This window comes from Triturus cristatus, chromosome 4_1 (genome assembly GCF_964204655.1).
Source record: "Triturus cristatus chromosome 4_1, aTriCri1.1, whole genome shotgun sequence".
Lineage (NCBI taxonomy): Eukaryota > Metazoa > Chordata > Amphibia > Caudata > Salamandridae > Triturus > Triturus cristatus.
In genome coordinates, this window is record NC_140585.1 from 905,801,416 (window position 1) to 905,945,594 (window position 144,179).

The following is a 144,179-nucleotide window of genomic DNA, read 5'->3' on the forward strand; positions in this document are numbered from 1 at the left end:
ACGCCCCCTTTGCATCTCATTAGAGATGCAAGGGGAAGCGTAGAGTAAAAGGGTGCTAACATGAAAATTTGCATGTTAGCACCCTGTTGTTGATAGGGTGCTAGTTTTATCTCTGCTTTTTTGGCTTTTAAAGCCAAAAAAGCAGAGATAAAGCCCTTGTTGATATGCGCCATAGATACATACATAAATAAGAGAATAAATATCTAGCAAGGTGGGCAAACGACTTGGAGATATTGAAGATTTGTGTAAGATGTAAATTGAGGGCTCAGCTTGTCGCAGAATGCGCCCTACCTTGATGACAGTTGTGACGTATGCAACAGAGGAATCGTGTAGTCAAAATAAAGAGTTTATTGTAGGCACATCTTCATAGGCCCAAACTACACACACAGCCAGAGGCAGGCCCCCCCTTGTATAGTCTCCAACTGCCAACTCAACCCCACATTACAGAGCTCCCTACATTCCAGGTGATGATCATAGCTGGTAACAGAATCTCACATCATCACCTGGATACAGAACACCACAACAGTATATTGTTGCAGGCCACTATGAAGTTTGTTGCAGAAATGAGCTCTGCACTTGAGGAGGCTGTTGATCATGGTTTTGGACAAATAAAATGCAACTGGGGCTAGGTTGTGTGAATATTATGTAATTTTGGGGTAACAACATTACCTGTAGCCCGTAGAAAGAACAAGTAGTCTTACACCAAGGTTGAACAGCACTTTAAAATGTTTTGCATGGTAGCAGGTGTGGACAAGTTGTAGGCATGGAAGTGGATGGTGGCAAGAAAAATGTTAAAGGAAGAGGATGCCAGAAAGTAGATGATTTCTTCTTTGGAAACATTGAGCATGAATAACAAATTGGTATACTTTGTGAGAGAGACAAGAAAAGTCAAAAACTCGCCCAATAGGCTATGGTGAGAGAGAATGGTAAAAGCAGAATATTTGAGGAGTCGGGTACAGAGGGGCAGAGTCTCACACTTGTGGGTCCCTACATGCCTGTGTTCCCTGTCTCTCTGTGCCACATGCCACCTGTGTGCCAATACAATGGTAGGAACTTCAAGGTCAACTCAGACCATTTGTGCAGACTGAAAGTCATTGATGGGGTCTCTCTCTCTGTCTCTCTTTTTTACTACTATGCAATATAAATGAATCATCACTGAAAACAAATATAGATGTGAGGCATGGGACAGAGTATTGACCCAAGCAGCACATCACAGCTCCATGCAGTTGTGCAAGTCACCTGGTGCTGAACTTGACCCTTTTTGGAGAATCTTCCCCAAATCTTTTGCCCTCACCCTCCTGCTTTCTGAACCAATTTGTGTTGGCTTTGAGGACTCCGCACACTTTACCACTGCTAATCAGGGCTAAGGTGTCTGTGCTCTCTCCTTAAAACGTTAGATTGGATTATACCCTAGTGGCATATTTAATTTACTTGTAAGTCCCTAGAAAAGTGGCATAACCTCTGCCCAAAAAATGTAAATTAAATGTTACTAGTGGGCCTGCAGCACTGACACCCACTTAAGTATCACTTTAAACATGTCTCAGGAATGCCATTGCAGCCCATGTGTGTGCAGTTTTATACTGCCATTTCGACCTGGGAAAGTAAGCCTTTTACCAGGGCCAAATCTTCATTTTTATTACATATAACTCACCCATAGGGTAGGTCCTGCACTGCCCACAGGGCAGGGTAGAATGTATTTGAAAAGTAGTACAAGTCGTTTTAAGTTTTACATATCCTGATAGTGAAAAACACTTACATTTGTTTTTCACCTCTGCATGGTCTACCTCTTCCATAGGAAAACACTAGAGTTACCTTATTACATTCTATAAGTGTCATTTCTAAATGGGAGCAGGTGACCACTTCATGTTTGGTGTCTCTGGAATTGTAATGAAAAAGCCTAACATATGGTAAAGTTGAATTTTAAAATAACATTTTGAAAATGCCACTTTAGAAAGTTGGCCTTCTCTTGCTTTAACCATTCGATAGCTTCAGCCTTTCTCTGGGTCACATGGTTGGGTGTAGTTGACAGTTGGGCTTTGTGTATTCCTCATAGACAGCCACACATACCAGGGAGCTTAGGTGTGATTGGATTGGCCATCGTTGCCAGGATGGGAGGGAGGAGCTGGGCTCAGCCCCACTTACACTTGAATAGTTTGTGTCCTGTCTCCACAGAAAGGGCTGCATGCCTCATGTTCTCCCTACTTCAAAGGCACAATTGGGTACAAATACTGGGCCTCAGACACTATCTCTTCAGTACACTTCTGGACATGTGGATACACTGCCTTTCTGTGCTGACCTGCTGTCTGCTTCCCTCTTGCCTGGGTGAGAATAAGTGTATCTGCATCTCTGGAACCCAGAGTGACTCCAGGAGATAGTTGGCTGACCTCCTTATCTAAAGCCTTAGGGACACAACAGGGTTCCAACAACCTTGTACCTGCACCTAAACTCTGTTATCTGTAAGTCTACCCTGCCAAGTGGTGCCTACCCAGTCCTGGACCCTTGGGAGTGGGCTTAAGGTGCTTCGCCAGCCTCTATGGATAAAGCAGAACCGGCGCATCTCATCTGCTGTGCGGTGCAAACCCGAGCAGAAATGATGCATAGTCGCTGCTGCGTTGATAGGACCCGTTGCAAAGACTCTCATCGCATCGCAGCCCAACGGAACCGCCGCTGTGTGATCCATCCTCTGCATAGGCCCACACATCCCTCTTCAACAGCAACCTTGGTGACAACGTTGGACTTCGCTTCACACCCTCACAGCTCCTTGGAACCGACACATTGCCCTGACTGTGCACCGTATCCTCGATGCTGGACTTTGTATCACAAACCCCATTGACAGGATACTCAGCAACGGTGCAGGCCCTTGCTTCACAGCCTTGACGCATTCCTACAGCTGCATGATATATTTTCGACATGGATCTTTTATATGCTCTGCAAACCAGGATTTAAGGTTCTCTGCTTAGCAGGCCTAACTAGGTCCCTGTAGCCGGCCCATGCTGCTTTGCAGTCGGCCAGAACCTGTGACTTTTTCACAGTCTGATGTGACCAGATATCCACAATTGGCTCATGCTTTTTGGTGCTATTTTCACAACGATCTCTAAAATTGCATATCTCCGGTTCTACTGACTGTAATTTTGTTTTTTTAGTCTTGTTTTATTTATTAACGAAAGTTCAATTTTTGTAACTTGGTGTGGAATCCTTTCTTGTGTGGTGTTTTTCACTTAATTACTGTTTGAAGTACTTAACACATTGCCTCTACGTTAAGCCTGACTGCCCTGTGCTAAGTTACCAAATGGTTGAGCACAGGTTCATTTAGGGATGGATTGTGCCTCACCCTGATAAGGATTGTGTTTGTTGATTGACCAGGGCTCCCTCTGTAGTCAGCCAACAACCCGATTTCAAACACCTGAGCAATGTTAGCTGTTGCAAAAGTCCAGCCTCAGTCGGGGTAATTATATGTTGTGTTTTGCCTGAGTGTTAGTCAGTGTTCCCTTAAGTTCTGTATTTTCTTTTCTTGTGCACACAGGTAAAACATTTGGTTAATTGGTATTGGCAGTCATTGTCTCAAAACGTAGCAATAGACATTAAATCTGTGCGCTTGGAGGCAGATTGTTTGTGCTCATCCAACTGTGCACAAAACATTGACAATGGAACGCAGGGGATGTATATAGCACAAGATGTGAACACCATATCCCTGCTGAACAAGATGGCTGAGCAAGCCCTTTCAGGATTGAAGCCAGTAACCTGCAGGTAAATCCAATACAAGTGTGTTTATAACTGCAGTACAACCATGCTCACTCTGACCTTGTGTGCACAGATCAGCCTACTTTGGGAGGAATTATACAGAACCTTATGGGGTCTATATTTTTAAAGGCATTTGGGAGAATATAAACTAGCACTACTGTCATACTCCTTTATGCACTCTTACATGTCTTTAGAATTGACCACAAACCATTTGAAATAGGAATAAAATGAAATGGGGCTATTTGGGGAAAGGCCATATACAACTAATACAAACAGAATGGAGTGTCCCCTCTTTCCACTTTTACTAATATGGAGTTGGACGTGTTCTAGGCCAGTTCACAAAAGCATGTAAAAGTATGCACACCCAAAAGAGTACTCCATCAGTACTGATTCCAGCACTCTTAAATGCTTTTTTGAACCGAGGCCAAAGAGTCTAATTCAGTTTAAAAGGTGCACCTTTCAAACATGAACACAAATAATTTGACTCTTTGGACTTAGTTGCCACACTATTGTTTCTTCTTTGTTTAAACTTTTTGACTTAAATCTACACCTGATGTAATCTGAGGTCGTCTGTTGAGCTGTACAGCAGAGACAGTTTCTGAAAGTGTCCTGAGACATTGACCCTATAGGAGTCATGTATGGTGCAGGACACTGAGAATTTAATTTCTCTCCAGTGGGTGCTAGTGCATGGATGGTAGGACTGAAGCTAGCATAGGGTTTTAGGACAGGGACATGCTGTAGGAGTTTTAGAACAAGGCACTAGTGAAGACCTTTTGTACATGGGTCTTAGAATCATATTTATGGATTTTAAGCGTGTACCTCAGGAAGTGAATCTGTTTTAAACAGGATTACTTACTTTTATCCACATAGTGATTCCTTTTTGGTTATATCACAGCATAGTTCTAAGTGAATCTCTTCTTAACCCCTGGTGGCTACAGAAAAAGTAATGGGTAGTTCACCAAAGAAAGGTGCTCTCTGCTGAAGCAGTAATAAACAACTTTAAATGTAAGACCACAAAAAAATAGTAAAATTGTTAAAACATTATTAAGCAAACATATTTTTTTTAAATGGTAAATTAAGATAAGGGTGGCAGGTGATATGTTTATTTAGCATTTTCAGGCAAAAAGTGAAAAAGAATGCATATCACCATGGAATATCAATATTCGTGGTAGACTGGGACCTAGGTGCAGTTCCAGACTGTCCACTGTGGAGCAGGACTCCGGTAAAACTACTGTGTCACACGAGTCAAAGTAGTACCTTTGAGACTTTGGGCCTAATTTACCTTCAATTCTAGCATCAAAAGCTTTAAGCGGGACAAAGCAGTATTTCATATCCACAGAGGTTGCTTCACCAATATGGCCCTCTTGTTTTCTGAAAGACCTAGAGCCCAGCAAGGCTGGATTTTGGTGTGTTCACAGACTGCACAATGGTAGCTACCTACAATGCTAGGTCCAGCTGAAACTTTCTTCTTACATCTTGAAGCAAGACTTAGCAGAGGCATATGCATGTTCCCTTAGCTTCGGCCTTTCAAAAGGAAAACAGTTCATTTTGGTTCTTACACTCACTATGTGGTGACGAGTCGTACATCACACCACCCAGCCAGGACAAGTGTTTCCATAGTCATTTCGTGGAGAGTTCCTTGTGTTATGTGGAGTGTTGGGTGGCTGACAAGATGCAGATGCATGAAGAATGCCAAATTTGGCAGTCTGCTTCTTTCACATGCCATTTCTTTGAAATGCCATTTTCCTGGATGAGTAGGCATGACTAGTCTTTTCAAGCTGGTCACCATTCCAGTGGTTGCTCCCTAAGGATCCCAGTCCAAGATGGAGTGACCTTTTTTTCGCTGTGATTTCATTCATTCTTAAAGTATACATAAGAAGGCTTTTGTCAGAAAAGGATACCTTGCAACACATTAATTTTCTTTTTTTTATCAGATTCATTGCCTATTTAAATATATTTGTGTCTCGGAAATTTTATAATTTTCTTCAGTAGGATTTCTTTTTCTGGAAGACAGTATTGCTGCTCTCTTTCTGTACCCAGATTCAGGGTGGTTTTGGTGCCCAGCTTTTTGACCGCTGAATTTACTGTCAACTACAGTCAACAATTTGAAGTTTCTTCCTCCGAACTAGAACCCTCTTAAAGAGTCCCTGGATACTTTATATGCATATATTTAGCGCAGGGTGGCACCTTGGTTACAGGAAAAAGTCACCTTTTCTTCGCTCAAAGAAAGCAACTAGAGGGACCTTTGCTGCATCCAGTCCTTGATGCTTCTTTTGGGCAAAATTTTAAAGCACGAGTAACCTGGAAATCTTGCCAGCTGAGGGTGCACCTCCCATGGGTAAATTCTGCATCTTGTCCTGATCCTCTGTAGGAAACAAACAATGTATTAAGTACCACAAAGTTTCTAGACACTGTGAACGTACTCATGGTATCTCCTACAGCATGAGTGTAGTGATCAAGTCCACGCAGGTAGATGTAGTTCAGAGAGGTTTTATTCAGGATGGTACAAGATCACAGGGAGACCAGATCAAGACTATAACAAGACCCCACCAGGAGCAGCCAGCCTACAGCTCAGCCCAGTCAACTGTGAACATTTGACTCCTAACATTCCGTAGAATGACATCATAGCAAGGTTCCACAGAGAGAGCAAAAAATACATTGGAGTCAAGATACAACAATGAGTCAGGTCTTTAGGGCAGGTTTCTAAGTATCTGTATCTCAGGAGACAGTCTCAAGTGGTTAGCTGGCCTTCATCTAAATGGGAGTGCAGGGCTTCTGCCTTTTCTGTCTTTCTAGCAGAAACTGGAGGCCAACCAACAACAGTTCCAATTTCTTGGTGTCTATAGTAGTCACTACTCCTTCATTCTTTCTTCCCCAGCAGTCAGGCAGAATCTTCTTTCTAGCACATGTTCTTGCAGATCCTGCAATGTTCCAAGGCGTTTATGATGTGCTATTCTTATTCTGTTCACTAGCCAGAAAGAGGAACATTTTCTACACCCAATCCTGGCACTTATCCCACTGAAGCCCATTTTACTCTGTACTGGGGTGAATGTATGACATTGTTCTGCATTCTGTCCATCAACAGTTCTTTTTGCATTTCACTTGTAGCACCTACTATTCCAGTTGACTCTAAAGCTTCCTAGAATCCCTCGGGACTTGATTTTCCCTCCTGCTGGGAAAAATATCTAGGGCCATATGTAGGTAGCTAAATACCGGTCGGTAACGGCCGAAATTCGGTAAATATCCCGTTACCGACCGGTATTTAGTCAAGTGAGATGTAGGAGGCCAAAAACTAGTTTTCGGTAAATATGAAGCGGTAAATACCGATTCATATTTACCGAGTCCTAAAATACCGATTCATATTTACCGAATACATATTTACCGAATCGGTAAATATGAAGTGGTAAATATGAAGTGGTAAATATGAAGTGGTAAAACTGAAAAAGACATGTAGGTAAATTCGGTAATTAAGAAATCCATGAAATTCGGTAATTAAGAGTCGGTAATTAACACAGAGTGAAAGCGGGTGGTAAGCATCAACAGTGCATATAAGCAATCCCAAAATGCAACAGCGTGGACAACATGGCCGCTCTGTATGTCATTGCAAGGCGCCTACGTCTACAGGCAGCAGGTCTGAGGATTTGGAGACGGGAGGAACGCATCTACAGACAGCGCATCACACTCTTTCAACAGACTGACGCAGAGATACATGAAAGGTACAGGCTACACCCACAAACCATCATGGACCTGATCAGGGACCTGCACCCACTCCTGGACCAGCCAACAAGAAGGACGCATGCCATACCACCACATGTGCAGGTGCTCTGCAGCCTACATCTACTCACATCTGGCAGTTACCAGGGGGTGATAGCTGCGGTGGGCGGTGTATCCCAGAGTTGCCTGTCCCGTTTCTTCAGGAAGTTCCTGGATGCCATGATGCAGAGAATGCACCACTACATCAGCTTCCCAAACACACAGGCTGAACTGCAGAAAACTAAAACTGACTTTTATCACATGGCACAGTTCCCCCATGTCATTGGCTGTATTGATGGCACACACATCCCAATCTGCCCACCAGCTGCCACTGAGCACATCTACAGGAACAGAAAGTCCACCCACTCCATCAATGTGCAGGTAATCTGCGATGCAGGGAACATCATCACTGATATTGTCACGAAGTTTCCTGGGAGCACCCACGACTCCTACATCTTCCAGAACAGTGGGATCTACACACGACTGCTTGCCGGAGAATTTGGAGATGGATACCTGCTTGGTAAGTAACAGTGACGCCCCATGAAACTTGCAAATCATAGTGTATTGAGGCATGTGACTGATGGTTCCCTTTTACTCACCTAGGCGACAGTGCATATGCCGTGCGGTCATTCATCCTCACTCCCTACCTACACCCAGCAACCCAGAGTGAGAGACGATATAACGTGGCACACAAATCTACACGCAACGTGGTGGAGCGCACGTTTGGACTATTGAATAGCAGGTTCCGCTACCTCCTCAAGAGCGGAGGCGCACGCCAGTACACACCCATCATCTGTTGCAAGATCATTGCCACTTATGCAATGCTGCACAACCTTGCCACGAAGAGAGGTACAGAGGTGGAACTAACAGATTTTGAGGGCAAAGAGGATGATTCAGGTCAGCCAGAGGCCAATGCTGCTGGAGTGCCAACAGCAACAGATGGGAGAGAGAGACGGGCAGAGATCACATGCAACTATTTCTGAGTAAGTAAAGGGACACAGCCAGTTGTTGTATGTCATGACGTAGTTTTAATGCGGCACTACGCCACAACACCAAGAATATGCCATTCTGGCAACATTGCGTAAGTACAAGTAGTAAGTCCAGGGTTACGTCACCCAATAGTCTTTGGCTATGCGGTGCTGCATTAATGCTTGCGGCCACGCGCTACAGTGTGGGATGGCACGGATTGAGCCTCCTCACTAGTGCCAGCCCCAAGCCGCCTGCTGCTCCTGCGGGTATCTGGGACCGGGGGTGTTATGCTGCTCCTGCTGCTGGTGTCGATGCTTTCAGCAGCATCCCCTGCACCAGTTGTGGCCGCCTGACTAGTCAATAGCACCTCAAGTGCACTTGTGACCTGCACCATCCCCCGAGACACGTCGCTGCTGCAGTGTGTCAGGCCCTCCTGCATAGACACAGAGCGCCGGCAGAGTAGTGACGTGGCAGTTGCCAGCCGGTTGAGTGCCCTGGTGTGACTGTCCCTCCTCTGCCGTTCCCGGCGCCGTGCAGCTCTGTCAGCATCATATTTGCTGCACAACAGCTTGATGGACTGGGACATGTCCTGAATGCCCGCTGCCATGTCACCCATCCCCACCGCCATTGCACTGATGTTCCTGTCCATGTTGACAAAAGTGGTTTTCAGTCCCCGCATATGTCGCTGCACTGACATAACTGCCTTTGTTTGCAGGCGCTGTTGCTTCAGCATGTTGCCCTCGAGCCCCGAGAAGACCCCATGGCTGTCGACGTCTGCTGGTGGACTCTGCACCCGCGACCTGCGGCGCCGTCTTGCACCCGTGTGTTCTCCCTGTGAGGTGGAGGGCACAGTGGCATGGCTCCCATCCTGGGGCATAGTGTTTGGCTCTGGGCCCCTGCTGTCGTCAGATGAGGTGTCTAACACTCGCAACCTGGCAGCAGCACGCCTCCTCGACCTCACAAATGCAGGCGGTGATGTGGCCGGTGACTCAGTGGTGATGCTGGCTGTGGTAGTGGTGATGCTGGCTGTGGCAATGCTCCCTGGGCAGAACTTGTGCTGGCCAGAGCTGACCTGTCTTGCCGGTGTGCCCTCTCTCCTGTAGCATGTGCAGTCCTGCGCGATGTTACATCTGTGGACAGAAATGCAACATCAGCTCAGTGTACCTGAAGCCCTGCATTGCTAGCATCACAATAAATTTATGTAACACTCTCACATTGTCCTCTGCATCCTTTTGGCTAATGTGTGTACCATGCATTGTTGTTCTGTGCTATTCAGTTCATGGTTGGGGTTTCCCTGACTACATCTCTCATAATGCATTGCCTGTCTGCACTAACACATGGACTGGAGTGGGATACTCATTTCACAATGGGGGATGTGGGATAGGGGTAGGGGGGGCTACATTGCTGTGCATTCGTCTTACCTTGTTGGGTGGCGGCTCTGGCAGAGCTGTCGCCATCCCCAAGGCCCACGACGCTCTCGTGCTCTATTGTGGCCTCCACCAGCTCCTCCAGTTCGGTGAGGGCAGGTGCCCTGTTAATTCCACCTCCTGTCCGGCTGGCCTCCTTCTGTATTTCCCCCATCTTCCTCTTTGTGGCGATCCTCAGGTCGTACCAGCGCTTTTTCAGTACCTCAATGTCCCTGGGCGTCACTCCAACCGCATTGGCCTGCGCCTGGATTCCCAGCCATATATTGCGCTTCTCTGACTCTGGCACTTGCAGGGACTGCCTCCCAAACAGCTTCTGGTGCTGCTTCACCACCTCCTCTACTAGCACCTGGAGTTCCCTGGGGCTGAATTTCTGCTTCCTCCTCCTTTCCCCTCCATCTCTCTGTGTCCTCTGGCTGGACATAGTGGTTTTGAGCTGCACAATCAGGCACTGGCTCCCTGCCTCTCCTCTGCACTCCCAGCCTCTCCAGGGTCTGTTGATTGTGTGCACCTGCCTGGGTGTGGCCACTTCCTGGTTGGGTGGGGTGTGGTTGCACAGGATTGGCTGTTTCATCCAGTCATGTGTTTTCGTTTTTCCGACTCGGTAAATACCGATTCGGTATTTACCGATTCGGTAAATACCACCTCGGTATTTACCGATTCGGAAAATTCCGATTCTTTAATACCGAATGTTACCGAATCGGTAATTATTACCGAATTATTACCTACATATAACTTTCCGATTCATAAATACCGATTCGGTAAAGTTCGGTATTTAAGAATCGGTAAATTATATTTACCTACATGAGGCCCCTAATGAGGCTCCGAGGATGAATTAGCTATTAGGCTCCACATGCAGAATCTACGCTTCAAAGGCAGATCTGCTGTGGCAGTACTTTTTTTTTTTACTACTGTACTTTGGCTAGGGTAGAGGAGCCCTCCACCTAGGCCAGAGGGTAGAGAGGTATTCCGGGTGTGGATACGTCCCCCCAAATCTAATTGCTAACTACTAACGGTATCCCACCTAGTATACTTTAAGGCTCAGCGGTAAACTCTCGTGGCGTCACCTGATCGGTGCAGGAAAGGAAGCAATTTCTTTTTGTTTAGTAACCCTCACACACCCTAGTGGTGTCATGCTTCATCATCGGGTTCACCCTGACTCCTAAAGGTCAGGGTGGGCTTGACCATATTCCAGGGAGCACTTTGGAGAGATTGGCCAGCGGGTCTAAAGATAAAAATCCTCCTCTTTCTCCAGGTATCCCTTTATTTGTGGAGGTGCAGGGGATGTTAAATATTAATATACAAAGGGGTCGTCAGGAATGATGGTCCTATGGCCCTAGTGTCTTGTCAACAGGTTACATCACTTCAAAATGGCCTCGTAGGTCCCGGGCTTTCTTCAGGGCAAATAGAGGTTCCCTCCCTGGTTATTCACAAAAGGATTTTCCTAACTTTTCAAATTGAGGATGCACAAAGCTGCATTCTCTTCAGTGGTATAAAAGGTATACTAATCCTCCATCTGGTTTTACTATGTCTTGTGTCTGCCCTTTTATGGTGGACCATATGTGTCTCAGGGGGAACAGTAGAAGGGGTAGCCTTTTAGTCACACTTTTGTCAAAGGTCCTGCCCCTCGATTCCGTGAACGCCGGGAGACGCGAGACCCAATGATTTGCAGTCTCATGGAGTAGTTGGTGTTGATGATTATGCCTATGTTCCTTGCTCGATCTGTGGGGGGTTGGGTGTGGGTCACAGCTCTGCGGGCCACCTGGTGGCATGCCAGGGTGAGTTGGTGGCTCCAAAGCTCAGAACTTCTGTTTTCTCAGCGTTGAGTTTCATGCAGTTGGTTTGCATCCATCTTTTCACTTCTGCCATGCAATGTTTCAATTTGTTTTTGGTGTTGGTAGGGTCTTCCGAGAGGGAGAGGATAAGTTGCGTATCATTGGCATAAAAGATGATGCTGAGACCATGGGATCGAGTGATCTCTGCTAGTGGTGCGATGTAGATGTTGAAGGGTGGGGTTGAGTGATGACCCCTGAGGCGCTCCGCAGATTACATCTTTAGGGCCGGAGGAGAAAGGGGCCATTCAGATCTGTTGTGTTCTTCTGGTCAGAAAGGAGCACAACAATTGGAGGGCTTGGTCCTGGATTCCATGACGTGCAGCCTGTTGATGAGGGTGTGGTGGGAGATTGTGTTGAAAGCGGAAGAGAGGTCGAGGAGGATCAGGGCTAGAGTGTGGTCTTAGTCCATGATGATGTGGATGTCATCTATTGCCGCAATGAGGGCCATCTCAGTGCTCGTGTTGCTGCAGAAGCCTGATTGTGAGTGGTCCAGAATGTTGTGTTGTTAGATATAATGGTAGAGCTGGGTGCCAATTGCTTTCTCCATGATTTTCATGGGTAAAGGCATCAGTCAGATTGGATGGTAGTTGCTGAGGATTTCTGGGTCAGCAGGTGGTTTCTTTATTTTTTTTAACTCTTTTTGTTTGAAATCAAAGCTTATCATACAAGTTATTATGGTCATCTATAGAATAGTGCGCTGCAGAATGGTAAAACAAGAATATATAATCAGGAGGGCACTTGTACGGTTGGTATACTTTTAGTAGAAGAGCCTACAGGCACAGGAAAACATACAGAAAATGATGACATTCCCCACTTCCCTACCCACCCTGGCCTACGGTCATGATCCTCTGAAGACACACCAGGCTTCCCACACCTTTCCAATTTTTTGGGACATTCCCTACTTAGGTACACCACTTGTTCTGCTCTCTGACACCAGTTAAGATCTATTTTCCAATCTTCAATACTGGGCGGGATGTTTGTACCGCAAGCACGGAATATTTTAAGCTTCACCACTCCTGCCACCAATGCCAACCAGATCTTCTGATGCCTCGGCCCTGTGTCTTGCCCCAACACCATCAGGAGGAGCCATTTAGTTTCTAGGGGAAAGTCAACGCCAGAACCTGTGACATCACTGTAGTGACCCCCTTCCAGAAAGTCTGGATCCGTGGCCATTCCCATAGTATGTGGAGAAAGGCCCCCCCCCGGTTGCATCCACGGAGACATAATGGTGGATCTGCTCTACCTATTTTATGAAGTAGAGACTTTGAGTAATAAGACCTATGAACAATCCAGAGTTGGACCAACCCGAACCTAGTTCTAATTGATATTTTACGCGCGCTCTAAATGGTATCCACCCAATCATCATCGCCCAAATAGCCCAGGTCAGCTGTCCATGTAGCTCTCAGAGATTCCAGCAAGTCAGGGGATTTGTTAAAGAGTTTCTTATAAATTGGGGATATCCCTTTTTCAGGGATGGGATCAAGGAGCAGGTGGTCCTCCAGAGACGATGCCTCCGGTAGTGCCTTTCCTCCCGAATATGGCAGTGCAACCCGTGCCTCAGTCAAAGATAGTTACAATATTACGTCTAAGCCATGTGCTATTATTGACAAAGGATTTTGAAACTTATCATGGCCTGGCCTGTCCAAATGTTGCCCAGGTGTTCTATCCCTATCAATGCCCAGCATGTGAAGCTACCATGCCCCCAACCTCGCGGGGAGAATCAATATGCCACAATGGGTCCTTTAAGTAAGCCTGCCAGTGCACCCCAAATAGTCCTGAGCCTCCTTCCATACTCTCAGCGTATGGTTTCTTTAGGAACTGGGTGACTTCTGTGTGCTTCCAGGCATCAGGGAAGGTGGCTGTATTGATGGAAGTGTTGATGATTATTTTGAGTGCTGAGCTTATAATGGGTCCTATGAGGTTGAAGAGATGGTGGAGGCACCAGTCTGTTGGGGCTCCTGCGCGGGTTGATGACATCAAGGCTGTGGTTTCATTGGTGGTGATGGGGATCCATTTGGAGAGTATGAGTGTTCGTGCGGTGACTGTCAGTGATAGTTGATGGGTCGAGGGAGGAGGTTGTGTGTCGACGTTCTTGTAGATGTTGGAGATCTTGTCATGAAACAAGTTGGCAAGTTGATTGCAGAGGTCCTGTGATGGGGTGGAGGAGTTGTCTGAGGCTGTGGGGTGGGTGAATTCTTTGACAATAGTGAAAAGTTCTTTCGGTTTGGCGCTACTTGCTTCATTTCTCTGAGCTAGAGCCCTCTTGGTGTTTTTCAGGAGTAGGTGGTAGGCTCGGAGAGAGTCATGTGGTTTTATTTTGTAGATTTTATAATGAATTAAGGAAAACATGGATTGTTACAATCGTAAAATCTTTGGGGATCAGACAAAGCGGCCCTTCGTTTATCGTACTACAGTTTTTGGAAAATGAGCACATAGTCTGGAGGGTAGCCATGTTTTTAAAGAAAGTACTTAGACATAGGAAATGCATTGTAATATAACCATGTAGTTTACAATGAGTTAAGGGATACTGATTTAATGGAATTAATGTTATCATTAATTGCACATTTGATATTTTTTAACTCTTGTTGTGGAATGAATTATGTGTTTGTTGTATGTGCTTTTATGATTGCCTGAAATAGCAATAGAATGAAGTTTTACTTGACTTGACAGTCTCTGTCAGTGGGCTCCTGGGAGGAACACCACTTCCTTTCCAGTTCTTTGTAGATTCACTTCATTGTTCGGAGGCTGTCCGTGTACCAGCTGGTGTGTTTGTAGGTCCTTCTGGGCTTATTTCTCCTGAGGGGTGCTAGTTCGTTGGCGAAAGGTGGTGAGCCATCTGTTATCATCATGAATAACTTTATTTCGGTCATCAGACCATAAAAGTACAATAAAATATATACAAGTACAAAGATAAGACCATAAATAGAGGAACTGTTTTAAGACAATTATTAAACAATGAGTTATCATGGTTAAAGGAAAAGAAAAAAAAGAAACTAAGGCAAAGCATTTCATCAATTAAAACTCATCCTTCTCCGCCACATGCCATATAAGAAGCGGGAAACTGCATAAACAATGAGGGGATTAGTGTCATACATCAAAACTCTGCATGCTTGTGCACACTGTCTGACGCCCAAATTTTTGCACAAAGGGACAAGCCAACATTTTCGGATCATACTATAAACTGGGCAGAAGAACATAATATGAATAATGTCTTCATTACAGATTTTACAGGCTGGGCAGATGCCCTCCTTTGTTTTATCCCATCTAGATGTTAATGCCCCGATTGGCAGGGAACCATGCCTCAACTGAATGTATAATTTTCTAGCTAAAGGAGGCTGTACTAAGTCCAAGAGTACCTCGAAGCCAAAATCAGTTTTCACCATTAAGAACTCAGAAGTCAACCTCCCCAAAGTGGTCGAGCAGCATAAATTTTTAAAATTATAAGATCTTACAGCCGCCAATATCTCTGAATTCTGAGTCCTCACACAGCTTATGGCCGGGGTATCCCAAAGATGGGGCAAACCAACTTGATAGAGGGAAGTCTTTATATGGAGTAGCCATGGTATTTTCTTGTAATTTAACTGTCTCCAAACTGCAATAAATTCCCCTCTAAAAGTTGCAAGTTCGGGGACAGACCATAGCCTTCTCCAGAATAGTAGTGGTCGTACAGCCGCCAGGTCACTAACGGATTCTAGATCCATATCCAAACGCAGTGGTGTTAGAGGGGTGCTCTGGCGAAGACCAACCAAACCACGCATAAAAGCATGTTCTACCTTCTGCAAGTTGGATGTGTTTGTATGGCCCCACAGTTCAGCAGCATACAGGGCCGCTGACCTCACCTGTATTTTGTAAATTTCAAGTACAGGAGTAACTGATTTAAATATAGAGATTCTATGGGATCTTCCAATTCCTCCCGCTATCTGCGAAAGCCTCAGGGAGGATTTAGCTACATGGGCGTCCCACACAAAGTGCTCAGTCAGCGTAACTCCCAGATAAATAAAGGTCTTAAATCTTTCTAGGGGGACACCAGCTAGTGCAGGGTTCGGGCGGGTGTGCCTTGGGGGATTGAAGATCATAAACTTAGTTTTCCCCAGATTGATCTCCAATCCCTTCGAGGCACAAAAGATCATAAAGCCGTCAAAAACCCGCTGGATACCCGTTGATGTCCGCGACAGCAACAACGTGTCGTCCGCGAACATCAGAGCGGGCACCCGACCAGAAGCCAGAAACGGGGCGTCACTATCCCTAAGATTATTTAATTCATTAATCAGACCATTTACATATAAACTGAACAGTGTGGGAGCCAGTACACAACCCTGGCGAACCCCACGGGTTACAGGAAAGCGAGCTGAAAGCTCCCCATTCTTCCCACACCTCACCTGTGCGAAGTTCCCTGTATGAAAGCGGACCAAGACGTCGAGTAAAAAGGTTGGGAGACCAAGATCCTTCAACACCATCCATAGTTTCTGCCTGGGTACCAGATCGAATGCGGCCCGCAGGTCCACAAAAACGAGATAGAGGCTGCCACCCTCCACTCTTGTGGTTTTCCAGTAGAGGACCTGCAGCCGAAAGATCTGGTCAAGAGTAGAAATTCCCGTTCGAAAACCAGCTTGCAAGGGAGTCAATATTTTGTTCGCCTCCATCCAATCTAATACTCTATTCAGAAGTATTCTGCCCATCAGTTTTTGAGTGGTATCCAATAAACTGATGGGTCTGTAATTGGATGGGGCAAGTGGACAACCCTTCTTAAATATTGGAACGATCTCGGCTCCAAGCCATGTCTCTGGCAACGCTGAACCTTGCAGGACCGCATTGAACAGGACAGTCAGGTATGGGGCCCAGATTTTGGGTTGGGAACGGAAAAGGTCCCCAGGGAGCTTATCAAGGCCTGGCGCTTTATTTAAGGGCAATCCCTCGATTGTAGATTCAACTTCTTTCAAAGAAATTGAATCAGAATAATAGTCAGCCTCATTCCCAACGGTAAAGTCCTGTAAGCTCGTCCCTAATCCTAAATGGCTGTGGAGAAAGAAGGGGTCTGCAGATACAGCAGTCCCTTCAGATGGTGTATTATCCTGTGCCAGATAGACAGTAGCCCTCAAATCGGGGCTGGAATAAAGTTCTTTAAAATGTGCCTCCCACACTAAGGGAGCAATATTAGATACCCCCTCCTCCTGATCGCCTCTTAATGAAAGAGAGACAATGGCCCAAAAACTCTTATAATCCTTGAGAAGGAGTGCTTGTCTCATGTCATTCCATCTGGATTCCTCCCACTCTTTCCTGGCCCTATTCAATTCCTTCTTATAGGATAACCTAAGTGCTCTAATATTAGAAATGACCTTCGATTTAATTGCTACAAGCATGTCTCTCTTCGCAATTTTACAAGCGTGATCATACCAGGGATGTGTTTTGACCCTTGAGTACCGGGCCCTGGCGACTGGGTAAAATATTTCACCAAGACTCGTGGTCAATTTCCTGTGTATCTCTAAGGCCTGGCTAGGGGAGACAAGGTCCCCCATTTCACTAATAAGTGGAGTGGCAATCTGATAAATTGCTGCAAGACGTGTTGGTGAGTCCAGACATGTTGGCCATTTGACCCTTCTCCTATTATTAGACAAAATATGCGGTGGAGGAACCGTCGATGTACTTGGGTCTGGGTTAGATAGGCCAAAAGCAACTGGCTTGAGCGACAAAACCAGGGCATTATGGTCACTATCTTGTCTGTTTACAACCGCAAAATCTTTTAGCTTATCCCAGTGTTTAGCTTCTATTAGAATATAGTCTAAAATAGAAGTGCTATTAGACCTATTAAATGTTGGTAGACCAGAGCAAGGATTATCAAACCTTCCATTGCATGCCCATAAGGACATTGCGAGTGTAAGAGATTTGATTTGCAATACCAGCTTGGTCCAAGCCCTTACTGGGGCTATCGCGGGGGCTGGAATACACCCCAGTGAATCCACTTCATCATAATTGCCACGGTCAGGGATGCTCAGAGGTTCATACTGGCAATTAAAATCGCCACCCAAGATTATCGTTATAGTAGGGTCAAGAGACTGGATGAAGGAGTCAAGAATAGTAATAGTGTTTGACTCATTTCCATTCAAGGTGGGCCTGGAATAAATATTTATAAGGGCCACTCGTGACCCATCGGAAAGGATTAATAGAACACATTGGATATCTAAAGAGTTTGTTCCAAGCTCGATGGCCTGGATACCCAAATGTGTTCCTACCCAAATAGATAAGCCACCAGAAGGGCGGCCCTTGCCTGAATAAACTGCAGGGATGTCAAAGGTCGCAAAACCATGACATACACTCCCTTCCAGGGCCCAATTTCTTGCATCAAACAGATGTCATGGTTTGCCATAAAGGTAAACCACTCCGGTTCTAGTAATTTATTCCTTAATCCAGCTATGTTCCATGATAGAATCTTTAAGCATCCCTGTTTCCTTTTGTCAGAACCTTGCTCCTTCCCCTGTTCTTTTAAAGGTACTTGAACTGGAATGTCCTCGATTCTCTTTTGTGCCCTCCTAGTACCAATAAGGCAAGAATCAGCGCCAGAGGACGGAGGTGTAATATTCACCATTAGTCCAGAACCATCCTTATAATCACTGTTATTTGACTCTATGCTAGGGGTTTCACCATGAATCAGTCAATCTACCTCCTCTAGAACGCTGAACCTGCTCCTATGGGCATATGACTGAAGGGGGAGAATGGGATTTGAGGTACATTCCATGAATGACTTCCACTGGCAGGTCCTATTAGATGGCAGGAACTGGTTCCTATCGTATTGGGGCCTCTGTGCACAAATCGAATTTAAGCTTAGGGTGGGGTAAAAATAAGACAAATGCAGGGGAAATATCTGAGAATTCCACCAAGAAGGGATTCTACAGATATAGTCCACTGCAACAGGGTCCCGAAAGTTTATTATTATGGCATCTCCTGCCACTGTTTTGGGACCCCTTCCTATCCAATCAATTCTTCTCACCGCTAAAATTTCCCCTGAAATATTGGGGGGGAGAGGTCTGTTTTTGCTTAACCATTGAATACATTTATTTTTCAGGTCACTCTCATATTCTTTTTTCCACTCTGTAAGGGCCGGAACACCTACTAGAACTACCACATAAGGTTGTGCCTCTGGAGGCAGATTTATGGAAGACAACTGGGAAGGGACTACCCTAGGTTCCTCGGGTCTCTTTGCCATAGATGAAGCAGTTTTTGGGAGCATCATATTCTCCTTAGAGTATGGCCTATGATTAGCGAGTGGAGTCCTTGGGGGCTGGGAGGTAGAGCTCACTACCGCTGGTACAGGAGGGAGTGGAGGCATGGGGTTTATATGCTCATAAGTACTTATTGGAGCTCCCTGGTTTGAGTTCTGTACCACTCGGGTATCATCAGTTACTACCCTCATACTACCAGTTACAGGTGATAATATCTTGTCCTTAGCAATTATAGGCTTTGCTATGCTCCCCTCCTTCTTGTTTAGAATGGAAACAATTCTATCTAATTTAGAAACAAGGGGTTTAATATGGGAGGCAATAATCTGCTCCAAGCATGCCTGTAGATCAGCCACCATGTTGGTGACCCAACATGGCACCCCCGCTTGGGGATGCAATGTACTATCCAGTGGGGTCACCAAGTTATGGTTGGCCTGCGATTTTTTCCCAGGTTTCCTAGTTTTTTTGGGGAGACAATTTTTCCTTAACTTGAGGCCTGGCTTCCCAGATTTTACAATCACTATAGGGGAGGAAGAAGACGGGATAGAGTGAGGGTCCTCAACATTATTAGAAGACATCACGGAAGCCTGAACTAATTCCTCATTCCTCAAAGATTCTAAAGGCATCTGAGAACATGGGAGCTCAGCATAAGTAGGGACAAGATAGGAATCATCAACCATAGGATCAATAGTAATTACAGAGCAGTCCCCCCCATAGTCTTGTAAACATAATGTGGGAGTAATAGATAGTCTCCTTTCTGTATTTTCTATTGCAGTGGCCACAACTCCTATAGTCTGTTGTAACATTTTATCAATGGCCGTAAGTGTCGGTAAAGGCTGAGTCGTAGCTGGATGTAGTCTAGTATTAGGGCGGGAAGCAGCAGACTTTAATACCTTGCCCAATTTACTCATGGTATATCCGGAATGATATATACAGTATCAGAAGGAATCCAATGCGAAATAAAACAAACCAGAAATATGGGCAAAGCTATGGGAACCACATCAGACACAAAACTGGTTTCAAGTGGTCCATGCAAGGTACCTTCATAAATCGTCCAACCGGTCTTCTCCAGTCTTTTCCGAATCCAGGGGTGTCTTGGGCAAGTTGGAAATAATATGGACCAGCCCAGCCTCTGTCAGCCCCTGACGGCCACAGACGGCCCGCCCTTTGCCCGGGCTTAGCCCGGCGCCGCCCGCGCGCGGTCCTGCGACACGGGGGGCGGGATCAGTTTAGTAGCGCCTGCGGGCGCGCAATAAGCGTTGGTTCCGCTTCCGGGGTGCAAGGGATCCTTGGTAATGTAGTCCCGTCCCGTCATGCGATCCCCCCACACAGCGGTCGCGATGTCAGGCGACGGCGGGAGGGAGACGCAGAAGCCAGCAGAGAAGCAGCAGCCCCGTGGACCACAGGGGCACACAGGTAAGCAGCAGGATGCGGACAAACGTAGGCAGAATCAGCAGACAGACCCCCATCTGTTAAGATCTCTGCATTTCTGTTGGTGTCATCAGAGAAGGTGGGTGGGTGTTGCTGGAGAGTATAGGTCCAGTCTTGTTGTGTGACATTATTCCAGTTGCGTCCTTGAGTGGATGTGGATCCTAGGTGCAACAGCAGGAAAGTGAGAATGTTGAAGTGCATGATGAAGTGGTCCATCCATGTGAGCTGGATTGTGTGTTTGACCTCAACTGTGCTGCTGGTAGAAAAGAGGAGGTCCAGGGTGTGGCCTGCTTTGTACGTAGGCCCTTTCACGTGCTGCGAGAGGCCAATGTTGTGGAGGCTGTCCGGTAGGTCGGTGGAGCCTGGATCAGTGGCATTGTCCAGGTGGAAATTGAAGTGGCCTAGGAGGAGGAAGTGTTTGAAGCTGAGGACAATGGAGGTGATATAGTCGGTGATGAGATTTCTGAAGTCTCATCTGGGATCCGGTGGCCGGTAGGTGAGTAGTCCCTTGGTGGTGAATTTGCCATCCGTCTGGATCCTTAAGTGGAGGTGCTCAACAAAAGTCATGTCTGGATCATTGGTGGTGATGAACTTTATGCGTTCTGTGTAGATAAAGATGTCGCCTCCTCTGGGTTTAGGTGTTCAGTCCTAGTGTAGGATCTTGTGGCCTTCTTGGATGGCATTGAGATGTATGGGGCAGAGGTTGGGTTAAGCCAGGTTTCCATGAGGAAGGCAAGATCAGGTGAATGCATGTGGATGAGGTCGCAGACCTCGTGGCATGTATACTAAGGGAGCGGATGTTGAGTAGTATGCCTGTGAGTGGTTGTGGGTGTTGATAGGGTGTGTGTGTGTGTGGCTGACTGGCATGGAGCTGTGTGTTTAGGTAAGGTGAGCATGGTGCAGTAAGTTGAGACATGGAGCGAGAGAGTGGAAGCAAGAGAACTGGTTGAGTGAGCATAAGAAAGACCGATAGTTTTAGTAGGTGAGGATTGAATGCAGTGTTCTTCTCGTCTGGTGTTCACACAATGGAGTTCCTAGGATGAGTAGCAGTGGGTGGCAAGAGGTCCAGGGTTCCTGGCACTGGGCATGGTCCAGGCGCTGATGGGCGCAGACGGGCACGCAGCCACTGTACATTTGACATTAAGTAGGTCCTGGATTTGGGATTAGCTGGGAGGCGGGGCTGAGGCTTGGCAGGAAGCAGTAAAGTCCATAGAGGAGGCCCTGCAAAGAGAAATAAAGACGAGAATACGAGACAAACAGCAACCAAAGAGGTGGTGTTTAGTCAAAACGAGACAACAGGCTACACAATAAAGAATAGATATGCAGAAAAAGACACAACAAAATGTGGCAGCAAAATGTATGTTTGACTCACAGGAGGACATCGGAGGGAGAGAGGTCCTGCAGCTACTGGTGCATTCTATGCCAACTTACCATGACCTTTTTGGAAAGATAAATGAGCCGTTCAGGTGTGACCATTTTAAAAGTAAATGTTTAAGGGAAAAACGCACGCGCTTTGACACTGGTTATCAGAACCTCTACACATAGCATCCTTATTCCAGGAAAAGCATACAGTTCTAATGCCAACAAAATATATCCGAAAAAATCAGAGGTACAATTACAAAAAGAAATAGTCAGTTTAAAGTGAAAGTTTCTAGTCACAAATATTCCCAGCCTGGTAGTCTAATTTTGTTGATAATAGGATATGTGTCCAGGTTAAGTAGAACTTTTATCTCTTATGATGGCAGTGCTCTACACTGCAGCCAGATCGGTGCTAGGAATGATGCTCATTGGAATCCAATGTGAAGGCCTTTACCATGGTTTCCATTAACCAAAAAATTCCATTTAAGCTGACCTGCCATATTTCCAAGGCAGCTCATCTATCCAACTCTGTATATTCAGTAGAGCAAACCTAAGCATAGACGTTTCTCAAGTGCAGGAAAACTAAAACTGCCAGCACTACATTTTAATGATATTTCTTGAGGGAATGCAATTTCTATGGAATCAGAACTTCTATAGACTATTTATACGTTCACAAATTGTTAAAGACAATGTTATTAAAAACACTTCTTTAGTGTAACCTGGCTTGAATTTAATTGACACCTTTTTAAAATGCTGCTGGCTTTTGCTCAATTGTTATGAGTACATTTTCATGATTCATGTTTGGTAATCACCTGTTGTACAGTGCTCTTGTTCAGTTCTGTACTATGATGAGCTGTAAATAAATGAAATGAGCAATTCAATTTCTACTCCCAATCAATTCAGTATCATTTCATTGTACTAATGGTATTTGGTATAGAGTCTTGTTTGCCCTTGCCTGCAAAGCTTCCTGACATAGAACATTGTTCCCCTAGGAATTCATTCAATTTTGAATTGTAACAAGGCCCAAAACTAGATACACCACAAATAAATCAATCCAAATGATTATTAATGCTTTGTATTCAGGTACACAAATAAGATAAAAGGGTAATCAATGTAGTCAAAAAACAAATGCAGGTACTCAGAGTGATGGTGCTGTGCAAGTGCAATCTAGTGAAGGAGACAGAGCAGTGCAAGTGCAATCTAGTGAACCATACAATAACAAACATATACTTGCACAAAGTGTCCCTGCACATAGGACACATATTCAATTCAGGAAACCCAATGGTATGAGTATTTGAGTTTCGATAGTCCATCGATCAATGGTGTGGGTGGACCCTATTTAATCGACATTTTGACCCCTGACAACAAATAGTATGGGGTCTTCATCAGTACAACAAAGAGGTAACAACCTGGCCAAAAAATCTGATAAATCTTCATTCACATCATGAATGCAGAGCAGACAAAAATCTGTATTCAATCAAGGCGATAACTCCAGGCTCACTTCAGCATGCCGGTATGCAGCTCTGGACATGGTTGACAGTGAAGTGACCTATGGGCGGGGACCCTCTGCACATTGTGTAAAGGTTGTCTAGAGCTGCATACCGGAATGCTGAAGTGAGCCTGGAGTTATCTCATTGATTGAATACAGATCGCCAGAAACCTTGGGGTAAAATTTGACTCTCGTCTTACCTTTGAGCCCCAAATCAGGTCTCTCAGAAGGACGCTTCACCTCATCCCAGTGGACTCCCGAAAAACCTGTGGACCATGCTCTAGTTATGGTAAAATTGGACTATGGTAATAGTCTATACTTAGGCGTTCTGACTTTCCTTATCCAATGGCTCCAAAATTATGCAGAATTCGGCTGCCCCCCCACGTTCACCAGTTTCTCCTCAGCTGCGCCATCTCCACTGGCTCCCTGTCATTAAGAGAATCCAGTTTAAGGCACTTAATATGGTTTTCAGAGCCTTCCTGCATAAAGGCCCACTCTATCTCAGGAGAAGTCCTATTCTCAGCCCAGAGCTCTGAGGTCCAATAACCTCAAGTTACTCTATGTTCCAGGCACATTTAAAGCCAGACGAGGTGGGTGCTCCTTCTCGTATCTGGCCTCCAAATTGTGGAACACTCTGACGCTCAGTCTGCGCTGCAGTCCCTCAGAATCTGTCCGACTTAATCTTAAAGCCTCTGTGTTTGATAACTCCCTTGTGGCTATGTGAGCATTGTTCCTCCCTTACTCTCTCCAGCTTTCCGCTAGCGCACCTCCTCAGAGGCAGCTCTGCGCTCTATAAATGCCATGAAGCTGAATTGAATTAACATGCTGGATGAATAGTTTCTTCCTTAAACCTTAAACTAAATCCAGCAAAATCAGAGTTCCACCTTCGCTCCTTCAAAGGACCGCTTCTTTTGTCTCCAGGGATCTCCCTCCCGCATTTTGGTTTAATCAGCAAAATAACTTACAGTCATTATCAATTTAAAAAAAATGATGCAACCCAACATGCCCAAGCTTGCAACAACATCTAATTTCAGAACCTCTAACTCAGAAAACAAAGCAACAATCACACCCACAGAGTTTAGAGCAGTGGGTCAAGCCTAAAGTATATCACACCTTGTCATAGTCAACACTTTCATGGTTGAACTCTCCAAAGCCTCCATGGCTCCTCTGAAGCCCATTTTACATGCTACTGCATGCCTTGTCAAAGGAGCAAAAAAGCAAAGCACATTACATCTATTTAAAGAGCCCTCCATTGGCTTACATTTGAGGCCAGAATTGACTTCAAAAGAGTCTGTGCAACATATAAAGCATCATTCTTGTTTGCCCACCTATCTCAGAAGAAAGGTCACACACCACTGCAATACAGAGAAGGACCAGAGGAACATCAAGCCTCCGTCTTGAAGTCTCTGTGAGCAAAACATCTCAACCAAGCCTTCTCCGGTCAAGATTTCAGGATGTGAAATCTCCTTTCAGAAGAAAAAAGGCCTCAGGCTCAGTTAAAATGTCATAGCCTTCTAAAGTTCTCTAAAACTCGAGACATATTCAGACTCCATCTAAAACAAGAAAATTAGTGTACCCATCAACTTTCCTGTTTCAATGGTCTCTTTTTTGATGTACTATGATGTTATATAAATCCGGCTTAGTTACACCTGTGGCTTGGCACTGTAGTGTCATGTTATCTAGTTCTGATGTAGTATATTGTCACATTTGAAGCACTCTGCTGCCAATGTGGTTGGTTCTGTGCCACATAAATACCATAATAAATCAAAAAATAAGTTAGCTACCCCTTCCTCTACCCAGACACAGGGTGAACAGGGTCATGGGTCCTGTCCTAAGTGTGCCAATGGACTCAAAAGTCAGCTAATCCAAGACCTCCATAAGGCAGAAACTGGAATGGGATTGCTTTGTGCCCCCATCCAGAAGGGGAATATCATGGCAGTTCCAGCTGGACTACTCCTATTGGAACACAACCAGGTTAAAGTTACATATGACTGGCATCTGTCTTAGGTGGCAGAGTGGGTAAAAACAATGAACTGGAAGGTGACATGTACAATTAGCAGTGACTGAGATTAATCAAGCATTCAACCCATCAGTTTTTATTTTACAGAATGAGGTGCCCAAGTAGGCTGGGCCTGACCAGACATGGATCCCATTCTCACTGCCCCTTTGGATTCAAGGTGCACCTCACTGTGGTGGCCAAACATGCTGAATCCAGTCTGGATTCATTTGCATTTCTGATTAGAGAGACCTAGCCTTGAGGTCTGAGCTGGACTGTTCCTATTGGTGCAAGACGAAGTTTGATTTGCATAATGCTGCTTTCCGCCTGGAGTGGTCTAGTGGGCAAAAAAACACAATGGACAGGAATATTGCCTTCAATAAGTAGCAGTGGCTGATATTAAGTCAACCATTCTACTCCTCATTTTTTGTGAGCTGCCTTAATTGTGACAAGCATGCCCATCACAGCTTAATCTTTTAGCCTGCTGTTGAAGATGGGGCACACTGGCACTTATTTTTGGGGACCAACACTTATTTTTCCTCTTCAAACCTTGATCCAGAGCAAAAGAGAGAAAAGCACAACAGAGGGAAAGAAAGAGGAAGAGATGGACAGAAAAGCAGTGAAATCTTTATCTTTATTGTTTTAGTTACTTAAAGTCATTACACATTTTTTCAATAAAACAATTTTAAAAAGGATTAAAGAAATTGCCCATGTGTGGACACCGATGTTAGACATGACAAGTAAGGTTTTGCAGTAAATGGGATAGTTGTGATACGGTTTGTGTTTAAAAGTCTAAGGGCCTTATGTAGGTAAATTACATTTACCTATTCTTAAATACCGAATTTTACCGATTCGGTATTTATGAATCGGTAAATGTAATGTAGGTAAAAAAATACCGATTCGGTAAGTGTCGGTATTTTAGAATCGGTATTTACCGATTCGGTAATGGTAACCTGTAACTCATTGATTCCTATGGGCCAGGAGGCCCATAGGAATCAATGGGAAGCCAGTTACCATTACCGAATCGGTAAATACCGAATCGGTAATGGGGGGAGCTCAATCAAGGGTGGCAGGGTGTCACATTGACACCCTGTTGCACCCCTGATTCCTGCATGTGTGCACATGTGGCACACATACATGCCCTGAGGGCATGTGTGTCTGCCACATTGCACACATCTAAGGGCCAAATAATGCCTTAACTGAGACATTCGTCATTTACCACCAACTTTCAGTTGGTGGTAAATAACGAATCCCCACACCCACCACACACTCCCCCTACATCTCATTTCTGTATTCGGTATTTACCGAATCGGTAAAATTACCGATTTGGTAATTTTACCGATTCGGTAAATTACCGAATACAGAAATGATCCCCCTACATATCAAAAGCCTAAATACCGGTCGGTAACGGTATATTTACCGAAAATCGGCCGTTACCGACCGGTATTGGGCTACCTACATGAGGCCCTAAAAGTCTAACAATGCCCTGGTCTTCCTTGGACCATGATATGAGTAAAGCAGATAAAGTGCAAAGTTTGGGAGTTAGTATCCCCATCGGTGAGAGGGCATGGGGGTAGGGAAGAGCACAAAGTCACACCGTGAAATAGTCTGTTATCAATTTTTGAACAGCAGTGGTGGGGTGAGGGGTATCGTGGTGGGGTCGGAGTAGGTCTTCAAGCCTCCTCCATATTTCCCACACCTAGCCAAGCTTTGTATAGAAAAGCAGTGACAAAGGGAGAAAAGAGGGAGGAATGAGACAAAGAGACAGAAGGTGTAGGTGGTGGATTAAAGAACCATGAAGTGGAACCAGGACTACACAGCCTTGGTATTCAGTACCTTGAGCTTCCATAGTGCTGGCTGTGGGTTTATGAGCAATAATTTGGGCCCTGGCACTCATTCATTTACTAATCAAATTAAGCACTGATGCCTAGACATGGTTTCAACGGCCACTGTGGCATTGGATCCTAGCTTCCCTTTGTCTTACTGTATGAGAGCAATACAAAAAGACCAATTACCAACTAAGCCCAGTCATGTGACCCAGGATCAGGCACCAAATGATTAAGACAACAAAATGACAACTTTGAAAAAGTGGGTAAACAAACGAGGGGGCAACCCAGTGTACCTAGGAACCCAGGTGATTATATGTCAACAAAAACAATGGTTCCCTTAGGGGAAGATTGAGCCTTTGATTCCTAGGCAAAGATAGGTACTCGTGGTCACGAGTTTGATTTGAAATAGACTTATCTATCGGTTTATTGGATACTCATGCATTCTGTTCTGCACAATCCTGTGCAGAATGTAAACATATACAAAGTATTTGGCACAATTATTCAAATAGTTCACTAATCAGTGTGAAACACAAGAACATAGCTGCTCTTGGTGAACAGCGCAGTCTAGTAACTTGAACAGCGCAGTGTAGTAACTAGTGAGAAATAAAGTGGACAAAGAGTACTCTGTGAGATAAAAAGCTTATACAATTGACTTATAATTGCAGTTTCAAACAATGATGCAGCCCTAGATTCAGGGCCCAACAAATCACACTTAGTATTATAAAGTCAACCGAACAACACGTCGAGTGTAAGGGAAACAATATATGAGTAATTGTAGTTCTGAGTCGATCAGTTTCATAATGCAAATCCGTGTCTGCGTTCGGGTGCTGTAAAGCACACTCCTTGGAAATAGCACCGTCTGTCAGGATTGCAGCATTAGGGAAGATTACTCTCATTGCAATTACTCATACATTCTTTCCCTATGAAGACTCCATTTAAGTTGTACTTTTGGGGTCAAAACGTTGACTTGTTTTTCAGTTGACTTTATAATACTACGTGCCATTTGTTGGACCCTCGTTCTTGTGTTTTACACTCTTTTGTGAAATATTTGAATAATTGTGCCAAATAATTTGTGTATTTACATTCTGCACAGGATTGTGCAGAACAGGATACATGGGTATCCGATAAACCGATAGCCTATTCGAAATTAAACTCATGCCCACGAGTACTTATATTTGTCTAGGAAGCACAGGCTTAAGCTGCTCCCAAGGGAACTTTGTAAAAGTGCCATTTTCAGAATTGTATTTAAAAAATCCATCTTTCTCATTGAAGATGACTCTTCATTACTATTTTAGACACAAAACTCGACCTGTCTACCTGCTCCCAATTGTAAGTTAAGTTATCACTTTTTAAATGTAATAAGGTAACCTAATGTTATCCTATGAGATCCAGGCCTTGTAGTAGTGAAAAACTGAGTTTTTCACTACCAGGACATGTAAAACTTAAAAGTACATGTCCTGCTTTTTAAATAAACTGCACCCTGCCCTCTAGGCTGTGCAGGGCGTACCATAGGGTTGATGTTTTTCTATAAAAAGGAAGGTTTGGGCTTGGCAAAAAGTTAAGTTTGCCAAGTTGAAATGGCACTTTTAAAACTGCACGCTCAGGCTGCAATGGCAGGCCTAAGACATGTTTAAAGGACTACTTAAGTGGGTAGCATATTCAGTGCTGCAGGTCCACTCGAAGCATTTAATTTATAGGCCCTATGCGCATGTAGTACCACTTTAGTAGGGGCCTACAAGTAAATCAAATAGGCCAGTTGAGTGCAAGCCAATTTTACCATGTTTTAAGGAGAGCGTACTCTAGCACTGGTAAAGTGTTCAGAGTCCTAAAGCTCGCAAAAACGAACTCAGGAGGTTGAAAGCAAAAAATTAGGTAAGACCCACACCAAGGATGCCTGGTCTTATGATCTTTGTTGCTTTTGGTAAATCTTTATAAGATTATGACTATAAGGAGGAAGACAGGGCAAAGAGGTAATGCCCCAAATACTTGCCACTAACCCTCATTATTCATAGCTCAGGTCTTCCTTGTCATAGTTCTGCAACACTTCTCACCTAGTTCCTTGGCAGTTGCCACCCCTTAGGCATGGCATTCTGAGGCCTTTTTATAGGCAAAAGGGACTTCATGGGAACTAAAGAGGAGGAATTATTGGCAGGAAAAAAGGACTATGTCCAGGGTTGAGAAGTTAAGATTTCTCAATTTGAACACAGTGTAGGTTGGGGAAATATTATGGATTATCTTGAGGATGAGGACTCACCCTTACCCTGTAAGGAGTAGGGGGAGGAAGACCTGGAGTAATGAAGGTTACTGGTAAGTAATCTAGACATTCATTATCTTGTAAAAAATCACAAGAATACAGTACAAACAGTTTGCTCAAATCAAATCAAATCAAATCAAATAAGGTGTTTGTTAAGCGCAACTACACACCCGTAAGGGTCTCAAGACGCTGGGAGGTGTGGGGGGGGATTGCAGGTTCCAGTCCATCGAGGAGGGGGTCTGTCGAAGAGCCAGGTTTTGAGGTTTCTTGCGAAGATGGGGAGCGATGTTATCTGTCTGAGGTGGAGCGGAAGGTCGTTCCAGGCTCTGGCCACACGGAAGGAGAAGGAGCGGCCTCCCGATCTGGTCTTTCTGGTGAGGGGGACCACGGTGTAGGAGAGCTGGGCTGATCGTAGGGTCCTTTGGGGTGCGTGGAATTTGAGTCGGCTATTCAGGTATGCTGGTCCAGTGTCATGGAGGGCCTTGTGAGTGTGGGTTAGCATCTTGAAGGTGACTCTAGCTTCGATGGGGAGCCAGTGGAGTGTGCGCAGGTGCTGGGAGGTGTGGCAGTGTCTTGGCAGGTTGAGGACCAGTCATGCGGCAGCGTTTTGGATGTTCTGTAGCTTGCGGGTGAGGTTTTTGTTTATTCTGGCATAGAGTGCGTTGCCGTAGTCAAGCCTGCTGGTGACCAGGGTGTGAGTGATGGTCTTTCTGTGTTCGAGGGGGATCCATTTGAAGGTCTTACATAGGAGGCGGAGGGTGTGGAAGCAGGAGGACGAGACGGAGTTGATGTGGCGGTCCATTTTGAGCTCAGAGTCCAGGATGATTCCCAGGTTGTGTGAGTGGTCCATGGGGGTGGGTGGGGTTTCGAGGGCGGGGGGCTACTAGGGGTCGTTCCAGGCATCTGGGTTTGGGCCCATGATGAGTACTTCCGTTTTGTTGGTGTTTAGTTGTAGGCAGCTGTTTTTCATCCATTTGGCGACGGCTTCCATGTCTTCTCGAAAGTTGTGTCTGGCGGTGTTGGGTTCGTTGGATAGGGAGAGGATGAGTTGGGTGTCGTCTGCGTATGACACAATGTTGAGTCCGTAGGTTCTGAGGATGGGGGTGAGAGGAACCATGTAGACGTTGAAGAGCGCAGGGCTGAGGGAGGACCCCTGGAGGACTCCTCAGGTGGTAGGTGTAGGGTCCGAGAGGAATGGGGGAGTCTGACCCGCTGCATTCTACCTGAGAGGAAGGAGTAGATCCAGTCGAGGTCCTTGTCTTGGATCCCTGTGTCATGGAGTCTGCATATTAGGGTGCGGTGAGAGACTGTGTTGAACGCCGCTGAGAGGTCGAGGAGAATGAGGGCTGCTGTTTCTCCTTTGTCCAGTAAGGTACGGATGTTGTCTGTTGCGGGGAGGAGGGCTGTGGTTTTTTCTGAAGCCGGATTGGGAAGAGTCGAGGATGTTGTGCTCTTCGATGAATGTGGCGAGTTGGCTGTTGATGGCTTTCTCGATGACTTTCGCTGGGAACGGTAGCAGGGAGATGGGCCTGTAGTTTTTGAGGTCGGTGGGGTCCGCCGAGGGTTTCTTCAGGAGGGGGTTGATCTCAGCATGTTTCCAGTCATCAGGGAATGAGGCGGTTGCCAGGGAGAGGTTGATGGTGTGGCAGAGCATGGGTGCGATGGTGTCGGCGGGGGGCAGGTGTCCGTGGGGGTCCGTGGGGGCCCCGGAGTGGATTGACTTCATCGTCTTCAGTGTCTTCGGTGGTGAGGGCTGTCCAGTTGTTGATCGCTGGCTTCAGGGTTTCGGGGTGGTTGGTGAGGGCTCAGTGTGTTGGTTGTCTTCGTCGAAGTTGTCGTAGATGCTCTTGATTTTGTGGTGGAAAAAGGTGCTGAGTTTGTAGCAGAGGTCTTGTGAGGGAGGGATGTCGGTGGACTCGCTGGTGGGTTGGGCGAACTCCTTGATGATGTTGAAGAGTTCTTTGCTGTTGTGTGCATGAGTGGAGATTCTGTCTTCAATTGCTTTTTTCCTTGTTTTTCTGATGAGTTGGTGGTGGGCATTGGTGGCGGCTCTGAAGTTGTGGTGGGCTTCTGTGGATTTGGTGTTCCTCCAGGCCTTTCCGAGGCAGCAAGTGCGTCTGGACTCTCGAAGTTCAGTAGTGAACCATATACCTTTCTTGGCGTGGGTGTTGTTGTTTTTCTTGAGGGGGGCTATCGTGTTGGCGCTGTCGGAGATCTATCTGTGCATGGTTCAGGCTGCGGTGTTGGCGTCGTCGTTTTCTGTGATTATTTGGGGTGGAGTTAGCTGGTCGTCGGTGATTCTGGTCCAGTTTCTTCATGGGAGCAGGTGCTGGTGTCTGTGGATGGTGGGTGTTCTGAAGGTGAAGTGGACGCATCGATGGTCAGTCCATAGGAGTTTGGTGGTGTGGCTGAAGGTGATGGAGTTTCCTGTTGTGAAGAAAGGGTTGAGGGTGTGTCCTGCTGAGTGTGTGGGTTCGGTCACGATTAGGCGGAGTCCAGTGTTGTGGAGGTTGTCCAGGAAGGATGTCGTGCTTCAGTCCAGTTGGTTGTCGAGGTGGAAGTTGAGGTCTCCCAGTAGGGTGTAGTTGGTGGACGTGATGGCATGCAGGGAGATGATGTCCTTGATGGAGTTGGCGAAAAGTCCGCGGGGTCCAGGGGGTTGGTAGATGAGGGTTCATTGGAGGGTGGAGGTAGGGCTGGCCAGTATCTTGAAGTGAAGGTGTTCCATCAGGTCTGTGGGCTCGTCGGGGAGTGTGCTCAGGTGGAGGGTGGATTTGTGGACGATGGCAATTCCTCCTCCCGGGCGGGTGGGGTTGCCTTCCTGGAGATCTTGTATCCTTGGGGAATGGCAATGGTGATGTCCGGTCCCGAGGTGGTGTTGGTCCAGGTTTCGATAAAGAATGCTACGTCCGGGGTAGTGCTGTCGATGAGGTCCCAGATTTCAGTGGCGTGCTTGTGAAGGGTTCGGACGTTGAGGAGGATGCATTGCAGGGTCTTCGGTTCGGTTGTGTTCTTGCGGGCGGATCGCACTGGGTCAGTGGTCTCACCAGTGCTGCAGTTGTGCTGGCAGCGGTGACAGCTGAAGGGTCCGTGGGTGTTGGCTGGTGATGTTAGCTTGCAGTTGTTGTTGCGGCCTGGGTTGAGAGCGTGGAGTGCCGCTGGGTCGTAGCGTTGGTGGTGCAGAGATCCAGGGTTCCTGGCGCTGGTCGCAGTCGGGTCGCGGACGGGCGCATACAAGCTTGCCTTTGGCGCCCCGGTGGGGCGGCCGCTGTTGGCCGCCATTAAGTAGGGGTCGGGGAGGGCTGGACAGCTGGGAGGTGGGAGCGGGGAGGGGAGCTGATTTGGGTCGGTCGCACTGGTCGTGCTGGGGGGAGTGGCCGCGGGGGCAGCAGCGGCAGGGAAAAACAGGCAGAAAAAGGCAAAAGGAAAAAGGCAAAAAGAGAGAGAAAAGAGCAAATAAGGCAGCAAAAGTGCAAGAAAGAGTGAAGGAAAGACACAGAGGACACAGGAGAGTGAAAGGGGGAGATTGAGATGAGGGTTAAAAAACGAGTGAAAAACGGAGGAAAGACACAGAAGGAGAGTGATGGGGGAGCTTGAAATGAGGGGAAAATGACAGAAAAAGTGCAAGAAAGAGTGGAGGAAAGACACAGAGGACACAGGAGAGTGAAAGGGGGAGATTGAGAAGAGGGTAAAAAAATGAGTGAAAAACAGAGGAAAGACACAGAAGGAGAGGGAAGGGGGGAGCTTGAAATGAGGGGAAAATGACAGAAAATGGAGGAAAGACCCAGAAGGAGAGTGAATGGGGGAGATAGAAGTGAGGGGAAAAAACGAGTGAAAAAGGAGAGAAAAAGCAGAGCGAGAGAATGGACCACCAGGGATGAGGCGCAAGTGAAACCTGCGGTAGGAGGAGGTCCTGGAACACCAACACTCGAGAGTGCAGGGGCATGGGGGAAGGCCTCACTTAATGGTGGAGCTGCAAGGGAGGGAGAGCAATTTCACTGACATTTAGTTTGCTAAATTGGTTAGCCTAATGATAAAATCGTTATATTATTTGGACTGACAGCACCGTCCCAGAATATTGTGTCCTAGATGTTATTTTCAAAATATCATCCCAATGGAGTCAATAATATAAAATCTACATACAAAATTATATTTACGACACAATATGTATGTCTGGCAATATTTTTGTCCATTATTTTCTGACATACAACCGGACTGCCTTTCCCTTCAGTTTCACTAGTAAAAAATGTGCACAAGAGCACTTGCCCCATTTTTTACACCGGTTTACCCCACCAGGGGGCCTATTTATGACCCAGTTTGCAGCACTCCTGCACCATGCAACGTGGTGCTAGAGCAACGCAAACCTTACATGTAATTTATGAAGGCGCACTAGGCCACTTTGCGTGGCCTTGAGTGGCTCCATAAATCTGGAGTAAGGAAACACAGACCAAATCACTGCGATGCCTTAATCTGCCCTGGGAAGGCCTTCCATGGGCGTTGCATTGGTGTTTCCACGCAACTCTCATGGTTTTTTACACACTCCTAGATTTAACAATAATGGTACACCTGGGAATGCAGCCAAAAGATGCTTCTTTGTGAGGTATAACAAGGAGATATATCTTTATTTCTCCTTGTTACTTCCTCTTTCTATATGCCTCTCAGGATTGTTTTTGTGCAGTAAGGTGTCCCATCCTACATAAAAACAATCCTGCATGCAATACAGGCACCCTTGTACCATGGTACAAGGGTGCCCTCAATGGCGAAAGGCAGCCAAAAGAGCGCCAGCACAGGAGGAAGATGCAGGAAGGTGCTGTATTGCCTTAAATACAGTGCATTCTTCCCCTTTCTCAGGTGACTTGCTGTGCTGCACTGCACCACAAGTTCGCAAATAGGCCTCATGGTCTCCGGCATTTTCTTGCCTTATAGCTCCAAGGCACTGTAATACTAATGCTACCGAACTAATGCTCTCCTCTGTACGTGTGTTCTGCTTCCAGAGCTCCTTGTTTAGGTATGGTTTTAACCAAGACCTTCAATATTTCACAAAATAAACTTTATAGTACATCATCACTAACATGGGCTGAGAGTCAGCCCACTTCGTACATTGGTCTGAGACAATGCTGTAGTGTCATTCACATTTACGCCGAGAGCAGCACAGGACAACAGGTCAGCCCACTTTAGACATTGGCTTACCTGCCTATCAGTGACGGCATTCTTCTCTTGTACAATGTGTCCCCTTTGGTGCCAGGGACTACTGGTGCAATGTGTGCTGTTAAATAACAAATATACACGTTTCGGTTTTTAAACGATACTTCTCATACAGTGAGTGTCTTCATACATATATGACTGGCATATTAGGTCAACAGCCAACACCAGCAGTTCTGGCTTTGCCAATGCTTGTTGCCTCTTTTCCATTTCAAATTGTAAAAGTTTGTCTACTCTATAGGAAATGGCCAACCTTAGCGATAGATAGCTGTTTTTCTTTGCAGCACTCCGGGCTCGCCTCTATGTTGTTTTTCCAGTGCAGTTACCCACTTCTTCTAAGGTACTGAGACTGTAATTTTGTTTATGATGCCGAACTGACACGACCTCACTCAAATTCCTTGCTTTTGCCATTTTCTACCTTTTTTCGTGATTGATAATGATACCACTTTCCTTTTCTAAGAAAAGACCCCGGATCCACTTGTTTTGAAAAATTGCAGTAGCCTGAAACTCTCTGTAATTTTATATGACTACTTTAGGGTCCACTTCTGTGCTAAAAAGTCTTTTTTTCAGCAGCGGCGCTTTCACTGTAGTTCAGGCAATGATTCAGCTTCTGGCAAATTCTCAGGGCTTCAAAAGTGGAGGCTGCTGCTTAAGTTTGTGTTTAAACCCTCTGGTCTGTTGTTTCTCAGAATCACTCAAATATATATAATCATCTTCATGCCCTTGGCTGTATGATTCTAGTAATTTTACATAGAAACCCAGGGGCTTATTTATGAGAGGCTTTTGCCTGCGCCGCGTCACAGTTTTTTGACGCTCCAGCAGCACAAGCCTCTCAGTCGTTTTTTTGATGTGACGCAAAGCAACTCTACGTGGCTTAGAATGGCCTATAGATATGAAGTAAGACAAAGCAGCTCAACTCTGCGCCAAGGAAGCGTGCCATGGGTATTGCAGAGGATTTTCCCACGCGGCACCTATGGATTTTGACGCTGCCCCAGATTTACTTAATCACATAAACCTTAGGAAGTGCCAAAACCTTATCCCCAAAGCAGGCATTAACGAGGAGAAACATTTTTATTTCTTTCATCTTTTCCTCTCACCATGTGTGCAGCACACATAGAAAGAGGAAAACACCTCTGTGGATTGTTTTTGTGCAGGAAGGTGCCCTTTCCGGCACAAAAACAATCCTGCCAGCAATAGAGGCACCCTTGCACCATGGTGCAAAGCTGCCTACATTGGCATTAGGCAGCATATTGTGCAGGGGGAAAGGACAGGAATGCACTGTGGGGGATATTCTCAATGACTTATCTCCGAGTTAGCAGAAATTTATCGCCCCCAAAGTGGCGATGAATTCATCGCACTATTCACAAGCTGGTGCTAATAGCCGATATCACCATTTTTACCGGCGATAGCAGCCGCAAAAACATCACCACAGATGACACAGGCAACTAACGCTAATGAGATGCAAAGTAGGCGTTCCTGTGCAAAAAGCAGCGTCAATACCACTTTGCAACATTCTCAATCACCAGCCAGATCATTGATAAGTTCACAAAACATGCGATAAGGCTCGTTAGCAGCAGGGATTTAACACCTGCTCTTACCTGATGTAAAGTCGGACGACAACCTGCACCATGAAGGGGAGCCCAGACTAGAGCCACACCTGCAGAACAACAGATGCCATGGAGCCACTGATCATGCAGCTCAGAGCCCCAAGAGGGCCACAACACCCACCGCCACCACCCTCAGGACCACCCTCCGGGTGCCCCCCCAGACAAAGAGTTATCACATCAACTGTACGAAATCCGGAACAAAACAATTCGCCTGATGTCGCACAATCACAACAATCAACAATCATGTGTGGTCAGAAAAAGGCGAATCAGTCATTCATCTTTGATTTTCAAAACAAAACAATTCATTCAAATTAAACCAATAACAACTATGTGGAAGAGTCATGGTGTGTCTTCTCTGGACAATCTGTAAGTCACATCCTGCAAGACAAAATTTAAAGATATGAAGGTGTGTCGTGCGCTCATCCAAGGACAGAGAGGGAAAGAGAGAGAGCATGAACGGGAGAAAGAGAGAGTGAAAGGAAGAAAGGGAGAGAGAGAGAGAGAGAAAGAGAGAGAAAGAGAGAGAGAAAGAGCAAGAAAGAGAGCGAGAAAGAGAGTCAAAGAGAAATAGAAGGAGAGCGAGAAAGAGAGCGTGAAAGAGAGAGAAAGAGAAAGAGGAGAGAGAGAGAAAGAGAGAGAAAGAGCGAAACAGCGAAAGGGGGAGAGGGAGAGAGTGTGCCGACACTGTGGACCCAGGACTCACTGCTCACCTGCTGCCACAGTGTGTCTCCAATCACGTGCCGGTACACACTGCAGTCCACCAGGTCCCTTATCTGAAACAGATTACCGAATCATGAATGGCGGAGTCTACATCATTGCACACGCCATCAGCGCTTGCCCGCACCTGCGCACACAGTTTGCTGCACACCAGCCCCTCCCGCCGCCCAGCGGTGATTGGCCGCCCCTGCACAACCAGGCCTCACTGCTCACCTTCCGCCAACAGCATGTCTCCAAGAGGGCCCACCACATGCCGGTGCAAACTCCAAGCCTGGGTCCCACGACCTTGGCAGCCTCCACATCATGCAGACCCGCACCGCGTGCCACAAGGTCATACACCTAATGCTGGGCCTTGATTAAACAATGGCAAAGATCACATCAGTGCACAGGACATAATCGCAGGCTGCACACCCGCCCAGCTCTTTAATTGCCACTAACTCTGTGAACTGTGAGGCAACGCCATGTGGCGGTAGGCCCGCGCTGCCCCCTGGCTCAGGCATACACTGCGGTCCAGCAGGGCTCACACAAATCCCTACCAGTCCGGACCCCCAGTATGGCGCATCATCGCAGGCTTCACACCCGCTCAGCACTTACGGTGCCACTACCTCAGTGCACCGAATGTCACTGTCCCGTGGCGGTAGGCCCATGCCAGCCACAGTGATATGCCAGGCGGATGCAGCTATGTCACCTCCGGCAGTGGGGAAGAACTGTGACACATAGCGACGTTCCTCCCCTTTATACGTAAGCCGAGTTGGCTGGGTTGGCGTACGCCAGGCCAGCGTAGGGGTGTGAATAATTATCCCTGGGCTCTGGGCGTGGTTCATTTCTGGGCTGGACCGGAAACACAACTGATGCCTGTGTCTCTGGCACCGTGTCGGCGCCACATGGCCCACAATCGACAATGTTGCAATTTTCCATGCGTCCAGAGAGCGGCCGCGCACAAAGGGATTGTACAAGGAGCGCAAGACGTTCGGGCTTCTAGATCATACATGCCAATTGTTGAGTGTGTTTTGCCAGTGGTGCACCATAAGCCTAAGGCCTAGCCTCATTTCCAGCATGAAAGCAACATCACATTTCCAGAATGCAAGCAGTTGTCGGACTAACATTAGGGAAGAAAGCACCTTTGTCTCAATACATAATGCGAAAGGACATCTGCACTTCCGACCTTGGTCTTGCATACTGCCAGCACCCCCTGAGAGAGATACCATAGAAGATGATGTTGACTCCCACACTTCGCACAGCTCAAATGAAAGAGCAACGTCTCCACACTGCAGACACAGAAGTTCTGGCTCAAGGTACTCTTGCATGAAATGCCTCTGACCCTTACGTACACAACTACCCATGCGTCCAAACATTGCACACACATACGACTCATTGCTCCGAGCTGTGGCATGTCATCCACATAACTGCCGCATGTCAGAAGAGTGCCGGTACTACGAGAGCCACCAACGCAATGGCAGGACATCTTGGGCACATGCACAACGGCTGTCACGTGGAACTGTACCGTGACCAAATGCTGCCTGTTAGTGTCTGATGCATTGGTCTGCATGTTGTGGCCCTTGTCCTGCCCGTACTGACACCCACAAGCAAAATAAGTCTATGCAACTTCACTAGTGTTCAATTGTGATGAGTGTTGATTAGAATGACAAATCCTGTGCCTCAATGAGCATTGTCCGTACACAGTGAGGGACTGACTGATGCATTTCACTGAGGGGTGAGTCCCTATTGACAGCTCCACCTCTGTGAGCTAGACATAGTTGCTGATAGACCTGTGCTCTGACGTGTCTTCAGCAATGTGAGCATGGTGTCCAACATCTTGCCATGTGTATCAATGTGATCCATCACTACAGGCTGTGTCCAGCCATTTGAGTGTGAGTAGGTATTCGAAGAGATGTTCTGTTGGCAAATGTGATGGAGGACACTACTTTAGGCCTGCCAACGACTTAGACATTACATACACAGCCCTATTCCTAACATTGCGTGGGGCCAAGTTGTGAAAGTGCGCGAGTGTTGTTTCTATGCATTGAGGCCACAGCTAGTGCACACATTCGCAGTCATCTCACTGCCTATGTGTGTCACGGTCACACATGTGCATTGCTTTCATTTCCCAGGGTGTACCTTTTTGTTCAATCAATGTCCTTACATTCATCCATACTTTCAAACTTGATCGATTATGGACAAGACACATCTGTGTCATTTTGAATGTTTTATTCACATTCGTTGGGGTTGTCAGAGCTGGAGCAGTACATGGCCATGCAAACACCGCATTACATTGTAGACCAGGGTTTGGCAAGCCAGAGTCATTTAGGGATTGACAAGAACATTGGACGAGGTTGAGGACAGTCGGCAGTGTGATTGCTGTGTCATTGTTGAGCAAACAGAATATGGCAGTCCATGTCGTGGTCCAAGGTGAGTGTCGCGGAGTGTTTCAGGGGACAGTGGGAGGTGTTGTTACAGGGCATGATGCAGAGGGCAGCAGCAAGATGAAACAGGGCATAAGGCAAAGAGGATTGCTACTGTCTCCTTCTCAGTACGACACAGGTGGAATCACCCGCATCTTCATCCTCTATGTCATCTTTCTGACATGTGGGTGCTGATGTTTAGTCTGCAGCACTGTGTGCCACTGACACATCAGGGGCTGGAGATGTGTGTGTGGAAGTACCAGCAGCATTCATATGCAACTGCCTTAGTGGCAGTAATGCCATGATGAGGATCTGCAGGGCATGGAAGATACCAACAACTTTTCGCGGGTGTGCATCCTTGGCAGCCATTATTTCCGCATGCATATGCTCCATGTTCTCCATTGTCCTCATCATCTGTGCCAACTCTCAGCTGACATCGCTGAGGCCACTCTGAGTAGGCAGTTGTTTTCCTCTGAGGCATGACTCCAGTGGTGTCGGGCATGGATTGTTGGACATCGTGGTGCAAACTTTGGGTGTCTGTTAGTGGGTGTAAGTGGTCCCTGATGTGACTCAGACACCCACGTATGTCATCCAGTGTGGCTGCCATGTTGGCGAATCCCACCCGCACATGTTTAGCCACCTCCTTCTGGCATTCTAACACCTGGCCTTGGAATGCCATGTGTTCTTGGGTGAGGTGCTGGGAGCCAGCCGTGGTGGTGGGTGCTTCCTGCTGTGTGGTCTGTGCATGGGGTGGGGTCACCTTGATGCAACTGGCCTGCACTGCTCCTGGGGGTGGGGTGCGGAGGCTGTCCACAAGCTGTTGGAGGGTGTTGGGGCAAATGTCAAGGGGGTCCTCTTCATCATCACTGAATAGATGTCTGCTCTGCTCTGCAGGAGGTGTTGATTGTCCCTCTGCAATGTAAAGGGGAGATGATGGTTGACAGTGTGTTCCATGTATGTTGAGGCATTGTACATGTTTACATACAGACTGCATGACAATGTGTATTGTGACGGTTTGGGAGTAGCTGACTATTTCATGCTGGACATTGGACATTTTAACTACATCAGGGATGTGAGGTTGTACACGTACATTATCATCTCACAGTTTCCTGCTCTGCCAGATGTGATTGACCAGTTTCTACGCACAAGCGGAACCAGTTGTGTCCTCTGTTCTGCAGTGAAAGTGTTGCACTTCGTACCACATTGCCATCAATGTTGACGTGCTGTTATTGCTATGTATGTGGGCTGCATTGTGGGCGAGTCGCCCCAGCAGCTGTGATTTTGCTGCCTCTTATCCCTTTGGGGCGGTGTGCCTTTGACTTCTGTGCTCCTACAGTGCTGAGATATTGCAGACTTGGCCGATTTGGGCTCTTGGGCATGGTTTATCTGCAGATGTGTTGTTGCCGACAGCGGTTGCATGTGCACGTGGATATGTCAGGATGTGACCTGCTCCTTTCCGGATGTGTTCCACACTCAGCCACCTCAGTGTCGTGGCTTGCAGCATGTCATGATAATTGGACTGCAGCCATGCTATTCGTCATGCAGTGTCACTTTTATTGTCAGTGTGGCTCACAGACACGCAGATTTGCTGGTTTTCACATGTGTGCATGGGTTGGTTGTGGGATTGGTGGTGTGTGGGGGGCCACCTATATTCCCATAGTGGACGTGTGCCTTCTTGCTGTTTGTATGTGTGCTGCAGTGTGCCAAGGGGATCAGGGACATGCTCTAGAGTCATTGTGGGTGTGGAGTGTGCTCTACTTAATTGTGCATGTGTGCCATTGTGCCCATCTCCCCCTGTCCCCCAGTCCCTGTTCGGTACTCACCCTGGTGCTGTTGTATCAGGTCATGTCGAGCAGTATCCGGACCCCCAACTTCTGCCACCGTCTCCCCACCATTTCCTCCATCTCATCCAGCTCCTGGTGTTCCGCTGGATTGCCACCTCCAGTCGGCATTGCTGCCTGATGGTTGTCAGCAAGTTTCTTCTTGGTTTTGAGCTTCGCATCATTCCAGCACCTCTTGACCTCTCCACTTGTCTTCTTCCTCACTCCGGCTGCATTCACCTTGTCTAGGATGTCCTGCCATATTGAATTTTTATTTGCCAATGGCACGTTGGGGGTGACAAACAGTTGTTGTTGGTGTTCTATCACCTTAGGCCTCGCGTTCGTTTTAACGCGGTCATTTGGCGTGTTATTGTGAGACTATTGCATGGTTGAGAATACAATGTTAACACAGTGTTATTTTCCCGCAATAGACTACGATGTTCTTGAGAATATCCCCCTGTGTTTCATAAATACGGTGCATTCCTGCCCTTTCACTTTGACATAGGGCAGCGCAGCAAGAAGACGTGCAGCACTGCCCTATGCCAGTTCCTCATAAATTAGGCCCCCAGTTTCTTAATGAATATGAAATATTCGTTATTTTTTATGCCCCATCAACGCTGACAGAAATCAGGCCCACACTTTGATTAATGCATACAAGGGAACAAGGGAAAAATATGTGCACATTAATATCTCAGGCACTTCACTACCAGAGCACTTTCTCCAATTCCTCCTGCAACCCTAATTACTGACCAATAGATATAAAACTACATTTAGGTCCTGATGTACAAAGCAATTTAATGCAATTTTCACCTTTTGCAACTACAAAATATCTTTTTTAAATGTATAAAACCTAAACTGAGATTCGGTAAAACTTTATTAAATAAGAATTTGGGTTTCAGACTTAACACAAAATCCGTATTTGGAAGTGGCTTGTAAAAGGCGTCCCTTCAAAATTCCAATTCCTCAACTTATATATCAATGATTTGTGACTGAAATCTGTCCGCAAAGCATCAATATTTCACCACCATGTCCAAGTCGATGGTAACCATTCACAAACAGAAAGGGGTACCCAAAGAACCCCTCCCCCTTTTGTGAATGTAATATAAACACTTTTTAGGAGCAGGAGGTGGTTGAGAGGAATACTGCCTGCTCCTAAAAATGTTTGCAGTATTACTGACTTCCTTTTGTAAATGTATCCAGTTTTTCTTTTAGGAAAATGGGCTGCATTTACAAAAAAATATAAACTGACTGAACACACAATGAAGGTCTGCTGAACCCCACCAGTCACTTTGCCTGTGACTCAAACCAATCGCAATGGGTCTCAACTTGCGACCTACCTCATGCATATTAATGAGATTGGTCGAATTACAGCCCACTACAAAACAGTATTTTGTGAACCAGCCTATTAATAATTAGGTTGGCTCATAAAATATCAATGCATTCAAGCTCAGTGTGAAAATTGCACCCACTTCCACCAAATCCATTTAAATAGATTCCTAATGAGAAATAACATATTGTTATTTGATTGAATTTACAATTCCTTTTTAGGAATCGTTATACATCAGGCTGTTAGCTTAGGACGTGAGGCCCTCACCTATGGCATGTTTAACATAGGTTTCCATTGAACAAAGTGGACAGATTTTCGACCCTAGGTGGGATCAACCATTTAAGAAGTACAAATGTGGAGGAAGAAGCTACAGGTGATGGGATCGGTGAATGAGACAAATATTAATTCAAAAATATCTTGTGACATGAATATCGTGTCAAACATATTGTCACAACAAAATATCAAGGAGCAAAATACAAAGGGTAAGATTATCATTTTATGTATGTAATATCGTTTTGAAGAATATCGTTCTATTTATTGTACTAACTTTAATATAGTTGTCATAAAAATTAATGCATATTAGTTAGTATATTAAATTTTGGTGTACCAGGTTTTTCGAATGAAGGGGAAAAGTGTGGGAAATTAATTAACATAAAGGGGCCGATTCCGATCCTGTATTTTTTTTTCCCGTACGACTCGTATCCGTATTTTTTTCCGTGCAAATCGTACAAGTCACGTCCGACCCGTGAAGTACGATCCGTACGGGAAAAAGTACATACGGATCGGCTCGATCCATACGAATCGCAGCGGGAAAATTAGTACGAGACGGACCCGGACACTTCTCCGTACAAATCGTAAAACTGAAGTCCGACCGTAGTAGTACGATCCGGATCGGCATTACAATTTACGATTCGTACGGAAAACGTCCCGTATACGGGGAATGACTTTGCCCGCTATGAAGTGAAGTTTGTACGCACCGTACCCCCAGCGCGAATGTATGGTGCGTACCCCCAGCGCATAGGTATGCTCCGTACCCCTAGCGCGTAGGTACGCACCGTACCCCCAGTGCGAATGTACGGTGCGTACCCCCAGCACGTAGGTATGCACCGTACCCCCAGCGCGATTGTACGGTGCATACCCCCAGCGCGAATGTACGGTGTGTACCCCCAGTGCGTAGGTACGCACCATACCCCCAGCGCGAATGTACGGTGCGTACCTCCAGCGCGTAGGTACGCACCGTACCCCCAGCGCATATGTACGGTGCGTACACCCAGCGCATATGTACGCACCGTACCCCCATAGCGAATGTACGGTGCGTACCCCCAACATCGCGTATGTACGGTGGATGATGCAGGTACGCAATGTTGCGGGTACGCACCGTACATTCGCGCTGGCGGTCCACGCACCCGCACCGTACAGAAGCAATGGGGTGTACGCACCGTACATAGCAATGTCCGTGTATGCGCCGTACATACACAACGCATGGGGGTGTGTGGCTGTACGACTCGTACCCCAGTACCGTACTGAACCACGGACACTATAAAACAGCACAAGGAGGGCCTATTCGACTCACACAACACCACAAAACATGTCTACACTGCACAAAAAATTAAAAGGACTGACCTGGACACATCCAAACAGGCAAACAGAGGGGCAACCTCACAACCACCCCTTATAACACACCCACCAAAAATTCAAACTGAGCCCCACCCACAAATGGACCAATGAAAAGGGACCACACACACAAACCATGAGCCATTGCAACAGACTCACCACTGCTACAGAGCACACACAAACCACTGCACCCATCCACCTAAACATATACACCTACACACACACCCCTTCACACATACCCCCTCTACACATTCACACACACACCGTCACATTCAGACCCACACACCAACAACCATCCACACCCTCACCCCACACCATGCCCACCGACAAGAATCCAAAGTTCACAAGGGAGGAGCTGGACATCCTTGCCAATGAAGTCATCAGATTCGAGCCACAGCTCTTTGGAACATTGGTCAGACAGACCAGCATAGCTGAAAAATCACGCCTGTGGCAGAGGATCGTCGCGAGGGTGGATGCTGTCGCACCCATCAGAAGGACCAGGAATGAATGCCAAGCCAGGTGGTACGATCTGCGGAGGGCGGTCAAGAGAAAAATTAATGAAGAGCACGCCCAGACCAATATCACTGGAGGTGGCGCGCCCCGCAGACCAGTACATTACCATCCCTGGGAGGAGAAGGTGATGGCCATGCTTCCGCTGGTGGGAGTACATGGACTCCAAGGACTTCCAGAGCCTGGTGAGTACACAAACCACTTACCTAACATGGGGGTAATGGCATCCACACCCCAACTACACCTAATGCACGCAACTACCCCCAAGCCCTCACCCGCCAGAACCACAGTCACAAACAACGTGAATGCCAATAACATGTGTATGTCCCATTGGGAAAACAAATCCATGCCATGTCCCATGCTACACGAAGCACCAACTCAAGAATGGATGTCCCATATGCTGGGAGGGTGGGTGCACCAAAACGCATTTTTGAATTCCAAATCAGCCACAATTGCCCTCATCCCATATTGCCCAGCTACATACCCATGCACCATGCGCAATGCACAGGGATTGGGAAAGTACTGACAAGATAGCTCACACTTGGCCCTGGTGTAGGCAGCACAAGGCCCTCCTGTGACCAGTGCAAACACAAACACCAACAGAACAAGGTCAGATATCTAGGATAGGAACTCACACTCACTGTCATGGCAGCATGCTCCATGGGGGGACAGCTACATCACCTGGGAGCCCCAGGGCCAAATCACACTACACCCACCAGCAGGCCCTGTCACACACATCCCTTACACAAGCACACACCACCAGGACAGGCAATGGATTTACCCACTGCCACAATGGACATGTAACACAACAACACCAATACCTACTTGAAGAAGCATTCAAGCCACAAATGGACATGTCAAAGACTCAGGCGAACATATTAATCTGTCCCCCGCAACATACCCATACACAAGTGAACATTGAGGGGAAAGCTAGGCACATACAAATACCTGGAGGAACTGTGCCAACTTGAATGTGTATGAAAGATGCATGTTGCATTAAACAGCTTTAACATTGTCTCTCTCTCACACACAGGGCAACGTGATGAACATCCCCCCAACAATGGGGGGGAAGAATCACAGTCAAAGGCTCGGGAGGAACCGGTTCCCACCAGCAGCGATGCCTCTCAACACTCCGCGGATGACCCCGACCGACCTAGACCCTCTGGTGTCCAAGCCCCTGCAGCACCTGGTTCAGGAGGAACATCTGTGCCAACCACCACCCCCATTCCTGCCACATCACAGGAGACACCCAGGAGCCCTGCCCGCAGTGAACAGAGCCAGTCTGACCAGGAGGGACAAGGTGCGGCGGGCACCCAGGAGGAGGCAGACAACACCGCCACTGCCATCCCTCAGGGGTGGAGTGGAGGCAGGCGGAGGCGAGAACCTGACCAGCCAGCTGAAGGGACCGGTATGTCACACATCCGCAACATCATGGAGGCATACCGGCGTGACACCAGGGAGATCAGCCAGGTAGTGGGGACCCTCACAGAGATAAAAAACCAGCAGGCCGAGCAACACGCCAGTCAACAACAACACCAAGGACGGATGGAGGCAAGACTGGCTAAGCTCCTGGCGGTGCAAAGGGACATAAGCCATTCACTCCGTCGGATTGCCGACAACATGGGCAACCCTCCCTGTGACACCAGGCGCAGACCAGCACCAGCCACAGGGAGGGAGGAGGAGGAGGATTCGTCCGACGGAGCGTCCCAAACATGGTCAAGGCCTGCATCTGAGGGTCCCCGGAGGCAGGTTGGTCGTCCATGGAAAAGACCGAGAGAGGCAGCGGGCCATCCACATCTCCCAGGTCACCTGGCCTTCATGTGCGACCGCATCACCCCATTGACTGACATCATCTGCCACATGGACTTGCTGGTCACAGTCTGACCAATGATGCCAAACACTGTGGGCTGGACTCTGATGACTTCAAATGCCAAGGATCCCATCTCCCCCTGTGAACTTTGGATGCTATGCTCCCTGCATTTCCCCTTTTTCTGTGCACAGATCACGCCCCAGAGTTCGAAATTAAAAATTTAATTATTGAAATTTCATGTTGCAGTCATTTAGCATGAGTCCACAATCTACGTGTGGGGCTATGTTAAAGTATGCCTGTGTGTGGAACTAACTCCAGCCATCCATACAATTGGATCTGAGTCCGGTCGAAGACACACATGGCTCACAATGTATCAGAAAATGCAGACATGGAGCCTAACACTCACCCATGATGGCCTCAAGCTGCTGAGGGGGGGCTTGCTATACTGCTCTGACAGACAAATTTGGTAGAGTTACATGAAGGTGTAGAGGTCATGGGTCATGTTGATGTGGCCGGGGAGGGAGTACCAGGTCTGTTTTGCGAGGTGGGAGAACTATCTCCTGCATGCAGAGGTCATGTGGATGTGATGAAGGGTGGCCAGGGCAAGGTGGGCTGCAAGGAGGAGGGCCAACGGGGTGTTGGATGACACACGTCCAAAGTCGGTTTGGGTCAGGGGTTGTGGACTGCCTCCTGAGTGTGGTTGAGGAGTCTGAAGGTGATCCTGCAGCACACAGTGAGCCATTGTACCTATCTCAGGTGGACGGTGATGTGGCTGGGGCGGGGGATGTTGGAGATGAGGTGTGCGGATGCACCATGGATGTGGATAAGTTCTCCTGCATGTTTGCTGTTGTCCTCTGTAGAGTCCGGTGCTGTATTTGAGCCGGCTGACGTTCTGGACCAGGGGGACGATCTGTCTTGCCTTGGAGTGGATCTATCTGGGGGCCATCAGCAGCATGAGGAGGGTGTTGCAGCATGAGGTACAGATGGTGGTGAGTTGCATGTTAATTGTGAGCGATGGGTCCATGACGAACACCAGCTTGCCTGCGTGGCCACTGGGTGCTGGTGCGGTGCACAGACCAGTGGGACGCAAGGAGTTGACCCAGCCATAAGGGAACAATCCTCAGATGATGACCTCTGTCACGTCCAAGTCCAGCCTCAGATGGCTGATGTTCAGCCATTCATCAACGGATCTCATGCCTTCGTGAAGTTTGGATCTGTCAATGGCTGGCTCTTTGGTGAGTTTGAGGAGCAGCTGGGTGTCAATGGCATACCAGATGATGATGAGGTTGTGTGTGCATGTGATGGTGGAGAGGGGGGGCATTGGAGACATTGAAGATCGTCACGCTGAGAGAAGAGCCCTGTTTCATGGGCCAGATGCCCCCAGTGTACTACATGTTGCAGGGTGGAGGCCCTCCCTGGCCCTTGCTGATGAGCTACTTCCTGAGTGAATCCTGGGCCCTCCTCTGGATACCACTGTTGGAGATGTGTGAGCTGACAGTGTGGTAGCACATGGTGTAGAATGGCGTTGAGAGGACAAGGGTGGTCGGCTCACCATTGGTGAGCAGGGCAAAGTAGTCGTTGGTGTTGGCAATGATGACGGTTGCAGTGGTGTGATTACTGTGTGAAACGGTCAGGTGCCAGTTGGCTGGAGCTGGTTGCATGTAGGAAGTTGGACAGTTGCTAGTTGAGTGTCTTCCTGGTGACATTTGCTGGGTAGGGAAGTAGGCTGATGTACCAGGAGATCCTGTGGTACTGCCGTCCGTTGTTTTTTTAAGAAGGGCCTGGGGCTCTGCATGCCTCCTGCAGCCATGGAATGTGGCTGACTCAAAGGAGACATTCATGACGCGCAGGACGTGGGCTTCAAGGATGGCGAATGATGTGGTTGAGAAGTTGTGTGGGAAGGGGACTGATGGAGAGCCAGAGTGGATGGTGCACATGATCCCGGTTGTGTACTTGCTGCTGATGGGAGTCCATGACCTGAGGGGGGTTTGTCCAGCGGAAAATCGTGCTGTCTGCCTCTGTGTGCCAAGGCTGTTGTCCATGGCCATGAGCTTGCAGTGGTACAAAGTAGCAAGGGATGGGATCTGCCTTGCAAGGGTGGGGTGTCTTGGATGGAGATCTGCTGTCAGTTCACTCACAATGCTGAAGAGCTCCTTGATGTCGTGTGTTTGGGTGTCTCGGCACTATCTGAAGGATCTCCACTTGTCCTTGCTGAAGATATGGTGATGGCTGTGTGTGGTGTTTTCCAGGGCTGTAAGGAAAATGATGGCTCTTTGTGATGCAAGGTTCGCACAAGAGTCCAGCTAGGTCTGTAGGAGTCCAGTAGGTCTGCCTTGTCCCAGGTGCCTTAACTGTTGTTGTGCTTCACAGGAAAGTCCGTCAATGTGGCTAGATTGATGGATCAGTTGCTGATCCAGTGTGTGAGTTTGCAGGGTGTGGTGGTGGTGCTGTTTTGAGTGTCCCACACAGCTTGTCTGTAGCAACTTACATCTGGCATCTGTGAGGGATCGGTAGCGGGGTGAGTGGCACTGTGTTGCTTGATGGAGACGTGGATTCAAATGTTGATGGACCAATGATGGATGGTGGTGTGTGTCCCCTCCAGCAAGAAGTTACTGGCCCCCAGCCACATGTAGCCTGTGGAGGTGAGGGCCTGCGTGCAGATGTACATGTTGATGGCTTAGCGGAATTGTGGATGTAGGCCTGCAGATCTGTAGATGAGTGTTACTCCGAGGGTTGCTAGGGAGTTGCTGCAAACCCGGACTTGTGACTCTGAGGGTGTACTTGTCAATAATTACCTATTCAGCCCCCGGGAGTGGTGTTGGCGTCCCTGCGGGTGATCTTGTATCCGTCTGAGATGGGAATGAAGACGTCATGTGCTGAGGATGCTTTTGTCCAGGTTACTGTCATGAAGGTGATGTGTGGGGCTGCAGTGTTGAGGAGGTAACAGAGTCCAATAGCGTGCTGGTGGATGGAGCGGGTGTGGAGTAGGAGGCACCTAACCTGGTTGGAATGACAGGGTCTGGGAGGCTGGGCAGCGCTGTGTAGGCAGTTGGAGTAGCACACTCAGCATGCGAAGGTGTCGTGTGTGTGCTTAGTGGTTGCCTGATGGCAGGAAGATGATTGTCACGAGGACATTGCTTGGAGAGTGGCTGCAGCATGAGCCTGTTGTGTGATGTGGGTAATGCAAAGACTAGAGGGTCGTGCACTGTGCATGTTGCAGGCGCAGATGGTCCGTCCTTTTGCACAGCGCTGGGGCTACAGTGGCACAGAAAAGCTGCTGGCTGCATTACAAATGGGTGGAGGGGGAAGGGCTGAGCATTTCAGAGGCGTGGGGGTTGCAGAATCAGGGCACTTGGAGTGGCGGGCCGCAGGTGAGGCAGCAGCAGGCGGAAGGGGTTAGAAATCATGCAAAAATCAACACACAAAGACAAGGAGGTCTGCAAGGCACAGTGCAACAGGTGTATGTCAAGGAAGGCGTGTCAGCTCACTCATGGGTCACTCCTAGAAAGTGTATGATCAATCACGATAAATGACAGCCACTGTGTCAGGCAACAAAATGCGGAGATGCTCAAAGGAGACACACCATCAGCAGGCATTCACGTCCCGTTGTGGGCAGCAACCTGTACAAATACATACACAACCAGGCACATCATGCACAATAGAGATCATTAGCCATGAAGCACTGCATGCATGTTGCCAAAGTAAACATACACTCATATGCCCAATCTTTGTCAAGTCTGCCATAGATGACGCATGCAAACTGGTAAGAGATCTGCAGTGACCGAGATGAGGCACTTTGTTTTGTGCTGAACACCTTTATTCCACATACACACACAAAGGGATATGCCTCCATATTAACAGACTCACAGGTCAGTTGACAGAACATGTGGGACATACGCTGGACACCCCCTTCACAACACGGATGATGTCAATCCCAATGAACTGGCACACAAGGTATGGGGATGAGCAGAACACATCCTGCTGCACACTGAGAGGCTGCAATTACCCATAGAGCATGTTGTTGTGATGTCCCCCACTATGTCCACCCATAGCCCCTGCAATGTTTCAGAGCCAAGGTACACACACATTGAAGCCTTCATCAGACACCATATTCCACTACAGATGACTGTCAAGAAGGCTGACTATCATGTCATGGGAGTGATGCTACATGTCATATGCTCCATGGTGAGAAGACATGTATGCATGCTGCATCCTTGAAGCCTTGCTGCAATACTTACCCAAACTGACATTTCCACATGTCCGTGCATGGAACGCTGATTTAGCACACGTTGCAATCCACATGAGGAATAGCAGGAGGACAATGATGACACAACCAGACAACAGGTGCCAAATACCTGGGAATGACAGACACACGAGAAGTCACCAAAAAAAGATTCTCAACGCACACATGGAAGTGTACAAAACAGCAACAATGTTGGACACATGTAAATTGCCAATCAAGTCTCTCTGCAAAACTGTGTTGCATGACATCATCACTCGAGTGACACATCAGAACACACATCCAAGTCACTGTGCATTCAGTCAGCTGGACACACACATTGCAACACATGCCACTCAACGCTACAAGCTTGCACACTCACCATTATGAGAAGAAGTTGCGTATGAGCTGACTCCGGATATCATCCCCCTCCTCCTCATCATCACTAGCCTCGTGACCAAGCCCTTGATCCTCCACGGGTGGATGCTCCTGCTCATCTGGATCCAGGATGAGTGGCACTGCCTTCTCAACTGCCATGTTGTGCAGCATGCAGCACACAATGAAGATTTTGCAGACCTTCTCCGGGGCATAAGGGAGGGACCCGCCTGTCTTATCCAGGCACCGGAATCGGCTCTTCAGGAGTCCAAACGTCCTCTCAATCACTCGCCTGGTCTGGCCGTGTGCATAGTTGTACCGGTGATCTGCAGCTGTTCTTGGGTTGCGGAGAGGTGTCAGCAGCCATGGCATTTTGGGATAGCCAGAGTCCCCTACATGGGAACACCAAGTAAATAAGTTGGTCACGAGATGCCGTAAGAGACAAAGATACCGCAACACATAGTACAAACAGACTATACCCACCAACAAGACATGCTCGTTCGTTGTGTAGCCGCAGCATTATTAGTGGCACCCTGCTACGCCTCATGATGTAGGCATCGTGTGCTGATCCTGGAAAATGTGCACAGACATGGGAAATCAGCATGTTAGCAAGACACACCACAAGGGCATTTATCGAGTTGTAATGTTTGCGGTTGCGATAGGCTTGTTCCTGTGCCTGTGGTGGTACAAAAAACACATGTGTACCATCAATGGACCCAATTACATGGGGCATCCCACCCAGGGCATTGAAATCCCCCTTGACATCCCTCAACCCCTCTGGACTTGGAAATTTGATGAATTCATCAAGGTGCTCCAACATGGCTGCTAAAACATCACGCAGGACACGGCTGAACATAGTCTGGGACATCCCACCCACATCAGCTATGGTGAATTGAAACGTACCTGTTGCAAAAAAATGTAAGGCTGCCATCACCTTCATCTTGGGGGTCAGCGCAGTAGGATACCCATGTTGCGGTTGGAGGTGTGGTGCCAGCCTGTTTGTCAGGTCCTCAATCAACTGTTGAGTGAATCTGTAACGGCGATGCAGGAACGTTGCATCATGGCACCCAAGTCTGGCATTAGTCTTGGGACAGGTGGTGCCCTGCAAAACATAGTTTAGAGGAATGAAGATTGAGAGTCGGCAAACATCAATGTCAATGAACATAGCACATGCTACACTGCTAATACACATCAGGTAACTACGGAGTCTGGTGTGTGCAATACATCCAGGACACAGATGGCAGCTTGCTGGCAATCCTACAAAATGCATGATACACCTGTTGATTGTCAAGTCAACATAACATGCCCTGAAAAGATTTGGGGGCCAGTCTGAGTGAAGAGCCACAGATATGACCGGAGTGACACATAACTACATAGCTGCATTTGAAGGATGTCATCTCATCCAGATAGCTGACTGCAAGGCACACGCACAGGTCACATGGAATGTCAAATGTACATGTCAAACACAGTGCGATGAAGGGGTACATGTGACAAAACAAAGACACAGCCATTGAGATGACAAACACATGTATGACTGAAAATATATGATGTCCCATGCACACAGACCCTACAGCCTTGGGAATCCACATGTGGCATGGTGTGCATAGATGTGTTACATGCCCATCTCCACACAGACCCCTGTTGGATGCACCAACGGCAGATGCCGTTGCCGGGACACTGACATGAAGCTCATGGGAACACATGACACACAGCCGACATAGTCCCAAAGGGGCACGCTGATCCTGACAGGTCCGTTCATAAGTGTCCCTGTCCCTGGCATCAGGAGACAGGTGCGGGTGTTGATGACTGTGCCACCCACTGCTGCTATGCATGACACAGTTGGACTACAGACACACATGTGGCACGTGTCAAGGTGATGTGTGCCACATCGTGCCCCATCACACATGACATGTGTCCACAGGTCAGAACACATCAATTGTGCAATGAGATGGAAGGACCTGTGCAAGATCACAGGCTAACACACCTAGGGCCTGCACCTGAAAGTATGCAATGATAAGTACTTGATGGACATCCATGTGCGACTTGTCGCCCTCCATTCCAAGAATGTGTACGGCTGTATCACCATTGTAAGCGTGTGAAATGCGTACATGTACGTGTAGGCACTGGTAGTACACGTACATGTACCACTGGTGTGTACACGTACGTGTACAAGTACCTGTAGGCACTGGTAGTACACGTACGTGTACGCACCAGTGGTACACGTACGTGTAAGCACCAGTTGTACACATACGTGTACTAACAGTGCCTACACGTACGTGTACTAACAGTGCCTACACGTATGTGTCAAACGCACAGTGCAACTGGTGCCGTAGGGGTACGTGTGAAACGCACCGTACCTGTGTGTGGCTTTCAAATTTACATAGGGGACACATACGGGACAGGTATTAGGCCCTAAATGCATGCAGGTTGCCATGGATACCGAGTTTTGTTTTCAAAATGTTCCAGCAGGTGTCCTGGAAAAGTCAGTTGGCCAAAATATACAATGTTGCAAAGTGGTTGTTGACTTGACATGATGTTCTAAATTTGAACGATGCAAATGCTGTCACTGCTGTATGTTTAAAGGGATTGGAGTAAACATAAGATGCGAATGATTCAGACCAATCACTATGTACTCCTCAAAATGAATGGCCCTCAGCAAGACAGATATAAGGCAGCCAGAAGCCATGAGAGGGCACTTGCCTGCACAACTTTCCTATCGACAACATTGCTGCTGTCTCTGCTTCCCTGGACCATGTCTCGTGCTGTGGAGATGGCCCAGCCATTCACCCTGGAGGAGAATTAGGTCCTGCTGGATGTCCTCCTCCAACAGTACACCAGCCTGTATGGGAGACCAGGGGAGCAGGTTCTGAGTCCACTACCTTTGCCTATGCACCTGTTGTGTAACAGTCAATATTGTGTCCAGGTGGGACTGACATGCAATGTTGTTCAAAGTGTGTCCCGGGGGGGGGGGGCATGCTTATGTCACTCATGCAGTGCATCATGTAGTTCCTGTGTGCACTCCTCACTTGCATGGTGCTTACAGTAACTTTCACTGCATAGTGCTAGAGACATTCAGCCTGGCTAATCCTTGGGGGCTTTTCTTCATGTTGTCCTGAGGTGATTCAATGTTCCCCCCGGTATGACAGGTGACTGTACCCACAGATGTGTATGAGTTGGGTGGACCTGTGGTGAGAGTGTCCAAATGACGTGTACGACCTCATGGACATTGACGTGTGTGAATGTTCCTTGTCATGTGGCTGAGTGTCTATGTGAAGTGTTGCACCACAGCTGTATGTTGAAGGCTACTGATCTAACCATCTGATGTGACAAGTGAGCTGTTCTTTGTGTCTGACTTGCAGAGCTGCCACGACCCCAGTGACTCCCCCTGGCAAATGGCACATATGCAGAGTGACGGTTGTATCCGCTGTAGTCAATGACAGGCCAGTGCTCAGTGGCTGGGTGTGTCTGTCTAGTCTGCTGAGGGTGCGTCAGTGGAGTGGGACATGTGACTGCATGGCACGTGCTGCCCATCAGCCTGCTGTTGCATGTGCTGCACAGTGTGTGGCATGTTCATTGAGTGTTTTGCGCCCCTCATGCCACCTGTAGACTTTCAATGCCATGTACTGCATTGGCGCTTGCACACAGGCCACTTGCATGTTGTGAATGAGGCTATTCCTGTCAGCATCCTATGCCCTGTTCAACATTTCAAAGATGTTCTGATTTGTGTTTCTGGGACATGGAGCAGGTGTATTGATGTTGTGTCACTTTGTCATCCTGACAGGTAACTGCCTACGAGAAGGGGGTCATCTGGACCAACGTCGTCAGGGCCGTGAGGACTGCGGGGGGCGTGATCGGCAGCTGGCCCAGGTCCGCAAGAGGTGGCAGGACATCCGGTGCTGGACCCGGTGGATCGCCCGGGTCCAACTGAAGCTCTCTCCACCTTGCCGCCACGGTGGGCGCCGACACCAGACCCTCCACATGAAACGTGTCCTGGCGGTGGTCTTCCCTGACCTCGATAGGCAGTTAGAGGAGGGACTGCAGCAAGGAGGGGGTAGGTACATGGCTTTTTGTTGTGTTATGTGTCGCCGCTTTAGGAAGTGCTATTTTGCATGAATACACTCCCAGAGTTCATATGTGCAGTGCATTTTCTCTTTCTAAATGTCACCTGGGCATCTTTTTCATCCCTTCCTCTCCTTGACATGTGTCCCCTGGTGTGTGTGTAATCACATTTGCACATGGTCATCTATGGTGCCAGTACATCTAAGTGCACATTGCTTTCTGCATCATGTGGGAGGGTGGTCTGTGACTTGTGTCGGTACCTTGCCTGTGCCATGACCTGTTCACTATGTAGGGGGTCCATAGTTGTTGTCACTGATGCTGATTTTCAACATAGGAGTGTGAGCCTTCAACTGGACACCCTTGTAGCATGCATGTGCAATGTTGTGGCCTCAGACATGATGTGCATGAGTGTGAGATATGCATAGTGCCATGACGGTTGTACATGGTAGAGTCAGCTCAGTCCAGGACCATTGAGCAGTGTGCCCACTACAGTCCCCTGAGACACCCTGGCCTCCTAATCATGTGTGTCAGCCAACACTGTGCACATTCTACGTGTGTGCTGCATAGGTCTGCCTCTGTGGCATTGTTCCCTACCATACTTTGATTTGGTTAATGTGTGCTACATGTGTCCACTGGACAGGGATACAACATTTTGCTTGTGCATACTCACACTGGGCAGTGCCTGTGTGGCTATTCACAACAATCTGTTGATGGTTGTTTGTCACAAATATGTGTTGTCAGCCCCATGAGGTGATGTGGTGTCAATGAAGCAATTTTGCAAGCACAGTTGTTGTAATCCTGAATAAGAGGTGTCACTTCTTGATATGTATACATCACATAGACTCAGGTATTGGGGGAGGGGGTGCGGGAGAGGCATACATGAGCAGGTCTGACTTGTATGGGAGAATTGCCTGGACTAAAATACACTGGGCAGTGTCCCTGTGATGCTGGCCAGTGCTCAATGCACGTGTTTTGCAGCCTGTGTCTTTTTTTTTACCAACAAGAATCCTGCTCATACATTTTTTGGCACGTGTGTGGTTCTGATGCAACGCAGTTTGGACTGTGTGTGCTGACATCTGTGTGTACATTCAGGCTTGCCATGAGGGTGTCCCCACAGTACAGCTGGCCTTTTTTAACACCCAATTGCAGTCCCATTGGCTTATGCATTGTCCTGGGTGTGGACATGGGGGCCACTCCAGATGACAGGCAGTAGGTCATATGTGTAGCCAACTGTGTAATCAGTTGACGGATGGCCTGGTGACAACTGACATGATTCTAGTTGTTACTCTTCATGATTTGTACCTTGGCACTCACAGCACTTGTCAACAGTTGTTCATGTTTCACATGTTGAAATTCGTTGATTTGTGTTAAGAACACTAATGTGCCTGCTTGCAATATGTCGCACAAGGCAGTGCACACAAAAGTACATTGACACTGTCATGGAATGAGCTGGCACATTTTCTAAGAAGCCACTGTTTTAAATAAATGTTGTCACAGATTCTCCATGACGGAACCGTTCCGTCATCGGCATCGAAGAGGATATACATGTGCCCAAGGTGGTGTTGATTTTGTGAGACTCATTAGTTGTCGGTGATACAAACTAACGAGTGTCAAGACGTCCAGACCTCTGTGGGCCCATGTATATGTACTTTCTGCAACACAATCTATTTTTGACAGTGGCTCCTCCGAAAAGGTGGCAGCTTCTTCAATGACAGTGTCAATGTACTTTTGTATGCACTGCCTTGTGCAATATCTTGCATGCAGGCTAGGGGTGGGTGGAATTTGCGAAAGCGACTTTCGCAAATTATCGCGCAAATGTTAAAAATCTCCGCAAACAAGCGGAAATATCGCGAAGATGCGGAAGTTTTTTTCCGGCATGTTCGCGAGATTTTCTGCATGGTTGCGGGTCGCCAACTTACCCATGTGGTTGCTTGCGGGCGCGGCCATCTTGTTTTCAATTGTCTCGCGGTGCATGATCGCGAGAAAAAAGACGTGATCGCGCGACGCATGACGTCACTGTGGACGCGAACTGTCGCGAGACAGCGCAAATGGCTAAAACAAAACAACATCTCATGGAGAACGCGACCGGATCGGGAAAACTTGTCGGCGAACGCTGGGATTCAGGTAAGGCGATCGCGCGCGCGCGAGAATGTATTATTTTACAGCGCGAGCAAGAACCAAATTATCGCAAAGCTGCGGAATGCGGAAATTTGGACATTTTCGCGCTCTCCGCGGAACGCGGAAATGCCAAATTATCGCAAATTCCGCGAACGGAACGGAAATTTTGCCCAGGCCTAATGCAGGCACATCAGTGTTCTTTTAGCAAAATGGCCAATTGGCACATCCCAAACATGTAGATTGGTTGAAGTTGTGTGAGTCCCAAGGTACCAATATTTGTTTGTTTTGTGTTCCAAGGGACTTACAGGTCTCTCAGTGTGGTCACACCTTGAGTATTGAGATGTGTTAGTTTACCTTGAGTGCACCACTCCTGTTTATTTCAGGGTAAACAAGAGGTGTCATGACTTCATTGTATTGCTGTGCTCACCGGTTCACAGACACTAGCTTCTCAGTGTATTGCTCATTCAAGTAGTGGCCTTTTGTGTATTGAGTTTCCTGTTGTCAAAGTGGCATGGTGGGTCTACCAACTGGGCAGTACAGAGCTTACATATGTGCGGAGTTATCCAGCTGTTACTCATGATGCATTGCCTGATATGCACTGTGACCTATTGTTCTTGTGCTCATGTGTCAGATGTATACAGGTGACTGATGCTTTCTGGTTTCTTCTCCTTGCCCACAGCATCATCATCCACACGTGAGGGAGACACCGACATGGACCTTGAGGAGGGACCCAGCGACAGTGCCACCAGTGCTGTGGAGTCAGCAGGAGACAGTGGCACGGTGGGCGAGGGGAGTCAGTCGGAGGACCTGTCCGGAGGCGAGAGCATGTACGACACCAACGGGTCCCAGGCTGACATCCTTGAGGAGGCGGAGGATGCAACAACATCTGGCAGCATCCAACCATCTGTACCCGCCTCCTCCATTGCCATCTCCGCCCTCCCAGTTGCTCCCGTCCCTTCTGTCCGTGCACGGTCCCACCGTGTCTCCTTCAGACCAGGCACAGTAGCCCCTGCCCTGTCACCCCTGCTGCCCTCAGTGAAGAGTCTGTGGACACACTGCACCAGTTGCAGGTTGGTCAGGCATCGATGCTGCATGTCCTCCATGAACACACTAGACAGCTCACACAGTTGGTGTCGTTCGTGGAGGGCATGTCATCAACGATGACTGAGCAACGCAGGTTTCTGTGGTCCATGGACTCTTCACTGAAGGAAGCAGTGTCTCTCCTGCGGCGCTCTGTCCCCCCCTACCCCGGACCCATCCACACTGCCCTCTCCCATGCCTGTCCAAAGCACACACAGACAGTCACAGGCACACACCACAACAGACACATCCAGCACACCCCCAACTAAGGCACAGCGCACACCTCCTGGCACGCAAACTCAGGGGGATGTAGTCACACCCACAGGGTCTGGGGGCAAACGGCAGACACGCAGCCACAGTCAGAGTCCGCAGTCCTCATGACCCACTTAATCCAAATCCACTCCCCTTAGCTCCCCTGCCAAGACATCATCCAAAGTGACCGACAGGGCTCGTCAGTCCCTCAGCCCCACTGTGACACCACCCCGCAAGCGGTTGAGGAAGTCTCCGGCCAGGGTAGTTGAGTCCCCCCCCCATGTCCACCACCTCCCCTGAGAGCGCTGCACCCCATCCCTCGGTCACCCCCCCCCCTACGTTGGCCCTGGTGTTCGTTCCGGTGCAGGGATTCCTCTGGACGCCCTGGCTGCAGTGTGCAGCGAGCTGCTCACCACCACCTTTGGCGCTGCACCACCCCCTGTGGTGGATACGTCCAGACCTGCACCCATCACACCTACCCAACCCACTCCTGTCCCTGCGGTGCCTGGTACTCCCACTGATGAGGCCCCCCCGGTCGACAACCCTTGAGGTGACTTTGTGCAGGCAAGATAGGGGTGGACACACTCGCATACGTCCACCCTTGGACTCAAACTATGGACTGGTCATTGGCCTTTGTAAATAATAATAATAATAATAAAACCACTTTTAGAGCGCCTGGTTACACTCAAGACGGTGTGTCCCCGCGCTTAGAAATGCTACTGCTCCCTGAAGAGGCCGAGGTCCGGAACAGGTCTGGATCCTAGGCTACAAAGAGACAATTATTAGCTTGGGAAAAGGTAAGTTTTTAATTTAAGTCTGAATCTCATTTCGGAGGGCTCCATGCACAAGTCAAGAGGGAGATTGTTCCAGTGCTTACTCACTAGAAAGCGAAAGGAGCTACCCCACATCCTAGTCTTGCGCACGCGAGGAAGCTGAAACAACATCGCTCCAGCGGATCTGAGGTTCCGGGTGGGGCGATGGATAGTGAGAAGGTTTCGCAGGTAACCTGGACCTTTTCCCTGGGCAATGCGATGGGCAAAACAGAGTGCTTTAAACTTGATGCGCTCCTCAATAGGGAGCCAGTGAAGTTTTCGTAATGCCGTTTTTCCAGATGCCCTGCGTGGAAGGTTGAGTACCAGGCGGGCGGAAGCATTTTGGACGCACTGCAATTGGTGCATGCCTTTTCTGCTTAGGCCTAGGAGTAGGGCGTTGCCGTAGTCCAAATGTGGGGTGACTAGGGCATGAATAAGTGTCTTCCTGGCACCGATGGGGAGCAGGTCGAGGACTTTACGGAGTGTTTTTAATATTCCAAAACATTTTCCCGTAATTTTGCTGATCTGTTGCTTGAAAGAAAGCTCCGCATCCAGCCAGATTCCTAGATTTCTAACGGAGTCCGCCGGGAGGGGGATCGCACCTAATTCTGTTGGCCACCAGGCCTGCGACCAGGCAGAGGGGGACTTTCCAACCACCAACAGTTCTGTTTTATCGCCATTAAGGCGTAGGTAGTTGTTGTTCATCCACCCTGCCACAGACCGCATGCAGTTGGAAAAGTTAGTGGCATCCTCTACCTGATTGTGGGTAAGTTTAATTATTAGTTGGTTATCGTCAGCATATGTGACGATATCCACACCGAAGGCTTCCACAATATGGGCTAGGGGCTCCATATAAAGATTAAACAGCGTAGGGCTCAGACTTGAGCCCTGTGGAACCCCATGTCTCAGCTTGCGAAGACACGATTTGTGAGGAGGGCAGTGTACCTGAAAACTCCTGTTTTCTAGAAAGGATTCTATCCATTTCAGGGCTGATCCTTCTACTCCCAAGTCTGAGAGGCGAGACAGCAGCGTCGAGTGCAGCACGGTATCAAAAGCTGCACTAAGATCTAATAAAACCAACGCTGCCGCCTGCCCCTCATCTACAAGTTGTCTCAGACATTCTGTGGAGAAGAGAACCGCCGACTCTGTAGAGTGACCTGCTCTAAACCCTGACTGTGTGGAATGGAGAAGAGAGTTCTCCTCAACGAATTTCATGAGTTGACTGTTCACTACCTTCTCCACAACTTTCCCACAGAAGGGGAGGAGAGAGATAGGGCGGAGATTTTGTAGCTGAAAAATATATATTTTTTTTTCAGGGGTATAACCTGTGCCGTTTTCCATACGTCAGGCACGTGGCACTCCTGAAAAGATAAGGTGATCAGGTGTTCAATCTGCTCAATCATACAATCAAAGACTCCCTTACAGCGATTGGGGGAGATCACATCAAGGGGAGAGCCGGACTGGATGCGGTTAACGATGGTAAGCAGATCTAGCCTCTCAGGAACTATAAAGCATGTCAGATGGGACTTGGTAGCAGCATCACTTCTCACTACCGAGTATTTAGTCGGCATGCTACCTGTAAAGGTGGTGTGTATTAAATCCACTTTTTTTACGAAAAAATCTGCGATGTCATCACATAGTTTATTAGAGTAGGTATCTTGGGCCTCAAGTCTGGTTGGGACCGTGAGCTCTTTATAAATCGAGAAGAGTTCCTTGGTAGGATTTTTAGCAGATTCAATGCGTTCTTTAAAATGAGCGCCTTTGGCTGCTCTTACGAGTTTGTGATATGTTTTTAGTTCTCTTTTATAGTTCAGCTTATCCTCTGGATTATAATTTTTTCTCCATCCACGTTCAGTATTTTTACATTTGGCTTTAGCTTCTTTAAGTTCTTTGGAGAACAAGGGAGCAGTTTTAGTTTTCCTGGCGTGGGACTTGAGTGTCCATGGCGCTACTGTGTCAAGAGCCCTAGACATCCATTTTTCGTAATCAGCCCATGCCTTAATCAGGGTGTCGCTGGGAAGAGGGGATTCTTTAAGTAGAGCGGATCTAAAGATTTCCGTCGTGAACTTCTTCCAGTCTCTACGTTTCTGAGGCCTAAGTTTGGTCATACTGCAATCCTGGTGGCCAATTTCAACTTCGAATGGAATAACGAAATGATCTGACCATATAATTTGCAGTGGTGTGGCAATTTTAATACCTTCCCAGTTAGCAAAAATGGGGTCTAAAAGGTGGCCCAGTTGATGTGACGGGGATGTAGATTGTAGTTTGAGCGACCGGGATTTCAGAGCATCCACCACAGCCTGTGCCTCCTTACAATTAGGATCCTCAAAGTGGAGATTGAGGTCTCCTAAAATGAGAAATTTCTTATACCGAAGTGCATGCTAAGTTATCAGCTCTGTCAGTTGATTGCAGAACTGTGAAGTCTTACCTGGAGGCCGGTATAAGAGGAGTCCATTAATAATATTTTTTGGGTTGGCTTTTATCGTAAAAAAAACACCTTCACTATTGGGCAATGTAGCCTTCTCTAAGGTACAATGTAGGTCGCTTTTGTAGATCATTGCCAATCCCCCACCTTTCTGCCTTTCTCTGTCAATTCTGAGCAGGCTGTATCCTGCGGGGACAGCTTCCAGAGTTTCAGGAGTTGAGGCTTCATCTAACCATGTCTCTGTTAGGTAGAGAACATCGAGATTTCCCTCTAGCACCAAGTCATGTATCTCTAATTTGTGCTTTTTGAGGGATCTACAATTTAATAATGTCAGCTTCATATTAAACGGCATCGACTCATCCTTTCTCCCCCCACCAGTGGAAAAATGGCAGGTCGCACATTGTGGCATTGGAGGGTTCATTAACATGGTATGGCGGCAGCTATCTTCCACATTGGAGCGGAGGGCAAGTAGGTCACTTGTAGTGTTCCTAATTTGTATTTTATTATTTCTATCATTGGAGATAAAAGGGGCAGGGGTACTGGCCCCGTGCCCCGGTCGGCCGCGGATGGGCGTAGATGGGCCTGCCTTTGGCGCGCCGCCGGCGCGGACGGGGAGGCGTCATCTTTTTATCCAGTGGGAGGCGGGCGGGGAGCGTCCAACTACTGGACCGCTACCGTATTCCTTCCCCCAAGATGGCGTCCCTCCTAGCCTACCGGCGTCAGCACCTAAATCGGCTGCACCGGTCAGGAAATGGCATCGAGGGGCCTCGGAGCAACGTAATTCTTACACCGAGGGGTCAGTAGTGCAAGCAGATGAAAACGAACTATTTAAAATATTTTACAGTTTTTTTATTAAAAATAATTCTGCAGACAATCGAGTAGGTGCCCGTGGGCAAAAGGGATAGCAAGAAGGGAGCCCCCGGCTTCCGCCTCAGGGGTGAGCAAAAGCAAATCTGAGCCCTGACTAAAAGGACGAGTTTAAATACCTGGTCGGGCGGGCGGGAAGCGTCCAACTACTGGACCGCTACCGTATTCCTTCCCCCAAGATGGCATCCCTCCTAGCCTACCGGCGTCTGCACCTAAATCAGCTGCACCGGTCAGGAAATGGCATCGAGGGGCCTCGGAGCAACGTAATTCTTACACCGAGGGGTCAGTAGTGCAAGCAGATGAAAATGAACTATTTAAAATATTTTACAGTTTTTTTATTAAAAATAATTCTGCAAACAATCGAGTAGGTGCCCGTGGGCAAAAGGGATAGCAAGAAGGGAGCCCCCGGCTTCCGCCTCAGGGGTGAGCAAAAGCAAATCTGAGCCCTGACTAAAAGGACGAGTTTAAATACCTGATCGGGCGGGCGGGAAGCGTCCAACTACTGGACCGCTACCGTATTCCTTCCCCCAAGATGGCGTGCCTCCTAGCCTACTGGCGTCAGCACCTAAATCGGCTGCACCCGTCAGGAAATGGCGTCGAGGGGCCTCGGAGCAACGTAATTCTTACACCGAGGGGTCAGTAGTGCAAGCAGATGAAAATGAACTATTTAAAATATTTTACAGTTTTTTTATTAAAAATAATTCTGCAAACAATCGAGTAGGTGCCCGTGGGCAAAAGGGATAGCAAGAAGGGAGCCCCCGGCTTCCGCCTCAGGGGTGAGCAAAAGCAAATCTGAGCCCTGACTAAAAGGATGAGTTTAAATACCTGGTCGGGTGGGCGGGAAGCGTCCAACTACTGGACCGCTACCGTATTCCTTCCCCCAAGATGGCATCCCTCCTAGCCTACCGGCGTCTGCACCTAAATCAGCTGCACCGGTCAGGAAATGGCATCGAGGGGCCTCGGAGCAACGTAATTCTTACACCGAGGGGTCAGTAGTGCAAGCAGATGAAAATGAACTATTTAAAATATTTTACAGTTTTTTTATTAAAAATAATTCTGCAAACAATCGAGTAGGTGCCCGTGGGCAAAAGGGATAGCAAGAAGGGAGCCTCCGGCTTCCGCCTCAGGGGTGAGCAAAAGCAAATCTGAGCCCTGACTAAAAGGACGAGTTTAAATACCTGATCGGGCGGGCGGGAAGCGTCCAACTACTGGACCGCTACCGTATTCCTTCCCCCAAGATGGCGTGCCTCCTAGCCTACTGGCGTCAGCACCTAAATCGGCTGCACCGGTCAGGAAATGGCGTCGAGGGGCCTCGGAGCAACGTAATTCTTACACCGAGGGGTCAGTAGTGCAAGCAGATGAAAATGAACTATTTAAAATATTTTACAGTTTTTTTATTAAAAATAATTCTGCAAACAATCGAGTAGGTGCCCGTGGGCAAAAGGGATAGCAAGAAGGGAGCCCCCGGCTTCCGCCTCAGGGATGAGCAAAAGCAAATCTGAGCCCTGACTAAAAGGACGAGTTTAAATACCTGGTCGGGTGGGCGGGAAGCGTCCAACTACTGGACCGCTACCATATTCCTTCCCCCAAGATGGCGTCCCTCCTAGCCTACCGGCGTCAGCACCTAAATCGGCTGCACCGGTCAGGAAATGGCGTCGAGGGGCCTCGGAGCAACGTAATTCTTACACCGAGGGGTCAGTAGTGCAAGCAGATGAAAATGAACTATTTAAAATATTTTACAGTTTTTTTATTAAAAATAATTCTGCAAACAATCGAGTAGGTGCCCGTGGGCAAAAGGGATAGCAAGAAGGGAGCCCCCGGCTTCCGCCTCAGGGGTGAGCAAAAGCAAATCTGAGCCCTGACTAAAAGGACGAGTTTAAATACCTGATCGGGCGGGCGGGAAGCGTACAACTACTGGACCGCTACCGTATTCCTTCCCCCAAGATGGCGTCCCTCCTAGCCTTCCGGCATCAGCACCTAAATCGGCTGCACCGGTCAGGAAATGGCATCGAGGGGCCTCGGAGCAACGTAATTCTTACACCGAGGGGTCAGTAGTGCAAGCAGATGAAAATGAACTATTTAAAATATTTTACAGTTTTTTTATTAAAAATAATTCTGCAAACAATCGAGTAGGTGCCCGTGGGCAAAAGGGATAGCAAGAAAGGAGCCCCCGGCTTCCGCCTCAGGGGTGAGCAAAAGCAAATCTGAGCCCTGACTAAAAGGACGAGTTTAAATACCTGGTCGGGTGGGCGGGAAGCGTCCAACTACTGGACCGCTACCGTATTCCTTCCCCCAAGATGGCGTCCCTCCTAACCTACCGGCGTCAGCACCTAAATCGGCTGCACCGGTCAGGAAATGGCATCGAGGGGCCTCGGAGCAACGTAATTCTTACACCGAGGGGTCAGTAGTGCAAGCTGATGAAAATGAACTATTTAAAATATTTTACAGTTTTTTTATTAAAAATAATTCTGCAAACAATCGAGTAGGTGCCCGTGGGCAAAAGGGATAGCAAGAAGGGAGCCCCCGGCTTCCGCCTCAGGGGTGAGCAAAAGCAAATCGAGTGTTTTATTACAAGTTCTTTTTTTGTGTGCTGAATAAAGCCTTTTCTTTTAGTTTCCATACTGTTGCATTTCAGGTACTTGATGTTCGTGATGAGGCCTATGAAGTTGGTGTTCTGGTAATGTGTTAGGGTTCTGAGAAATGTTTTAGTATGATGGTCATGAGGTAGACCATGGTGTCTGTGTGCCATCTCAATGTCTGTGAAAATATTAATTGGTAGTGTGTGTTCCTTTGGATTGTGAGACATTGTCCCAGGAAGTGTTCCTTCCTCTGTGGCACCTGACATGTTCCCTGCAAACAGTTGCACAATTGTTGTGCTGACCTATGTCAACATATCCTTAGTTGGTGACGGATCCCTTCACCAATGGCCATGCATGCTCACCAATGTCTCCTGCTAACTCGTCTGTGCCATCCTTGCCAGTCACTGTACTTGTGTTTTGTGTATGTAGGAATGGCATCAGGGAGCAATTGGCCCTTTTCAGCACTATGCATGTGTGTAATCACGGCCTAACACACAAATGGCACGTGTAATGCAGGGTATTTGGGAACCTGACTCACAATTGTGGGCATTGTATCTAGTGGCAGTGAACCCTATTCCTTCCATGAGAGACATCATCTGGGTGGCTGGACCAGCACCTGGACATTCCTATCACTCCTGCGATGTGCGTGACAGCATGTGGTCCCCTTGACTAACTTATTTTAGTATGCATTTCCATGACTATACAGTCTGTTGGCATTAAATCTGGGTGTGTATTGTGGGGCATCCGCCATGGGTGGGTATTCATGTGTTGTATGTCCTCACACCCACATGTGGTGTGTCATGCAGTGTGTGAATGAATCTATCCTCCTGGGAGTGGGGCACTGCTAAGAGTGATATGCACCCACCCCTCATATGTCTGGGCACTGCTGGGAGTCCTCTGCACCCACCCCTCATATGTCTGGGCACTGCTGGGAGTGATATGCACCCACCCCTCATATGTCTGGGCACTGCTTGGAGTGATATACACCCTCCCCTCATATGTCTGGGCACTGCTGGGAGTCCTCTGCACCCACCCCTCATATGTCTGGGCACTGCTGGGAGTGATATGCACCCACCCCTCATATGTCTGGGCACTGCTGGGAGTCCTCTGCACCCACCCCTCATATGGCTGGACACTGCTGGAAGGCCTCTGCACCCACCCCTCATATGTCTGGGCACTGCTGGGAGTCCCCTGCACCCACCCCTCATATGTCTGGGCACTGCTGGGAGTGATATGCACCCACCCCTCATATGTCTGGGCACTGCTGGGAGTCCTCTGCACCCACCCCTCATATGTCTGGGCACTGCTGGTAGTCCTCTGCACCCACCCCTCATATGTCTGGGCACTGCTGGGAGTCCTCTGCACCCACCCCTCATTTGTCTGGGCACTGCTGGGAGTGATATGCACCCACCCCTCATATGTCTGGGCACTGCTGGGAGTCCTCTGCACCCACCCCTCATATGTCTGGGCACTGCTGGGAGTCCTCTGCACCCACCCCTCATATGTCTGAGCACTGCTGGGAGTCCTCTGCACCCACCCCTCATATGTCTGGGCACTGCTGGGAGTGATATGCACCCACCCCTCATATGTCTGGGCACTGCTGGGAGTGATCTACACCCACCCCTCATATGTCTGGGCACTGCTGGGAGTCCTCTGCACCCACCCCTCATATGTCTGGGCACTGCTGGGAGTGATATGCACCCACCCCCATATGTCTGGGCACTGCTGGGAGTCCTCTGCACCCACCCCTCATATGTCTGGGCACTGCTGGGAGGCCTCTGCACCCACCCCTCATATGTCTGGGCACTGCTGGGAGTCCTCTGCACCCACCCCTCATATGTCTGGGCACTGCTTGGAGTGATATACACCCACCCCTCATATGTCTGGGCACTGCTGGGAGTCCTCTGCACCCACCCCTCATATGTCTGGGCACTGCTGGGAGTGATATGCACCCACCCCCCATATGTCAGGGCACTGCTGGGAGGCCTCTGCACCCACCACTCATATGTCTGGGCACTGCTGGGAGTCCTCTACACCCACCCCTCATATGTCTGGGCACTGCTGGGAGGCCTCTGCACCCACCCCTCATATGTCTGGGCACTACTGGGAGGACTCTGCACCCACCCCTCATATGTCTGGGCACTGCTGGGAGTGATATGCACCCACCCCTCATATGTCTGGGCACTGCTGGGAGTGATATACACCCACCCCTCATATGTCTGGGCACTGCTGGGAGTCCCCTGCACCCACCCCCATGTGTCTGGATGCTGGTGGTAGTCCTCTGCACCCACCCCTCATATGTCTGGGCACTGCTGGGAGTCCTCTGCACCCACCCCTCATATGTCTGAGCACTGCTGGTAGTGATATACACCCACCCCTCATATGTCTGGGCACTGCTGGAAGTCCTCTGCACCCACCCCTCATATGTCTGGGCACTGCTGGAAGGCCTCTGCACCCACCCCTCATTGTCTGGGCACTGCTGGGAGTCCCCTGCACCCACCCTTCATATGTCCGGGCACTGCTGGGAGTGATATGCACCCACCCCTCATATGTCTGGGCACTGCTGGGAGTCCTCAGCACCCACCCCTCATATGTCTGGGCACTGCTGGGAGTCCTCTGCACCCACCCCTCATATGTCTGGGCACTGCTGGAAGGCCTCTGCACCCACCCCTCATATGTCTGGGCACTGCTGGGAGTCCCCTGCACCCACCCCTCATATGTCTGGGCACTGCTGGGAGTGATATGCACCCACCCCTCATATGTCTGGGCACTGCTGGGAGTCCTCTGCACCCACCCCTCATATGTCTGGGCACTGCTGGGAGGCCTCTGCACCCACCCCTCATATGTCTGGGCACTGCTGGGAGTCCCCTGCACCCACCCCCATATGTCTGGATGCTGCTGGTAGTCCTCTGCACCCACCCCTCATATGTCTGGGCACTGCTGGGAGTCCTCTGCACCCACCCCTCATATGTCTGGGCACTGCTGGTAGTGATATACACCCACCCCTCATATGTCTGGGCACTGCTGGGAGTCCTCTGCACCCACCACCCCTCATATGTCTGGGCACTGCTGGGAGTGATATGCACCCACCCCTCATATGTCTGGGCACTGCTGGGAGTGATATACACCCACCCCTCATATGTCTGGGCACTGCTGGGAGTCCTCTGCACCCACCCCTCATATGTCTGGGCACTGCTGGGAGTGATATACACCCACCCCTCATATGTCTGGGCACTGCTGGGAGTCCTCTGCACCCACCCCTCATATGTCTGGGCACTGCTGGGAGTGATATACACCCACCCCTCATATGTCTGGGCACTGCTGGGAGTCCTCTGCACCCACCCCTCATATGTCTGGGCACTGCTGAGAGTCCTCTGCACCCACCCCTCATATGTCTGGGCACTGCTGGGAGTCCTCTGCACCCACCCCTCATTTGTCTGGGCACTGCTGGGAGTGATATGCACCCACCCCTCATATGTCTGGGCACTGCTGGGAGGCCTCTGCACCCACCCCTCATATGTTTGAGCACTGCTGGGAGTCCCCTGCACCCACCCCCATATGTCTGGATGCTGCTGGTAGTCCTCTGCACCCACCCCTCATATGTCTGGGCACTGCTGGGAGTCCTCTGCACCCACCCCTCATATGTCTGGGCACTGCTGGTAGTGATATACACCCACCCCTCATATGTCTGGGCACTGCTGGAAGTCCTCTGCACCCACCCCTCATATGTCTGGGCACTGCTGGAAGGCCTCTGCACCCACCCCTCATTGTCTGGGCACTGCTGGGAGTCCCCTGTACCCACCCCTCATATGTCTGGGCACTGCTGGGAGTGATATGCACCCACCCCTCATATGTCTGGGCACTGCTGGGAGTCCTCTGCACCCACCCCTTATATGTCTGGGCACTGCTGGGAGTCCTCTGCACCCACCCCTCATATGTCTGGGCACTGCTGGAAGGCTTCTGCACCCACCCCTCATATGTCTGGGCACTGCTGGGAGTCCCCTGCACCCACCCCTCATATGTCTGGGCACTGCTGGGAGTGATATGCACCCACCCCTCATATGTCTGGGCACTGCTGGGAGTCCTCTGCACCCACCCCTCATATGTCTGGGCACTGCTGGGAGGCCTCTGCACCCACCCCTCATATGTCTGGGCACTGCTGGGAGTCCCCTGCACCCACCCCCATATGTCTGGATGCTGCTGGTAGTCCTCTGCACCCACCCCTCATATGTCTGGGCACTGCTGGGAGTCCTCTGCACCCACCCCTCATATGTCTGGGCACTGCTGGTAGTGATATACACCCACCCCTCATATGTCCGGGCACTGCTGGGAGTGATATGCACCCACCCCTCCTATGTCTGGGCACCCTGGGAGTCCTCTGCACCCACCCCTCATATATCCGGGCACTGCTGGGAGTCCTCTGCACCCACCCCTCATATGTCTGGGCACTGCTGGAAGTCCTCTGCACCCACCACCCCTCATATGACTGGGCACTGCTGGGAGTGATATGCACCCACCCCTCATATGTCTGGGCACTGCTGGGAGTGATATACACCCACCCCTCATATGTCTGGGCACTGCTGGGAGTCCTCTGCACCCACCCCTCATATGTCTGGGCACTGCTGGGAGTGATATACACCCACTCCTCATATGTCTGGGCACTGCTGGGAGTCCTCTGCACCCACCCCTCATATGTCTGGGCACTGCTGGGAGTCCTCTGCACCCACCCCTCATATGTCTGGGCACTGCTGGGAGTCCTCTGCACCCACCCCTCATTTGTCTGGGCACTGCTGGAAGTGATATGCACCCACCCCTCATATGTCTGGGCACTGCTGGGAGTCCTCTGCACCCACCCCTCATATGTCTGGGCACTGCTGGGAGTGATATACACCCACTCCTCATATGTCTGGGCACTGCTGGGAGTCCTCTGCACCCACCCCTCATATGTCTGGGCACTGCTGGGAGTGATATACACCCACCCCCATATGTCAGGGCACTGCTGGGAGGCCTCTGCACCCACCACTCATATGTCTGGGCACTGCTGGGAGTCCTCTACATCCACCCCTCATATGTCTGGGCACTGCTGGGAGGCCTCTGCACCCACCCCTCATATGTCTGGGCACTACTGGGAGGACTCTTCACCCACCCCTCATATGTCTGGGCACTGCTGGGAGTGATATACACCCACCGCTCATATGTCTGGGCACTGCTGGGAGTCCTCTGCACCCACCCCTCATATGTCTGGGCACTGCTGGGAGCCCTCTGCACCCACCCCTCATATGTCTGGGCACTGCTGGGAGTGATATGCACCCACCCCTCATATGTCTGGGCACTGCTTGGAGTGATATACACCCTCCCCTCATATGTCTGGGCACTGCTGGGAGTCCTCTGCACCCACCCCTCATATGTCTGGGCACTGCTGGGAGTGATATGCACCCACCCCTCATATGTCTGGGCACTGCTGGGAGTCCTCTGCACCCACCCCTCATATGGCTGGACACTGCTGGAAGGCCTCTGCACCCACCCCTCATATGTCTGGGCACTGCTGGGAGTCCCCTGCACCCACCCCTCATATGTCTGGGCACTGCTGGGAGTGATATGCACCCACCCCTCATATGTCTGGGCACTGCTGGGAGTCCTCTGCACCCACCCCTCATATGTCTGGGCACTGCTGGGAGGCATCTGCACCCACCCCTCATATGTCTGGGCACTGCTGGGAGTCCCCTGCACCCACCCCCATATGTCTGGATGCTGCTGGTAGTCCTCTGCACCCACCCCTCTTATGTCTGGGCACTGCTGGAAGTCCTCTGCACCCACCCCTCATATGTCTGGGCACTGCTGGTAGTGATATACACCCACCCCTCATATGTCTTGGCACTGCTGGGAGTGATATGCACCCACCCCTCCTATGTCTGGGCACCCTGGGAGTCCTCTGCACCCACCCCTCATATGTCCGGGCACTGCTGGGAGTCCTCTGCACCCACCACCCCTCATATGTCTGAGCACTGCTGGAAGTCCTCTGCACCCACCACCCCTCATATGTCTGGGCACTGCTGGGAGTGATATGCACCCACCCCTCATATGTCTGGGCACTGCTGGGAGTGATATACACCCACCCCTCATATGTCTGGGCACTGCTGGGAGTCCTCTGCACCCACCCCTCACATGTCTGGGCACTGCTGGGAGTGATATACACCCACCCCTCATATGTCTGGGCACTGCTGGGAGTCCTCTGCACCCACCCCTCATATGTCTGGGTACTGCTGGGAGTCCTCTGCACCCACCCCTCATATGTCTGGACACTGCTGGGAGTGATATGCACCCACCCCTCATATGTCTGGGCACTGCTGGGAGTGATATACACCCACCCCTCATATGTCTGGTGTTAGACGGACCGGGAGGGTCGGCCGAGGACAAGGGGAGAGGTCTCCGGGGAGAGCCGTCTCCAGCGATCGTACAGATAAATAACTTCCCCCCCCACAGACAGACACCACACAAGGAGAAGAGTTAGCGTTCTTTATATGCACTTCTTAAGGTACGATGAAATAGTACAAGGAGGTCTGGACTCAGGGGTCCCCTCGATTTTAGTCTCTCAGGATAGGGAAAGGGTAGCGGGACAGTCTGTTTACCAGTCTGGTAGTTCGGATGAAATGATGATTAGCTCACAATCCTCGAGCTTGGTGGTTTAGCTGGTACGGGCCGCGGCAGCGCCAGCAGGTCCCGGTAGAGATGGTCGGTACACGGTCCGCGGCAGCGCCAGCAGGTCCCGGTGAGGGTGGTCGTTACAACGGGCCGCGGCAGCGCCAGCAGGTCCCGGTGAGGATGGTCGATACAACGGGCCGCGGCAGCGCCAGCAGGTCCCGACGAGGATGGATGTTGCAGAAGGCCGCGGCAGCGCCAGCAGGCAGGACGATAGTTCGCAAGATAGGGCTACGGCAGCGCCAGTAGTCCGTCAAGGCTGAGTTCTCTCGGTGTCTCTCGACTCCAGGATACAACTGCCTTCCTTCTCCGGAGCTGCCCCAGTTATAGGGCAGGCGCCCTTTGATGTCCGGACCCTCGCACTTGGAGGTCGGAGGGCCCGGGATGAAGGTGTCCAGACACCCAGCAGGGGGTGGAGCCAGCGCCTGGGGGAGCTGGAGGCGATCGGCACCTGGCGGGGGAAGAGCCCTTGACGCTTCGTTCTCCCATTGACCTGCCAAGTGGTCCGCTCACCTCCTGGGTGGATGGTGGTGCCGGGATGTCGGGGCCGGCCAGGCCCAGGGTTAGGGTCGGGTGGAGGCCACGCGGCCTCGTGGTGCAGGGCCCAAGATGGCGGCTTGACCCGGCCGGGGGAGCCGGTGGGGGCTGGGGCCCTGTCATGCGGGGAGGGAGCGAGCCCTTCGTGTGGCCTGTCCAACATGCGTCCCCCCCAGCTGAAGGCGGGGAGAGTCACCCATCTTCTTGGGGACTCTCCTCGTCGAGGCGGAAAAAGCGTGACAGGCCATCTGCGTTGGCGTGGTCTTGGCCCGGTCGGTGCTCCACGGTGAAGTCCATTCCCTGCAGGGAAATGGACCAGCGCAATAGTTTTGGGTTCTCCCCCCGCATCTGCATCAGCCACTGCAGGGGTCGATGGTCGGTTTGTACCCGGAAGTGGGTACCGAAGAGATAGGGCCGGAGCTTTTTGAGGGCCCACACCACTGCGAAGGCCTCCCTCTCGATGGTGCTCCAGCGCTGTTCTCGGGCCAGGAGACGTCGACTGATGAAGGCCACCGGCTGGTCATGACCTTCGGGGTTCAATTGGGAAAGAACCGCTCCGATGCCGTGGTCGGAGGCGTCTGTCTGTACCACGAATTCCCGACCGTAATCGGGGGCCTGGAGCACAGGGGCGGTGCACAGGGCGGCCTTCAGCTTCTCGAAGGCCGCTTGACAATCGGGGGTCCAGTTAATCCGCTTTGGTTGGTTTTTGGACGTGAGACCCGTGAGGGGCCCCATGATGCTGCCGTAGTCCTTCACGAACCGCCGGTAGTAGCCGGTGAGCCCTAAGAAGGCTCGGACCTCGGTCTGGGTGACGGGGGGCTGCCAGGACTGGATGGCAGCAATCTTAAGTTGCAGCGGGGCCACCAGCCCGCTTCCCACTTGGTGCCCAAGGTAGGTCACGGACCCTTGGCCAATTTGGCATTTGCCGGCCTTAATTGTGAGGCCGGCCCGCTGGAGGGCCTGTAGGACTTCTTGGAGGTGGAGGAGGTGGTCGGACCAGTGGCGGCTGTATACAGCGATATCGTCCAGGTAGGCAGCGCTGAACTCTTCGAGCCCCGCCAGGACCTGGTTCACAAGGCGTTGAAACGTGGCGGGGGCGTTCTTCATGCCGAAGGGCATGACCCTGAATTGGTAGTGGCCATCGGGGGTAGAGAAGGCTGACCGTTCCTGAGCCCGGGGTGTGAGACCGATCTGCCAGTAGCCCGCTGTTAGGTCGAAGATACTGAGGTAGCGGGCGGCCCCCAGCCGGTCGATCAATTCGTCCGCTCGGGGGATAGGATGAGCGTCGGTCCGGGTGACAGCGTTCAAGCCCCGGTAGTCGACGCAGAATCTCAGTTCAGGTGTGGTGCCGGGGGCAGCGGCCTTGGGGACTAATACAACCGGACTGGCCCAGGGACTGTCCGAGGGCTCGATGACCCCGATCGTGAGCATTTTGGCCACTTCCTCTTGTATGCAGGCCCGTACCCGATCTGGTACGCGGTAGGCCCGGTGTCGGATAGGGGGACTGTCCCCGGTGTCCACGTCGTGCAAACACCAAGGGGTGACCCCGGGGGTGAGGGAGAACAGGGTAGCGAACCGCAGCAGGAGGTTCCGGCAGCCCTGGCGTTGTTCCGGGGTGAGGGCATCGGAGAGCCGGACCCCGTCCACGGAACCGTCATTCTCCTGAGTCTTCAGGAGATCCGGGAGGGGTTCGGAGTCTTCCTCTGCCCCACTGTCCGTAGCCATCAGGAGGCTGAGTTCTGAGCGCACAAAGTGTGGTTTGAGTCTGTTGGTGTGGAGGACCCGAAGGGGGTTCCGGGAGGTCCCCATGTCGATGAGGTAAGTGACGGGGCTTTTGCGCTCGACCACCTTGAAGGGCCCCGTCCACTTATCTTGCAAGGCACATGGTTCGGTGGGGGACATCACCCACACTTGTTGACCAGGCTCGAACTCGACGGAGGAGGCATTGTGATCATACCATCTCTTCATGTCTTCCTGGCTGGCCTCGAGGTTCGCCTTGGCCATCTCCCTGAAGCGCCGGGTCTGATTGCGTAGGGCCAGGAGGTATTTGAAGACGTCTGGAGGGGTCTTTAGGGGGGCCAACTCCCAACCTTCCCTGACTAGGCTGAGGGGCCCTCGCACAGGGTGCCCGTACAGGAGTTCGAAAGGGCTAAAGCCGAGGGACTTCTGGGGAACTTCTCGGTAGGCGAAGAGGAGGCACGGGAGTAGTACATCCCACTGGCGACGGAGGGGCTCTTCCAATCCCCCAATCATCCCCTTGAGAGTGCGGTTGAAACGCTCCACTAGTCCGTTCCCTTGGGGGTGATAGGGGGTCGTGAATCTGTAGGTGACCCCGCATTGTTGCCAGAGGGACTTCATGTATTTGGAGATGAAGTTCGTGCCTCGGTCGCTGACGACTTCTCGGGGGAAGCCCACCCGGGAGAAGATCCCCATTAGGGCCCGGCCAACCACCGGAGCTGTCACGGTTCGTAGGGGCACCGCCTCGGGGTAGCGGGTGGCGTGGTCCACCAGTACCAGGATGAACCTGTGTCCTTGTGCCGTGCGGGGGTCCAGGGGCCCCACAATGTCTATTCCTACCCTCTCGAACGGGGTGGTGACCACAGGGAAGGGTTGCAGAGGGGCTTTCAGCTTACGGCCACTCTTCCCGCTGGCTTGGCACGTGGGGCAGGACCGGCAGTGGTTCAGGACGTCGTTCCTCATTTTCGGCCAGAAAAAGTGGGTCACTAGGCGACTGTAAGTCTTGTCCTGGCCCAGGTGTCCAGCCAGGGGGACATCGTGGGCCAGGTTGAGTAGGAAGTCTCTGAAGCGGAGAGGTACCACCAGCACCCGACCGGCCCCTAGCTCCGCGATTCTCTGTTCGCTGTATAGCAGGTCGTTATCCCAATAGACCCAATGAGTTCCGGTGGCGTCCCCTGCGCTCTGGGCGCTGGCTTGCTGTCGGAGTCCCTCGAGGGCGGGGCAGGTCTTTTGCTCCTGGCGGAACTGTTCTTGGGTGGGCCCCCCTTCTTGACGCCACTGAGCCAGGCCGGGAAGGTCCTGGGGTTGCGCGACTCCTTCGGCCGTTGGTTCTGGGGGGTTGGCCTCGTCGTTGTCCTCTACTGGGGCAACCGGGGGTGGAGGTGCTGGCCATTCCGGTTCTTCTGATCGGGGGACAGCACGGGCGGCCATGGACCGGGTGGTTATGCAGGCCCAGTCCGGGAGGCCCAGCATCCCCAGGTGCTCTCTTCTCTCGACGGTGGCCCACGGGGAACTCTCGAGGTCATTCCCCAGGAGGCAGTCCACGGGGGCATCATCCCGGACCGTCACCTTCAACAGGCCGGAGACCCCTCCCCATTCGAATGGGACGCAGGCCATTTGACACAGACTTTCGGAATTGTCGGCTGAGCGGACGGGGCAGAGGATGTTCGGCAGGATCTGCTCGGGCTTCACCAGGTGACAGCGGACGGCCGTCACACTGGCGCCCGTGTCACGTAAGGCCTCGGCCCGACGCCCATTAATGGTCACCCACTGACCGTATTTCCGGGTGTTGGCGGGTAGGGGAGCCCGCGGGACCATGTCTTTTCCCCCGAGGCACGCTAGAACCATGGCGGCCGGTTCCCACTCTGGCCGGGCCGGCTCATATTCTTCCTGTTCCTCTGATAGTCGTTCTTCCCCCAGGGCGGCGGCAGCTACCTGGCGGGGCCTTGGTGTTTGGTTCTGCGGGCAGCTCGGGTCATTGGCGTAGTGGCCGACTCGCTGGCATCGGTGGCACGTGACGTTGGCTCGGAACCCCGGACGCATCGGGGGGTTGCCCCGGCCGGCCGGGGGCGGGGTGCTGGCCACGGGCGTTGCCGGGATGGTGTCTCTCCCTCGGCCCTGGCCTCCTCCTCCTCGAGGACGGTGCTGGCCTTGGTTGCTTCGGTTCTGCTCGTGTGGCCCTCTCCGGCCCACTCGGGTGCTTTCCCATCGGTCAGCTTCGGCGGCGAGCTGCCGGGGGTCAGTCAATTTACTGTCGAGGAGGTGCTGCCTGAGCTCGACGAAACAGTTGTTCGACAGGTGCTCCCATACCATAAGGTTAAAGAGTTGTTCGTAGGTCGTGACATGGCTCCCCTTGATCCAACCCTCGAAGGCTCGGCTGAAATAGTTAACGTACTCCACCCAAGTTGTACCCGGGATCCGGGTGCAATCTCTGAACCTCTGGCGGTACATCTCGGGTGTGAGGCCGTAGCGGGTGAGGAGGGCAGCCTTCATGTGGTCGTAGGACGACATTTGGTGATCTGGGAGCTGCAGCAGGGCATCGCGACCTTCGTTGACGAACCTCCCCCATAGTCCGGCTCCCCAATCACTCCGGTCGATCCGGTGGGAGGTCATGGCGATCTCGTAGGCTTTGAACCACTGTTGTATGTCGTCTTCTCGGACATACTCTCGGACAACATCCTTGGGGATGTGGACTTTTTTCTCGGTTGGCCCCGGGGTGTGCGGTCGCTCAGGCACCCCCGGTTCTTTATTCTGTTTCCGAAGTTCTATTTCCGCCAGTTTGCGCTTGTGTTCGAGTGTTATTCTCTTTTCCTCAAGCTCTCTCTGTCTCTGCTTTTCTTCTCGTTCTTCTCGGAGCCGCATATGCTCTAGATTTAGTTTCTGCTCGGCTAACTTGAGTTCACCGTCCATCTTGAGTCGTGCCATTTCCAACTCGTGTAATCTGGTTCTTTCTCTTTCCTGGATCTCCTCCTGCGAGAGGCCCGTTCCCCGCTCCTCGGGAGCCGTGGCGTTCCCCTCCGGTGTGACACTGTTTCGGTCGGAGGGCCCGGCGATCCCAGTTTCTGTCCACGACTCAAGGGCGCGCTTCAAATCATCTTTTGTACTCAGGCCGGTGGTAGCAATGCCTAGTTCCATGCAGAATTCTTTTAGTTCGCGGTGGTTGTATTCTTCCAACTTATCCATTTGGAATCTTTCAGTGGAACCGCTATCTTTGGCTGACATCGTGGTTTTGTCGTGGGGTGAGCTACTCTCTGTACGATTACGCGTTGATTCAGATCGCGCCGCTGGCCACCAATGTTAGACGGACCGGGAGGGTCGGCCGAGGACAAGGGGAGAGGTCTCCGGGGAGAGCCGTCTCCAGCGATCGTACAGATAAATAACTTCCCCCCCCACAGACAGACACCACACAAGGAGAAGAGTTAGCGTTCTTTATATGCACTTCTTAAGGTACGATGAAATAGTACAAGGAGGTCTGGACTCAGGGGTCCACTCGATTTTAGTCTCTCAGGATAGGGAAAGGGTAGCGGGACAGTCTGTTTACCAGTCTGGTAGTTCGGATGAAATGATGATTAGCTCACAATCCTCGAGCTTGGTGGTTTAGCTGGTACGGGCCGCGGCAGCGCCAGCAGGTCCCGGTAGAGATGGTCGGTGCACGGTCCGCGGCAGCGCCAGCAGGTCCCGGTGAGGGTGGTCGTTACAACGGGCCGCGGCAGCGCCAGCAGGTCCCGGTGAGGATGGTCGATACAACGGGCCGCGGCAGCGCCAGCAGGTCCCGACGAGGATGGATGTTGCAGAAGGCCGCGGCAGCGCCAGCAGGCAGGACGATAGTTCGCAAGATAGGGCTACGGCAGCGCCAGTAGTCCGTCAAGGCTGAGTTCTCTCGGTGTCTCTCGACTCCAGGATACAACTGCCTTCCTGCTCCGGAGCTGCCCCAGTTATAGGGCAGGCGCCCTTTGATGTCCGGACCCTCGCACTTGGAGGTCGGAGGGCCCGGGATGAAGGTGTCCAGACACCCAGCAGGGGGTGGAGCCAGCGCCTGGGGGAGCTGGAGGCGATCGGCACCTGGCGGGGGAAGAGCCCTTGACGCTTCGTTCTCCCATTGACCTGCCAAGTGGTCCGCTCACCTCCTGGGTGGATGGTGGTGCCGGGATGTCGGGGCCGGTCAGGCCCAGGGTTAGGGTCGGGTGGAGGCCACGCGGCCTCGTGGTGCAGGGCCCAAGATGGCGGCTTGACCCGGCCGGGGGAGCCGGTGGGGGCTGGGGCCCTGTCATGCGAGGAGGGAGCGAGCCCTTCGTGTGGCCTGTCCAACATCTGGGCACTGCTGGGAGTCTTCTGCACCCACCCCTCATATGTCTGGGCACTGCTGGAGTGATATGCACCCACCCCTCATATGTCTGGGCACTGCTGGGAGTCCTCTGCACCCACCCCTCATATGTCTGGGCACTGCTGGGAGGCCTCTGCACCCACCCCTCATATGTCTGGGCACTGCTGGGAGTCCCCTGCACCCACCCCTCATATGTCTGGGCACTGCTGTGAGTGATATGCACCCACCCCTCATATGTCTGGGCACTGCTGGGAGTCCTCTGCACCCACCCCTCATATGTCTGGGTACTGCTGGGAGTCCTCTGCACCCACCCCTCATTTGTCTGGGCACTGCTGGTAGCCCTCTGCACCCACCCCTCATATGTCTGGGCACTGCTGGGAGGCCTCTGCACCCACCCACGCACCCCCTTGGAGCTGTACACTGCTGGCCAGGACCTACACACACATCAATTTGTAGGTAACATGCTGGGGCAGTCCTCTATGCCCACATTCCTGGCGTGTGTACGCCTCGTATCCAAATTTTCATGCTGCCGTAACGGGGTACATGTGGTACGGACCGTACCCACGCATGTATGCGTGGGTACGGTCCGTACCTGGTTAATCATGGGGCCGTAGGGGTACGCACCGTACCCACGCATTCATGCGTGGGTACGGTCGGTACCTGAGGACTCATGGGGCCGTAGGGGTTCACACCATACCCACGTATTCATGCGTGGGTACGGTCCATACCTGAGTACTCATGGGGCCGTAGGGGTACGCATTGTACCCACGCAATCATGCGTGGGTATGGTCCGTACCTGAGGACTCATGGGGCCGTAGGGGTATGCACCATACCCACGTATTCATGCGTGGGTACGGTCCGTACCTGAGTACTCATGGGGCTGTAGGGGTACGCACCATACCTGAGGACTCATGGGGCCGTAGGGGTACACACAGTACCCACGTATTCATGCGTGGGTGCGGTCTGTACCACTGTTGGCATGGTGCCGTAGGGGTACGTATGGTACGCACCGTACCCACGCATTCATGCGTGGGTACGGTCCATACCACTGTTGTCATGGAGCCGTAATGGTACGTGTGGTACGCACCGTACCCACGCATGTTGTTCTCACCTTCTGCGGCATGTGCGTCGGGTGCGGTGCACCAGGTCGTAGGCCAAGAGGACCGGGATGACACGTACGATGAGGTTCATGGCTGTACCTCGTGTACCGGGGCTTCGTGGCGTTGCCGTTCGCGTCAGACTCTGCTTTTCCGGCTGTGTTTGGCTCCTGTAAACAAAGAGCCGTACGGAGTGACGTCGGTACGAATCGTACTAGCTGGGCCGGAAAACGCTGGTGAAATACGTACGGACGTCGCGTACAAGCATTTCCGGATCGGAATCGTGGGTATTTTTTGGCTGTACGGTCTTTTGTTCGATTCGTACAGAAAAAGGCTTTCTGTACGAATCGTATGTCCTAGGTTGTGAAATGAGTTTACCTGGTGCGAGTCATACGGGGAAAACGCTCCGTACGACTATTCGTAGGGCCTTTTTACAGGATCGGAATCGACCCCATAATGTATTTTTCTTATGTTTATTGATATTTAATGTAAATTAAATATCTAATTGCATTTTCATTGTGTGACATGTTTAATTGATATTTTATTTATTGAAAGCTACTTTGTGATTTTGTAATACATATTTATAGTTTATTTAGGAGTGTATTACTGGGTTTGTAGGGGAATAGGGTAGAAAGTAATTTGATCTATAATTGATTTTTAATTATTTATGTGATTTAAATATTCAATTGATAGTTAATTAAATACATATTTTAATTATTAGTTATCTTAATTATATGTTTTATATGAATTACTTATTAGTTTGTTGATAAATATTAAATAATAATCTTTGTAAAATACATTTTTTTGTTATTGTCTTTAGTAATAATCCTTTTATTTTATTTTTGTTACTCTCTGATTTATATTTCAGTTTTTCTTTGTGTTTGTGGTTTTATTTGGGTAGTGGGGGGCAAGTTAATTGTATGTGCTTGATCATTTATTTTGTATTTTTAATTACAATGTAATTTTAAAATGTATAAGGTATCTGGGTTTTTTTTTCAATCTTAAATACATTAATACTTTTATGTTGTTAGGTGTTTAAATGTTTTTCTCCAAATGATAATGATTTGGAATGGCACATTTAACCTCTCCGAATAGGGTTTCTACCGTTGCTTAGATCTGAGATTTAATAGTAAATCTAACCCCTCATCCAAGCCCAGCACCTTTCCTACTGTTGTTTAAATTGGAGTGGGAATAGGAAATCTAATCCCTCTGAAGTTCAACAACTTCCCTACTATTGATTGGAATAGAGTGGGAATCTGACCACCGTAGTTTTGTTTACTATACCATTCTAGCATATTAGTATATTCTCATGTGAGACTGTATAGCGTGAGCCATAATCTCTTCTTGTGCCCCTTATTTCCGGATCAATTATTCATCATTCTGTAGGCATTAACTCATAGTAGAAATTTGCAATCTATAGAAAGGGGCAAAAATCTGATTGCGAACTTAGTAGATGGCAAAATAACTTTGGATACCCTAACCATAAAGCATTCCGCTTCCTTCATTCCTCTCTCCGAGGCTTTAGGTCTCTTCCCTCCCTATGAAGGTAAAAAAAGTAATCTGCAAAATGTGTCTGTGATTTAAACAATGCCTCATGTAAGGATACCCATTGTCTTTTGGAAACTTTAAGCAGCTGTGGCTTCTCACAGCTGGTCAGAAATCCTACCCATATTGCGGGGCACATCCTTGACGGTGTCTTTTCTAATGACACGCGTATGATAGTGGGGGACCCGGTTCCCCTTGTTTGGTCTGATCACATTGCCATTCCTTTTGATTTACACTTCCTGGCATTAGTTATGCCCCCTTCCAGCAACTGGAATTTGGAGGAAAGGAGGAACCTTAGCCTGATAAGTAAGGAGGCGCTCTCCAATTTCCTCAATAACCTTGAGCTTACTAAGCATCAGGATACTAATCTGGCAGCTGCTGAGCTATCGCAAAAACTGTCAGCAGCAATGGATTCTTTGGCACCAGTCACCAAGCACTACTCAGCGAGAACAAAACCCTCTGCTCCCTGGTTCACGGAGAGACTCAGAAAGCTGAGACAGGGTTGCCGTAAACAAGAGAGGTTGTGGCGTGCAGACTTAGAACCTCTGAGTAGGGAACTGCATAAACAGTGTTTAAAAGAGTATAAATTAGCCATCATGGAGGAAAAGAGATTATACTTTTCAAAGATCACGGAATCTATGAAATCCCCTAGGGACCATTTTAAGGTCATTAACTCTCTTTCCTCCCCTCATGTCACTGACCCATCAGAATTTTCTCAGGAGTTATGTGACAAGATATCTGACTTTTTTCACACCAAAATCCGAGATATCTACTCTTTGCTGGAAGCATCTAACTCCAACACTAGTTCGCCTGCTCGACCTTCTCTTCTTCTGAGGGAGGCCTCACTTACGGAGGAGTCTCTTAGGCTGCTCACCTTTCCCTGCATGTCGCTAGAGGTGACTGATCGGCTCCTTGATCAAGTTAAATCTGGCTCCCCTTTGGATCCTTGCCCCCTTAAGGTGCTAAAAACCTGCTGTGAGATTATTATCCCTCATCTTACTGTGGTCCCGAATGCGGCCATTTCAGAGGGATTGTATCCCACTCTGTCGAAGACGGCTGTAGTGAAGCCTCTTTTAAAGAAACCTTCTCTAGATCCAGTAGAACTGAAGAATTATCGGCCAATTGTTCCAGCCAAGATCCTGGAAACTTACTTAGATTCCCATCTCAGCACCTACCTAAAGGATCACCACCTACTTGATGGTTCACAACATGGATTGAGAAGCCACCACAGTACGGAGACAGCACTGACGGCTGTATTTAACAACATCCGTACTCAAGTGGACGCAGGGCATACTACCCTGCTTGTCCTACTTGACCTTACCGCAGCCTTTGATACCCTGTACGCTTACCGGCTGGTTGAACACCTTAGAGAAATAGGTATCGGCGGGGGCTCGCCTTTGGGGCTTCTTGCTTCCTTCCTTAGTGAACGGGCACAGACAGTGAAGCTCGGACAATTCTACTCAGCCCCTAAATCTTTGCTGTGTGGTGTTCTTCAGGGCTCCTCCCTGAGCCCAACACTCTTTAATATCTACGTTGCTCCACTCGCTAAGGTTGTGAGATCCTTTGGGCTAGAGGTGCTATCCTATGCGGACAACACCCAAATAATGGTGTTCATCTCGCATAGTATAAGGGATTCTGCTCTTAACTTCAGGAGCTGCATGCAGGCAGTTTCTTACTGGATGGTGGATAACTTTCTGAAATTGAATGGAGAGAAGACCGAGGTCCTGATTTTTGGTAGTAAACAGGAAATGTGGTCCAGTGACTGGTGGCTGGACACGCTTGGCGTTTGTCCCTGCCCGGTATCTCATGGTAAGAACCTTGGGGTTATTGTGGATAACTCCCTCTCTCTCAATTTGCAGGTTAGCAGGACTGTCTCCACCTGTTTCGGGATCATTAGGATCCTCAGAAAAATTTCTAATTTCCTCTCCTTTGATGCACGCAAGCAGGCCGTTATTGCCCTGGTAACATTCAGACTGGACTATTGTAATGCACTTTATTTGCGCATTAATAAGGGTCTAGTGCGGCGCCTGCAGTTGGTGCAGAATGCGGCGGCCAGGCTGGTGCTGAATCTTCTAAAATATCACTCAGTCACAGCCTCCATTAAGCTGCTGCACTGGCTTCCTGTGGACCGTAGGATCCTCTTTAAGACCCTGTGCCTGACTCATAAGGCCTATTATGGCTCAGGCCTAGAGGGGATTGAGGCTATAGTCCATCACTATGTTCCCAGTAGGCTGCTTCGGTCCTCAGACAAAAATCTGTTAACAGTACCGAGGTTCAAGAAGGCCAAATGGGGAGGGAGAGTGTTGGACTTGGCCCTTCTGGCAGGTTCACCCCTGGACTTTTTGGCTTTTTATTGGTGACTTGGTGTGGTAATTTTTTTGGTTTCTGCGCACTTTCCCTGTGTCCCAGGGTAAAGTGCGTGCGTGCTCTGAGTGCATGTGGTGAGATAGGCCTGCCCTCCCATAGGAATGCATGGGGAGTGTATGTGTCCCTAGTAGTTCCTGATGCGTGGGGTGTGCAGGCCCAAGTTTGGTATGTGCGGACTCGTGGGAGTGAATGCTGCGCGATGATGTGTGCGGCGTGCATGTACCTAGTGTGGAAGTGCCACTTCTAGAGGTGGGCACTTCTGTGTGCAGTGTGTCTGTCGCGTGATTGGCTGGTCATGTCATGTGACGGGCTAGGGATTCCCCAGAGTCAGGATGAGTCACCCAGTGGGGAATGGGGAGATCAGCAGCTAGATGGGGGGGAGGAGTACACCTGGGTCCTGAATAGGACAGGGTTTTCCACACACAATGCTGGCCCCGCCCCCTGTGGTGCGACTGACGACCCTAGCCCTGCCAGTGAATAGAGTGAGGGGCTGAGCACATCAAGGGTGCTCCCCAACCAGCTGCGACTGGTTTTCCCCCTCACCCTGAACCCAGAACAAAGGGTTTGACTGTATAAAAATGGGGCTGTGTCCCCACAGAAACTGTTCTCTGCCAGGATCTTACCTGAGGGGGGGCTGCTGCTGCTGCTGGAACAGAGGACCGCCACCTGGACTACCTCCCTGCCTGGAGGCCCAGTGAGCTGGCTCTGGGTCCAGCCTTGCCCCCACCCCTGCCCTGCTGCATGCAGGGAAGAACTTTGTTGGACTTTGTGGTGCTTTTTGGGCTGGAGCGCTGGGAGTGCTCTATCTGTGTCCCTAGGCGCTTGGAAGCGCTTTTATTTCACTTATAGCGCTAGAAGTGCTCTGGTTGTGGCCCAAGCACCGAGAGGCGCTTTCCCTGCAGAGCGCCGTCAATTTGGCCCGTAGCGCGGCTCTACGACAAGCTGCAAGGGAACCCCGACATAGGGATTCCCCCGCTTTTGCCGGTTGTAAGGCGGGAGCCCACCCCGCATGGTGTGCTCGTTGGCGGGTGCCCACCCCGCTTATTTGTGTAATTAGCCGGCGGGTGCCCACCCCGCTTAGTGGTGGTGATTCTGAGGGAGCCTACCCCTCTTACGGCCGGGGAATCACCGCCGCGGCCCGAGCAGCGCATAGGATTCCCTCCGGGCCGCTGCCCAGCGCGACCCGGAAGGCAAGGACTCCGTGGGCGGGACTTCCGGATCGAGGGAAGCCCCGCGCCGAGTAAAGAAACGCCGCCACCACCGGAGACGTCCAAGCAGCGTCGCGACTGCCCGATCGGAGTGCTGCCGGTCCCTGAAGAGCCAGCGGAGAGCGGAGGCAACGCGGGAGTCCCAGGTAAGCGGGACTCCCTGTGGTAGTGGTCTCTGTCCCCCCGTCCCCCGCAGCGGCGCAGCAGTTGCGGGCTGCTCCGACGGGGGCTGCACTCACGAGAGCGCCCGTCCGCCCCCGCAGAGGCCTTTATAGCTGAGAGCGCTAGTGGCGCTCCAACATACGGGGGCAGTTGTTTTTCGGAGAAGAGCGGCCCCGGAAGGCAGCGGGCCGCTCCAACATTGGCCCCCACTCTTGGATCTAGAGCCTGAAGGCTCCACAAGAAAGGCACATTGTTCGAGCCTAGAAGGCTCCCCGGGGGCATTTCTTTTGGCGCTTTCGAGTCCCCCGAGCGGGACTCGAACGACGGCACATTGCTCAAAGTCCAGAGGGACTCCCACGCTGGGGGCAATATTTCTCGAGCCCACGAGGCTCCACGGGGGCATATTAGTTTCAGAGCCCAGCGAGGCTCCAACGGAGGCCACAATTGTTCTAAGGGCCCAGAGGTGCCCAGGCCTCAGTCCCTACAGCTGCCCAGCACTTAGTGGGCAGCTGCCACGTTTAGGTTGTGCCCCTGTGCACTTTGGCTTGCGCAGCTTGCGCAGCCTTGCCCTGACATTGGGACACAGGGCGTCCTTGCCCCTACAAGGCCAGTTGGCCTAGGGACTGCCACAGATAGTGGCTAATGTGAGTTTTTGCACCATTGTTCCTTTCCTGCACCTCTGAATGTGTTTATGCGTCATGTGCTTTGCTTTACACCTCTGAATGTTATGCATCATGTGTTTATGTGCTTAGACCCCTACAGGTATTGTGATACTTAGGTGGTTGTTTTCTCCCTAACACAGGTGGTGCTAGTGAGGTCCTGGTTCCCTGCGCAATATTTTCCTAAAGGTGGTTAGGGTTGCGTAGGTGGTACTTACCTGATGCTAGTGTGATGACGCTGAGGTCATTATTGCGCCAGTAGTTACTGGTTGTGTGCTATATGTTCTATTTTTAGTGCTACAGTGATTGTATGTGCTATGTTCTAAAATATTATTCCTACGTTCTAACTGCTATTTCTACAAAGTGCTAATTCCTGACAGTGGTCCATGTGGCCCTGTCCCCTGTATATATAATCCCTTGTAAATTCTGCCCGTGCCTGTTGGCACATTGTAGAGTGTGTGTTTTTATCTAATGTGTTGTGTATAATACAAAGGCTATTTTTATAGAATACCTTGTGTGGAGTTTCCTTTGTGGTGGGCCTTGGGTGTTGTTGCTGGGTGCGCGCGCAAACGCTTTACACATCGCCTCAGAGATAAGCCTGACTGCTTGTGCCAAGCTACCAAGGGGGTGAGCAGGGGTTATCTTTGGCATGTAACTTCCTTGCCCTGACTAGAGTGGTGGTTTCTGCCTGACTTTGGCGCAAGCCTTAGCCAACCAGATATCGCCATTTCTAACAGAGAGCCTTCGCCACGGCTGCTTCTAAACTGTGGAACACCCTCCCGGATGAGCTTTCGAGCCAGGTGTCCCATTTGCTTTTCCGCAAATTCTTAAAGACCTGGCTTTTTTCTCAGACCTCGGTTTGAGCATGTCTTTCTGTCTGCTCCCCCAGTTTCTGCATACAGCGCCTTGACGCCCTTGGGCTAAGTCGGCGCTCTACAAATTTTATATTCATTCATTCAAACGCTCATCTCTTGACATCAAATCCTGCCAAGACTGAATCAAACTTTGATTCTTCTAAGGAAGGAAATCTTAGTAATATTAGGCATCGCGTTAACATTGCGTTATTAATAAAGCTTTAAAACACCGGGGGGTATATTCACAAGAACGTGTGATAACTACCGCAAGAGTAGCTTAACGCAACTCTCAACATCACAGCCCACCGCGGGAAAAAAAACCCATGTCAACGTGGAATTCACAAGCCCCATGCGATAGTATGCCTAAACAGCGGTCAATGCCCGCGATACAACCACCTCGACGGAGATAAAAACACAAACCCCAACGCCAAAAAAACCTGCGATGGGTCAAAGCGCAATAAGAAAACAGTGACAACCAGCGCAAGGGCAGAAATACTCACCCGTAATATGGGAAAAAGTACAAGAACAGCATACGGAAGATGCCAAAGAAAAAAATACATCAACAGCGGAGTACCACAAATGCACCCTGACTGACTGTAGAGGACAACATGTACACCACAACATGGAAGCACCGTGGAAGAACAGAACCGACAGGCACACCGCATGAAAGAGACCAGTGGCAGACAAATCAGAGCCGCAGGAGCGACTCGCCCACCGTGCAGCATACGCTCATAAGCAGAAGTGCACCTCGACATTGACAACATCTCGGTACAAACAGCAACCCCTCCACACAGGACACAACTGGTTCCGCAAATGTGCACATCATGGCAAATGACATCTGAAACCGCATGAAAATGTAACATGACAATGTACAAGTACAACCTGTAACCTGCTAATATATTTTAATCACACATGCAGTGCAATTGGACATCTTCAATTGTCCCATGAGTGCCATGGATGGTAACAATGTGACGTGCTCATGAGAGGTAAGTGTCAATGATGGAGTTCCTACGGGCCATTCCTGCAGCAGCTGCAGTGGGATTTGGGCCACCTGCCCCATCGTCACCATCATCGGCCAGCACCTCTGGAACTGGGATGCATGGGGCATTGGTGCGAACACAGATGTTGTGCATCACAGAACATGCAACAATCATCTTGCACACGATGTCCGGGCTGTACAGGAGCTTACCACCTGTGCCGTTCAGGCACCTGAAACGTGACTTCAACACGCCAAATGAGGGTTCAACGATGCCCTTGGTGCGTATGTGGGCCGCATTGTACTGCCTCTGGGCGGGTGTGTTTGGGTCTCAGAGGGGTGTCATCATCCAAGGGCAGAGTGCATATCCTTGATCACCTGTGACGGTGCAGGGAGAAAAGAGTCAATACTTGGTTCAGCAGGATGTGATGGCAGGCCCACTAATACAGTGACGCCTGTGCTGGCTGTGTGTGGGGTGAGTGTAAGCCAGCTCTCAGGGAGTAGCTGGTGCTGGCAACAAGTCCAACAGTCATCAGGCACTCAGAAATGCAATGTCAGTGCAACAAGTGGGAATGAGGCAAGTCGCCAGGGCTAGTGGCCCCGGATGCACAACGGCTGACACGGGCCCACCGCCATGGGACGCCGACCTGCGGGAGACTGGGGTAGGGTCATGAGGGCAGAGCAGGGCCTCACATGTGTCATGGGTGCTTTCCGCGGAGTGTCACGGGGAGAATGGGAGGCCTACCCCCAGGGCATGATGCAGGGGGCACATGCCAGCTGTGTCGGGTAACATGGCGGATATGAATGCCACAGACCCAGGCCAGACACCAAGTCCGTACCTCTCCGTTGCTGATGATAACCCCCAGGCCACAGGCTCAGACACCAACGATGTTCCACCGGAGAATGACGGTCACTCATGGCGCACAGGATTAGTGGCACCACATGTCGCAGGCCTGAGATATGGAATTATGCCTCACTGATCAGAGGAGTCTTGTGCTGTGGCCGCTGCCACGGATTTGGGGTCACTGCCATTCAGGACTCAGGACACTGTTCCACATGTGAGACCTACTGGGCCGAAGAGGACGCCGGTGGGGCATGTAAATTAGTAAGGAGTGATGTGGACCAGCGTCGGGGGGCCAGCGATGGTCTGCGGAGGCTGCAGAGTTCGCGGGACTGGCACTTGGTGCTTGCACGGGCACGTGTTGGGCCCTCGTTGACACACGACGGTGTTGGCAGGTGAGCAGTGTGGCACAGGTGCACTGGGGCAGGCAGGCCTGGTCTATGCATCAGCGTCCTCTGGTGCAGCAGGCGCACAGGGTCACAGGCCCGCTGCTCATGGCGTCGGCCTTGTGGCAGGCCCCGCGGCGCCACACTGTCAGTGACGTTGGCCTTCCCGGGAGTGGACCACGCCCTGCACAAAGGGGTTTGTCACCACACCCCCACGCAGACCTGTCATACTCAGGGCCAACCCACTACGCTCACGCAAACAGGGGGGGACGCAGCGTGCGACACTTCCGCTATCTGACCCACGGCCTGGGGTGACATGGTTGCGTTCACTGCTCAGTAGTCTCCAGTCACCAGCAGTTGTGGTCTGCATGGACATATCAGTTGTTTGCATTCCCATATCTGTCCTGCACATCCATGCCTCACTTCTCGTTGTGTATATTTATTCCAAGTCACGGGTCACATGCATCCTTGCACGTGGCTGCATTCCACAACTTCACACGTTCAGCTCTTGCGTGGCTGTGGTGCCATGAAATGTCTGTGTTGTGTGCAGGGGTAGCCCAGGATGGCCATGGAGTGGTGTTGTGTCTGGTAGGTGGTCGTGTAGTTTGACATGTTGTATGTGGTTTGGTCACGTGTGCATTCCCACAGTTGTGCGTTGTGTGTTGGTGGCTTTGGGATGTGTGATGTGTTGATTTGGCACTTACCAACGAGCAGTCCCGTTCCATATGTGCCATCCTGGAAGCGCTGGTTGATGACGGACTGTCGGAAGATGAAGGAATCATGCACACTGCCTGGGTAGTTGGCAACGACATTGGTGAAGAGTCCCCGGTGGTCCACTATTGCCTACACATTGATGGAATGTTGATGCTTTCTGTTGCGGTAGTGGTGTGCAGTATCCGCAGGGGGCACAAGTGGGACATGTGTGCAGTTGATTGCCCCTAACACGGCCAGGAATCCGGCTATGGCGAAGAAGCCTTGCTTTGTCTCCAGCTGTTCCTGCGCAGTGTTTGGGAAGGGATGGTAGTGGGGTATGAAGCTGAGGATGGCATCCAGGACAGATGTAATGAACTTTGATAGGGTTGGCTGTGAGACCCCTCCGACTCTGGCAGTTATTGGTTGGACGGTATCAGAGGCCAACAGGTGCAGCACAGCCAGCAGTTTTGTCTGCGGAGGGATGTTGGTTCTCTGCTGTATTTGGACAGTCAGCCTGTGGGCGATGTGGGTCATGATGCGGAGGATGGTTGCCCTTTTGAGCCTGTAGTGGGCAATGACTTCCTCGGGCGTTAGGTCTGTGAGAGTGGTGTGTTTTCGGTAGGTCTGCTTTCTCACTCTGCGCTGCCTCTGTGGTGGTCTGGGGGGGCGGGACCGGGTCCTGGGGGTGGTGGCGGTCCTGGGGGTGGTGACGGTGGGTGTTGTGGCCCTGTTGGGGCTCCGAGCAGCATGATGAGTAGCTCCATGGCGTTGTTTGTTCTTCGGGTGTGGCTGTGTGTGGGGCTCCGTTGCCTACTGCAGGTAATCATCCATCTTTACACCTGCTTGAGGCAGGTGTTAAATACCTGCGGCTACCGGGGCTTATCGCCTGTTTTTGGTTCGCATCGTAGATCTGGCAGATCGTTGTGAAAGTGGTGTTGTGGTTTTTTCATGTGTTTTTGCGCGGGAACGCCTAGTCTGCATCTCATTAGGGTTAGTTGGTGGTGTCCGCCGTGGTGATACATTTGGGGGCAGTTATCGCGGGAATACTGGCGATGTCTGCAGTTTGCACCAGCTTGTGAATGGGATGTTAAATCTATCTCCACTTTTGATGCGTTAAGGTGGAGATAAATCAGAGATAAGTCCTTGTGGATATCCCCCTAGATGTGTAATAGATAGTGCTATAAGAAATCAAGCTATAAATGCTTGACTCTTTATACCTTAACAAAGGTTAGTGATGCGTACATTTTTCTGGGTTAGTGTGAGACTTTGCTCTGTAAAGTTCATGATATTCTTCTGAATTGTCAGTAAATTCCATAACAGTTGCCAATGTTTGTTTACACTGGAGGAGAAAGGGTCCTGTAAAACGTAGTTTTGTGCGAGGAAAAACCAACAAATTGCCATGTTCATATATTTTCAGCCAAATAATGTTGTTTTTAAAAAACCCTGCAAAATTAGGGTGATCCTGCACACAACTGGAAAATGGGTGTGTGGAGGAAAAAGGTTACAATGTCATGAAATGCGAAATTGTGAACTTCACCCTATTACATAGGGGACGTATATTTCATGGCCATGTAGCAATAATGACAGAACTGGAATGATTTGATGGATGGATGAATGTGTTTGCAACAACTTTGCTGTCAAGTAGACCCATGTGATTTGTGGCACCATCGGCCAACAGAATGTTGCATTCTGGGATAGATAGTTTTTCTTCTAATATTGTTTTGTTTTGTACTGTACTGTAAATTAATTTAAACAGAGCATTTTACCCCTGACGAGTTGCTGAAACGATGTGCGGGTGGGATGCACACCACTCTGTTGGAGTGCCAAGGATGTAAGAGAGTTTCTGTCATGTGGCCTTTATGGGTAGTGTGGAAGCCGTGCATTAGGAATATATTTCTACTCTTATTTTGGCCATTTAAGCCTTTGTATGAATTTCAAGCAAAAATGGGTAAGGCATTGGATGCTTAATGGTATGCAGGCTGTCAAGAGGAGAAATAACCAGGAAGACTTCAAATGGTCTTACAAGAAGTCCTAAGGTCATGCAGGCAGTCACGCAAGCAACTATGCCTGTGACTACCTACCTTCACATATCACAATCTAGAGGGTGGTACATTTCTGATCAGTCAACAAGTTGGACAGTTCAGACAGCATATGGACAGTTACATTATAGTTCAGTTCTAGTGGGTTTAGATACATTTGGTAAGAGCAGTGCAGTCTAATACAAATTTCCAAGTGGTGTTAGTTTATTTGCATTTCACTTCTGGTAGAGCTTAGCAGATGTAAAAGAAGGTGTTGTAACGTAGTTACAAGCTTCCCCATAGGCCAGGTTTGTTGGAGACTCATAAAGTTCAGCAACGTTCCCAGTGGTCTGGTTTAGCAACACACCCCTTTCAGATTACCGATTTTATGATAACTGGTGTTGTATCCTGAGGAAACAATTCTGAGGATGGCAGGGTCTGGGTTTGATATTGCTGACAGTGGAGTTTACATATGGATGCTTAGACACCAGCTTCCATTTCCTGTGGCCTTCATAGCTGTAGTGCAACCGTATCATCTATGTTGCAGAGCAGCTCCACACCAGGGGGCATATCAGCAACAACTGGCGATAATTATCGCTTAGCGCACTTAGCGCTAGGATAATTATCGCCGGCTATCGCCGAATTTTATTGCTGAGATAGCGTGCTATTAGCAACGCTTATCTCAAAAGCGATAAAATTCTGGGCGCAAGCTGCCAATTGTGCGATTATCGCTGGAAATACAGTGATAATCGTACAACGTTTGGCGATAGCTTGCTGATAGGGCAGGGCAGACTCAGCCATGATATCCACCTTCCATTGGCTATCATGGCTAAGTCAAACTAAAGGCAGGCGTAAGGAAAGTAGCGATAACCAAGGTCAGCGCTACTTATCTTATCGCTATGCTTGTTAGCGTGCCCATTGATAATTGGAGAAATGTCGGTTAGCGACATATCTCCAGTTATTTTGGGACGGAACGTCCACTTTGCATCTCATCGGATGCAAAGGTGGGCGTTATGGAAAAGGGCGCTAAGGCAAGGATTCACGCGATAGCATGACCTTGCTGATATAGCGATAAAATTATTGCTGCTTTTCGGCCGAAAACGGCTGCAAAAGCGGCGATAATTTTTTATCACCGCCTTGTTGGTATGCCCCCAGGTACTTCAGTAATTTCAACATGCCTGCGGATTTCCAATTGCAGCAACACCCATGCTGACTGAGCTCCAGCTCAGACAACCACAGCACCCATACCGTACTGAAGTTAGTCTGACCAGATCAGTAAGGCTGGTGAAATGAAGTATGGAGCAGTATCAATATTCAAGTTACGTTTATTAATTAAAAGAACAGGCGAGCGCCAGGCTAGACAGTTTCCTCTCCAGGACATCAGCCAGTATCTGACGTTCTGGATTGGAAACTGTCCAGAACCCACACAGACATTCTACGCCACGCTCTACATATACAAGGTTAAGGGAAAACAACAAAGCTTAAAGGCATACACTACACATCCCCCTCTCTTGGAAAACAACAACAAAAATGTAGAATCACATCACTATAAATAAACATACCCAACAATAAAACGAAATGATATTAAGCATGGGTAAGATAGGGGAACGGGGACATATCACTATAAGCAAAACAAATTTAAACCAACTATACCACATACACATTACCTGACATATTCCTTAAGCCATGCAGGTAAAACTCTTTTCCTTTTCCCACTGTCTCCACCTGGATCACCACCCTTCACAGTTCCCATATCGATACTGGATCCGCTAGGACCCACTTCCCCCTTCTTCACCCTGGAAAAATTTGCCGGAAGAATGGAGCTCTCCCCATGTGAATCCGCACTGACATGGGGCTCAGCCAAAGTCCTATCTTGTTGTGATTCTCCATTATCCGAATAACTTTTACTACCCAAATCAGCTTGAACTTCACTACCATTAAAATAATCCTCCACCCAATCAAAATCCTTTGTGTGCTCTACATTAGGTGTATTCTCAGAATGCACCTGATCAAAATCAATTGCGACATTTTTCATGTTCCACACCCTGCCATCTTCAAGTTTAACAGCATTGCGGAGGATCTCCGCCACTCGCTGTGCTGCTTCAAACCTACTCTCTCCTTTAGGGACTTTAATGGGTCTTTTAATTTTTACCCAGTCACCCACTCTTATACTTACATCCTTGGCTCCATGCTGTGCATCATAGTATTCTTTACTCTTACTATGTGCTATCTCTAAATTATTCTTTACTTCCTCCGGTGACCACTGTTCAATCCCACCTTCGACTAACCAGTTGGGGCAAAACTTAGATCTGGGTCTTCTACCTCTCATCATGACAAAAGGTGATAATCTTGTTGTGGAATGCTCAGTCACCCTATATGCCCAAACTGCCTTTTGCAATTCTAACTTCCAGTCCAAGTGTTTACTCATTGCAATTTGGATTACACCTTTGATTACTCGATTAAAACGCTCCACTGTACCATTCCCGCTAGGATTATAGAGCGAAGTAGTTTTATGTTGAATGCCACATTTCTGGAAATATTCTTTTGCGATATTTGAAGTAAATTGTACCCCATTATCACTCAAAACACACACAGGCAGACCTTCCAAGACAAATATTCCATCCAAGAATTCTAAAACCGTTTGTGTGTCCACCTTGTTTACAATTCTGACCACCGGCCACTTAGTAAATAAATCAACCACCACAATGCCATACTCCCTCAAGTCCCCTACAGGTCCAAATATATCAATAGCAATTACTTCCCAAGGAAGACTGGGAATTAACCCTTCACTCATAGGAGGTCTCAAAGTCTTCAAGGATTTATCCGCAGAGGAACAAATCGGGCATACTCTAACAAACTTCTCCACCTCCATGTCTACTCCTGGCCACCAGAACACACCTTTAACCACAATTTTAGTTCGGACTACTCCAAAATGTCCCTCGTGGCATAATTCTAAAACTCTCTTCCGCAGACTTCTCGGAGGAATGATTCTATCACCTCTCAGTAACAACCCTTTATCCAGAGACAGTTCAGTTCTCACATCCCAATAATTTTTCTCTTCCGAAGTGATTTTTAGTTTCTTTGGCCACCCCTTGCATATGTAATTATAGATTGACGCTAAAACATCATCCTTGGACTGCTCTTCAAGCCACTCCGTTTTGGTGATGACTGGGGTGCCTGAGTCTTGGATAAGAGCAATACTAAAATTGCTCCAATGGTCCTCTTCACATTCCTCTAAAGGAGCAGGAAGTCTAGAAAGACAATCTGCAACTACGTTGTCTTTCCCAGGTACATAGATGATTTTATAAATGTACTCCTTCATTCTCATGGAAATCCTTGCCAGCCTAGCCGAAGCTCCTACACTACCCTCACTAGTCAAGATCTTAACCAAAGGTCGGTGGTCAGTGCGGATGATAATGGGTTTGCCCCACACAAAAGCTCTAAAATGCTCTAATGCCCAGGCACATGCTAACGCTTCTCTCTCAATGATAGGATACCTGGTTTCAGCAGGGGATAAGGCTCTTGAAGCAAACAGAATTATATTTTCATGACCGTCCTTACTCTTCTGTGACAAGACTGCACCCAGTCCCTTGTCACTTGCATCTGTTGTCAAGAAACATTCTAGGTTCGGATCAAAACTACTTAAAGCATTCACATTGTCCAAATATGTTTTGATCATTGAAAATTCCTTCTCACACTCCTTTGTCCATTCAAATTTCACATTTTTCTTTAAAAGTGAACGTATGTTATACAACACGCTAGCAAAATTAGGTATGAATTTTGAACAATACTCACTCATTCCTAGAAATGATCTGACCTCCTCCTTGGTGCAAGGAGCCGGTGATCTCATGATTGCATTGATAAGTGAGGGTTTTGGTTTTACTCCCTCGCCACTAATGATGTGTCCTAAATAGGATACTTCCTTTTCACCAAATTTACATTTACTGAGCTCTACACTTAACCCAGCATTCTGCAAAATCCCCAAGACCTTGTTAAGTAAATTATCATGTTCTCCTTTACTTGCAGCAGCTATCAAAATGTCATCTTGGAAGAAACTTACACCTTTCACTGCCCCCAAAAGCTTGTGCATCAGTCGCTGGAAAACCGCAGCGGCTGAGGCAAGCCCAAAAGGCATACGCTTAAACTGATAACACCCAAAGGGTGTAATAAAAGCAGTAAGCCTCCTTGATTCTGGTGCTAGCATAATTTGGTGGTAGGCTGCTGACAAGTCAATAGTTGAGAACCAACTAGCACCTCTGAGTGAGGAAACCATTTCATTTATCTTTGGCAGTGGGAATTTATCTATTACAATGTTATTATTCAAGTGGCGTAAGTCAATACATAGACGGATTTTTCCGTTTCCCTTCCTTGCGACGACAACCGGAGAAATCCATTCTGAGCTTTCTACCTCTTCAATTACATCTTTAGCTAACAATTCTTGTAGCTCTTTATTTACTTCATCCCTTATCAGAATAGGAACCGGTCTCACCTTATGGACCTTGGGTACATTTGCTTCCTTAAGTACAATTTTGTGCTCAAACCCCTTGAGAGTTCCTAAACCTTTCCCAAAAACACTCGGAAATTTTCCAGCCAATGACTCACCCATTTTGTAAGTTTCATCCATTATTAAAACCTTCTCCTCACTATTGGGGTCTAAAATGATGTGTAAATTCTTTTGGTCAAACCAACCCAAAACAGATGGTCCATGTTCTGCTACATATAATTTGCCTCTTGCCGCTCTTCCTTTGAACCAGAACGTGAGCCATCTGAACCCTAGCATGTTAATCTTTTCCCCCGTGAAACTTACTGGGTTCACATCAGTAGGGTATAAGTCTTGACCCATTTTATCTATGAACTTTTCTTTCCAGATAGACTGGTTTACGATAGTATAAGGTGAACCAGAATCTGCATACACATTAACCTTGATACCCCCAAATGACACTTCACATATAGGTTTTCCTTTGACTGATTCATCAGAGACATTCAAAACATAGTTCCCCATTAAGATTTTGACACAACTGTCATCAGTGTCCCCTGTGGTTTCCACATTCTCATCACCATCACACACATATTTCACATTCCCTCTCCTGCGGCACATTTTGCTAAAATGACCCATCAGTCCACAAATGCCACATTTCTTCTTTAACGCTGGGCAATATTTGCTGAAAGCCAAATGTTCCTTGCTGTCACAACGGTAACATCTCCTCTCTTCGTTTTTCCATTCCTTCTGTGCCGACTTCTGAACTTGGATAGGCCAACGCAGTCCTTGATTTTTGTTTGCGTTTTGTACTTTAAAAACGCCACCCGGTTCTTTGCCAGATTCTTTAACTACAGTGGCGCATCTTCCAGACATCTCTGATTTCCTTATTATTGCCAATACATCATCTAAAGGTGCATCCCCATTAACCCATAATCTGTCTTGTAATCCAGAATTGTTGTTATGCATGACTAGTTGGTCCCTAATGAGGTCGTCGTGCAAGTTGTCAAATTTGCAATCTATCGCCAATCTCTTTAGGTCATCTAACCATTCATCCACAGGTTCCTCTTTGTTCTGTTTCCTTTGGAAAAATCTATGCCTTACTACACCGATGCACACCTTAGGAGCGAAATACCTATCCAGGTCGTTAAGCGCTGCTGCAAACACGTTCCCTTCACTATTTGCGGTTTTCTGCATTCGCATGTATGTCTTTAAACCCACAGGACCCAATGAGTGAAGTAGTAGTCTTTTCTTTTGTTCTGGTTTCATCTTACCCTCCTCATCAATGGCCTCAATATAATTCACAAAGTACTCTTTCCATTCCATCCATTTAATAATGGGTTGTGCTCCACTTACCCAAAATGCATGTGGGGAGCTTATGGAGAAATTTTGTTGAGCCATAACGTGTATTTCTGTTTGAGACGCTTGGTCTCCTTGATCCATGTGCAGTATATTAATATACTTCAAAATCAGCTTCCTTCAACTTGTATAGAATGACTCCTTTAGACTCCAATACCAATGTTTGAATTTAAAGACTCTTTGTATTATTTATTTTTTTTTTTTTAGGAGAAACTGATTCCCCCGACTCTCTCACCTGTTCTTCTTATTATGTACATTGTTTCTTCCCATCCTCTATATTTTGTCTTTGTTTATGTTGTTTACTGCCCCCAATATAATTTTTATAACTTGTGCTTGTAGTCCTTATGTTTTTTTTTTTTATATCATAAGGTTCCACGTTGTGGAAGACTTCCTTCACTTTGTCCACTTCACACACAGCTGTCCCCAAGATGGCCGCTGCTTTTTGCCGAGGTCGCGCTGTGTATCTCTGCGCGCTAGCTCTTTATCGTTCCTCACGCATGCCCAGCTCGCACCGCTGCTTTCGCCGAGGTCGCTCTATCGTCCCTCGCGCATGCCCAGCTCGCACTATTCAACGATGGCGGTGCGCGCTGAAATCGAATGCTGGCAGCAGTCGAAAAATGCGCACGATGGCCCCTCAACCACTTTCCCCAAAAGTAAGTAGCTTGCTTACTTGAATGTTTTGGCTCCGCTCACGCGTTGGATCGCAGCGAGTTGGAGAAAGCGGTGATAGAAGAAGGGAGGAAAAAAAAAAAAAAACAACCAATTTCACGATCTGTCCCTCGACGGAAATTCACCTCGTAGTTAACTAGAATCCCTAGTTAAGGTGTTGAAGTCTTCATTGTTCAATCCCTCGTCGTCGCCAATTGAAATGAAGTATGGAGCAGTATCAATATTCAAGTTACGTTTATTAATTAAAAGAACAGGCGAGCGCCAGGCTAGACAGTTTCCTCTCCAGGACATCAGCCAGTATCTGACGTTCTGGATTGGAAACTGTCCAGAACCCACACAGACATTCTACGCCACGCTCTACATATACAAGGTTAAGGGAAAACAACAAAGCTTAAAGGCATACACTACAGCTGGTGGTTTTTGAACATGCGCTCAATGGTCAATTGATACTACTTAGGTTTCATGGGCTAACCAGATTTGGTTCTTCTTTTAGTTTTTACCATTCATTCAATATAGGGGTAAGTGTACCTTAAACAGACACGCTGCACTTGGAATACAAAAATGTCAGAAAAGATGACATTTGCAGCCAAAGTGTTTCTTTCTTTTTTGGATCCATTTCACAGGGGAACAAATCAAGGAAAGGAAAGAGGGGGTAAGAGCCGTTTGTTGAAGTCCAGGTTTTCAGCAAGTGAGCCGAGGAGCAAACCTATCGCCGTCAGATGTCCTCATTGGAAAATGTTAGCATGGCTAGCTGCCATTTTGGAACTGGAGAACTGGTGCTTACATAAATTGCTCCAAAACCTTCCGGTCGGGTTCGTGCTACAATTGCAAAAAAAACATTAACAACAACAACAGTAAAACGGTGTCTCGGTTAGTGAGCATAAGCACCGAAGCACTCCCAACTGTGCATGCCTAATTGCAAAGTAAAATTAGACATTGCTGCACATTAGTGCACAGAGCAGTTGCGCTGATTAGAATACAAATGTTCCTGCGGGAAAATGTTACCGATGTGAGCTGCCACTTTGGAACTGGAGAACTGGTGCTGACGTAAAGCGTTCCAATACCTTCCGGTCGGGTTCGTGCTACAATTGCAAAAAAATATATATATCAAAAGGAAAGCGGTGCCTCCATTATTGAGCATAGACACCAAAGCGCTCCCAACTGTGCACGCTTAATTGCAAAGTGAAATTAAACACTGCTTCATATTAGTGCACATCACAATCGTGCAAAGTAAAATTAAACACAACTTCTTGTTAGTGCACCGAGCAGTTGAGCTGATTATAATACAAATGTCATTGTCGGAAAATGTTAACGCAGCAAGCTGCCACTATGGAACTGGAGAACTGGTGCTCATGTAAAGCTCTCCAATTCCAGTCTGGTTCAAGCTACAACTGCAAAAAATATATGGGTGTAAAGTTAGGTAGCAATTAAAAAGCAGAAATATAAAAGTGGGCGCCATGCTGAAACATGAAGCACAGCACCCGTGTACATAAAAGTTATGCGTGCGACTGCCCATGAAGCGGGTACCATGATGAGCAAATAAAAGGTGCACGGTACTAGGAACATGAAGACAAAATGACAATATCTCAACTGGTATCATTCTGAAGGACAATTAGACATGTATGTATAAAACATTACGTGAAAAGTAAACGGGAGACTCTGAAATGATTTTAAAATGTGCACATGGCATCATATAATTGTGGGCGAAAATTCAAGAATCAGGAAGATACAGTTGTAGCAGCACTGTAGGCAAATTAAATGCGGAAACAACCCAATTTGGACTTGGTGCTCGGAATGCGTAAGTGACACAGAAAGCGACGCAAGTGAAAATTGTGAAGTCACCGAAAACGGCGCATGGTGCAAATGTGAATAGTTATTTACAGTGAAAGTTGAGGCTCTAAGCAATGATTTACAATTTTGAATATGAACGATTGAGGGTCATTTTAGTAGAGCCACAGAAGGAAATGCGCCATCACTTGCGCTGAGGGGTCGACGACGTTTCGATCCTATCAATCAGGATCATCATCAGGACTGGGTTGTGAATAATTGCAGTGCTGTACAGGGAGGGAAAGGGGTAAGGGAAGCAAGTGGGGAAGGGGCGCGTATGGACAAAGCGGGCGTAGTAGGAACAAACAGCCTCATGCATCAAGCCAAAATCCAGTCGGTAAAATACCGATTCGCTAATAGCTCCCGGTATTGAGTTAAAAATACCCAATCCCAATGCATCAACCCAAAAGCAAAAATCGCTATTTAAGGAATCCTTAAATAGCGATTCCTTAAATAGCGATAGCATTTAAGGAATCCCAAATTGAGATTCCTTAATTTAAGGAATCTCTATTTGGGATTCCTTAAATGCAATGCATGAAAGTAAAAAAATTAGCGAATTCGCTAATAGGGGGAGCAAATTACCATGAAGATGAACTGCATGGTAATTTGCTAAAAGTTTGAAAAATGCACTTTTGTGCATTTTTCAAAGTTTCATGTTGCGCACACACATGCCCTTAGAGCATGTGTGTGTGCAACATATGTGCACATATCAATTTCAGGTGTGCAATAGGGTGTCATCTTGACACCCTTGCACCCTTGAAATTGCATGAGCAATTTGCGAGAACCTACTGGTACTCGCTATTTGCTCATGCAATCTCCAATTCATTCCTATGGGCCTGGAGGCCCATAGGAATGATTGGGATGGCATTCCTTAATTGCTACTCGCAATTTGCTAGTATAAATTAAGGAAAGTTAAGGAATCGCTATTTGAATAGCGATTCCTACATGCATAGCCTTTTGCTATTCCTTATTAGCGATTCCTTATTTTTTGCTAATAAGGAATCGCAAATGCCAATGTTGATGCATATGCCCCAAAGTGTATTGGAGGGGAGTGTGAGTAACAGAGGACCGAGGAGATAGAGCATGCCGTATTTATTAATGCAGGGCAGTGGTAATGAGGCGCTGTTAAAAAATTACAATGACACGGGGGTGGAAAGCATCTGTAATGTATCGTGATTGGTACAGCGTCGAAGCAGAGACTATGTAGACCCTCGAGGAGCTCGTAGGGAGAGAGGGGGTAATGTATAACCACAGGTATGCAATTGGTGGAGTAGTGCGTTAGAGAAGTCGAACGATCAGAGCGCATGCGAAGTTTGGTATGGATGAAAATTGGAAGTACGTGGGAGAAAAAATTCTAGAAGGGCATGGGTCCACAAAGGCGTGTGACCGGGAGGGCGTCAACGGTCTGAGAAGATGACCGGAGATCCTGCAGGGATAAGGGTAAAATTGAGTTAGCGGTCCTCAGCTTGTGGATGCAACAAAAAGGCGCGTGTAAAGTCCAGGGTTACCTGTATGTAGTAAACTTCAGGCAAGGTATAGATGCGTGTGCCGTATAAGGCATCGGCGGGGAAACAAGTGGCGGCTCCTTGGTGTCCCGGGTGAAGGGCACTGTGGCAGGGAAACCTGCGGGAGTGAAGTTTCGAAAGCTGATCAAGGTCGGGAAAAGAGATCACGGGGCTCAGCAGGGCTTACCTTGAGCAGTGGATTGAATCCAGCGGTGGGGTAATCATTCACGGACTCGCCACGTTCGTGTGTAGAGTACCGAGGCTGGGCAATGAAGTGGTGAACTTGAAGAAATGCACCCGCTTCCGGGTGTACACTTCACACGGACATGTGTACGTGCCGGGGGGGGGAGTGTCTGGAGTGATGCGGTGTAGGGGAGGCGGAGATAGGGAGACAGGGGAGGAAAAATACAAATACTCGTGTGCTAGTGAACAGAGTATATGAAGGAGACGAAAATAAAGTACGTATATATGCATAAATATACAAAAGCACGCATGCCAGTAAAAGACTATGACATGGAGGAGTAGGCTGTAATTAGCACTAGAAACCGGCAATTAAAGAACAACAAAAGAGGAGACATGGTAAATAATCAATGCAACGTGACATAAAGTAATTAATAAAACACAGTTAAAAGCAAAAGTGAATGAGTTGAAGAGCACTAGGGGCTAATCAGAGAGAAATGAATGACCGGACGCGTTAGGGAGTAGCCTCAATGCAGGTACAACTGTCTTAGTGCATTTCATGGTATAAATAAGGCTAGTCGACAAGGCCGGCTGAAAGAAAGCAAAGTGTGTGAATCAGTGAAAGGAAGGACGGTGAGACAGGAGTAAGGAAACTGAAGGGGTACAGTTACAGGGAAAGGGGGCATCTAAGAGAGCGCTGTAGTAGGAGAGGTAGGGGAGGAGCAGTGAGAGGGTCAGATTGAAATGGTGCTGTTCCATTCATCAATAGTGTTCAGGCCGTTATTGACCGAGTTACAAGTGGTGATCGATTTGCACTCACATTTTCTCAAGAGGACTTGGATATTTCCACCTCTGGTGGGTAGGGTAGGTTGGTCTATCACCTGCCAGGTGATGTCTGATTCATCGTGATTTTTTTCCATGTAGTGTGCAACAAATGGTGCAGTGAGGACTTTACAGTGGATTCTGCTACTGTGTTGGATTATCCTCTGTTTTATCATTTGGGTGGTTTGGCTGATGTAGAGAAGGTTGCAGGGACAACGGATGCCGTAGATGACGTTTTGTGATCTACAGTTGGTAAGCGTCTTAAGTTTGTAAGATTTGTTGTTGATTTGGAAATCCTTGGTATTTACTGTAAGATCACATACAACGCAGTTTTGGCATTTGTAGTGTCCAATGACAGGGGGTAAACCCCAAGCGGCGGTAATGGTATTCTTTTCTGCGGTGTTAGTGGGCCATGTAATGGCATGCACCAGATGTGTGGCTAGTTCGTTGCCACGTCGGTACGAGAAGAGAGGTGGTTCTCTGAAAGTTTCCAAAGAACGTAGTAGTGGCCAGTTGCGTTTGATAATTTTCGAAACTTTGTTACTGCATGGGCTAAATTTAGAAACAAATGGTATCCTTGTCATGGTCTTTTTGGGTTGGGGTGTAAGAAGATGTTCTCGATGGCAGTACCAAGCCCTTTTGAGTGCTCTGGTAATGAGACGTTTGGTGTATCCTCTGTTGCTGAGTTTGTTGATGAGGATGTTGGATTCACGGAAATAATCTTTTCGCCATTTGCAGTTCCTTCGGATGCGTAAGAATTGGACGAAGGGTAGGCCATCGCGGAGGGCTCGAGGGTGGTAACTTGAGTATTGAAGGAGGGTATTTCTTTCGATTGGCTTACGGTAGAGGCAGGTCCCAATTTTGTCATCCTCGGCATGTATCATGACATCTAGGAATGGTAAGTCATTTGGTTTTGAATCACTAGTGAATTTGAGGTGGCATTGTGATTGGTTGAGCCATTCGATTAAAGGCTTCAGGGTTTCAGTGGTGCCATTCCATAATAGGAGGATATCATCAATGTAGCGTCGCCATAGGTTGATACTGTTCAGGAATGGATTGTTGACGGTGAGTATGTGGGTCTTCTCTAGGTTATGGACGAAAAGGATATCAAAATGTGGGGCAAAGCAAGCACCCATGGAGACACCCTTGATTTGGAGGTAAAAGGTATCACAGTAGAGAAAATATGTAATAGATCCATATTGAATTCTGTTGGAATTAAAGTGGGTCTTGATAAATCCAAATGGTCGCACACTGCTGACCTACCTGCGTGTTACCCCAAAGAACTGTGGTCCCTGTAGTCAGCGTCGGCGGATACACCTATGCTCGTGTCGTGAGTGCAAGTGTGAATAGCGTTAGCCATCCCTGGACACGTGTTTCGAGGTTGTTGCCTCTCGTCAGCAGGGAGTAGGAAAGAGTGCAGGGTTGCTGTGTAGGCTGCTAAAATCATTATCAGGTATGTACCTCTCGTAGCAACGAAGGTGCGTAACCTAGAGCCCGTCGGCTCTCCCGGCTCAAGAAGCCACTAAATTAATAAATCCAAATGGTCGCACACTGCTGACCTACCTGCGTGTTACCCCAAAGAACTGTGGTCCCTGACGAGAGGCAACTACCTCGAAACACGTGTCCAGGGATGGCTAACGCTATTCACACTTGCACTCACGACACGAGCATAGGTGTATCCGCCGACGCTGACTACAGGGACCACAGTTCTTTGGGGTAACACGCAGGTAGGTCAGCAGTGTGCGACCATTTGGATGTAATTATTTAGTGGCTCCATGAGCCGGGGAGTCGACGGACTCAGGTTATGCACCTGCGTTGCTACGAGAGGTACTTTACCTGATAATGATTTTAGCAGCCTACACAGCAACCCTACACTCTTTCCTACTCCCTGCTGACGAGAGGCAACTACCTCGAAACACGTGTCCAGGGATGGCTAACGCTATTCACACTTGCACTCACGACACGAGCATAGGTGTATCCGCCGACGCTGACTACAGGGACCACAGTTCTTTGGGGTAACAGGCAGGTAGGTCAGCAGTGTGCGACCATTTGGATGTAATTATTTAGTGGCTCCATGAGCCGGGGAGTCGACAGACTCAGGTTACGCACCTGCATTGCTACGAGAGGTACTTTACCTGATAATGATTTTAGCAGCCTACACAGCAACCCTACACTCTTTCCTACTCCCTGCTGACGAGAGGCAACTACCTCGAAACACGTGTCCAGGGATGGCTAACGCTATTCACACTTGCACTCACGACACGAGCATAGGTGTATCCGCCGACGCTGACTACAGGGACCACAGTTCTTTGGGGTAACACGCAGGTAGGTCAGCAGTGTGCGACCATTTGGATGTAATTATTTAGTGGCTCTATGAGCCGGGGAGTCGACGGACTCAGGTTACGCACCTGCGTTGCTACGAGAGGTACTTTACCTGATAATGATTTTAGAAGCCTACACAGCAACCCTACACTCTTTCCTACTCCCTGCTGACGAGAGGCAACTACCTCGAAACACGTGTCCAGGGATGGCTAACGCTATTCACACTTGCACTCACGACACGAGCATAGGTGTATCCGCCGATGCTGACTACAGGGACCACAGTTCTTTGGGGTAACACGCAGGTAGGTCAGCAGTGTGCGACCATTTGGATGTAATTATTTAGTGGCTCCATGAGCCGGGGAGTCGACGGACTCAGGTTACGCACCTGTGTTGCTACGAGAGGTACTTTACCTGATAATGATTTTAGCAGCCTACACAGCAACCCTACACTCTTTCCTACTCCCTGCTGACGAGAGGCAACTACCTCGAAACACGTGTCCAGGGATGGCTAACGCTATTCACACTTGCACTCACGACACGAGCATAGGTGTATCCGCCGACGCTGACTACAGGGACCACAGTTCTTTGGGGTAACACGCAGGTAGGTCAGCAGTGTGCGACCATTTGGATGTAATTAAAGTGGGTCTTGGCCTGGTTTCAAGTAGTGACTGGATGACTTTAAGTCCTTCGTTGTGTGGTATGTTGGTGTACAGTGATTCAATGTCCAGTCCAACCATCAGGTCGGTATTTGTGTTAAAGGGTCTGTCTTTATTGGTAAGGATGAGGTCCATTGTATCTCTGATGAATGTGTCAGTGGAGGGGACAAATTCTTTTATGATGGCATCAATATATTTACCCAGTGGTTCTAGAATGGAACCGCATCCTGAGACGATGGGGCGGCCTGGGGGGTTATTGCTGTCTTTATGGATCTTGGGCAGTACGTATAGTACAGGTGTACGTGGGTGTTGATTATTGAGGAAGTTGAATTCTTTTTGAGATATAATGTTGAGGGATTTGGCCTGTCCAGTGATTTGTTGTATTTTAGTTCTGATTTCTGGTAAGGTGTCTTTGGTGAGAGGGAGGTAGTGGTTGAGATTGGATAATTGTCGCTTGACTTCTAGGTCATATTTGTCAGCGTCCATGACCACGATTCCACCACCTTTGTCTGTTGGCATGATTATGAGCTCGGACCTGTTTTTGAGTTCAATCAAGGCTTGTTTTTCAGAGAGGGGTAGGTTGTAGGGGACGTATTCAAATTGAGCCTGGAGGTCTGCGAGATCCCGCAAGACCAAGTGTTTAAAAGCCAAAATTTCAGGTGGCATGGAGGACGAAGGAGGGTTGAAAGTGGAGGGTGGATGGAAATGTGGTCCAGATGGTTGGACGGATCTGGGTTTGTCAGAGAAGAATTGTCTTAATCGGATGCGTCGGAAGAACATGAGAAGATGGGATTGGAGGTCTAAAAAATTGGTCCGTTCAGTGGGTACGAATCTTATGCCTCTGCTGAGGAGTTGGGTCTCATCATGAGAAAGGACGTGATCCGATAGATTGAATATGGGTATTGATTTAGGATCCAATGTAGGTGCGGTAGAGGTGGCGGATTCGGGTAGAGCGTCCGTGTGGTTGGTTACTGTTGTGGGCCCCATTGATAGAACCTGTTGCGGGTTTGTCTTTCACCTGAGAATTGAGGTTGGTATTGGTGGTTGGTCCGTGGTCGGGTCTGTGGATGGCCGTGTTTGCGGCCTTGTCCTAAAAAACCTTGTGGTAGTAATGGTTGCGGTCTTTTTGTAGCTCTGGTTGAGCTCGATCCGTCACTCGTGTCAGAGTCCTCAATGGAGGTGTTAGAGGAGTCGGAGAATGTAATTTGCTGGTTATTGCAATATCTAACCCAGTTGCGGGTCCTGGGTGGGATATAGGGTGTGTTGTAGAATTTGAGGTATGGGTATGTTTTTTCTACGTTGTAGAATTTAATGTCCTTCTGAATTTTGGTGATTTTCTTGTTTAGTTCAAAAGTATGAAAAGTGGTGATGGTTGTATTGATTTTTACTAGAAGATTTTTGGCGTCCGTGAGGGCGGTGTCAGTCAGAATTAATTTTTCTAGTTCAGCTATTTCCTCAAGTTCTTTGCGGCTATATTCAATGGCTGTGTCAATCCCTAGGACCATCCAATGGCGTGAGCAAGTTGTGGCTAGATGACTGAAGCCAGTACGGAATTTAGGGTCTTGTGTGAAGATGGCCGGAATGTTCCTAATTTGAAGACCCAATGGGATGAAGCCTTATTTCAATTACTCAGTAAGCATACGTGCATGGAGTTCGGTTTTAATTTGTTTTTTCTTTAGTTTTTCAAGTTTATCCAATAAAGGACACTAGGAACAGGCACCCACAGTGTAACAAAAACAGGAAATAAAACAAGTAGTCCCCAAAGGAACATATAAACACCTTCAGCATAAGGAAACTGTAGTTGGTGGGTGCTCCTGAGCGAAAAACCGAAGTGATGTATCGGGAGCGCCATCGAATGAGGAGTTAGCAAAGAAGAGCAACGCAAGAGTGAACGATTGGCAAGCAGCAGGCGGGATTTCACTATGTATAGTGATTACAGCAGGTCTTGCAGGCAGCACATGCATGCTGCCTAGGCTTGACCTAAAAAGGGGTGGAGTGTTTCTACAGACAATGGAATATTTACATCACTAGTTACTTACCGAATTTCCACAAATTTCCATTGGAGTTATGTTTTTTTGTAACTCTTCTCTACCCTTTACCTTATTTTCCTTGACTGTGCAGTTTATTCATTAGCATCAAAATGGCTGCCCAAGTATGTCCCAGCCAGGTAGCACAAGAGTGCCTTGTCTGAAGCTGTCATGGCATCCCTGTGAGGCTCATTGTGCTGGGCCATCTAGCCTGCCATGTCTTGGTATCACAGGCTGATTTTTCCATCTGCACCATTGCACATTGGTGAATTGAGCCACCGTACCGGCAGAGGGTCCGAGGGGGACATTTTGGGTGCTGCTCCTGTCAAGGAAATCCATCTGCGGAATGCACAGTTCAGCCAGGAACAGATGGCGGTGCCGGTGTCGGTGCTCCTGAGATTTACGGACTGGGCTGCACATCGCCCGAAAAGCCAGCGCTACAGCGCTATAGTGAGAGGAGCCATCATCCAGACTCCTGCAATGGCGAAGACACCGCCTCCAACTGGCAGAATGTGTTTGATGTAGCGATGATCTGGACAGCACAGACCGATTGAGCGATGGAGAGTAAGTAGCCCATTCCTCAAGCGCCTGCAATGATGAGTGGTGGGCGGGGATCGTGTGGTCTACACAAGCTTCCTGGCCTTGTGGAACAGCCGGGGACATGGCCAGACCGGTTCTCTGCCTCTCTGTGAAGTGGTGTAGGAAGGCCGGGAGTGAGGCCAATCCCCTCTGGACTGAGACTAGTCTGCACAGCAACCAGATCTCCATTATGGCCTATCCTGTCTGTCTAAATGTGAGATACTTGGATGGCTGATTGAGAGGGACACATTGCCTGGCATGGGGGATGAGAGATGAAACACAGTTGGATCCGGATCACTGTCATTGGGCCCCCACACACTCACCACCCTTAGCGACATGGCACTACCTCATTAATCATAACTATTGGTTTAGACAAGGGACTGGGCATGGCTGCTTGTTTATTACAAATCGTGTGTGATCTTGCCCCTCTATCAGCTCTGGACTGTGCAGCTGACCCCAGAAAAGATGGGAAAGAGGGACCAGAAACAAGCCAAATTATCATTTCAGTCAAACAGCTCCAGGACAGCCTCATCCACAGATTGTTCTGATGTCCCGAGAGTGGAAGCCGGGCAGAAGGTAGATTTAGATATAAGAGCACTCCTACTCCCTATACAGAACAAACTCAACTTTATTGACGGAAAAGGGAACATGCTCACTGCTAAGGTGGATAAGATGATTACCACCCTCGACAAACATGCTAAGAGACTATCCACTGTGGAAACTCGCATCTTCACCCTAGACGATGATGCTGGTCAACATAGTAAAGCTCTCTCAGACATGTCCAAAGTACTAGGCATGAACAAATCTAAAATTAAGATCTCAAAGTCAGAGCGGGGCACACCAACTTTTGCCTGGTGGCATTCCAGAATCCACCAGTACTGGAAATATGTCAGACTACATTGAAAGTCTCTTTAAATCCCTGTTTGGCCCACGCAGCTTTTCCCCTATGTTTGCGGTGGAGCACGCACACAGATTCCTTGGGCCCTGACCACCCCCAGGAGGACACCACACCTGATCATTGCGAGGTAGTTCAACTACAGAGACCGTGACAATGTGCAGACCCAGATACTTCAAATCCTAGGTCTTCCATGCGAAACTAACATCGTCTTGTATAGGTCTCTGATTCCTACATATGAGTGACAGCACCTCACACTCAGACCAATTAATCTTATACCCAGAGAAGACTGAAAAAGTCTTGATTAGAGTCAAGAGTTGGGAAACAGAGGAGGCTCGTTCACTCAAAGGCATTAAGATATCATCCGCAAACATTTTGCAAGTACAAACAGGCGTTTCCACTCCCCGAACAAGGGGAGACTGATTAATCAAGTGCTAAAAGGAACAGCAAAGGCAACAGCAGGCCGCCATGACGCTTGCCTCGCGAGATGTAAAAGATGTTCGATAAATGACCCCCATAGTCAATCTGTGCTAAATGGGCTGTATATACCCACCGAATTTTGGACAAAAAAAGGGACGTATCCCTGCCCTGCTTAAGGTGAAATAATAATACCCCCACTCACCTGGTCTAAAGCCTTTTTGGCATCAAAGAGAGCAGCAGCTTATCATCTGAATAGTTTCATACTTGCCATATTACATTGGACAAAAGACGCATGTGATTATGAGAAGAACATCCTGGTACAAATGCAGCTTGAGAGATATGTATCACGCTAGGGAGAACTTTCTTGAGGTGAGTGTAGGAATCTGGCTTTTTACGTAGTGTACCAAAATAAGGTACACTATGTAGAGAGTCCAGACGAACCTTATTAGCTTACATGGCTTAAATTAATAATCCCAAAGGCTCTTTTTTGTGGTAGTGCGGGCGAACAGTTTAGACATTTAAGCATTTGTTGAGTCAAGAAATGACACACTCATTCAAGAAGAAGCTTGAGACCAATTTAGAAAAATAACATGTATTTTTATAGAAATTTTAACACCAAGAACTTAGAAATTGGGAAAGTACTTTTTTGAGTTATCAATTTTTACAGTTAAGCAAAAATGTCACATAAATGCACTTTTATGCAGTGATACTTTCCTATGGAAAAGGAAACATATACTGTATACAAGTATTTGCAATCGTATTTCGGAAGGTTCTGGACAGTCCTGGTGCAGAGGTGCTGGACGGGTTACACCGTTGGCTAAGTGGATGGGAGGCACCTAGAAACAAGCTGCACAAGGGAACTTGGGGACAAGTGCGGGAGCTACCAACAGTGGGCTCAGTTTGTGAGGGTCTTGGGAGCAGGGTGGCACAGTCAATGTTCGTGGGCCTGGGTCATGGAGCTCGGGTGCAGATGGTTTTGGTTGGCTGTTTCTATGCGTTAAAGTTGCTCACAATGCTTGGTAAGACCTGCAGAAGGGGGTAAAACAGCACAGCTGGGCCACTCTTGGGGTTGGCATCTGCCATGCTGACGTCCCTCGTCGGCTGGTCAGTCTTGGTGGTGCTAGAGTCTGGATTGGATCATAAACAAGCCTTGTTTGCTGCAAGGGGTCTAGTACCCTGGTTATTGGTGCAGGGCGGTTCCTGGGTATCCTGGTGTCTCCCAACTTGGTGGGGAGACCTATCCTATCCCCTGAATCACCGTAACCTCCTTCTGGGTGGCTGATGCATCAGTGGACCTGGTGATCAGCAGAACTGTGAGCTGGACATTGTGGTCAGTGCCTGCAGGTTGCAGACATGTGGCTCCTCCACTTCATGGTCGGTGCCAGCTGGTTGGTGAAGTGCTGGCAGCCTTTTGAGGATTTTGGAGGATGGGCAGCTGCAGGACAAGTCAGATTGTTGCGATTGTCGGAATAGGAGCAGGCAGGGTTTTGGTGCCAACAGTCCACAACTTGTCCACAGTTCTCACTTCTATTGCTTTCAAGGCCCTTCTTCTTCTTAAGTCGGGTGAATATGCATTTCTAGTGTTAGGAGGCCACCTAAATACTGAATTTATGAGCATTAAAGGGAGTGAAGGGTGGTAGCCAATGGACTACTTACCCTTGGGGTCACTACACACCCTATATGACCACTTCATGTGTGGAGTGGGTATAACCCTGTCCCAGAGTTTCTAATTCCACCAAAATTAAGATGGTGGAATCCTTCCTTTGTCTAGCACATCAGGCAGCCCACCTTTGGGGCGTGACTAGCCTGGTGGTGCAACAATCCTACTTGCATATCTAATTTCCCGCCTTTCCTGGTTACAGATGGGCCTCGGGATAGGGGGTGGCATCTCCCAGATCTGGGGAAAGCCGGGGTCGCATATCAAAGTTGGCAGATGCTTTGAGGCCTCTGGCCTTGGTATGCAGATTCACTAAAGCAAAAACAACAATTGATGGACAGAATGTAGAACAATGACATACATTCACCCCAGTACAGAGATCTGGGCCTAAATCCATCGTTTTTTTCCTCACCATGCCATTCCAGTTTGAACCCAGCCATATGCAAATCAGTCTTGACCCTGTGCCTCATGGGAACAGTCCAGCCCGAACTGCCAAGCCAGGTCCTCCCTGGACTGGAAACAAGCATCCTAGGACCGGTTTCGGGATTTCACCCCTCTTCAGCCATGATAGCTTGATTCCAGTGGCATGGAGAGCACGGGACTCACGTCTGAGCATACCCATCCCACTCGGGGTGACAAATGCAAAAACAACAATTGATGGACAGAATGTAGAACAATGTCATACATTCACCCCAGTACAGAGATCTGGGCCTAAATCCATCGTTTTTTTGCTCACCATGCCATTCCAGTTTGAACCCAGCCATATGCAAATCAGTCTTGACCCTGTGCCTCATGGGAGCAGTCCAGCCCGAACTGCCAAGCCAGGTCCTCCCTGGACTGGAAACAAGCATCCTAGGACCGGTTTCGGGGTTTCACCCCTCTTCAGCCAGGATAGCTTGATTCCAGTGGCATGGAGAGCATGGGACTCACGTCTGAGCATACCCGTCCCACTAGCCAACCTGATGAAGGAGGTGTAAACACCTCCTGCCCGAGCAGGCATTGTTTCTGACCTCTGTGAGCACAGGCTCTCACCTCCAGGGGACAGAAATGTGTCTATGGCGCAGGTTGGATGATACCAGGCAGCCAGCACACTAAGAGGCTTGTAGATTTTAATGGTGTGTTCTAAGATGCCCTCTGGGTGTATATCTTAATAAATCTACTGCTGGCATGAGTAGAGAGTTATTATTAAGACAAGGTGTTTTATACCCAAAACCATAGGTTTCAGTGAAGCTGGGGAACTAATGACCAGTGCCCAGGACCTATTTACTTAAGATGGCTTCCCTATTCACTTGTTCCATCACAGTATCATGATCGCTCATTCAGGGAAGCGCGCATAAAATGTGCATATTTTAAAATTCTACAGAATTGGTATTGGTCTCCATTCAAATTGTATAAAGCTAGTCTAGTTTCCAATGCAGCACGTTGGAGCTGCTCTAGCGATGCATGTGATCTGTTCCACATACTTTGGTCATGCCCTGCATTAGATGCATATTGGTGTTGTGTATTGTAAACACTAAGTTCCACTACTTTTATCCCTTTTTTAGGAGTCAGACATAATAGCCCTGTTACATGACTTTGTTGCTTTAGATAATACAGATTCCCATTGGCGTAGATGGATATCGATGCCCTTTATGGTGGCTAAGATCTGCATATTGCGGTATTGGCGTACAGCACATGTGCCCACGCATCAAGAGTGGATAGGTTACCTTTATAGGCTGGCCATCAAGGAACGCCGAATTTACAAGGTTCAGGAACAAATCGATGTTTTGATGAGGTTTGGGGTCCTATTTGAGACTCTGTAAACACTGACACTGGTGTAACGAAACTTGAGGGGGCTCCCTGCAAGGTACATGGAGGGGCCCCCCTCTGGGCTCAATCAGGAGCTCTCCGGACTGAGTGCTGTGCTGAGGGGGCCCCCTGGAGCTTGGGGCCACCCCGCACTGCGGGGGCCTGTGTTACGCCCCACACTGACTGTTTCCTTTTGCAAGGGACTACTTCTTTTAGCAATTCAAATTGGATGGCTTTGAAGTGCTTTCATATAGCATTAGAATCTGGGATGATAAGCTTGGGGCATGTTGCCTTATATGTTTGTTTGTGGAGAGTACGTTTTATGTGGGAAAGTGTTACCTAGGTATTGTTTAAACTGTGCTGGTTAAGTGTGATGGCGCTTCTGTTTCTTACTGAGTTTTACTTTTCTCTCTTCTTTCTTTCTTATGATCTTTTTATTCTGTATTGGTATCTTATTTGGTCTAGCATTTTTGTTGAAGTGAGGTACTTGGTGGAGTACTTTGTACATTACTATAGTTGTTTTTCGTGTATTATGAAAATCGCAATAAAGAAATGTAAAAAAAAAGACAATGCACTTCGAAAGGTCTTTGAGAAACAAAACTTGTCGCATAAAGGCTATGTCATTTCCATCTACCCTGACTTCACTAAGCCCATAAGTAATTGCCAATAAAGCTTACATTATGCCAGGCTGGTGTCTCTTATGCTATGCTCTACCCAGCATGTCGCAAGATTGTTCATTAGGACAAGCTGAGCATATTTCAGACACCACAGAGTGCTGCCCCTTTTGTGAAACAACTCATTGCGAAGGATAGCCTAGGTCCCTCATCGGTGTCGCACACTTCTGGGGAATACCTTAGCAACGTGGAATGATTCATGCTGAACAGGACCACTGATCGGCACGGTCCTGCCATGATGATGTGCCACAACACCCACTTGGTTACTCGGTACTCAGGATCGCCCCTTGTCTGCTAATGTATCACTATGCGGCTATACCACTGGCTTGGGACTAAATATGGACCATGTGACCTACCATTCCCTGATGGCGGAGCCCAGAGAAACCGGCACACAGCCAGCGCACGGAGGGGCCCATGAACTGCAGTTTGGTTGGTGGCCCTCCTTCAGGGCTGGGGACAAGCTCTCGGCTACAATGCAAAGATGGTCCATGCTCCGTAAGAAGACATAATGCTTACAGTACTGTGGTTGCAAACTATATACTGTTCACCTGGCAAGCACGCCCCCTGAGGTGGCACTAATCTGTCAACACTCTGAGCTGTTCCCCCTGTGGTAAACCCCTTGCGACTGCTTGAATTGTTAATTATGCAAACAGTGGCCCTGACTCCCTGTTGGCGGAGTTCGAATGAGCATTTTAGATGCGTCACTACTGGGGTTTGGGTATGCTATTGGTGGTTGGGTGTTTGGGGAAAATAAGATCACCCACATGTAGAGGCGGCTTGGTATTGCGGTATACCTATGACGTTGACTTTCATTTTTCTTGCTGCTACCTTATCTAACGCTTTTAACGGACTAGCATAGGGTGCACACAATGGACTCTCTTCTAGGTCCACTAATGACGAATCTGGTAGACACATGACATGGGCCCATTGACTGATCAAACTTGTGACAGAACATCCCTGGATTGAACAATCCTGATAAGACAAGATACATACTTGCTTCCTTAGACAGGCACAACATTGATATAGCCCTGCTCCAGGAGACACATATTAGAGTTAACTTTATTTCCCAGTTTATTATTTTGAAAAATGCGGCTACAAGACACCAGCCTCCTAATCTTCCTACACCAGGAATGGCCCTATTAGTCAAATGTGGCACATCTTTTCGACTTTTACACTTAATCAATAATCCTCAAGGTCGCTCCAATATAGTACAGGCCCTGGTTTGTGGAAAACAAATTGCATTGATCAGTTCTTTTGGTCCCAATACTGACGACCCTGACTTTATCACATGTGCACAATGTTATCACTGTGAAGAAGAGTTTTAGGGGGTGACTTTGACCTTTTTTTATAAATCAACACATAGATGCACCAATGCTGCCAGCCGTGCACACAACACTGCAGCACAAACACTGTTGAGCATTATACACACAGAAGATTTGGTGGACATATGGCGCCTGAGGCATCCTTTCCTAGTGGTAGGCACTCACATTTACCAATCACATAATTCCTGAGCAGGCTTAGACTATTGGATTGGCCACACGAGAGGTGTGTGCTTTGACAAAATCAGTAGAACATTTCCCATGCACATTCTCAGATCACAGGCGCCTCAGGCTGGTGCTGAAATTGCCTCACCAGAAGCATAGGGTGTACATCTGGTGGCTAAACACAACGTCTCTTCTTGACACAGCATTCCATGCTAAAATCAGGACTGAAATATTTAACTATTGCAAGGAAAATCGCAATTCAATCAATTTGGTCAGCACCCTTTGGGAGGCCTGTAAGGCCACCCTGCTAGGCATGTGCATTGCCAAGCAGCACGGAGAACCCTTCACACCCAACTAGATATATTATAAGTAGAGATTTAACAGCTAGAGTAGCACCAATGTTGCATGACTTCCTCCCAGGTTCTGGCAAACCTATGCTCTAAAGTAGCTGAGTTCACTGAGGTCACCTTGGCTAGGATGTATGGAGAGGTAGAACGACTAAGAGAAACTTGGCCAGGCTACTGTGGCAGGACATTGTTAAAAATATGAAACAAAATGGCATTTTTATAGATAAGGCGGGAGACATATTGGAGGAATTTGTACACTATTATTCCAGCCTCTATACCTCTTGCATCGCTTAGGCCCCCACTAACTACTCCACCTCTTTTGATTGCATCACACTAGCATGGCTTGAGGGCCAGGGGTGTAAATTCCTTGATGCATCCATCACCCTGGAGGTGATTGCTACTTTAATTACACATTTACCTCCATGTTAGGCCCCTGGGAATGATGGATTTCCCACGGAGTTCAATAAAGGTTCTACTCAATTACTAGCTGCAAGGCTTTTGAGGGTGTAGAGCAAAGCACTGAAGCAAAAATATACTTCCTCCCTCCTCCTCCAGTGAGGCCAGCTTCATAGCTCTCCTCAAACTAGACAAGCTTCCATCACACTGTGATTCATATTGCCAATTATTGGTTCAAGACATAGATGCTACAATTCTTGCCAAAGTACTCACCAGTGGCCTACTCATTTACTTCCACACCTTGTACTTCCCAACCAGGTGGGTTTCTTTCTGGGTCGATCAACCTCCAACAATCACAATCTTGCACCATCTGAAACAAGAACTGAACGCGGTGGCTGGATGCCAGAAAGGCATTCACGTCTTTGGATTGAGTCTATCTATTCACAGTCTCAAGCAGACTGGGGTTTCCCAAGAGCTTTATACACTGGGTCAGGCTACTCTTTAGGGAGACCATAGCTAGGATTTAGCTGACCGGCCTAATGTCATCACCGCTGTACATCAAAAGAATCACTCGCCAGGGTTGCCCTATCTCCTCACTTCTATATGACCTGGCATCCGAACCCTTATCATGCACAGTCAGGCAGCTGTGCCTATACTTTACCCCACGCAAACTTATAGTTTCCCTCTATGCAGATGACATTAACCTTTCCCTGCGGGATCTAGCAAGGAATCCGAGCCTCATCATTAGGGAGTTCACACTATTCAAAGCCCAGTTTGTTACACTGACGATGAGCAGAGTACGGACTTTGGGTGAACGCAAATAGGATTGGTTTTCAACCAAAGGAAATGAGAAAAAGTAGAATCATCTCAACACCGAAGCTTACAAAGATTAAGGGTTCTATTTTGAAGCATTACCTTTGACTGTATAAGGGATTTACCCATAAGTGACAATAGGAACAGTATTACTCTGTGTTACTATTCAGAGCACATTATAGCACAATAAATTCAAATGCAAAGTCAAAGCGTTATAATGAATAACAGCTTGAAATATGTCCGACGTGAGGGCGCAGACACCAAACTCTTGAAATATATGTATTGAGACTATGATAGAAAGAAAAACAAAACTCCAGTGCTCTATCAGAACACTTGAAACCCCAGATGAACACCGGTGCCCGAACTGACACCCGAGACCTGGCAGCAAAATGAGTTTACCGCAAGTATTTATTTATTAACCCCTTCTATGCTCATGACGAGCTGAGCTCGTCATGAGTCACAGTGGAGCTGTGCTCATGACGAGCTGAGCTCGTCATAACGGCCGCGGCCCGCCTACGCGCGATAAATTCCCCGCCTGTGCGGGAGAATTAATTAGTGGGCGGGGCCGTGACGAGCTCAGCTCGTCATGAGCACAGCTCCACTGTGAGTCATGACGAGCTGAGCTCGTCACGAGCACAGCGGCGCCGCGCCCCCCCGCACCGTGGGGGAATTACCGCTGCAGGGAAGGGGTTAAATCTCCACCAACGAGGTGCACTGCGATGATAATCTTGATGCAGAATAATTCAAACCTGAGATCCTTGCCAGAGTGGGGAAGCGCAATGATTATCTTGATGCAGCATTTTGCAAACAATCCTCGTACTACTGACTTCTAGGCAACTAGAACAACAGAGTTACAGGTCAGCATGGCTGTCGTCATGACGTGGTAGCACGAGGAGACCTCTTCCAACATCTGACGACAGCTGAGGGTGAGAGACAGTCCGCTAGCTGTACATGCATACACACATCCACCCTCCACCGTAATTCTATTCAAATTCCATATTTGGCTGTTGTCCAGTTTCACAGCATTCTGAAATAAGTTTATTGCTTTGAGTTGTGAGGAAAATCTTGAGATCTTACCATATCATTGGGGAAGATTTGCTTTCACCAAATCACCAACATTTACCCTTGTACAACATGTAGAATGTTTTGTGTCAAAATTTTGTTTTGTTTTCACCATAATTTCCTGTTGTTTGTTCCTTTACTCATCCTCCTTCAGAGAAACATCCACCTTCTTATCATTCATCCATGAAGAATACATCAGGCAATTAGTTTCTCTGCCTCTGAACAGCTCAAAAGGTACCTTACCCGTAACTGAATGAGATGTCAATCGATACTAGTCTATCCTCTCCAGGATCTCTTTTTACAAATCTTTAATTTTGTGTTTTAGCAATCTGTTTAGACTCCTTCAAACCACTGCTGTATCTCTCCACCATGCCATTAGTTTTGGGATGATAAAGAGCACATTTCTTGCATTTGATCCCCCTGTGTGACAAAAATCCCTCCATTTCCCTGGAGACTAATTGTACTCCACTGTCTGTCAAAATACAATCAGGAAGTCCCTCTCTGCTGAATATTTTCCCCAACTTCGAAAAAAAAACTGCTTTAACAGTTAGTTTTGGGGCTTCCTCTTATAACTTACAATCTCTGGAAAACAGGATTCCAGGCTATTCCCCAGCCTCCAGGTTTCATAGGAAGTAATTTCTGAAAGGAAACCAGGCAACTCACATAGTCCCACCGTGTGTCACACGATTTCGGCTCCCTTCACACGGACACCCATTGAGGAGCTGTGATCAGCCTCAGCGACCCTTTGTTTTGTTTTTTAAGGTGGGGAGGGAATGGTGGGCTTGGTGGAGAGCAGAGTGCCTCTTAGGTAGTGCTCACCAGAAGCCCCAACCCCTCCAAGACCCCACCGACTCCTCACACATCTAAATGTATTTAGAGGTTGGCCGGTCTGTGAAAGGGGTAAAGTGGTGAAGAGTGGGCAGACCTCCCATACTTATTGAATAATCTGTAACACAAGCAATCCTCTTTGGAATGTTGGAAATGTTATTTCCACCTTTCCCAGTGCTATTGACATACCTGTTTGCCTGCGGATGTATGACGTTACAACGCACACTTTTAGAACGCATGCACTTACAACGCATTTTTTACAACGCATAATCCATTACAACGCATGACATTACAACGCATGACACTACAACGCATTTTTAAAAAATACCTTTACAACGCATTTCCATTACAACGCATACTACCTTTACAACGCATACCATTACAACGCATAATATTAAATTACATTTAAGGTAAGTATTAGATAGTATAGGGGTAAAAGTTACTTTTCTAACTCCAGGGGGTGCAACAGTAAGGTAAGTGTTGGATAGTATAGGGGTAAAAATTACTATTCTAACTCCAGGGGGTGCAACAGTGGGGTAAGTGTTGGATAGTATAGTGGTAAAAATTACTATTCTAACTCCAGGGGGTGCAACAGTAGGGTAAGTGTTGGATAGTATAGGGGTAAAAATTACTATTCTAACTCCAGGGGGTGCAACAGTAGGGTAAGTGTTGGATAGAATAGGGGTAAAAATTACTATTCTAACTCCAGGGGGTGCAACAGTAGGGTAAGTGTTGGATAGTATAGGGGTAAAAATTACTATTCTAACTCCAGGGGGTGCAACAGTAGGGTAAGTGTTGGATAGTATAGGGGTACAAATTACTATTCTAACTCCAGGGGGTGCAACAGTAGGGTAAGTGTTGGATAGTATAGGGGTAAAAATTACTATTCTAACTCCAGGGGGTGCATCAGTAGGGTAAGTGTTGGATAGTATAGGGGTAAAAATTACTATTCTAACTCCAGGGGGTGCATCAGTAGGGTAAGTGTTGGATAGTATAGGGGTAAAAATTACTATTCTAACTCCAGGGGGTGCAACAGTAGGGTAAGTGTTGGATAGTGTAGTGTAATATTATGCGTTGTAATGGTATGCGTTGTAATGGTAGTATGCGTTGTAATGGAATGCGTTGTAAAGGTAGTTTTTAAAAATGCGTTGTAGTGTCATGCGTTGTAATGTCATGCGTTGTAATGGATTATGCGTTGTAAAAAATGCGTTGTAGAGGTAGTGCGTTGTAAAAGTTGCGTTGTAAAGGTTGTTCCCCTTTGCCTGCCCAACCAATATGTCAGAGGTGTGTCTGGCCCACTCAAAAGACTACCTGTCTTTCAGATTGGAGCTTGGAATGTGACTAGCAGTTGTCCTATACTTTTAGAGATTAGATTTACCAACCTTTCAGGGCCCACAGGCCTAATGATAAATCCCCAGTTTTTCAATAGGCCTTGTCCTTTTTAGGTCTCGCCTGATCCAGCGCTTGCGCTGATCTGGCCGAGACATTTTGTATACAGGCTTTTCAAAGTGCTGCCGTGGCCTAAAGCTTCAGTGCACATTAACGTGCACGCGCGCAGCGCCATGTGTCTTTCCTCCGTATCACTTTCACTTTCGCGGCCGCGGCCGTCTTGCCAAAGCTTGTTTAGTCTGCCTCTGGTTGTACACAGAATGCATTAAATATAGATGGTGAACATTTTGTTTCTATATGGGTCACTGAAATGATATTGCTGCCAGCCGCATTTCCTAATTAATTTGGCAAATGGTAGAAAGTGAAAAAGACGCCATTTTAATTATAATAAAATTGCCCTTATAGCAAGATCGGATTTCAAAATGTACGCTTGTCACGTTGACGTTTTTTTGAAAAACGACGCGGCGCAGATATTCAATTTACACCAGTTCAATGGTTAATTCACATTAAAGTGAAAACCTCCAAATTTGCAGGCCCTTTCACTCCCGCATCTCCGAAGATACAGAAAAGGAATTTCGCAAATTAGCATATTGTCCGTTCGTTAAAAATGGGAACAGTTGGTGAGGGTGGTGGAGTGGGAAGACACATTGATGCTTGCAAATCATGGCTGCAGTGGTGACGTTACATGTCTTTTTGAATAAATCATAGTATAACATTAGTATAACAGCTAAGTAAGGCCATTATCCCTGTCTCATAATTAAAAAACATCAGGTATAAAGGCGTGCTGCTATTAGCAGACCATCCACCTGTGTTTGATGATGTCACTTGTCAATCAGTGCTCATAGCATGTTAAATACTCACAAATATTAGTTGCAATCAATGCAAACCACCTTTCAAGTTGTAGTGCATGCATTCCAAAAGTATAGAATGTCTCCTTGCATTAATGATGGGTCAGATTGACCCGAATGCGGACTGCACGCGCAGCTCAACGCAACAATAGGCTCGGGTTGCAGGCAAGCATTGTTTGGTGACGTGACATGTCTTACCTTTCTGCTCTGTGGCATAAACACGTGATAACAGAACATAGTATAACATGACATGGTATAACATAACAAAAGATAGTATAACATAACAAAACATACCAAACCATAACTTAACAAAACAAAACAACACAACACAACACAGGACAACACAACACAACCTAGCTTAACACAACATAACACAGCCTAGCCTAACACAACATAATACAGCCTAACCTAACACAACATAACATAGCCTAGCCTAGCCTAACACAACATAACATAGCCTAGCCTAACACAACATAACATAACAAATTATAGCATAGCATAACAAAACAAAACCTAGCATAGCATAACAAAACATAGCATAGCACAACAAAACAAAACATAGCATAGCATAGCAAAGCACAATAAAACATAGTATAGCATAACAAAACACGACAAAACATAGCATAACAAAAAACAACAAAACATAGCATAACAAAGCATAGCATAGCATAACAAAACATACCATAGCATAATAAAACACAACTTTCAAGTTGTAGCGCGTGCATTCCAAAAGTATCGAATGTCTCCTTGCATTAATGATGGCTTAGATTGACCCGAATGCGGACTGCACGTGCAGCTCAATGCGACAATAGGCTTGGGTTGCAGGCAAGCATTGTGTGGTGATGTGACATGTCTTACCATTCTGCTCTGTGGCATAAACACTTGATAACAAAATATAGTATAACATAACAAAACATAACAAACCATAACCAAACAAAACAAAACAAAAACATAACAAAACAAAACACAGCACAACACAGCACAGCACAACACAACAAAACCTAGCCCAACACAACATAACACAGCCTAGCCTAACACAACATAACACAGCCTAGCCTAACACAACATAACACAGCCTAGCATAACCTAATACAACATAACATAGCCTAGCCTAACACAACATAACATAGCCTAGCCTAACACAACATAACAAAACAAAACATAGCGTAGCATAACAAAACACAGCATAACACATCAAAACAAAACATAGCATAGCATAGCAAATCACAACAAAGCATAGCATAGCATAACAAAACACAACAAAATATAGCGTAGCATAACAAAGCATAGCATAACACAGCAGAAGAAAACAGCATAGAGTAACAAAACACAACAAAACATAGCATAGCATAACAAAATATAGCATAGCATAACAAAGCATAGCATAACATAACAAAGCATAGCATAGCAAAACAAAACATACCATAGCATAACCAAATAAAGGATAGCATAACAAAAAATAACAAAACATAGCATAGCAAAACAAAACATAGCATGGCATAACAAAACAAAGCATAGCATAGCATACCATAATACAACACAACATCGCATCACAAAACATAGCATAGCAGAACAAAACAAAGATTAGCATAACAAAACACAACAAAGCATAGCATAGCATAGCAAAACATAGCATAGCATAACAAAACATAACAGAACATTGCATAGCATAGCATAACAAAACAAAACATAGCATAGCATGACAAACCATAGCGTAACACAGCATAACATAACAAAACACAAAAAACATAGCATAGCATAACAAAACAAAACATAGCATAGCAAAACACAACAAAACATAGCATAGCATAACAGCATAGCATAGCATAGCAAAACAAAACATAGCATAGCATAACAAAACATATCATAGCATAACAAAACACGAACAAAACAGCATAGCATAACAAAACACAGCAAAACATAGCAAAGCATAACAAAACAGCATAGCATAGCATAACACAACACAACAAAGCATAGCATAACAAAATATAGCATAGCATAACACAAAGCATAGCATAGCAAAACACAACAAAACATAGTATAGCATAACAAAACATAGCGTAGCATAACAAAACACAACAAAACATAGTATAACAAAACATAGCATAACAAAAAAAACATAGCAAAGCATAGCATAACAAAGCATAGCATAGCATAACAAAACATAGCATAGCATAACAAAACACGACAAAACATAGCATAGCATAACAAAACATATAGCATAACAAAACAAAGCATAGCATCACATAGCATAACAAAACATAGCATAGCATAACTAAACATAGCATATCATAGCATAACAAAGCATAGCATAGCAAAACAAAATATAGCTTAGCATAACAAAACATAGCATAGCATAACAAAACACAACAAAAAATAGCATAGCATAACAAAACAAAACATAGCATAGCATAACAAAACAAAGCATAGCATAACAAAACATGACAAAACATAGCATAGCATCACAAAACATAGCATAGTATAACAAAACAAAGCATAGCATAGCAAAACACACCAAAACATATCATAGCATAACAAAACCAAACATAGCATAGCAAAACAAAACATAGCATAGCATAGCAAAACATAGCATAGCATAAGAAAACATAGCGTAACACAGCATACCATAACAAAACACAACAAAACATAGCATAGCATAACAACACATAGCCTAGCAAAACACAACAAAACATGGCATAACAAAACAGAGTATAGCATAGCATAACAAAACACAACAAAACATAGCATAGTATAACAAAACAAAACAAAACATAGCATAGCATAACAAAACATAGCATAGCAGAACAAAGCATAGCATAGCAAAACAAAACATAGCAAAGCATAACAAAACATAGCATAGCATAACAAAACATTGCATAGCATAACAAAACACAAACATAACATAGCAGAACAACACACAGCAAAACATAGCAGAACAACACACAGCAAAACATAGCAAAGCATAATGAAACAAAGCATAGCATAACAAAACACAACACAACAAAACATAGCATAGCATAACAAAACATAGCATAGCATAACAAAACACAACAAAACATAGCATAACAAAACATAGCATAGCAAAAAATAACATAGCAAAGCATAGCATAACAAAGCATAGCATAGCATAACAAAACATAGCACAGCATAACAAAACATAGCATAGCATAGCAAAACACGACAAAACGTAGGCCTGAGACATGTTTTAAATGGCTACTTTAATTGGTGGCACAATGAGTGCAGCGGGCCCACTAGTAGCATTTAATTTACAGACCCTGTGCTCAGATACTACCATGTACTAGGTACTTACAAGTAAATTAAATGCACCAATCAGGTGTAGGACACTTTTGGCATTCTTTATTCAGTGAACACAAACAGTTTTGTACTGGTTAGCAGTGGTAACGTGCACAAAGTCTTAATTCCAACAAAAACTAATTGACAGAACAGGAGGGGTGAAGGCAAAAAGGTTGGATAAGACCACGCCATGGATGTCTGCTAATAACATAATATTACAATCACCTGTCCAAATTAAAAAGAATAATATGCTAGCTAATCTCGCTTGCAGGTCTGAAGTTAGGGAAGCAAATAAGCATTTTTACGTCACTCCACTTTGGAAAAATGCTAGAAATATCCACTACTGTTTTTTACAAAGTTTAGTGCACATAAATATTTAAAAGTTGACAATGTATTTCTAACAGCAATACTCTGTTCTATAGTACTATTATTTCGCCACCATTTTCTCTTTGAATTCCTACATCACTTTATAGATGGTTCCTGCTGCTAAACTTGTTTTCATATCCCCAGGGCCGGACTGGCCGTAGCGGGCACCCAGGAATCCCCTGGGGCAGGGGCCGGGCCGTTTTTAGGTCTCGCCTGAGCCAGCGCTTTAGCGCTGCTCTCGCGAGAGCTTTTGTAAAAGGGGGATCTGGAAGTGCAAACTAGTGCTTTTCAGGCCTCCAAATACAGTGCATGTGCGCCGGGCGCGAGCAGCATTTGGCAGCCTGAAAAGCACTGCCTGATCACTTTCGCGGCTGATTTGATGTCCTCAGTGAGCCGCGCGGCCACTGAGGACATCAAAGCGGCCGCGAAAGTGCTCACCATTTGGCACCCCCTTCCTGCTTGTTTACTTTTGCCACCATTTCTCGCAACACAGGTGAGGAAAAATGCATTTTCATTTGACTTTCGACGTCCCTCGTCAGTGCTTGTTTGAATTTGCTTTCACTACGTTCTTTAACTTTATTCTGCCGCACTTGCACCTTTCTGTTGTGCACTCGGCACCCAAACATTGTTTTTTTATGTAAATTAACAACCCAGCACGCTATTTAAATTAATAACACCGTGCACTCGACAATGGCGCCTGGCCCTGCAGCTCCTCCCACCCCCGGGTGCCACGCTTTACAAGTACAATTAAACATTTTAGTATTTTGCTTTGACTTTAATACTGCGCACTCGCACCTTTCTTGTTGTGCACCTAAAAGTAGTCTTTTTATTTATTTAAATTAACACGGCGCATGCTCAACAATGGTGCCAGCCGCCTGCAGCCTGCCTCTGCCCCCTCTCGCCCCCTCTCGCCCCCAGGCACCAAACTTTAGGTTACATATTCAGTATTAAAAAAAACTCTGCTCCCGAAGAGTTTGAGATCAAGGAGAAAGCCAATAGTAAAGGTGTGTTGGTTTTCTTTGTAATCGTTCCAAACCAGACGAGATCTCTATTTAATGGTAGTTCAGCTGGGCTTATGTAGCAGCCTGCAAAGTCTGCTTGTATCCTGCTAATATCATGTTATAATATTGTGAAAATAGCTTAACTGGTTAAATACTTGCTACGGATGGCTGTGGTTAAACTCTGCTCACAGGTCAAAATAATAATGACCCAGAACGTTTAAGTGTTTTCTGCAGAGCATCACTTGTTGTATAGCGCGGACTTTACCCGAAGGTGCCAGAGCGCTTCACAACAGGAACAGCAGTGTTACATGAAGAGAAAATTACAAGTGGGCATGTTACAAAAGTGTTGATCGTTAAAACAGCCTGTTTAGAATATAAAGTTAAATAGTAGATTAGTTCATGCTCCTGGGGCGAATTGTTTTTTTGTGCATTGATCTTTTTGCGTACTCCGCTTTGTTTTTACATCCAGGACTACCAGTACGCGAATTCTTTTTTAAAATAAACTGGTTAGGATTAGCTAGTTGCGCTTGGAATAGCGAAGGGTGAACGATATATTACTAGATAATCTGCTCACTGATGTCGCATTCATTGGCAATACCATGTTATCCTTTGATTAGTATTGGACTGGCGTTTTGGTCAAACGTGTACTGCAGGTTGAAAGGGTGGTGTAGGCGGGGCCGGGTCACAGCGCAGCGCGCGCGGTTGTAGTCAAACCAGAATTTGATTTGCAACTGCCTACCTCCTCCCACCATCGGGCTCCTTTTAATCATATGGCCAAGCCAACACAGAGAACCATCAGTTCTCCCCGCGCTGTGGTGCACTGCACCGCCACTAAATCTCCCATTATTACATTGATCCTTAACTACCGTCAACTTGAAACTTATTCACAATACAACTCAGAGCATACTATATCGTCTTCCAATCCCCGGAGCATACAGGTGAAGTACACTATTCAGGAGCTGTAGTCAGAGCTTTAAGTGGGATGAAAAAACTGGGGGGGGGCGGTTCTCAAAGGGGCGTGGCTCAGAAACACCTACGCCCAAAAATCTGTGCTTGGCATAATGTGCCGCCCGACCTGTATTTTGCTGTTTCTGTCATTGCATTCAGATATATGACACAAGTAACATCAAACCTACAAAAAGTCACGACTATTGACTTGGTTGTTACATAAGAAAAATTAAGCTGCAAGTATGGCTGGTACATAATATAGAACAAGCATTTGCAATGCAATAGGTCTCGCATTTATACGAGTTTGAGCTATTGGCATTGTAAATGACAATGCCTTTTATCTCAGTTTTTTTTTTTAAAACATAAATAAAAGGCACTGTCATTTACAATGCTAATAGCTCAAACTCTCGCAAATGCGAGACCTATTGCATTGCAAATGCTTGTTACATTTTGCCAGCATACACTACTGTAAGGTTTCAGTGGGTTAGCACTATGCAAATACCATGTATATACATACATGCAAATTGGAGTGTTTGCAGCGTGAGTTAAAGCTATAATCTGCTGAGCATGCTGTTTTGTTACTATGATTAGCTGCTTGTATTTGTGTGTCTGTTGGTGCCAAACCATGCCATACTGCAATAAGAGCCTTAATTCCATTTTTTTTAAATTTTATTTTAAAAAAGAAATGCATTCAGAAATAATTCTGATCCACAATAATACAATATAAAGGAAAAAAGAGAAGGTGGAGATTATACAGGGGTGGTAGCAAAGAAATAGAATCTCGGTAGAATATAAATATACATGAAAATATGGATATATAAAAAATTATCTGAAACACAAGGGATGCTAAAACAACACAAGTAAGAAACACATGCCTTTCCCATCAGAAAGTTGGCCTATGAGTCGTCCAAGCAGCCCCATATAGACCCAAATTTTTGCAAAGCATGGATACCCCTTGCCTTAGCTAAAGCCTTCTCTCTTTCACCGGTTTCCGTAATAATTAACCACCATTCTGTCACAGGGGGAGGTTTGGGAGAGATCCAGGCTCTAGCGATCGCCAGCCGGGCAGCAACCAACAGAATTGCAGTTATAGATCAATGCAGGCCAGTACCCTACATATCACCAAGCATCTTTTCAGCTATCGTAAATGTATATTCGACCCCAAGTCAGAATTTGATAACAAATAATATCTTCTCCCAAAGAAGACTTAAAGCTGGGCACGTAACAAACATATGAGTCATATCAGCTGCATATAGCCCATTCTTGGGGCAGTTACAACGCGCCCCTCCATAAACCACTCCCTGTCTAACCCCACCTTGAGACCATCTAGCGATCCTCTCCGGGGTATGATAAAGTGCACAGATTGTCCGAAATTGTTGCAGTCGTAAATTAACCGAATGTACAGAGCGTGCTATAGTATCACAAGCAATCTTCACCTCTCCTATAGTAATATTTATCCCTAAGGTCTCGCTCCATCTTGACGCTAATTTTTCACAACCATCTAATCTAAACTGACAGAGAGATTGATACATCTTACTGATAGCAGCCTGCTGGTTCTGAGCACACAAGCACTCCCACACCTCTGAGCCTGAAACACTCAGCTAAGTGTCTAACAAAATAATCCCTAACCTGAATATATTTAAAAAACATCCGTTGATGAATATCAAACGTTAGGTGTAGGTTCTCAAATGGTTTGAAATCATTACAATCATACAATTGCTCGAGATGGTACACACCCTACTTTGTCCATTGCAGGTCCATAGGATCTTGAAATATCCCAGGCAGCATCAGGTTACCCCATAGAGCCTTAATCCAACTGCATGAATTTCCAGATGTGCAGGCCCGCAACAAAAAAGATCCACCACTGAGTTGAAGAGATACATTTGAATGACCTGCACACAGGGAACATGAACTTTGCTTAGGTGTCTTTGACAGGTAAGTGCATTCAGTGGCCTAAAACTGGTGTGGGGTCACAAAGGGGAATGTAGCCTAAGAATCATATCTAAGAGTCATTCAAAAGAAGTGTGGCCCTTGTAATTAAGGGTGTTTAGTAAGATATGTGCCCTATAATGTTATGTTATGTTATGTTATGTCCACTTTTAACGCGCTCGGCTACTCGTAAGTATCCCAGCGTGAAACCCGAGGGGAGAGGAGAGCAGCCAATCACGCAAAGAGATTTGTTTTGAGCTTCCTTTTGAATACTGCAAGCTCGTGAGTAAGGCGAAGATCAGAGGGAAGAGCATTCCAGACCTTGCTGGCTTTAACCACCAGAGAACAGCCCCGACCCTCTGGAGATTAAAGCGCGGAACCGGAGCAAGACAGAGGGACGAAGAGTGCAAGGCCCGCGAGGGGACATTAAAGGAAAAACGCCTCTAGAGATAGAGGGGGCCCTGACCGTGGAGAGCTCAATGGGCCAGGACCAAGAATTTAAACTTGATCCTGACCGCCACGGGTAGCCAGTGAAGAGAGTGCAGGTGAGAAGTGACACTCTTCCTAGACAAAATGCCCAGAAGCAATCTGGCCGCCGTGTTCTGGACCACCTGCAGTTTTTTAATCATGTACCCAGGGACCCCCGCATATAGGGAATTGGCATAATCCAGCTGAGAGAGAATCAAAGCACAGGTGATTGTTACTCTGGCTGCCTGTGGGAGAAGAGGAAAAAAATTCCTAAGGGTTTTTATAAGACCAAAGCAGCAGCCAGCAGTTTTCCTAATATGGGTGGAAAAGGAAAGATTCTCCTCGAACCAGACACCCAAGTTCTTAGCGGGCCGTCCCTCAGACAGGGGTAGAGGAAGCTCCTGTGGCCACAGCTGTTTCAGAAAGTCGGCAGGAAAATTGCCAAAAAGCAGGATCTCCGATTTTTGCTCATTGCACTTAAGCTGAGCGTCCGCTAGCCAAGTGAAGAGGGAACGAAGGCACTGTTGCGCCGCAAGGACCGAATTAGAAGCTTTATCCCAGGTGAACAGCAGCTGGGTGTCATCCGCATAAGCCAATACCTTAGCCCCGAGAGCTTCAGCCAGATGGATCAGAGGCGTAACATAAATGTTAAAAAGCAAGGGGCTAAGGGAGGAGCCCTGCGGGACACCCGTGGTGACCGAATGAAGGGAGGAATAGAAAGGAGGGAGCCAGATCTGCTCAGCCCGCTCCTCCAAAAAAGACCTAAGCCAGCCCCATACAGCCCCTGACATACCAATCTCAGAGAGACGGGCCAAGAGAAGATCGTGAGGGACCGTATTGAATGGCCTCCACAACCTCAACCAAGACCGTCTCAGTGCTGTGGGCAGCACGAAACCCTGATTGAGCTGAGTGCAAAAGAGCCTCCGTCTCCACAAAATCTGTCAATTGCTTATGAACCACCTTCTCACAGGCTTTGGCTATAGCTGACAAAAGAGAGATGGGATTGCCTGGGTTAAGTGGATCCAAAGATGGCTTTTTAAGGAGGAGAAGAATCTTCGCCTGCTTCCAGCCCTGAGGAACAGCCATTGACTGTAGAGACAAATTAATAATCAAATTGACTTCAAGGTGGATACTCTCAGCTACAGCGGCCAAAAGCCTGGCCGGGCAGGCATCTGCCGGGGAACCAGATTTCAGACCTCTAAGAATTTTAAGAGTTTCCAGCGGGTGAACTGGTCGAAAGATAGACAGCGTAGCAGAGGGGGGCACGGCTTGAGAAGCCGGCGGCCCTCCATGATCGCCCCTGCCTGAAGAGAACGAGGCCTGAATGGCCTTGATTTTATCTCTGAAGAACTCAGACAGAGTGTTACACCAGTCAAACGAGGAGGGAGTAACACTAACTTGAGCCAGCGGGGAGGTGAAACTCTGCACTATGGCAAACATTTCTTTAGAGTTGTTCCTGGCAGCATCAATGTGAGCCGCAAAGAAATGACCTTTTGCCTTAGAAATGGCGACATAATAGGTTCTTTGCATTGCTCTAAGTTTTGTTTTAGCCACAGGGCAGTAGCCACTCCTGCGCCACGCCCGCTCCAAGATTTTACACTCATGTTTAACCGCTTTAAGAGCAGGTGTAAACCATGGTTTGGAGGGCGTAGCTCTGGCCGGTCTAATAGGTCGTAGAGAGGCAATCGAATTCACTGCTCTGGAGACCCAGCCCGTAAACCCTGACAGGCACTCCTCCAAACCCCCAGACAGAACAGGCCTGGCGGTATCCAAGGCTTGTGCAAGTTCCAGAGGGTCCAGTTTCCCAAGAGCAGGCTTCTGATAAAAATGCACCCGAGTGTCAGCCTTGCAGACAGTCCAAGAAAAATAGGATATAAAATGGTCTGACCAAGTCACTGGGAGGGGGTCCCTTACAAGAATAGGAAAGTTGGAACAGATGGGGTCCAATATATGTCCGGCCCGATGAGTGGGAAGGCCGACGTACTGGCTAAGTTGAGCCGTATGAAGAGTGTCCATCAGGTCAATCACCTCCCTATCCTCGGGTAGATCCATATGAAAATTCAGATCGCCCAACACCAAATAATGGGAAAACCTAACAGCCCTAGAAGTAATCGCATCTCCCTAAGCCTGAAGAAAAGGACCAGCTGGTCCAGGAGGCCGGTAGATCAAGGAGACACCAAGAGTAAAATGGGCTGACAAACGGGCCCTAAAATCAAGCACCTCGCAGCCGGCCCAGGCCGTGGAGTCTCCCAAAAGAAGATCCCAGAGATCTTTGTATATAACCACAATTCCACCGCCCCTTGAGAGCGACTCTTAAAATCCTATGACCCACAGGAGTAGCCAGTGCAACTATGGGGGCAGAAGTAGAGTCGAGCCAGGTCTCAGTAAGGAACAGCATATCTAGTGAGCCGTCCTCCAGCAGCCCAAAAACGTCCACATGGTGTTTCTTAAGTGAGCGAACATTTATTAGCGCTGCCGAGAGCTGCACAGGTATAGCCCGCTCATTGGGACTGCAGTTCACGTTGGATAAAAGGGCATGCCCCCCCCCCCAACTGAAAACCGCAGACACTACAGGCCCCTAAAGGCATCACTGCCACATCCAAAGTGTGAGATCGGCGACAAGCCGCCACATCCAGCTCTCTAAGAAGATCACTAGAGTAGGTAAAATGTACTGTAGATTCCTGAGGCAGCAGAGTAGCATGTCCGGCGCCGGTCGCTTTCGGGACGTTGACGGGCGCAGACGGGCTTGCCTTAGGCGCGCCTTCGGCACGCAAGCGGCGCGCCCGCTGAGCGCGTCCGCTGCGCGTTCGTTCAGCGCGTATTAAATGCGCCCTGGTGCCGGAAAGCTAGAGCGCTAACCAGCGCTAACCGGCAAGATGGCGCCTCGAGGAAAAGATCAGACCTCCAACCCCCGCAGAAGTCGCCACAGCGATGAGGTAGAGGAATTGTGCAAAGTCTGCAATAATTTTTATAGTGCGGGTATGTGGGTGGGAGCAGCGAGCGGAAACACCGCTGGTCAAGTAGCAGCAAACTGTAGTTATTTTTAAAAAGCAAAGACAATAAAAGCATAAGCAAGGTAAAAACACGCAATCACGTCAAGTGTCACACTGGTCAAACCAGGTAAGCCCCTCAGGCGCTGCGCGTCCGTTCAGCGCGCATTTAATGCGCCCTGGTGCCAGAAAGCTAGAATGCTAACCAGCGCTAACCGGCAAGATGGCGCCTCGATGAAAAGATCAGCCCTCCAACCCCCGCAGAAGTCGCCACAGCGATGAGGTAGAGGAATTGTGCAAAGTCTGCAATAATTTTTATAGTGCGGGTATGTGGGTGGGAGCAGTGAGCGGAAACACCGCTGGTCAAGAAGCAGCAAACTGTAGTTATTTTTAAAAAGCAAAGACAATAAAAACATAAGCAAGGTAAAAACACGCAATCACGTGAAGTGTCACACTGGTCAATCCAGGTAAGCCCCTCAGGCGCTGCGCGTCCGTTCAGCGCGCATTAAATGTGACCTGGTGCCGGAAAGCTAGAGCGCTAACCAGCGCTAACCGGCAAGATGGCGCCTCAAGGAAAAGATCAGCCCTCCAACCCCTGCAGAACTCGCCACAGCGATGAGGTAGAGGAATTGTGCAAAGTCTTCAATAATTTTTATAGTGCGGGTATGTGGGTGGGAGCAGCGAGCGGAAACACCGCTGGTCAAGTAGCAGCAAACTGTAGTTATTTTTAAAAAGCAAAGACAATAAAAACATAAGCAAGGTAAAAACACGCAACCACGTGAAGTATCACACTGGTCAATCAAATGTATACATTGAGCTCGATTTCCTCATTTGGTCTTCCTGACCATCCACTAAAGTAAAAAGTGTCTTAGCAAAAGGGAGATGCACTTCCATTCTTTCATCCAGCATAAACTCCATTTGTATTTTTGCAGTGGTCCAGTTTACCTGGGTTTTTCCTTACTAATTTGCAAGTCTCGTCCCAAAAGATTGTTCTTCGCTCATGATTCCAGGCAGGAAAGTAGAAAATTGGTGAGTACCCAGTAAGTGGCTCAAAATAGTGTTACAAAGAGTTTCTTGTGATAGGTGCATCCCCTTGAAGTAGATGTTGGTAGAGTTATTTGGCCTGAGATACTACATGGTAAATTGCTTAAGAATGTTGGTGTCCATTTAAGTTCACGCCTAGCAATGCCAGAAACCCAGGAGAGGGTCCGGGCAATAAGAACAGTGGTAATGCTACTTGTAAAGGCGTCCCCTTCTCTACAACTTACTGGGGCTGCTATTGAGATGTATTTAGTAGGAGAATATCGAGGTTGTTCCATGTCTTTATTTTAATCTCTGTCAATTTCTAGTCTTCTTTTTCTTCTCTGATTCCTACATAAGACTACCTGAATAGTTTTTCCCTTCATAGAAATAGGATGGCTTTGCTTCTGCTCCTGAATCTTCTGGCCATTAATAACACCTGTTCATGAGTCTCCCTGTATGCGCCGTTCACTCAACAAGGGCGTTTGTGTCTGGTCATATTGTGAGTTTTGGAAAATGCATGTATGGGGGATCACTGGGCTTATACATTTCTGGGCTTACAATTTGAAAACCTTCCTGAAGGGCACTTTTGAGAAGTTGTTAAAAGAATAGGTATCAGCTAGCCCAGATTTTGTGACTTATGTTGTTGCATGGCCTTACCTTCAAGTTTGCAACAGACCACGCTTGCTTTGATGGACTCGTGTTTATTGGTGTGGCCCTTCTTCGCTAGCCTCTGCTTATGCTCAGCAAAATAATTGCAAATGTATGAATACACCAGCACCATGGCAGTATTATGCTCAGCCATATCAACAGCATAGTATTTGAAGCTGAAAGCAACCACAAAGGGTGCAGTGCTGTCCAGTACTTGTTAAATACCACTGGGTAAGATACTGGATTTATTGAATTAAAGAAAACAAATGTCTGACAGTCGGGTATGTGGAAGAGACGTTTCCCAAAGCTCTCACTATACAGGACCAGACCAGTTAGTCCCAGTTGTTGAAAAGAAAAAACTATAATGGCTAATTACAACATTCCTGCTCCTCCATCCGCTAATGACTAACAGACCACATCCTCCTAACTGCCTGAAAGACCTACCCTCCCCCCTTGACTGACCTCATGCACTGTATTGCATCAGTGCATAGGGCACACGCAGAAGATTAGGATCATCACACTGTCTGCATTACCAGATGAACATTGCCATCCACACATGCTTCTTGCGTGCTTCCTTGGCCTGGGTGCCCGACGTTAAGGCAGGAGATGGGGAACCGCAAAGAGAAAGCAAACTGTACTGAACTGTGGTCCAGATGTGCAGGTGCACACCTGTCATCATGCATGAAACCACTGCTGCTTCCGCTCCTGTGGGGGTCCTTGACTTCCTGGCAGCTCTGGTCTTCACGATGACCGTGATACTCATCCTTTTGCCTATCATCCTTCTGGGACACATGATGGTACTGGTCCTAGCAGCCCTGGTTGACCTGGTGTCCTCTCCTCCTGGTCATTCACTTCATCCTTCTACTCCTAGTTCTCCTCTTCCTCTTTCTACTAGTTCTCCTGGTGGTTCTGGTCCTAGTTATCCTGGTTCTCCTCCTCTTCCGGGTCCTTGCACTTCTGCTTCCCCTACTAGCCTTACTCTTCCTTCTCCTCCACCCTCTTGATTCCCCTCCAACTCCCACAGGTCCTACAAATCATCTCTTTGTTCTCCTTCCACTAAAAACCTTTTCACAACTAAAGTCAGCCAGGTCTGACCATCAATTAGGGGTAAACTGGACGCTTCAAGTGACCGGCAGAATATCTGTCGAAGAGGTGGCTGTGGGAGTCCGAGTGTATTTCACGCCAACAGGGGAGGCAGGAACTACAGCACAGAAGATGTGCTGCTAAACGTAGTTTAAGAAACATATTTTCATCTTTAGTGATGCTAATAAAGAGGAAAACCTACATGCAGCATCCCTGGCCAAGGAAGGGAGTGGCCCTAAAATACCAAAGGACCAGCAGCCTTATTAGATGCTGTTGCGGGATCTGTGTAAAAAAATCGCAGGGCCCCACTCCTCGTTCGAAGTAGAAAAAATGTTTCACTTCTCCAGACTCTGGCGACACCTAGTGGTGTGGGACTGCCATTAGCTGCCGCACTGTAAATTAAAGTGGCAGTTTTGCTTTTTTTGTATTATATAAACACACTTTGAGGATGGCATATTTTTGCCCAACAATGCGTGAGGCCCGTATGCTATTCTAACTATGTGTGCCTTATCTGCACATTGCGACGCCTAGGCAACACCTATAATGGGGCCCCGTTTAAAGTAAGAACAGTGAAAGTGCCTTTCCTGGGGCTCTATATATCTATATACATTTTTACAAATTCTTCACCAAAAAGCTATAAATAGCTTTACCACAGCGGGACGCTGTTTGCTTCTGCATGATATTGGGTTATAGAGGGCAAACAAGGCTTTTCAACAACCGAAGATATGAATAATCAAGCTTTGCGTGTACTGAGGGAGACAACAGAAGAATATGATTTCTGTCTGATTTATATCGAATATCATTATGACATTTTGAAATATTTCCATTATTTCTTTAAGTTTAGGTACTAGCCTGACTGCTGATACAAGTATCTGCTTTAGTAGGATGTTTTAATATTTGTCTTTTTTATTGTCCTCTGACTACCTCACATTGTGTTGATCCTGCAAACAAATCGCTTAGGGTAAGGCTGTTTGTTAGAGATCCTGGCCCCGATGAAAGCTCAGACCCCAGCTGGGGATCTTTTGTGTTGGCTGAAACATGTTGACAATGGAAATAGAGGGGTGTTTACCATCCTTTTCATTTATGTTTTTACCTTACTGCAAGAGAAATAACCGAATAATTTTTCGTGTACAATTAGAAAGTTTTAGCATATTCTGGATCGCACCATCAGTATCTTAACAGTAATTATAAACATATGGCTAGAATAACATGTTCATTGAAAGGAGCTCCTATTATGTGCTCTTCTATATGAACCCACCAGCGCAGTGCAACATATACACCTGGGTGAGGCGCAGACCCGATGATGAAGCATGCCACTTCAGCGGGTCAGGGTCCTGCATCCTAAAAACAGGAATGTGATTCAGCAGAATCAAATTTGGTCTTACTTAAGACCCTTGTTCTGTACTCGCCAATTCGCCAGGAATCTCATATGTATTTAGTAGACATATGTGTTCCAGTAGAACATATGCTAGACATATGTTAAAATCTCTACTACTCCTTTGTTTTCATAACATATCTAAGTATGAGCAAAGTGCTGACAGGCTTTCAGATGCATGGACAGATATGTGGACTATCACTTTATCTCGATCGGTTATCATGCCCTTTTGCGCGCTGGACATGCCGTCTAGGGGTCATGAGGGATAAAAAAAGTAGATTTCCCGTATATAAGGAGTATCGGATCTATATTATGTTAGCAGGATGCACCTATACGTACACTCCCTGTTTGATATATATATATATATCATCTTTTGCTTGGAGGAAACTCGTTTATTTCCTCTCTGTATATCTATTGCTAAAAGAGTAGGCCGAGAACCATACAGTCGCCATCTTCTGAGCATATGCTCGAGCACGGGCCGTGATCACGTGTTGATCACGTGCAGTTGTCAGGCCCCAGTTCATCTGAGTTACTGGTAGCAGCTGAAGATAGGCTGTTTACTTGACTGTTCTAAGACTCAAGGTTGCATCTGGCTTTGGGGGCGATAAGCGCATTCCTGGAGGCGCTGTGTCTACACTCTCAGGCACCAAGACGAAAGGGAGTCACCCCTCCTGACCTCATCAGTAATAGATAGTCAAGCCTTTGTACTGGTTTGATGTGTGCCATATATGGTCCTTTCCTGGAGCTCGAGGGCCAACTGGTGTTTTTCCTTTTACAGTGATTGTATGTGTTGAACCGAAAAGTATATAACCTCATGTTTGAATACGAGCCAACAGTCTTCTCGGCGCACCTGATGGGTAAGGTTCGGAGAGGCTCCTCTATAGAGTATTCTGTTTAAATAAACAATTGAATCTTCTTCACTGCCAACTGATTGATTATTTGGTAATGGTATTGGGACTATTGGTAGGTATAGTCCTTTAGTTTATTTTTATGGTACTTTAGTCATTCCATCGTAGTTGGTCTTGTGGGGTCGTTTATTGTACTGGTCCAGGGTTAGCCATGGTGGCGTTGTGAGGTGAGTCGTCTTCTTCCCCCTCCCCCCCCAGTAAGCCACTGCCCGCTGCGGACCGAGCTTGCAGAGTTCGAGGGCTCCGTGGATGTCTTGACTGGGCCTAGCAGAGGCCTGCGAGGTCGGTGCTGGCTGCAGCGTGGGCAGTGTGGGGGGTGCGGTAGGAAGAGTGCGACCAGTTCAGGCCTGCCCCCGAGTTTCAATGCCTGGGGCGTTCTTCAATGCCATGGGCTTCTATACGCCCCCCGCACTCCGGCGTGGTTAGGAGCGCTTAGAGGCGGCAGGCTCCCTGTTTGCTTGACATGGTGCCAGCGAGGGCCCACTAGGTGGTGCCCGCTGCGCACGCCTTGCCCCGTACGATGGAACGTAGGTGTGAGCCTGAGCAGTGAGCTGTGGGAGTGGCACAATGCGGGAGAAAGTTGGCTAATCTCCTCAGGCCCGACATGTTGAGGGGCGGGAGGGCGGGCAAGGGCATGTCCGTTGGGTGGCCCCCCCCCCTTTTTCGGAGTGTTCATGAAGCACAGTGGAGTGGCCTGCGGGTTTCGTGTCGTGTAGTCTCGGACCGTCCCGGTTGCCACTGCATGCAGTGCGTCTTCACTTCAGCTCAAGTGTTTCCCCTGCCCCCAGTTCCGGGGTTCATGCTGCTTTCGCCTCCTGCGCTCAGGTATCGGCTGTCCTGGCACACACGGGTCACGGCTAATGCCTGTGTCCGTCCTGTTTCTGTCCCTGGGTGGGGAGTCCCGTTTGGCTCGGTTCCTGCACCGCTCCCCTCCATGGTTTGGGTTTCCCATCACTCCCTGCCCCCCCCCCACGCATATTTCAGATGGCAGAGCACTCCACTCCTTATGGCGTTTACTGAGTTTGTTGGGTGGGAGGCTGATGGCCGCTCTCTTTCTCGAGCAGGGAGCAGGGTCCTCCGTTTCACCCGGCGCTCCTCTTTGAGGAACACAGCTACTGGCGGGAGCGCCGCGGTCAGGATGCAGCACGCACCCATGCCCAGGAGTGCTCACGTATCTGCCTTTAGGGCAGTGGCAGCCCAGGGCGCGCATCCCTAATTCGGCTGCTCCGGGGGGGGCACATTCCAAATTCAGCACACAACCACCCGCGCAGCATCTGCGCCCCCCCCACCCCATTATAGAGGTCAAGAATGGGCCGGGGGAGCTGCGATAGGTGGACCACGCTATGGGGGGATGCAGCAAAAGGAGACATATGTCTCGAAGCTTTAAATGGTTACAGGTAATGAGAAAAGCATTGGTAGGGGCAGCCGCCAAAATGTATTGATAGGCCCGCTTTGTGCTTAGGTTCTCCACGTCCCACGCTGCCGCTGCTCCCTGCAAGAACATCGCTGCTGTCCGGGTGCCCCGACAGTAATTACAGGGAATTGGGATGCAATGTGCCAGGCAGTGAATGTGCGCACTACACAGGTATACAGCGTTTGTGGGAGGGCACCAAGGAAAGAGGGTTCAATGGTTAGTCAGGGCGACACGGGCTTACACAGGACTAGGTTCCCAGTACCGCAGAACTTTGCAAAGCATCACGGGGTGGTAAAGGTTCATGCCAGGCCTTCAAGGGGAGTGGAAATGGTTTTGATTTGACGCTATCTTGCAGGTTGGGATAGCGAGAAACAGGCCCGGCTGCAGGGAGCGTTCATTAAGTGCAGGCGCACTGCACAGGTACACATCGTTGGTGTAGGCTCAACAAGGAGCGATTTATCAAGGGGTAGGTCTTGGACCTCTGGTGGCACCGGGTCACACTGGACAGGGGCCCCTGATCCTGCAGACCCTGGCAGACCCTGGCTAAAAGTAGCACATGGTGGTAAATGTTCAGGCTGGGTATTTAATGCGATTAATGAAATCACAGTGGTCGTGCACGCCAGTGCACACAAGAAGTGGGGCACTAGCAAGGTGGAGAAAGGCGCCAGGGGACACCTGGCATGCAAGTAACGCTCTGTTTATCTATTTCCGATTTTATCTAATTTCGCACTCCCGGCCAAGGAATAGATCCCCTCGCTAACGTGTGAGCTCGGTCGAACAGCGCCCACAAATCCGCAGCAGATACTGGTGCTCGGGTGAACCCCGGAGGCGCATGCCACAGCAATAGCAAAGCCTTGCAGGTAGGGAGAGTGAGCAGTCCTCTCCCTTGCCGGAGGGTCACAGAAGATACGGCAGGGGTATCACTTTTTGCCGCTCCACAGAGCCTGGTGGGGTGCGGGGAATCTGAGTGCACGGAGCAAGGGGAGGTATGGGGAGAGCGTACTTAACCTTCTTCTTTATCTCCGCATGCAGAATTCATCGAAGGACCCTCCGAGCATCGTCAGCTTAAACTCGATAGCCCTCAGGCAGTAAAGTAAGTACAGAGCTAAGGGTGGGACGATGCGGCGGGGCACTTGGACAGAGGAGGGTCGTGCCTGGCTCACTGGCTAGGTCAGAGTAGCTTAAAGTTGTACTTTTCTTCCAGATTGAGTCGGCAAACGCAGGTGCAGCATGGATAGCCAGGGATCCCCTCCTCTATACTCGCAGATGTCCCAAGTGGAAGAAACTCAGCCGGGCACCTCCCAAGACGCCCAGCTTGCAGCCTTCATCGAGATGGCTAAGACCAAGGGATTGGCTTGGGCCACCAAACTCTTGAAGGCCAATAACCCGGAAGACTCCGGTTTCGCCAGTGCGGTCCCGACCACAGAGCAGGAGCACAGTGATGAGGCAGGCCCCACTAGGTCCAAGAGGATACGAGGTCCACAGTCAAGGACTTCCTTGCAGACATGCAGCGAACTAAGAGTCGGGCCATGGCCACCCCCTGAATTGTCGCCACTCCTTTGCCCGTCCACCTGCCCCCGCACCAGGACCAGTAACGCCCCAGGCCAGCAGCACACCACCGGCGAGCTACACCACAAGAGGACTTGGGTAAGCTCACAGACACTTTGAGGAGCTTCATGGCAGAAGTCAGATCAGGCTTCGCTGGGGCCAGCACGCTTGCTAAGGGCACCAGTGGTAACAGTGGAGATGGAGCGGCTGCGGCAGCTTCTGCTGGGGGCACGCTTGGGGTCCTGTCTATTACGCAGGTCTGGGGGGACGTCAGTACTGCAAGCATGCAGGGAGCTCCTGAGGGAGCCACCAACGCAGGCAACCAGTGGCCTAAGCAGATCATGGGTGGGGGGCGAACGGCAGACTTCACCCAGGGCGGCGATGTGTCAATTGGCAGCCCCCCAGAACTGGGGGAGCAGCAGCGGGCAGTTGTGACTACTCCGTCCCCAGTAAGTGTCCCCACCCCCCCCCGGTTCTGCCCCTGGTGGTGATCCCACCCATCGCACTTCAGGTAGTCAGCACTCCCACACTTTCTGCAGAATTGCCCAAAGCAGCCGTGGCGTCTGTTAGACCTGGCACCATTGGCGTGAGTCTCCCTTCCTTTTTTCGCTGTGTCTCCTCTGTTTTTGCTGGTTATAGATGCTCTGGGCGCTGTGCCACTGCCATTCAGTGCCACAGCGCGAATGCTCCCTTTGTAAAGATGACATATGAATTGGTACATCCATGATTGGCTTATTTGGTTTACCTGTTAGTCCCTAGTAGCGTGGCCTGTGTGTGCCCAGGGCTGGTAAACCGAATGCTGCTGGTGGGCCTGCAGCACTGGTTTGTGCCACCCACAGAAGCAGTTCGTAAAGTGTGTCTCAGACCTGCCACTGCGGTGTCTGCGTGCAGTCCAGAACTGCCATCTTGACTGTGAAGTGCACCCACTTCCCAGCCCCTAAACCTTCCCTTGGCATCCTGTAAGCCCCCCTTATGATAGGGCGCATTGTATGTGTAAGGTAGGACATGCCCTGATGTGTGTAGCATGTCCTAGTAGTGAATTAAACCCAATTTCGTTTTTCACTACTGTAAGGCTACCTGTTCTCCATAGGCCAGAATGGGAGGTCTGGGCTATTACATTCTATAGTCCTAACTGACCCACAGAACATGGTAGAAAAACGAATTTAGTATGCCTGAGCTCAGAATATTAAAATACATCTTTTAGTGAAGGTTATTTTTATATTCTGTGTTTGAAACTACCACTTTTAGAGTATAGGTACTTTCTTGCCTAAGCCTTCCCGTTTGCTCTGCTATTATGTGTATTGGCTGTCTGGTTTTGGAGGGACAGGGCAGGCTGAGTCAGACCTGGGTTGAATAGAGCGACCTGCCTTGGTGTGAGGGGAGGGGTAGCTCCTGCACTTGAATAGGACTGTGCCTGGCAAGGTGAATGCTGGCTCCACCTCCCACTGTGCGTCTGAGGCAGACCCCCTCTTTCTGAAAGGAAGGATGCAGCCTGATCAACAAAGTGCTCCAGGGCTGGGCAGAACTGGTTCTGGCTGGGTTCAGAGACTTGGGACCCCTAAGAACAAAGACTTTGGGGGTATAAATATTTTTGCAAATACCCCTACAAATTGTATTGCTCCTGGATAACAAGAAGAACCTCTGTCCGTGTGGCTACAAGAATCTGCAGGAGAAGGACTGTCCTTGTGCTTGTGTGCTGTTCCTGGGACTGGCCTGCAGCTGTTACTACTGGACTTCAAGAAGAGGAAAAGAACTTTGATTGGACTTTTATTTTTGCTACAGCAATCACCCAAGGGCTAGAAGAGAGCTAGCCTCCTGCTGGAGTCTCAGGCACATCAGACTCCACCATCAGCCTCCTGTTTCCTCCCAGCGAGGATTACTATCTGCAGGTGAGGCTCCTGTGTGTTCCAGGGCCTCTAGTTCTACTGCTGAGAAGAGAGCGCTGAAAATCGTCGCTAACCTCCGTTAGCGAGCCGCTGCAGCTGGTGAGCGTGAGAAAAATCGCCGCTCCGCTGTCGCCGAGTGCTCGCTAACCCCGAAGATCGTCGCAGCACCTGTCTGCGGGCCTGAAAACGCCCGCTATCCAAAGATCGTCGCAGCACCTGTCTGCGGGCCTGAAAACGCCCGCTATCTGGAAATCATCGCAACAGGATCATCGCAGCGCGGACGCAGAGCGTTCGCCATTTTCCCCGCATTGCATCCGGATCGTCGCTTCCTCGCGGAGCGCCATCTTTGTCATCGCAGCAAGATCGCACACGCAACAGGCTCGGTGCATCATCCTCCCTTCGCGGCAAGGATTTTATCGCATCACCGGCTCAGCGTGAAGAAGTTTGTCGCTTTGTCCTGCCCGCAACCCAGCGCATCATCCTCCCTTGCGGTAAGGATTCAACGCATCGCTGGTTAGCGTGAGGAAATTTCTCGCTACAACTCCTTAGCGACATTTTTGTTGCTTTGCTCCAGGAACCAGATACTTTGTGAGTAAAAGGGTCGCAGAGACCCCTGCCTTGAACTAAACATCATTTTGTGCATCCTGAACTATTTTTCCTTACAGCATTTCTAAAGTAATGATATTTTTTATAGTATTGTTTATTTTTTACTGTTATTGGTCTTGTGATTAAGTCTATATAAAAATACCTATTTTTCATAACTACTCGAGTGGTGTCCATTTGTAGTGTTCCTCATTATATTACTGTGTATGGTCATAAATGCTTCACACACTGCCTCTGAGATAAGCCTAGCTGCTCGTGCTACGTTACCACAGGGTTGAGCAGGGGTTGTCAAAGGGTGTAGGCTGCTTACTCTGACTTAGGAAGAAGGGTCCCTACTTGGACAGTGGCCAGCCATTGCCAACTAGAGACCCCCATTTCTAACAGCGTCCAAGCCACTCATCACGCTAGCACCAATGGTTTCGGGACGGGGCTCCTTGGCATGGGAGGTGCCTTTAGCGGCCAAGGAGGGGATTTGGAGGAGAGAGTTTATCGACATATTTACCCTGCTCATGCACAGGGCTGAGGGGGTGGACACAAAAAGATGGGGGGTAAGGAAGAGGACAAGAAGGTGCGATTCTAAGCCTGGCCAGATAAAAATATTGCAACATGGACAAGCTTTCGCCATCCTGGCCACAGTAGTAATGGAAAAATACCCTGAACAGGGGCCGGGGTTGTTTCTGTGCGCCTGCACTATAACCAATGAGGCTGAGACAAACAGGGGGATGGGATGGTACCACTATGATTGTGAATTCCGGAAAAAGATGGCTATGTGTCCCGAACTTGAGTGGGACCAAATAGAGGTGCGGCTCTGGGTTCAGCATATGGGGAAGCGCACGGCTGAAGGGAAGGACAAGATAAGCACAAATAACAATGGGGGGGACAAGCCCAAGGGTCAGAAGCAGGAAAGGTCAGTTCAGAGAGTCCTTTCGGGGAGGTTGAGGAGGTGGTCAGAAGCATGGAGCAAGAACAGTTTACAATGGGACCTGCAGGTTGTACAACGCAGGGTCCTGCTCCTGGGGCAAAGCCAGTAGGTTCTCCCATACCTGCAGCAAGTGTGGGTCCACACATCCAGCCACCTCCTGTAACAACAAGCGAGAGGGTCCCTCATCGCTGCCTGGACGGCAAGATAAATAGACCAGTCGTACTGTTCAGCCCCCCCAAATCCCCCCACGCACCCACACTTCCACCCAGCATTGATATCCTCGGCTTACACTCCCGGGGCGGGCCTCCCACGATGCCCATGGCAAAGGGTCCGTCCCCCATCATCATCTCCAACCTCCTCCCCCTGATCCGTGAGTATCCGAATCCCAAGGACAGACTGCTCCTAGCTGAGAGGTTCGTGGAAGGATTCAAAATACCTTACCGGGGCCGCCTAGTGTGCAGGGCTGCTGAGAACCTTAAATCGGCCAGGGAGCTACCCGAAGTGGTATTGGGGAAGATTAAAAAGGAAGCGGCCCTAGGGAGGGTGGCTGGCCCCTTCAAGCAGCCCCCACTTCAGAACTTTGTTATCTCCCCACTTGGGGTGGTCCCCAAGAAAGAGTCAGGGGCCTTTAGGTTGGTTCAGCACCTGTCCTACCCAGAAGGCAACTTAGTGAACTACTGGTTAGAGGAGGGGACCTGTTCGGTTTCTTACTGTTCCCTGGACATGGCAGTGGATATGGTCAGGAGGGCGTGCAAGGGAGCATGGTTGGCAGGGGCAGACATTGAGTCAGCATTCTGCCTGCTGCCGGTCCACCCTGATAGCCAGCATCTCCTGGTTTTCAAGTTGCAGGGTGAATTTTTCTTTGATAAATGCATGCCCATGGGGTGCGCCGTGTCTTGTGCCTACTTTGAGGCTTTCTGCTCTTTCCTGCAGTGGGTGCTCTCAAGGACGTTTAACGTGGAGGGTGTAACCCACAACCTTGATGACTTTCTGTTCATCTGGGCACAGGTACGCAGGAGTGCAGCAGGGGCTTGCAGTGCTTTCAAGACATGGCCAGGCACCTAGGGGTTCCGTTAGCACCTGGTAAGACTGAGGGTACGGTGCAAGTTCTGACTTTTTTAGGTATTGAGCTGGACACGGTTAAGGGCGAGTCCAGACTCCCTGCAGACAAGGTACAGACGCTGCGTCAGGACATTCAGGCATTGCTAGGGAAGGACAAAGCCCCCTTGGGTGCCATCCAATGCCGCTTGGGAAAGCTCAACTTTGCAGCTAAAGTGATCCTGGCCGGGAGGGTGTTCACCAGAAGGTTAGGTAGGGCAACAGCAAAAGTCAAAAAGAAATATCACCTGGTTCGGCTGGCGAAAGGCTTGAAGAAAGACCTTGCTATCTGGTGCGAGTTCCTTTCGCAGTTTAACGGGATGGTGAACTGGAGGGCACCTTGGGCAGACAGTCCTGAGCTCCGCCTCTTCACTGACGCATCAGGTAGAGAGGGCTTTGGGGCAATTTTGGGTGCCGAATGGTGTGCCCAGGAGTGGCCCAACGCCTGGCGCTGGCGCA